Source organism: Sycon ciliatum, chromosome 1 (genome assembly GCF_964019385.1).
Source record: "Sycon ciliatum chromosome 1, ocSycCili1.1, whole genome shotgun sequence".
In the NCBI taxonomy this organism is placed as follows: Eukaryota; Metazoa; Porifera; class Calcarea; order Leucosolenida; family Sycettidae; genus Sycon; species Sycon ciliatum.
In genome coordinates, this window is record NC_088643.1 from 27,648,454 (window position 1) to 27,770,472 (window position 122,019).

The following is a 122,019-nucleotide window of genomic DNA, read 5'->3' on the forward strand; positions in this document are numbered from 1 at the left end:
CGAGCTGTTGCCGCTGGTCCGGCGAAAGGTCAGGGTTAATGGTAGGACGGCCACCATCAACGTGTAGAGGGGAGCAGTCGTCAAGCAGCAGCTCCGTGTCTGGGTCGTCCTCCGCCATAGGAACAGTGAAGGCCGCGAGCTGGGGCCGGCGAAATCGCCGCAGGAGGTTGATGTGGAAAACCCGATATCGCTTCGTGCGGTGGGGTCCCATGTCAATCTCATAATTGACCTTGTCGACCTTACGCCGAATAGGGTAAGGGCCTTGCCACACGGCTTCCATTTTGCGAGCCGAAGCCGGAAGCAAGAGCAGTACCTCGTCTCCCGGAGCAAATGTGCGTTCCCGACTCAGGCGGTCATAGTAGGCCTTCTGCCGTTGCTGCGCGGTGGCAAGGTGGGAGCCAGCCTCAGTCGATATGCGTTCAAGCCGGTCCCGCATGGTGAGGACGAACTGGGCAGTAGTGGTCCGGAGCTCCTCCGTTGGCTGAGCCCAAGCATCGCGCACGAGATCCAGCGGGCCGCGGACATGGCGGCCGTACAGGAGCTCAAATGGTGAGAAACCAGTGCTGGCTTGAGGCACCTCTCGATACGCAAATAAAGCATATGGGAGCACCTCGTCCCAACTTCGTGGCGCATCAGCAGCAAACCGACGAAGCATACCCTTGAGGGTACCATTAAACCGTTCGACGAGGCCATTGGTCTGTTGATGGTACGGAGTGGATGTGGTAAGCTGGATACGGAGTAAAGCAGCAACTTGTCGGAGGACGTCCGATGTAAAGTTGGAGCCTTGGTCGGAGAGGATTTTGTCTGGCAGTCCTACTCTGGAAAAGATGGAGATCAACGCATCAGCCACGGTAGTCGACTCAATATTGGAAAGAGCGACTGCCTCCGGATAGCGGGTTGCATAATCCACCAAGGTGAGGATGTACTTCTTGCCGGACTGCGTACGCTGCAATGGGCCGATAATGTCGATAGCTACCACCCGGAAGGGCTCGCCAATAACAGGAAGAGGAATAAGTGGTGCCCGATCATGAAGAAGAACACGGGCGGTGCGCTGACATGGTTCACAGGCGGAACAATACTGTGCGACATCTTGAAGAATCGTCGGCCACCAGAAACGGAGAAGAATCCTCTGGGATGTCTTCGCCTGTCCCATGTGGCCAGCCATGGGGACGGTGTGGCCGAGGTGCAGAATGGTGGATCTCCGTTCCGTGGGCAGAACCAACTGAAGGCGGTAGTAGGGGCTGGTGGTATCCATCCCCGCTTCACCATCCGGTGAGTATTCCCGGTAGAGGAGGCCCTGGCGAACACAGAAGGTACTGCCATTGACGGGCGTCTTGTGTCGGCCAGTAGCATAGTCCCAACATGGGCTAAGAGATGGGTCACGCCGTTGCTCGTCGGCGAAACGGGTGGCATCTGGCAAATCTGGTGCAGAGATAGGTGGCGGTGTCACCTCCGGTGTGCTAGATAGGTCCGCCGGCGGTGCACGCAAAGAAGCGGCATTCGAGGCCAACTCCTCAAACAGTTCATCCTCGAACGGGAAGATGTCGTGCAAACCAGCAGCACCAGTCGACTCAGGTGAAGCCTTGGCCTGTGCACGCGTAGAGACCAAGACGTCCGTGGCGGCTGGCTGACACAGCCGGACCAACTCATGTATGTGGGGCACATCACGGCCAAGCAACACGTGACGGGGCAGGTGCTCGGACACTGCTGCCTTGACATAGTACACCATGCCGTCGATGGTGATGGTCAGATCGGCCATGGGGTAACTGGCCACATCACCGTGGGCACAACGAATGGAGGTAGTCTCACCAGACAAATCTTGGTCCCGGACCAAGGTCCTGTGTACCATGGTGCGGCCACACGCGGTATCAACAACGATGCTCGGGACGTGGGTACCATTCACGTACCCAGCGACGGTGTACTCCGGTGCTGGTCCCATGGCGGCGCTGGGATTAGCGGGGGGCAACCGACCAGAGTCTACAGGTGGAGGGGGTGAGCAGAAATATGCTTCACCCAGCAGATCATCCTCATCCGGCAGCAAATGAACTGTACCAGCATCTTGGACTTCCTGATCTGGGCTGGAAAACAGAGCGGTGCGAGTGTGATTCGGACACTTAATAGCAATATGTCCCAGCTCACGACAATTATAGCAACGCGGCTGCGACATGGGGCGTCTCGGTGGTGGTGTGGGACGGTCAGGACGAGAAGTCACTGGGCGGTCAGATGACAAGTGGGTCTGACTGGGGTTAGCTGGGGAAGATACTGGCCGGTCCCGCGCTGAGCCTGAGGTTGGTGCAGCCCAGCGAACTCGAGCAAGGTTGGATGACTCGGACGTCCGGTCTGGGGGTGACGCAAATGACCCCTGCACCTGGGCACGTGCGTCAGTGTTCGGCAATGGTGCCCGTCGCTTAGAACAATCCCTGGCCATGTGGCCACGCTGCTGGCAAATGTGGCAGACAAGAGACTGTTCCCTGCCGCTGCTGAGACGACCACTGCTGGGCTCCTGTACGCGATCCCGTGCGTCAAGATAGTCCTGCGCTAGCGAAGCAGCCTGGTCGAGGGACGACGGTTTGCGTTCCCGCAGCCAAGTGCGTAAACCAAAAGGAAGCGCAGACAAGAACTGTTCCAGTAGGATCAACTCACATATGGCTTCGCGCGAGGATGCGGGGCTTAGCCAACGACTGCCAGTGTCACGGACACGGACGGCGAAGTCAATCATGGACTCCGAGCTCTGCAGCGTAGTGCCCCGAAATTTACGGCGGCTCGTTTCGGGGGTAACGGCATAGCGATGGAGAATGGCCTCCTTCACGCGGTCGTAGCTGTCAGCCTCAGTGGAGGCAAGTTCCGTGTATGCCAACAAGGCCTTGTCAGTCAGCTGGGGGCTTAGCAAATAGACCCAATCGTCCGGAGGAACTCTGTACGCCCGCATGGATCGTTCGAAACTGGTGAGGAATGCCTCAACATCGTCCCCAGGGCGCAGTTTAGCCAGTGGCACCTTCTGAGAGAATCGCCGTGTGGCCTGAGTGAGTTGCACTTGCGCCATTTGCGTGACCAACTGCGTGAGCATCGACAGCTGGGACGGCGAGTCGACATCGACATCGACATCGGTGGCGGAACGCTGTTCGTGTTCAGCCTCAGCCTCAGGCTCAGGGTTCTCAGCAGCAGGATCGATGTGCACGTGCGGGGCGTGCGGACCTGCGCTGCGGGTGTACGTGTACGACTAGTGCTGGCCTGCGCCTGATCACTCAGTTCGTGCGTACTACTAGGCCTAGGCCGGGTCTCCATACACGGGATCCTCACCAAAAGCGACATGTAGACCTACGGGCTGACGGTGGACGTGGACCGCTTTTGGCTCCGGAGTAGAGCATGCAACCTTAGTATGGCTATGTGTACGCCCAGTACGAGTACGACGGCTAGCGGAAGCCAGTGCAGGTGCGTCGTGCGTATGGTAAGTACTAGGACTAGTACTAGTAGTAGGAGCAGAACCCTGATTGGCCTGAAACTGCGACTGGTTCATTGCAAAGGACTGCTCACTGTTGTAATCTAATTTGTTGCTCACAATACTGTTGCCGAAATAAGGATTATCACTTACTTTCGGCAAGCGAGGTTTCGGAGACGGTGCGGGACGAAACAAATCCATCGGTGGAGAAGGGAGCGTCGACCTGGTAGCAGCATCAGGTAAGCCAGTGAGCTCGTCATCATCCGGGGCCACCTCCTCGAACTCAGTGTCGATCTCCCGATCCATCCGCGCACTGCTGTGCGATACGGAGAGGATCCGCCGCACAAGATCAGAGCGTGCACCACCGGTGGGGAGATGCAGCCCCCGGCAGATGTCCCTCAACTGCTCGTGGCGAGCAAACGCCAACGACTCGAGATCCATGCCAGCTCACTTGCGGCCCCACGAACTCGAAAAAACGAAAAACTAGAAATAAAAATACGCAAACTTTCAGCAACGACGGAGGTACGCAGTACTGACACACAGTGACTGGACCACTTCTGACACCATGTGAAGGGCCTAGGGGAGGACACACCAACAACCCACTCTTGTCCGGCTAACCGACAACTAACCCTGAAGGGCTGTCATCCTTGTTATTTTATCTTGGTGTGTAAAGTTGTACAATATGTGAGTACTAGAAAAGGTACCGGTAGTACGGGAAGTAGTACGCAGCATGCTATTCTAATGTCATATATGGACAGGTGTAAATATGAGGATGTGAAGGTTATAGTTACTGTATATGTATATGTATAGGGATATTTAATGGCACCAAATGATATAGTTCCAATATCATCACAGTCCCACGGTCCACATACTCAAGCTTCTTCTTCCTCTCATGCTCCGCCAACAGTTTGTCGAGAGGTTTGGTGGCATAGGACGGAGCATCGGGATGAAAACCCGGACATCCAGGAAAGCATTCTGTGCCCTGGTTCACAGCCCTCGAGCCCGGATATCAGCGCGAGCATCGTTGGCCGTGTTAGTTGAGGCTGCCAGAAACACCTCTCCCGAAACCGGAGCAAGCTGAGGCTCGACAGCGACATCCGAGCAAACCTCGGTAAGTAAGCCGGCAAGAATATCGCGAACTTCATGGTGCCGAATGGTGGGGAAACCACCAGTAGGGCAACACATGGCATGGGCTGGACTAAACGGTTGGCCACAAGAGTAGGTAGTAGGCACATCAACGAATGCCCAGTCATACCGCAACGCCACCCCATCCCTGAAATCTCCCTTCGACAGATGATATCCGTGTTCTCTGATAGGCAGTGTGTTAAGGGGGCAGCCTACCCATAAATTTCATATGGCATTCAATTGACCGTAACTTTGGTGTTTCTCAATGGATTTGAGTGAAATTTTGACCACACACTCCTGCCACTATGCTGGCCCTCAGGACATGATTTACAAGTTCTTGCGCCTCACTGACAGGCTTTCCAGGCCGGAAAAACTCAAATTTCCGGCATAGTGCCACGGTGTGCGAGCAACCCAGGAGCCAAACAAATGCATTTACAATTTTTTCACATTTTCGTGCTCATTCTGTTCGTGCGCGGGACTCAAACCTAGAACAAGTCCAGAAGCAGCCATGGGTGATGGGGTAGGGCCCCTCAACGAGGCCCTGGAATCTGTCACAACGGAACGAGTGGGCGTTCTCTCACACACTCCCACAGACCCAAGTCAATTTTTGAATTTTTTTAGGTTTAGCACGTGCTACGAGGTCGTACCTTTGATACAACATCCAGTGCTGGGACCTCCACAGCAAGCCATTTCCACAGCGCTGCACACCAAATCCAGGATACCCTCGGAAACCGGCAAAGACTACCACTCACATTTCACTACTGCCCTGTACTGAATCCTACCTGACTTCTTGACACGACTCAAACTTGCCAAAGTCACTAAATCAACGTCAACTACAATAATCAAGCCACATATCTGCAACGTCACGAGGGTGCTGGCAAAAGTCCTGCTGCACGGCGGCGGGCTTCGCCCGCCGCCGTGCAGCCCAATACGTGGCTCAAAAACCTGATTTTTTGGACTTACTTTCACGTGTTTCCATGGCTTGTGGCTCAATGTAGCTGAACCATCGGACCTTATTTGTCAGCTTGGATCACGTGATCCATCCAGCTGCCGCGTGCGGCAAACAGCCCAAATAGCGCTAACTCTGGCCTGCGAGCGTTTGCTGCGACTAGCGCGCTAGCGCTCGTGACATACACAAACGCGCTAGCCAGAATGCTTTGACTTTGATGGCTTTCAGCTTCTATTTTTTGAAAAGTAGCGCGCTCAGACCAGCTCGCTCACTCTTTTCCTCTTCCATTTTTTAGGGCAATTGTTTTGTTTGATAGACGAAGCTTAGGGTCTCTTTGGGTTTGCAACCCTTACCCTCCTGGAAAAAATCATAGTTGTGCTAGACTGCGACACTTCAGACCAGGTACTATTAGAGCCGCTAATGGACGACGAGCTATTTTCCGCTATCCGGAGCTCAAGCATTTGAGCCGCTAAATGGACGAGACTCCTGAGGTAAAGGATGCAGAGAATGAGGAGAGAACACTCGTATGGAGCAGGGAGTAGGTAGTGTACTACTTCCTGGTATGGAGCACTGAGAAGCGGTAAGTCTTAGGGCAATTCTTAGCCAGTAATTACTTTCTCGCCATAATTATGTTCTCGTTTTTCGTGTCTTCTGTAATGCCAGTACACTAGCAGTACGACTACACTGTAGGCGAGAGTCCATAAGCCAGAGTGTGCAGCTCTCCATCTATGCAGCATAAACAAATAAATGACAAATTTCCTTTGCCTAAGGGCTGGGTTCCACTGCCGCTCCGCCGCACATCATCCACGGCATGAAACGTCATCATTACGAGCTGGTCCAGCGAGGCCGCGGCTCATCACCAGCTTTCGCTTCGCTGCTTGATACAAAAAAATGCAAGCCGCGGTCACGGCTTGCATTGTTTCCCGCACTTAATTGTTTTATTCGGGGGAATTTTAATTCGTTGCACAGGCCAGAATACGAGGATTTTTTTTGGATTTCACGCGCGCGCAGGCAGGCTAAATGTCATAAAAAAAACGTCGAGCACGATCGCGGTACCGTGAATGGCGAGTGTCACTGGAACCGCGCCGCTCTGCTGCATGCAGCCAAGTACCGTGGAGCAGCGGAGCTGCGGAGCCGCAGTGGAACCCGGCCCTAACCAAACTTATAGCAATTTGAAAATGTTTGACAATTTTTCATAAAAAACTTGACAACATTGTTCTTCTGTAGAGTGCCGCTGGCAACTCCATCGATGAACTCCATCAATGAGCGCAGGGATAAAGTTTAGAAACCCTTCGAGCGAGAACGTGTTTTCAAAAAGGAAGCACAAATATGCCGCGTAACTTCCCCTCTAGTACTGTATGGCTCCATCAAAGCCACTCGCTGACTACTTACCAGTAAAATGGGGTTGGACGGTTGTCAGATTAGCTGACATGTTTTCTGCCAACACAACCATAAGCAGTTGTCAACTCTCAAGACTAAAAGAGCTTGCGAAGAAAGTGAGAAACCTTGGCTATGAAAGCACATGAAGCGTCAGAACATAATCGAGCAAACTTGGACCTAGATTACCAGTGTCTGCTCCAGAGCCGGGTCAGTGGCCCTGTTTGTGAGTACTTGGACCTTTTGGAAAAAGAACACTGGGTTACCTGCGACCCGGTCGGAAGTCCTGTCGAGTACTATACTTTTTTATACCGTTCGAGGGTATACCGCCACTGACAGGCTGCATACGCGTGCAGATGCGTGCGGCCAGAGTGCCCAGTGCGAGTACGTTCATACATGTACATGTACAATCATGTACATCAGGAAGTCGAAAGTAAGTTTACGACTCCCTGACACACAGTAGCCGCACTTGAACGCATCTGGCTCTGGCCCAGTGTTGCAGGAATTGTGCCAGGTAGACGTGTACCCGGTTTGTGTTAAATCTTAGAGCAGGTACTGCATACCCTATCATATCTGTGTACATGGGTAGACAGAGTCAGTGTTGTTGCGTCCCACTCAGCCGCGTGACCCTTCTGGTTCATTTCGGCACCAGCACTCTTTGCGTATGCAGAGTTGAGTAGAGTGCAAGTTCGGACCACAAGTACACTGCAGCGGCTAGTAGCAAACCTAACCTGTGCCGTGATGCCCGGCACGTGTGTGCATCTACTTCATCCCTGAGTAACACACCTGGTATATTGTGCACAATAGGGCACAGTAAATAATCAGCATGCATCGCAGTTTTCTGCAACATATTCCTGAAGTCACTTTACACCTCAGAAGAATTGCGTCGCTGACTGGAATTCGATACCGGTTTAGTTTCTCTCTGGGTCATTATCAATCATAGAAAACCCGTCATACAATAGGTTCAAGCTAAAGTACCGTATCACCATGGTAATTACCTGGAAATTCGGTGTGTTTTCTACGTTTTTGTTTAACAAGCAGCAATGTGCAACAGAAATTACCATGGTGATAGAGTAGATGACCGTGTGAAGCGGTGTGTGATGCAGCAAAGGTGAGCCTGTTACTGCGAGTCTATGCCCTAAACTACGGCTCAAACGGGTGTACCTTTAACTAACGAACGGGTAATTTTCTTAACGGGCGGGTTAACGGGTACCCTTTAGCAGCCATATTATTTTTGTGTGCATTTATCACATAAATCATGATTTTTAAATTTGTATATTCTCAGGTTGTATTTTGATACCACATTATGATTCGCATTCTATTTATTCGTGTCTCATGATAATATTATGGCAATGAAGGTTCCAAATTAATGTCATCCGTACATTTGCCCATAAACATAACTTCACAGGCAGTTACAATCGTACATGGTCCTAGTGCTACATGTATTTTGATACATGTACGCAAATCAACTGCAGATCGATGTGATTCAAGCCATGCAAGGACAGAATAGTTTAGCAAAACTCCCGTGATCTCGCCCAATCCTATTTGCTATGTTCGCAGAGAACTGGTACTCTTCCCATTCAGAAGATGTTTGCACCCATTGCTAGCTGGGGTGCCTGACACAGCTGATGTGCTGCTGGCCAGCTAGCTGCTAGTGCTAGCTCGTTGAACTCGTGAAACGAATCTTCACAAATCTGTAATCTTGTATGCAATATTTTGAACAACTTTTCAACTAAACCGAGTTCGTCGATTGAAGGAACAAACTACAACCATGAGTATCATAGCTACCACCTACGAACATCGCCGTGTGTGACACTCCGACTGGTCACTCAGCCTGGTGACACTAGTTCATTTTCAAGTACTGTGGCAGGTTCGATGTCGATGTCGGAGAACCATCGTAACTTTCTAGTAACTGAGCTGCCACCTCGAACGACTCGGTTTCAAGTCTTGCATTTTCTCATATTACAATCAAAAACCTCCAGTACGAGGATTTTTACTTGGACTAGAGTGGAGAGAACGGCTGTCTTTCAGCCTGCTCCTGCCTGACAAAGTCGAAAGCGGGAATGCACAGGAAAAGGAAAAGAGTATCCGCACTCCTATTTTGAGTCTTGGCATACGATAGGATCATCGAAATCCAACTTTTTTTTTTTTTTTTTACAAACGGGTACCCTTTTACTAACGGTACCTGAGATTAACGGGCGGGTACCCAGGTACCCGGAACACCCGTTTGACCCCTACCCTAAACAATAAACTTTGCCGTGGGATGATTCTCTTTGGGCTGCACACTCTGGTTAATGTACTCTTGGTGGCAGCATTCTGGTGCCAAAGATGATATTTTTTCAGAAAAATAAGCACTAGAGAAATGGAGTGGGAGTAACCAGAATTATTCTATTAGCAGAGCTGCAATACTTGGGATATGAGATTATTCCCGTAGCTATGCAAAAGACGCTATTCAGTTGTACTTTAGTAGCATCTGGCGCTAGCCAGTATCCACACCGCTGTAATTCGGTGCGTGTCACGGTGTCTGGTAGGGTGGTTCACGTGGCATGCCATGGTTGGTGCAGTATCCCGTATGTGTCCCGTACCGTAATTCGAGTATGCGGTGCGCACCGTAGCATAGATGTATCTGGAGCGCTGTACGAGCTAAGATGTCGGGGCAAATATGGGGACATTCACAACATGCAATGTGAATATGCACGTCAGTTTCGTTTTAAGAAGTGGGTTTGACGGAGTAAGAAAAGGCCCCAGCTTTGGCTGCTGCATGCTAGCCCAGTGGGTACCAATCTCCTGCTATCGGCCGAGTGCTGATGGAACGGAGTAGAAGAAAAAGAAAGAAGAATATTGCGTTCAAGAATACAATTTCGGTAAGGGATATACAGTAAAACCTGTAACTAAAGACCGCCGTCACTAGCGACCAGCCTGGTACTACCGACCACTTCGCCAGGCACGGAAGGTCTCACATTCAAAATGCACTGTGACTAGCGACTACCTTCTGAACGCGACCAGCGACCGCCTTTTCCTGTCCCAAACACAATTTTTGACCCGTAACTAGCGACCGCGATGTAGGAAATCAAATGTTGCTCGAAGCTCCTTCTTGAAATTTTACTGATTTTCCATGGTCCTGAAAAGAATCTTTCGATACTACAGCTGAACAAATGAATGCAGGTAATTTTGGCTGTGGAGTCGGTGTGGACTGCACTACACCTGTCAAAATTTCAAGCGCTGTCAAGAAAAAACATGATAGGAAACGTCTTGGAGAGCGCATCGAAAGCGCTCTCTGGTCGATGTTACTACTCGGAGGAGAAACGAAGACTGGGCGGCTCTGTCACACCAGTCATACAGACGGATTGACGATGGCATCAAGGAATCCAGAAACAAAGCAGCACCACAAGGTCCTGATGCTGAAGGATCGCGTTCAAGCAATCCAGAAGTCACAACAAGGACAGTCGGTATGATTGATCGCATGAACAAATTTGAAGCCCAGCGCGAAACGAAACTTCCCCAGGGATTTTGACTCCTGGCTTCAGAAGTAGCAGCTGAATTTGAAGTCTGCAAAAAATTAATCTTCTCTCTCTCTCTCTCTCTCTCTCTCTCTCTCTCTCCATCTCTCCGTCTTTCTGACATTGCGCAAGTCCTGGGGAATCGTATTAGCTGCATTTTGACATACATATCATATAATGGGATCCACATATGGTCACGCGGTGCAAACCTCTAACTAAAGACCACCTGCTACTAAAGACCGCTTTTGCTGGCACCAAGGGGTGGTCGGTAGTCACAGGTTTTACTGTACCGGTAAGTGGATAGCTAACTAAAATAATTAGCCGTATGGTTTAGAAATAGTGGTGGCGACTCTGGATGGCAGTCGTGAGTCTGTCAAGTGTCAAGTCGACGGAATAGCGCTAGCTCCAGTGTGGGGAGCAAACCCATTCCTAGGTTAGCATCCCCCCACCTCACAACAGAGCAACCGAGTTTTGGATTAAGCTGGGAGTGCCGATTCGAGCAACTGGTATGATGGCTCTGCTTGGAGCCACTAGATGGCTCGCAGCTGAGCCGGCAAATGACTCTGCTTGGAGCCGGCAAATGACTCCGCATGGGGCCACCGAATGACTTCGCATGGAGCCGCCGAATGACTCTGCATGGAGCCGCCGAATGACCCCGCATGGAGCCGCCGAATGACCCCGCATGGAGCCCCAAATTGACTCCGCATGGAGCCGCCAATGACTCCGCATGGAGCCGCCAATGACTCCGCATGGAGCCGCCAATGACTCTGAGTAGAGCCTCCAAATGCTAAATATATTGGTAAGCATAACCAGTTGAGAGCATATATTCCATAAATCGGCACTCCCGGAGCGGATCACAAAGTGCAGCTACCCGTGCAATCTGTAAGCGGTGCAAGCTAGGTAAAGACTGTCAGAACTTGATATCATGGGCTGAGGCCATTGCCGCAGCCACCCATACTTTGGCTGCAGGTGGCGTCCGAATGTTACTCGGGCAGACATCGCTTTCCACCTTCCCGCCTCTCTGAATATCGAGTCCCGCAGCTGATTCGAAACGAGTGGCCGGTGTACAACGCCAGGCCAAAGCCACAACTGATGAGCAATATCCTCGCAGTTGCTGTAAATGCCCATCGATTGGCATTCGCAGCTGATGCCGCTAGTTTTCCCAGGTGCTGCGGGCTGCCACAATTGCAAACAACCCTTTGCGATTGCTGCTCTGCTTGATTGACTGTCCATCGCCCTATCCCCGGTCGAAATTGTACGAGCACCGGCCAAGTGCACCACTTGCATCAGTGAATACCAGCAAGTCGGGGGACGGCGTCCATTTAGGGTATAGGAAGAAGGACCGGCCGTTCCGCTAATCCAGGAGCTCAGGCCATCAGCAAAGATCTTTGAGGCACTCTTTGGAGAGCTTGATCAGGTAACACGGCTGCCGGTACCAGTTGGCAAGTGACCACAATCTGCAATTTGCATCCAGGGGCTATCACTCTTGTAGCAAACGGGAGCTTTCCCAGAAGAGACTCGAGTTGACATTGGGTAGTTGAAGCTGTGTGAAGAGTGGCCCGAAGGAGATCACGAAGCTCGGCAAGTTCGTCCATAGGCATACTGATGTTAGCGCGGCGGGTGTCCAGGATGACGCCGATAAACATCAGGACGTGGGCTGGACCCTCCACTTTCGCTGACGCCAGAGAAAACACCGAGGTATGTAAACGCGCGGCGCCGAGTAGCGAGTTGCTGGCGAGCTAACACAAGTTCAGAGCAGGCATGGAGACAGAAACGTTAGTCGAGGCACTCCCCGTAATAGGATGATGCCAATAACGTCAGGACTTGAGCTGGACCCTCCACTTTTGCTGGGGCCAGAGAAACATCGAAGTATGTAAATGCTCGGAGCAGAATAGCGAATTGCTGGCAAGCTAACACAAGTCCAGAGCATGCACTGAGGAAGTAACGTTAGTTGAGGTATTCCCCGTAATGCAATAGGCGTGTGAGTGCGAACTGCTAGCACATAATCCATTCACTGGCGGATGCGACAGAGTTCCATATAGCTGGACTGGAGCGTAATACAGTCTGAAGGGCAGGGCACTCTCATAAAAGTATTGATCCTGCCAGCGGATCGACAAGGACCAATCCTCCGGGCGGACGGGAATTCGGCAGAATGCACTTTTAACATTGAGCTTAGCAAGATACACCGGGGCGAGCACAATTGTGGAGGAAATTGTTTGGGAACGCATGTTCCGCAAGTTGCATGCCCGAAAGTCGAAAACAGCAATGACATGCAAGAGACATTGTACAGGATCTTGGAGGGCGCATGACCATGTGACTCGCGCATGCGTGCAGGTCGGGCCAGCTCGCTGGACTGCCTGCTAACTTGCGTTAGCATGCTAACGCTCATTATGGTTTAGATCGCATTATTGTAATGGTTGCGGTTTGATTTCAAAAGACCATAGAACGTGTCGTACTATCGGTCGAAAGTTTAGGGATGTGGTACTAATGGGCTGGGAATGTAAGGATCGGGTAGATTGCAGTGTTTTAATGGTCCTAGTTGTTGTATAAATAGAATGCTGAGATAATTAGAAGAGGACTATGAGGAGGAGCAAAATGACAGGGGTGACAGTGTTAAAGCTCTGAGCAGACGGCGTCGGCAGGAGTGCCTACACAGAGAGTAGAAGAAGGGAGAAGAGAGGTCCCGCCGCCTCGAGAGTCGCCGTGCTTGCGAAAGGCTATGCCAACAGCAAGAAACGACGGAGCAAATATCCCGTCGTTTGGAGACTCACCGCCTTCGTGACAAGACGCGTTGACAGCTAGAGACCGCTGCACAGGCATCCATTCAGCAGGAGAAAATACATGCTCTCATGCTCGAACTTGTTCGGTGTGATCATCATGTTACGCACCAGCCTGGCCCTATTCCGTTGATGTTCCGTACCATTCTGGCAAAGACTGCTGGCCACATGTTGAAACAGGGCTTGAAAAAAATGAAATAAGCTAGTACCAAAGCGTAATCTATTATTATATTTACTTTTACTTGGTAGAATGTACCTGTCTGAGAGTTTGAGTTTTGAGTTATGTATCGATGTGCGTTTATGAACTAAAGTTTTGATTGTCATGCACATGTTTTTGTATTGCAAAGACGTTTCTATCAGTTCGAACAACACACATGATGACCTAGGCAAATATTAAGCATAGCGAGGGCTCCTGGGCGGTCAAGCCCTCTCTAGCCTTCAAGCCCAAGCGCTCTTTATTTGTGCGATATCGAAATGAAAAACTAAATGATATAACAACGATGAACAATTTATTTCAGCCAAGTACAAGTGGGGTCTATTGGTATCCTTTATTTCAGCCGAATAAAACTGTTGTTTATTCCTATCGCATAATGCATGATAACCTAGGCAAAAAAGATAGTGAGGGCCCTGAGCTTTCAACTGAGCTCTCTCGTTGGAATTATTAATATGGAGGTGTATGTGCCAATTTTTCACGTAGGATTGCCTGCCACTTGCAGCACTGCATTGCCTTCTGCAACTTGGGGGAAGCTGCGTGCTCAGGCCCGTAGCAGCTCCATTCTGGTTGGTCCAGCGAGACCTGACTTCCACAACTTTGCGTGCTTTTCTTGTGACGGGCATATACATGGTACAAAGTATGTGTGTATGTGTGTGTGTCCGTGTGTGTCTGTGTGTGTGTGTGTGTGTGTGTGTGTGTTGGCGTTCCTCTGGAGCAGCTTGGTGACATCGTCCAAGATCGACAGGGATGGCGGGTCACCTGCCGTGACGCTGTCGACGCTATTGTCCAGTCCCGCATGGAGCCTGTGGCGAAGCCCCTCATTTGTGGCACTTGTGCGCGCAGTTTTCGTCGGCCACAGGATATTGCGACGCACAAGTGTAACGCTGTTCGCGCGGCCCGCGCGCGCTGAGTATGGCGTTCCCCGCCCGGTGGACAACACGTCTCCTGGTCTGCCCCGTATGGGGCCACATAGCCAGTCATGGCAGTGGAAGAAGGAAGGAAGGAAGGTGTGTGTGTGTGTGTGTGTGTGTGTGTGTGTGTGTGTGTGTGTGTGTGTATGTATGTATGTGTATATGTGTGTGTGTGTGCATGTGTGTGTGTGTGTGTGTGTGTGTGTGTGTGTGTGTGTGTGTATGTATGTATGTGTATATGTGTGTGTGTGTGCATGTGTGTGTGTGTGTGTGTGTGTGTGTGTGTGTGTGTGCGTGCGTGCGTGTGTGTGTGTGTGCGTGTGCCCCCCACCCAAACCAAAATCATGGTTTCTGGCCCCCACCTCTAACGACGATCTAGAGCCGCTCGCGACTCGAACCATGGAGATTGCCCATGTGTCGTCTTTTCGTTACCTTGGATCCAACATACACAGCAACGGCCGATGTCATGATGATGTTACATCCCGGATCTCTGTCTTTTCTCCTTCTGTCTGTCTGTCTGTCTGTCTGTCTGTCTGTCTGTCTGTCTGTCTGTCTGTCTCTGTGTGTTTGTGTGTGTGTGTGTGTGTGTGTCTCTCTCCCTCTCTCTCTCTCTCTCTCCCTCTCTCTGTCTCTGTCTCTCTCTCTCTCTCTCTCTCTCTCTCTCTCTCTCTCTCTCTCTCTCTCTCTCTCTCTCTCTCTCTCTCTCTCTCTCTCTCTCTCTCTCTCTCTCTCTCTCTCTCTTTACCCCGCTCTCTCTCTCTGTGTCAATATACAGCTTTCACTGTCCATGAGCGACACTGACTCGCACTGCTAACTGGTGCTCACGAGGTGTTTGTCGCGCTGCAAACGGAGCGTCTCTGTAAGTTTGTATCCCTGGTGATGTTTGGACCTGGAGAGCACTATATAAATGGTGCTTCTCAGGCACAATCTTCCTCAGCCTACTCAAACTCGACTGACGAGGGTAAATTTTCCCGAAACACTGTGTATTGAGCAGGGAGTGGTCCCTTCTTGCAGGTTTTCCGAGTGGAAGGTTGGATGGACTTTTCGTGTGCTCTGGGTGGCAGCTGTCAGTCAGTCAAGTGTAAAGTCAAGGCGGCGGAATAGCGTGAGCTCCAGTGTCGAAAGCAAACCCTTTCCTAACAATCTTCGCCGAAGTCGCAACCACTATTTCGTAGGTCTACCCTTGTTAGGAGACAACCCTGGGGGTATCAACTTTTTTTGTCTGATAACGAGTACATTTTTCTGCTGCTTTGCATCATCCATATTGTGTCCACATCAGAACTGATGGTTCCTTGTTATTAGACAGTGTTTTCCACCAGACCCCTGTACAAGACAACCCATTATCAGACAATGTTTCATCGGACCCCGATACAAGACAACATGAAATATCAATCGAGCTATCCTCGGCCATCCGCTTTTTCTTGTAATGAGAATTCAAACCTGTAGGACAGCTGGAGGGGACGTTATAACGAATTTGGTCTACAAACGAATAATCTCTTATCCGGACTTGCATGTACGACTGCTAATGATTCATGGGATTTTGGATCGTTGTCTGCTAATGAGGTTTGTCTTGCAACCGATGTCATACTAACGAGGGTAGGACTGTAAATTAAATGCTTGAAAGTTGAAACTTCGTTTTTCAGATGAATCAGACTGCAAATCAATAGCATAGCAAAGACCATAGCTATCCCAGGAACACTTGAGTAGTGCCCTCTTTTACCTTTTTCTATGTTGTCCTCTTCAGTTTGAGCAGGTATGGATGTTTCCTAGTGCCTTCTAGAATTTCTAGGTATATCATTGGTCTTGTTCGGATCGTCCATTACGTTTGCAGCTGTTCAAACTTGTATTGTTGTTTATTATTTTATTGATTTATTTATTCTACTTGCCTTTCCTATCTTCTTGTGTTTTAGCATTAGGCGATTTGATCGCAGGACGAGAGAGGAGCTGATGGACGATCTCTCCAATGTTCCACTTGGTTCGGAGCGGCGCCGAGTGCTGACGTTGGGACTTGGGTAAGGATGAGTGTTCCCTCATGTTTACAAGTTATCCGTTTTGTCCAACACTAACGGTTATATGCAGAATACTGTTGAGTCAAAAATGTGCAACAATCAGCACAAAAACTGACTGATGAGATCATGACATTCAACGACCTGATGCTTACCTGCATCACGTTTATACCCGTTAGTGTTGGAAAAAACGGATACCTCGTAAACTTATGGTCCTCTTTTTTAATTTTAATCCTTGGCTCTCCATCCGAGTTCCCTCATGTGTTGCTATTATTTTTATTTACTTATTTTTTTGCCCAGGGTCTACATTCTACATTTATTTTACTTAGACTAGGGTTAGCTGTCCGTTTACCAGTACTCATCCACACATATGTGCACATAGGGTCTACACAGAACTCTATCAGTAGATATTTTTGTATAGGAGGTTGTCTATCCTCCGGGATAGCACTATATACTCCCATTCTGTGTGTTCTCTGGTAGCTATGTTCCTTAGAGACCATATGACTGTGCCAGTGTGGTGACCGAGGTGAGGTGTGTCTGCACTGGCATCGTCAACTTGCCTACTGCTACGTGCTCCCCAGTGCTCCATCTGTGTCCTGTACTTTATTTGGGGGGGGGGGGGGGAGGGGCAATACCGGTACTTCAGGTGCAGGGGGCAAGGGGGATGGGGTGGGGGACATCATGCCCCCAATGAACCTCTCCAGGCGTTGTTCTGGAGTAGACTAACCATAGGCGGAGTGTACACATGCAGCACATAGTTTGGGAATTAGAACGCGATCAGACTCGGGCATATTCAAAGGCAGTCTATTGTGATAGTAGTCCTGGACGGATCTCACTATGATGACATAGGTCGTGCCCAGCATCACAATGCCCAACATTATAAATGACTGTTTTTTTTCCTGAGGGGCTAGATGAACATGTGGCTAGACTGCCGATGGCAACCAACAGGCTCAAGGCTGTGTTGAGACTTCGTGTTTGCGACCCGAGTCAATTGTTTACTCACCATGACTAGGCATCGCATCGGGCATCGTATGACCATTTTATATGTCACTGTTCTTAGTCGCACCGGGGGCGTATGCCCGTTTTCAGGAGACTTATCAAAACACATAAGCCCTGTGCCCTGAAGGTTAGGCCTATTGTTAGTCTGAATAGTCCTGGCTACTATCCCACTAAGTTCATTGACTTTCTACTGAACCTGTATGTACGTGAGGAAAGTACTGTTCTGGCCTGAACTACGGATTTCATCAACTTGGTAGAAGGTTTGCCTGTGCGGGACGATCATTTATTTTTAGTATAGATGTGACCAGCCTTTACACCAGCATCCCCAACGAGCTCGGTCACGTGGCATTGTCGTGGTATATCACACACAGGTATACAAGGTGGATGCCCCCGGCCCTTCGTACACGGTTAACAACAGCAGTGACTTCCTTGATGTCAGTCATTCGGAAGACTAACGGGTTCGTGTAAGATAACGATTTGTTTCCGCAGATCCAAGGGACTGCCATGGGTTCGCCTGCAGCAGTGGTCTATGCCGACATTGTTATGCTGTATTTGGAGAATCGGTACATTTTGCCGATCTTAGAGGGGGATGGTTTAGAGGTTCAGGTTTATAGACGCTTTATCAGTGACATTTTTGTTTCATTGCATGGTTGCGAAGGTCAAGTTCAGCGCGCTTTAGACAGGATTAATAAGTGTTCGGCCCTCGAGTTTGCGCATGAACTGGCACATGATGGCATTGATTTCCTGGACACCACAGTTTTCCGTAGTAAGGGATACATGGCGGTGAAGCCTCATTTCAAGGTCACCAATCGTTTCCTGTATCTGCTTGCCGGTAGTAACCAGCCCCGTAGTATGGGTAAAGGTGTGATCACTGGGGAGTTGATCCGTATCCGTCGGTCTTCGACCCTTGACCACCACTACGAAGCTGCTGCCGAGCAGGCGAAGCAGACTTTCCGGGCCCGTGTATACAAGAGCTCCATCTTTCATCTTTCAGACCGTACACCAGGCATGCAAGGCCGGCACAGCTGGGGTGGCTGGGGCGGCCTCAGCCGCCCCACTTTTTTGGCCGTTTTTTTGTTCTTGTTTTTTTAGCACACTGCAACAAAGCGCGATGATCGCAGCTCAGCTCAAACGTGGCAAATAATGAAGAATCCTTGTGTATCAAGGTCAAGGTGTGTGTGTGTGTGTGTGTGTGTGTGTGTGTGTGTGTGCCTGTGTGTGTGTGTGTGTGTGTGTGCCTGTGTGTGTACGTGCCTGTGACGTGTACAGCCGGTGTGTGCACACCGCTAGCTAAACCGACCAACGGCTACTCCCAGGGCACAAACTATTCTGCTGGAGGCAGCGTCGTCTTCGGCTGAAATTCCGGATACAACCTGCAGGGAAGCATTGTGCGCATCTGCCAGATTGACGGTTCCTGGAGTGGGGCAGCTGCCTCATGTAATCGTAAGTTGAATTTCAAGAGAGCCGATATATCCCTCTTGTGTAGAGAAGCTTCAGGCTGGTAGGAAGGCAGATTCTGGTGGCGTTGATCTTTCCTATTTACAGAGCATGTAATAGTCTGGGTGTTACCTGCCACTTTTCATCATCACAAATGATGATCGTGCTTATCACAGGACCCAGGACCAGTCGGGCATCTCAGCCTGAGTCCTTAGGAGATATGTTATACTTGTAGGTGTATGGTTAGGGTGTTTCACCGGGTAGAGGCGACGGTTTCAAATAGGACACAGGTTGCAAACCGGAACGGACTCAATATTCACTTTCTCTCTTGGTATTTTGATTAGAAAACATATGTCACAGTGAGACTACGATGTGTTATACTCCGAGCCAAAATTTCATGGCTCTGCGATGACCAGACGCGCCATACCAAGCAGGTGAGTTTTTGACGTGTTGCTTCGCACTGCGACTTGAGTTTTACGACTTTCAAAAAATCAACTTCTTGTCGCAGGTAAACAGCGGCTCGCCTCTTGCCAATAAAGCACCGCGTACCAATCAAAACTAATGGAAGCACACACAAGGCTTATTGTTACTCTGTACTGGCTGTCGTGGAGCGATAGCAATTAGCTAATTTCAGACCCAAAGTGAATTTGACGTGCACTCTAAAACGTGTCCGGTTTGGAGCCACCTCTGATTTGAACTTTTTTGAAGCGAAAAATTGGGCAACTTGGAGGCAATGGGTCAACACAAAGGAGTGGCTCAGTTCGATTGACTCTGGCCCCAGAGCAAACTTCAACATGCCAGTTTCCTTCCACAAACATATTTCGAGTGAAAAATCAACGCTGATGATCGGTTTGGGTCTATACAAATTTGGCTGTCAAGGCGTTCCGGTATCGAACCGTCTACTCTACCAGAACACTGAGTTGTTGGCATAAGCCGGTAACTTTTGTCGAGCCTGTTTTAGGCTACCACCTCCTCCAAATATGCTAATATCTCTTGACTGTACAAAAGATGTGCCGAGCAGACACTTTCTTCATCTCTTGACTGCTTTGTGTGTTGTGTGTATGGGTACGTGTATCCAGCCATTCAACTGCAGTGCCAGTCTGGCTACCTGCCCTGCCTGCGTTCCAGCCTGTGGCTGTATCCTGCCATCACAGCGCTGCGACGGTGTTTGGTACGACTGTGCTGATGGCTCTGATGCACAGTACTGCCCAGGCAAGGTCACACCAGCTCCAGGTAAGCACCAGCAGCAGCACTGATAGTAGTACCATGACTTCTATTATTATTACAGGGTGCGACAGAGCTCTCGGCCATTGAAGAAAATGTTGAGTCACCTCCACCACCACACTGCGCTCTTTAGCCGACTAGACCCTCCTGCACACAACCATCATCATTGCGAGGACACTTCCGTAGACGATATTGATAAACTCCTTCAGACAGCTGTTTCGCTAATACATAGCTCATCAGTGAAGGTAGATATTGAATGATTAAAAATATAGACCAAACTGCTATTATATAGGGGGTTTCCACATACAAAACTGGCATAGCTGAGGTGATAACGCGGGAAAAGGAAAGTGTGAAGTACTGTTGACGCGCATTGGACATGCATGCAGCGTCGGATATTCGGCGCGGAAAATCAATCACTATTCAATGCAGAAATAACGTGCCAGAATCAGAGTACTATGTAGCTAGTAGTGAGAGTCTGTGTACTAGTATTGCAGTTGTCCGAGCGCCATGAAGGCCTGCGAACGCACCTCAAGACCCGCCGACGTCGACAGCCACAGCAGCCCCTGGGGCATGACACTGTACTGCTCGCCCGTCGCGCCAAGACGCTTGGCAGTCACTAGGCTTCATGCCACCAATGTTGTCCGCAAGCTACCTTGTTATCTGCCCATCACCCACTGCCGTTGACACGCTGGGAGGCCCCGCGGCATTCGCCCAGTATATCGTCGTCAGAGCTGTGTCGACGGTACAATAACGCTGGTAGAAACAAACAGTTGGTCGTATGATATTGCGTCCTCCGGATTGTCCCTTGACTCGTCTTGTCCCTCTTCTTGCTCTGACGCTAATGACTTCTATTACAAGCAAATGTAGAGCTACTGTTGACCGCTATTCACTGCTGTATTTATTTTATTACTTTGCATGGCCATGTTGAGGCAGTCTTCGCATCAATTTCCTTTACACAATGCGTGTACTACAATGTATTCAAAACCAATGTCTGTGCCACGCACACATACGCAAACGTTTTAGGGATGAAACGAGTATATCGAATACTCGACCGCTTGCTCGAAAATTCGAAAGGAGTGAGGACTCGTTTCGCAAAATACTCAAGTATCTTATGCACAGTGTACTGTATGCTTGTACATCAAGCACGTCTGTTACTCAGACCAGTACTGATAACCCATGCAAGTGTGAAATTATTACTTGTCCCTACTTACCAACAAAAGACGTAGTTCAGACTATTTCCTGCACTAGGCTGCATGCAAGACTACATGTGTCAGGTGTAATACGTTCAGTGTTACGAGAGTGTGTGCAGTACATTGTTTTATGTTGTCAGTAAAATACTCGTACTCGCTCGAATACTCGCTCGTTTTTCAAAGAGTACTCGAGTCCTCAATTTTGGCACTCGTTTCACCCCTAGGCCAAACATGCATGCACTGAATGCCTGTGCTCTGTGCTCTGTGCACTCTGTGCTTGTGCAGGTCAAACCGACTGCCAGGTCCTGTCACCACCGGCACTGGGCTCAATGACCGTGAACGGCTTGATGTTCAGCAACACGACCACGTTTGTGTGCAGTCTCCCTATGTCCTTATGGGCTCGGCCGTGTGTACTTGTGAAATCAACGGCCAGTGGAGCGGTGTGCAGCCAACTTGCGTCCGTAAGTACATGTACCAATGCTCGACTGGCTTGTATTATGCATTCCCGTTCATCACACCGCTCATACTGTCAAGTGCTGCCTCTTTTCATTCACAATGGCATGGGTCACAGTGGATAGGCCTGGTGCAGGTATTGCCAGTTCCTTGCTTGCTGCAGTACAGTATGACATATTAACTTAGCTGGTAAGCAGTGCATGTGTGCATGGCAAGTGTTAATTTTGTCCATTGCTTCCCAACCCATGTGTAGTGACGACTGCTGCTCTGAGTGCGGCCAGTGACGAGCTAGTCAAGGACTCCGTCTCAGAACGCATGACACAAACGTGTAAGCCTAGTATTGCTGCATAATTAAGAGCAATTTCTCCTACTGCTGACTGCTGAAAATGTTGTGTCCTTCACAACTAGTCTCTTTGTTCTAAGAAGTCTGCCTCTTTCATCGATTCGTGTTTACCTAGCTGCGTTACGCTATTAGTAGCCTATTACCTGTTGTGCAATGGAGCTGGCCTAAAAGCTGCTCGCTCAACAGTTGTGTTGCATGGCATAGAGGGAGATACGGCAAGCCACCTCGGCATATTTGCGGATAGAGCTTTTATTAGAAAGGAAAAGGACATATGGATACGAGTTAGGAGTAACTGTCCACCACTGTAACTAGCTACTACAGTAAAAAAATGCAACAACTAGGCACAAAACTGACAGAGTGCTGAGACATTCGACGACCTGACTCCTAGCTTCAACACATCTCCGTAGCGCTAACCAACAGCCTTCCAACTTGGAAGGTTCAAGGTTAAAAGGAGAGACCAAAGAGGGGAAGGTAAGCGCAACGAAAATGAGCACAAGCTAGTAGTTGAAGCTACAGTCCCACAAGAACAAGAAATGTTGATTGTTACTGGACGATGACGAAACCAGTATTACCTTTCCCTCTTTGGTCTCTCCTTAACACTACGGAGATGTGTTGAAGCCAGGAGTCGGGTCGTCAAATGTTTTAGTGCCTGGTTGTTGCACTTTCTGACTGTATTTAGTATATAGTGACAGTTACTCTACACTCATATCCATACGTCCTTTTCCTTTCTACATTAATTTTATTATTGCCATATTGGCTCAACATCCGAGTTTCAAAGAGCTTTTAGTGGACGACTTAATCCATTTTCGGCAATACTTACAACGATCCAATCAGTCATATTGTAGATCAGGCTATGCTGTGGGTAAGTATACTACTGGCCTTGTATGGCTTATTGTTTGCCAGCGAGTATTTAGCATCATCTACTAGTATTCACTCGTTTGACAGCCAAAGAGTATTTGTGTGGGAGGCTGGGAGTCTCGCACCTGACTTGGTCACGTTGCGCCTGAAGGTCACTAAGACGCGGCCATATACGGTGGAGCCGTCGCAGTTCCATCTACTGTCGACCAAACATGCCCGGTATTGGCTATTCCGGTACATGACAGCCCATGCCTGTAGCACCAAGCCTGTGTTCACTTTTGCCAAAGGGATCCACCTTACTCGGCCTTATTTAAATAAGATACTCTGTCACGCTCTCAACTGTTATCAGGTTAGCTCCTGCTCCATGCCCATTGTTGGAGCGACAGTCCTGGAATCCAGAGTTGCAAGTGAGGTGGTGATACGGCAAGCAGACGGTGGCAAAGTACGGCTTAAAAGCTCTACATCTGGCAAGTGGCCGGCATACCACCCCAATGGACATCGGAACAGTACACGTAGAGTAGCATCTCTACGTGACAGGGTATGAGCGCAAGTGAGTTCTTATGCTCTACTAATGTGCATTGATACTGTGACTATAGTTGCAGGGAATTTTCTAGAACCGCCCCAACCGGTTTTCGACCGGTTGAAAAGTTACAAATCAGTTCCAACCGCCCGTACTTTTCTGTGGGTGAATGGAGCTGTGAATGGTCATACGCTTTTTTCTGGATGGATACTTCCAGCGAAGCCGCGTGGGCTGGTACTAGGGTCACGAGTTTGTACGGTTTGTACGGTCGAACCACGTCATCGAGCTGTAGCAACGGCGTTGCTACAGTCCAACAGCTCCGCGCGACACTCCAGCACCAAGAAATCTGTTAAATTGCTGTCGAGTGCCATATTTGGGTTGTATTTTGAAAACTATTTCCGGAGGGGGACCCCCCGACTCTTCATTGTACCGTAACCGGTTGGAAATTCGTCCTAGAATATACCCTGAGTTGGTGTACAGATCTCATCACATGAGCCTTATGCGGGATTTCCTATTGTCACTGGAAAATTCAGCCCTAACAAACAGTGTGATGGATGAATTTGACTCCAGGTATCTGCTTTTGGGAATGCCATGTATGCATGTCTGGCGTGCTGCTGCTATAATGTTGTGGCAGCAGCATTTTGGTGCGATGGACTGTTCTTGTAACGGTGTACCTACCCATTTGCTGTTGCCGGATGCCGTGTTTTGTCAGTTGTGCCTGTTTGAAGGTGCCAGGCCAGCTTGTGTTGGTGCGTTCCCGTTAAGTTGCCAGGGCACCATATTTGTAACGGCGTTCCCGTTTTGCTGTTGTGGGGCTGTGTTTGTATCGGTGTGTTCCCGTTGAAGTTGACGGGGCACCACGTTAGTGGATTGTGCCTGTTTGAAGTTGCCAGGCCAATCCTGTAACGCACACCCGTTTGCTGATAAATGGGGACATGTTTGTCCATTTTGCTCGAGATTCACATGGCTGCGCCAGTTGCCTTGTGCGGATTAGACTGTTATCTGGCACTAGTCTTGATCTGTTTTATTCAGATTCAGATCAGCTATTGTTCCTATACGAGAAAATCTGTGGGTGCACATCCAATTCATTTGCAGATTTGCGTGCTTCTCCTGCAACGGGCGTTTACATGGTACATGGTGTGTGGGCGTATGTGTGGTGTGTTCATGCTGCACAGGCCAGTATTGCCAAGCACTGGGGACCTTTGGCAATCTGAAGAATGTTTTGTCCGAGAATCGATCCTTGGATCTGTGGCGTTGCAGTTGTGGTGCTCCCGACCCTCTTGCGCGATGGCCGCGGAGACCTAGCGAAAAGGTTCGAGACATACGGCATCTCAATATCTTCCACCACAATCAGTACATCAGCACCACCATTGAGTGTAGCGACATCAGCAATAGAAGACGCACATGATATCATCCACCCTTACGGCCTTAGCGAAGACCCGGGAATACCTGAGAAGATGTTAGCCGCAACTTTACTGGAAAAGTCGTCGGTGACAACGGCACTCCATATTTTAGCTGCATGCAGTTAGGTCTCTCAACAAGTGTACCCAAAGTTTTCAAGCTAATACACAAGCAAATTCACTAGGGGCCGAGTATATTTTCCTACACCTCTCCCTGTTTGTTGTTGTTATTTCTGCATTCAAATTGTTTGTGTACCTGTACATTTATTACAGTAGAGCCACGCATCCACAGCTGTTGTTTCCAAGGGGTCAGGCTCGTCAGTTTTACAAAACCTTTCAGCAATCTGGCCTTAGGCTTAGTTCCTTGACTTTTTGTGCCACTTTCTTAGATGCACATCCCACTGGATAGTGAGCAATACGTGTGTAGCAGAATCTGTATTCCAGAAAAGCAGAGACTCGAGTCTATTGACTTTTAAAACGTTATTGGCTGTGGTGTACCTAGAGGTATACACGTACATTCCTGGGTCCCACGTTCTGTGACGCCCGACTGTATTCGTGGTGCCTCAACAACTTTTAATTTTGTGCGCTCGGAAAAACCTGCCGGAGACTGTGAGGCTGCAGAGTGTTGGCTGTGTTTTGCTTTAAAAAACCATCAGGTCTCCCCAGATTTTCTAGTCTGGCCCTGAATTTTGCCACTCTTCGGTTTCAAAACCTAGTGTGGTGGTGGAAAGCCTAGCAGTGTTGTGTGTGCATGTGTGTATTTTGTACAGTGCTGGCCAGAGAAATCCAACCTCGTTAATAAAGTAGCGCGCGTTCGAGAGCACAGACCGGTCCAGTATGTTTACTACTAGGGCTGCATAGCGCCCGGTGCAATTTTATTCATAAGGTTGGATTTCTTTGGCCAGCACTGTAGTTAGAAGTAGGTCCTCTAAGGTCCTCTGTTTGTGCGCAATTGTGGTCACAGTGGCAGTAGTGGGTGAGGGGGGTAGACTCAGTTACTACGAAGATGGTGTATACATGATGGTGTATACAGTCATGTAGTTGAATGTTACTTCGGGCTTAGACCCAGAGGTTCTTGAAATGATGACCCCGGGTTTATGTACATGTATCATTCAGCTACCGTTGTCATAATGGCACTAGTTGATAGAACACCTGTATAAGTACAGGCTGTACATCTAGCATTTTCCAAAATAGCACTCCGTACTTCGAGGCTGCAGCCGTTTTGCATGCAACGTTGTATGTGTTGATCGGTTGACAGCATGTGACAAAGCCGAGGACATACTAGTGTATCAGGAGCACTGTTTTTTAACACAGTGCGTCCCCCGCCTTGTCATGTTAATTTATCAAACAAGGCTTACTACCTATGCCAACATTATACATGTAGGGCTGTGCATGCTTTCAAAATTCTTCCTTGTTGAAGTAGAATACCGTGCTTGTGGGGGCTTTAGTAGTTCCTTTGCCAGATGTTCTATGCGTATCTCAATGACTTATCAGTTTCAGCACTTGGGCAAGGCACATTCGGGCCTACACATGTAGCCTTGAATTCTGGCTTGGAGGCATTATTTATCTATTTTCATGGCTGCTAGGTTCATCCTTAGTTAAGAGTTATTTCTCCGTGATTCGCTAATGAGTCCACAAAGGACGAAACAGCTAGACAGTACTAGTGCTGTCCCCAGATCGTGTATTCTAAATCCATAATACTGACGCTCAATCTCCAGACAGCTGTGTCAGCCTTTTTTAGGTCCCATCAGTGGAGCTCAGAGCGGGAGGTTAAACAAATGGCAATACGGTCTATATGAAATGAACAAAAAAAGCAATTTGAAAATGGCTCAAAGCATCAAAGTCAGCGAGCTATCTGCAAGACACGCACAAAGAGAGCTTTGCACGAAGGCAGATACATATTACATATACCTTTGACACTAACCAAAAAGAGTGCTCAATCAAGTCAACGCAAGGCAGCGTAATGCGGTGATCGAGTCTATAAAAAGCTATAGTGACATGTAGCCAGGCCCCCAGCACAATAAGTTGACTTGCATCATGCTAAAATCGTTCACACAAATCTCTTATAATAATTATTATATAGATTGCAGGATAGGGTGGTTGCACCAGGAAGTGCTGTCTCTGCGATAGTGGGACCAGCCAAGATTGCAGTACAGTCGTCCACCATCAATCCAGCACTTCATTGGCCCACGCCCTCGATACACCAGCATGATTTCCGGAGTTATTACCATTCATTGATACATGCCCCCACCCCCCAGTTCTTCGGCACCTGACCCGAGTTCTATTTGGGCCACACTACTTTGTAGCAGTCATACTATAGTACTAGAACTGGATGCACGTGATATCCACTGGAGCTGGCGCTGGCCATGAGCTGACCCACCGCCGTGCCTCCCAGTGTCAATTTTGCTTATGTGATCCTACCACAATCTGGAACATTATCAGTACTCGCCTCTGTTGACTTGCCAGCACTAGTTCTGGTGGATCCGGGCATGTTTCTGCCTTCTCTTAAGCATGTATTCTCCTGCAGGTGCATCTTTCACCTCCCTCTAATGCGCGAGCACATTTTCTGTGGAGATTCAACGACACATAGACCAGAAAATACAGAACAGAACAGTGGCTGCCAATGCGACACAAGTACCACATAGACCTAAAAACTCATAAGTACCCTGGGAGTTAGATGCATTTACGGGCAGTATGCCAGGATTTGCGCAGCTAATTTAAAATCAGATTAGCAATGCTGTGTGCTACCTAGGTGGCATCTTGGACTCAAAAACCAACCGATTGTGGTCCAACCCAACCGACAGCGTTGTCGGTGGGTTCCGATTGGCAGGTGTTGGATGGACGTATGATCCATGCGTCCCCACAAGCAATGAGAAGTTAACAATGCCACTAAGGATATAATATCGCGGACAGCAGTACAATGAAACTGGGCCATTCATTATCAGCAATATCAGGGGTATATCCCATCCGATAAGACGTACAGCTCGTGTATGGCAGACTTTACAGCAGGTCCCGACATAGCTTGCCCCGTGCCCTTTACCACTCCTGGGCCAAAACTGTTGTACAATACTCGAGAGGGTCTAGCCTAGTGAGTGTGAATAGAACCTGGCAAACCATATCTCCAAGTGATTCACATGTTGGTATATTCTCCGTTATCATACATCAATTCCGAGCAATTTGACACCCGAATATTCTCGCACCACTACTGCTGAAGTATTGACCACAAACCATGTTCCATTTGACTTACAAAAGGAACTTGCAAAAGGCATGAGAGCACTGGAATCCGTAAAGACTCTCGCATTATTTATTAGCCACCATACATACCTTTCGGGAAGTCGTGTTGGAAGCAGCATGCTCGGAGAGCAGAGCTGAGTGAGATCTGCATACAGTAACACAGCGACAATGAATCACATGAACAGAAGGAAGCAGTCGTATCCGTACACATCTGAATATGCGCTTATGGGAGGAAAATCCGTGCGACAAAAGAGGACCGTGTTATGCAGGTGTATGTCTTACCCGGGTACATACTAAGTGAGTTCCACCATACGTATATAATTTTATTGCAATTGAATCACTTGACTGACTGGAGCCAAAAATATCAATTGGCACTTACTCCGGTTACCCGAATGTTTCGGTACCACTATCATTAGGTTTTTTGCAATCGAACCAAGTCATAGTTGAGTCATTTTCAATGCGTTAGGTGTTACCTGACGTGCTCACTGCATCAGCCGCTATGTCAGATTCCACCAGGCATGCACCAAACCAGGCGCAATGCGCACACTGATGATGGTGGTTGGCACACAACGAGCAGTAGTAAAAGTGAAAGGACTTTTTGCATGTGATTTTGTTGTAATTTGTGCCAGTCGAATTGTCTCAGTGTAACTAGTTTATCGTTAGCTTACTAGTTTCTTTATACAAAAGAGAAAGACCAAGGAACTACAAGTTACGCTATACTGTCCACTAACACCACCAGTTACTAAACAATCAGCTCATGCGATAGCTATTGCACGACACTGAACAGCTCTAGCACATCTTGGATGCGCACTCCAACAGCCTTGTGGACGACGACTGTAACTGGAGAATCGGTCCGTCGCTCCACCAGCCCGGCGGCACAGTGGACAGTGCCTTGGGGGTGTCAGGCATGGATCAGGCTGATAAGGACGTGGTGGAGACGGAAATGATGTTTGCAAGGAAGAGTGATGATATGCGTATGTGCTCTCCGCCAGTTGTTGAAGCAACAGTCCGGCAGTGGACAGTCGGCAAGGTTAAAATAAGTGACCAACTGGGTGAAAGTACACCAAATGTGGCCCATCTCTTGAATGGTGCGGACCACGGCAAGGACCTGAAGTTGAAGGTCGTCAATGGCAACACCGCATGGTCGACGTCAATGGGAACATCAAGCCATCAAGTTGGTGGAACTATGGAATGTCCGTCGCAGGCTGCAGCGACAGGGTAACGTGCTCAGGGAAGAGTACAGCGACGATGATCAGCTGTGTCTTGCACGCAGTCGTGTTGATCGTGGCGTGCAGAACAACAGAGTCAGTTGCGGTATTCGTACATTTGTCTGTTTAGGATTGTGATCCCCAGGAAGTCCTTTCGTGAGGAGTGATGTCACGCAACGAGCAGTAGTCAAAGTGAAAGGACTTCTTGCATGTGATTTTGTTGTAATTTTGTAAGGTGTGGTGGCAGAACTTTCAGCTGGTAGTGGGTGATGGGCTGTCTGTGTGACAACAATTACGGGCTTGACGAACGACATAATTATGGCGAGTCGATCTTTGGCCAGTTGCTGAGTTGGAGATCGTCACCGTAGACCCAGAGATCTGGTCCACGGTCCAGGGGTTGGGATCCCACTGTGGTGAGAGCTTGTGTGCCTGCTCATTGCGGCGTAAGACGCGCTGACCAGGAGTGAGGATGGGGGCGTTTGACCGGCGGGTGGCATTGGCAGCGTCGCACTGGGATTGGCGGAATTGCTGGTCACGGTGGGCAGCTGAAGGTAAGTCTGGTGCGGCTGCCGTAATGCAGGGTATGCTGTCGCGGATGGGGCGACCAAACATGAGTGTTGCCGGTGCCTCGTGAGTGGCAGGGTGTGGCGTGGTGCGGTACGCTAGGAGCCATTGGTCAAATGCAACATTGATGTCTTCGCCAGCTAGTTTGGCAGTTCGCAGAACTTTGCCAATGGTACGGTTGAGGCACTCGACTGCTCCGTTTGCTTGTGGCCACAAAGGAGGGGTGTGGCGGTGCTGGATAGCGTGTGGCGCGAGGAAATCAGCAAAAGCCGAAGAACGGAACTGAGGACTGTTGTCCGAGACTAGCTCTTCGGGCAAGCCGAACATGGATAATGTAGAGCGCAGAGCTACAACACCGGCCGTAGTGGGTGTCGTGCTGAACACGTTGATGACCGGGTAGCGAGTCAACTGGTCGATAGTGGCAAGCAGGTGCTGACCGTTTGGCATGGGTCCATACAAATCGACGAAGACTCGTTGCCACGGCTTGGTGGACGGTGGTGTGGGCACGGACTCCCGGACGTAGCGGTGTCGTTGAGAGAGTTGCTTGGCACGGAATACATTGCCGGCAGAGTGCTTCGGCTTCAGTAGCCATGTTGGGCCACCCAACATTGCTGTTGAGCCGTTGCTTGGTGCGGACAATATCTTGGTGGCCCGCATGTGTAAGCTGCAGGGTAAGCCGTTGGAGGGCCGTGGGAATGACGAGACGGTCGTTGCGGAGTAGTAGACCGTCACTCTCAGACAGTTCATGGCGGAGGGCAAAGTACGGGCGGACCGTGGTGTGGCTGGAATCCCAGCGGCCAGATTGCAGAGAGGAAAGGATGGCTTGCAGTGTGGTGTCTGCGGTGGTGGCGTCCGCAATCTCCTTCAGAGCCAACGCATTCGGCTTAGCTGCTGTAGCTAGGGCATGTATGTACGCAGTGTCTTCCTGTGCGCCGATGTTTGGCAAGTCGGGATGAGGCTGCGGATTGCGACTGACGACGTCGGCCGGGTTTTCTGGGCCAGGCTTGTACTGGAGCTGGAAGCTGAGATCCTGCAGGCGGAGGACCATGCGCTCAATTCATGGTGGAGGTCTCGATCCGACGGCCTTGAGTTGCAGGAGCGGCTTGTGGTCGGTGACAACGGTGAACTGTGGATCACCTTGTCAAGTCGTGGTGAAAGCGAAGGCAGCCAAACTTGACACCCAATGCTTCCCGTTCAGTTTGAGAATATTGCTGCTCGACGCCGGAGAGTGCACGGCTGGCGAATGCTACAGGTGCATCGTGGCCGTTGTCTTGGCGTGGACACAGGATTGCGCCGAGGCCGGTGCGTCGACATACAGTGATGTGTTGCGGTCAAAGTATTGCAGCATGCAGTCTTCGGCGATGGCCTTCTTCAGTGCATCAAACGATTGCTGCTCAACATCAGTTCAACGCCAAACAGTACCTTTCTTAGTGAGAGCAGGGAGTGGCGTGGTGAGATCGGCCATGTTACGAATGTAACGGCGGAGGAAGTTGGTGAGACCCAGGAAACTCTGTATGTCGCTGACGCAAGATGGCGTAGAGAATGTAGCCACAGACTGCTGGTGGCTGGGAGAGGCGCGGATGCCCTTGTCGGAGTAGACGCTAGCCATGAACTTGAGCCGAGGCTTGAGGATGTGACATTTGTGACATTTGGCTCGGTTGAGTGTAACGTTGTGATCTTGGAGCCGCTGGAGGCAGGCGGCGAGTCGTCGGTTGTGCTCTTCGACGCTCTTACCAAAGTTGAAGATGTTGTCGTGGACGTTCTTCACACCGTCGAGGCCAGCGAGCCATGGCGTCCAGTGTGCGCTGTAGGATCTCGGATGCGGACGATACGCCCATGGGCAGACGTTTACAGTGCAAAACTGCGTAGCGACGTGACTCAGGGTGGCCTGGCTCTCCACAGCGGTAGCAGAGCGATGTGCTGGATTCCCGCCGGCCTGGAGCGCGAGTGGCGACTGGGGCAGGTGGCTGGTGGTACGAGTTTGCAGCTGGATGTGGCGAAGACTGCATCGGTCGACGCGACGGAGTTGAAACAGTAGCAGGAGGCGGCTGTGTCCTTTTGTAGAACGGTGGCTGATGACGGAGGGCATTGGTCGAGTCTTGTGTGCGCCGGAACGCCGTCGTCTGTTCCACTGACGCTTCAAATGCTCTGGCGGCCTTGAGCGCCTTGGCGAGATCAAGGGACCCAGTCTCCAGCAGTTTTCTGCGGAGTGGATCGGACGTGCATCCTGCCACAATTTGATCACAGAGAGCCACGTTCTTCTGGGCATCGTCGGCGAAGCTGCAGGTCATTGCCGATGCCAGCAAACGAGTATAAAACGTGTCTAATGTTTCGCCAGGCTGCTGGGTGACCTGCCGGAAGTGGAAGCGGGCCATGCTGGGGCTCTGCTTCGACTGAAAGTAGTCGGCGGCGGCGGTTATGAGGCCGTCGAGATCGTTGCCAGTGTTGGCTAACGTAGGGACGAGCTGCTGGATGTCCTTGCCGGCCACTTACTGGAAAGTGTCTCTCTGGCGAGTGTCATCCGAGATGCCGGCTGCTGCGACATAGAGTTGGAAACACCGTTCCCAGGCAGGAAAATGGGCAGCAGCATCGTAGAGACTGCTGTAGATCGGGAATGGCTCCGGAGGCGGTAGTGACAGTAGGGACATGGCGAGGATCAGGCGTTTGCTCGCAGCGCCAATGTAATGTTGTTCTCTTGCTGTATTCCAAACAACAACTAACTCGGAGCTCCGGAAAGCTCCGCAATAGTGAGGTTTTGCATTCCGAATTTCGGCTTGGCGTTCTTTGGTAATTTGTCGAACATCAAAATGTCGAATTTTCGCACCGAAGTTTGTTTTGCAAGTCGAAAATGATGTGTTTTGATTTCGTGAGCCCCAGCATCAGCAATGTCCTGTCCCGTGCTCCTTTTCTTGCTGATTCCGACAAACTTTGATCGCGCCCAAAGAGTCGAGGGCCAAACCTGCCTCAGTCGCCTCAGAAAAACCAACTCCATGGCCAAGTCAAATTTTATGGGTATCGCCATAGTCTTTTCAGCCACACAGATGACGGTGAGGACACTCCAGGCGAAAGAGAGTAGACAGGCAGTGGAGAGGAGCAATCAGAGGTAGCTGACGATGCTGATGTCGTCAAAGACGCCTGCGAAGCCATGCCAAGATAAGAAACCTCTTTGAATAAATCACGCGCTAGCGCTCTTCCACAAGAAAATTCATCCGAAAAATATGTTCGGCAAAGTGAGCTTTTTCCGAACAAACATGCCGCATCTTCGTGCGCATTTTCGACCTCGCTCCCGCGTGCCGAATCTTTTGCCGAATTTTGGAATGCAAAACCTCACTAATATGATGCCAACAGAATGTAATGGTGTGCGTGCATGCGTACAGAGTCGGTGCGTACCGACTGTCAGCACAGGTGTGGAAAGCAGCATATGTAAATGGATAGGAGCACAAACGGTGCCGCGTGCATATATGTGTCGGTAGAGCATGAAACTCTTAATCTCAGGGTCGTGGGTTTGAGCCCCACGTTGGGCGCCAAATGTCGTCTCGGTTGGAGAACGAGCTGCCTCTACTATACCCTCGCCACGCCACACATCAAACGGACTAGTCAAGTGGTTTTTCTCTAGAGCTAGAGAGAGAGCTATTCATTACTACACTTCAGGAGACGACGGGAGAACTGACAACTGACATGGCGAAAGGAAACATGATATCGGAAAGTGGTGCCCTCATCAGCACAAAAAGTGGCGTACTCGATATCATATCAGCACAAAAAGGTGCACGTGTCAGCAATACAACAAAGCAGCGCAGCAGCATGTACGAGTCAGCATCACAGAAACACAAATACAGCAGCAGGTACGACAAAGAGACAACACGTGCAGCCACATGTACAACATATGGGTGTGACAGTCCATATATGTACGTGTGAACACTACACACGATGAGAACATGCAAAGTATGGAGACCCAGACTGTGTGGTCAGCAGGACACAGCCCGTACAGGATGGAACAGACAACTAAACGTAATATAGCACCACGTACCGGCGGACTAGTCGACGCTGATGGGAGAAGTGGCACCCCCTGAGGCAGCTACGGATGCTAGAACTCTACAGCCAGACCAACACCAATATAAAACAAAAAGGTACACCACACCAGGAAGCAAGTCAAATAAAGATGTGTGAACAACAGCCACACACCACAGAAAAGCATACAGAACAAAAACTCAATTACCGACACCATAGACACTGCAAAATCCAAACAGGAGGAAAATACTAACTCCCTGAGGACACTGAGCATGAGGCAAACGGGCAAGCAACCTCTTGCCGATGTTCCACCGTGTAACAACAACCGCGCTGGCCACCGGACTGTATGGTAGGGGTATTACACCTGGACCTCAAGACCAACGGGCGAAGGACAGCAGGCCGGGCTCAGGTAAATACAATGAGGAGCACTGTATACAACTACAGAAATAACCCAAACCCATGCCAATTTGACCAACATACCTTCCCTGCGCATCCATTCCTAGTGTACGGGTCTGAAAGATGAAAGATGGAGCGCTTGTATACACGGGCCCGGAAAGCCTGCTTCGGCCGCTCGGCAGCAGCTTCGTAGTGGTGGTCAAGGGTCGAAGACCGACGGATACGGATCAACTCCCCAGTGAACACACCTTTGCCCATACTACAGGGGTGGTTACTACCGACAAGCAGATACAGGAAACGATTGGTGAACTTGAAATGAGGCTTCACCGCCATGTATCCCTTACTACGGAAAACTGTGGTGTCCAGGAAATCAATGCCATCATGTGCCAGTTCATGAGAAAACTTGAGGGCCGAACACTTATTAATCCTATCTAAAGTGCGCTGAGCTTGACCTTCGCAACCATGCAATGATAAAGCGTCTATAAACCTGAACCTCTAAACCCTCCCCCTCTAAGATCGGCAAAACGTACTGCTTCTCCAAATACAGCATAACAATGTCGGCATAGACCACTGCTGCAGGCGAACCCATGGCAGTCCCTGGCCTTGGATCTGCCGAAACACATCGTTACCATACACAAACTCATTTTTCTTCCGAATGACTGACATCAAGGAAGTCACTGCTTGTAATAACCATGTACGAAGGGCGAGGGGCATCCACCTTGTACATCTGTGTGTGATATACCACGACAACCGAGCTCGTTGGGGATGTTGGTGTAGTAAAGGCTGGTCACATCTATGCTCAATTATAAATGATCGTCCCGCACAGGCAAACCTTCTACCAAGTTGATGAAATCCGCAGTTGAGGTCAGAACAGTACTTTCCTCACATACATACGGGTTCAGTAGAAAGTCAGTGAACTCAGCGGGATAGTAGCCAGGACTATTTAGATTAACAATAGGCCTAACCTTCAGGACCCAGGGCTTATGTGTTTTGAGAAGTCTCCTGAAAACGGGCATGCGCCCCCGGTGCGACTAAGAACAGTGACATAATATATTATATTAGTGGGCATACGATGCTCAATGCGATGCCTAGTCATGGTGAGTAAACAATTGACTCGGGTCGCTCACACGAAGTCTCAACACAGCCTTGAGCCTGTTGGTTGCCATCGGCAGTCTAGCCGCATGCTCATCTAGCCCCTCAGGCAAAAAAAACAGTCATTTATAATGTTTGGCATTGTGATGCTGGGCACGACCTATATCATCATAGTGAGATCAGTCCAGGACTACTATCACAATAGACTGCCTTTGAATATGCCTGAGTCCGATTGCGTTCTAGCTCCCAAACTATGTGCTGCATGTGTACACTCCGCCTATGGTTAGTCTACTCCAGAACAACGCCTGGAGAGGTTCATTGGGGGCATGATGTCCCCCCACCCCATTCCCCCCTTGCCCCCTGCACCTGAAGTACCGGTATTGCCCCCCCCCCCTCCCCAAACAAATTACAGGACACAGATGGAGCACTGGGGAGCACGTAGCAGTAGGCAAAGTTGACGATGCCAGTGCAGACACTCCTGATCTCGGTCACCACACTGGCACCGTATAGTCTCCAAGGGACATAGCTACCAGAGAACACACAGAATGGGAGTATATAGTGCTATCTCGGTGGATAGACAACCTCCTATACACAAAATATCTACTGATAGAGTTCTGTGTAGATCCTATGTGCACATATGTCACTGCTGTTATCATAGACCTGATCCTGGCCACAGTGTCCTGGGTACGAGCGTACGCACTCTCCCTGGAAATTTGAATTTTTGATTTTCACAGAAACAATTTTTCGCTGACACGGGTCACATTCTTGCGTTTCTAGGACTGTTCTACGCTTGAAAGAAGAACAAGAACCACATACAGTGAGTGACTACAACATGATAGACCACACCAGAAAATTTGAAGACGATCGGTGAAGGTTGAGCTGAGTTCTGACACGATCTGTTGAAACAACTTCATGTCGCTCGTCATCACGATTGAGTAGCATCTCCGTTCTTGATAGACCCTTCCCTTCGTGTTCCAGAAGTTATTTTTCATGTTTGGTGAGTTTCTCGTCGGACCTCAGGTCTTTCTCGATCGATTGCCACCTCACTCGATCCGAACGAAACCTAAACTACCGAAACGAAGCCTGCGCTTTTTTGGCTGTTTTTCCGTTTTTACGTGTAGATCTATAGAATGGATCGTCATGTTCGATTACTGGGTCTTTTGTGTCGCGTCGGCGGTGTTCCGCTAGCCAAGCAGAAGCAGAAAACTACGTATTCTGTTTCTGAGAATGCCGAGGGTATTCTGAAATGTTTTGAAGTGGATATCACACAGGACCAACCACACCTGCACCCTACACAGATTTGCAGTACATGCTACAAGGCTGTGAATTATGCCTTGAGCAAGTCAGAGTATACACGTTGTGGTGGAGGATGTGCCGAGCCAAGTAGCTGGCTTCCCCATGATCATGTGCATGAGGATGGTACCACAGTATGCAGGGTATGCACTACCATTGAGCAAGCCGCCAAAGGTGGTCGTCCGGCTAAGAAAAAGAGAACAACAAAGCCACCTGCCCGTACAGCGGCAGCCGTTACATCCACGTGCACGTCTACGCACACAGGCACCCACCAGACACGGTCTCAGACAACAGGGATCAACTCGGAGAGTCAGAGTACATGTTTACAGAAATTGTATGATGTAGCAACACCAAGCTATGCAGCCAACAAGAGTCTGAGCACAGATAGATTCATCGGATGCCAAGCTATATTACAATGTACACTATGCAGCAATGTGCTAGAGAGAGCCGTGGAAGCAGACTGCTGTAGAAAGAGCTTTTGTTCCGCATGTGTGTGGGAGTGGCTGGCTTCTGATACAACATGCCCTGGTTGCAATGCACAGCTCTCCGTGTCGAATCTCAGCACGCCCAATCCGATCTTGCAGGGCTGCCTTGCCGAACTAGTGGTCAGGTGCGACAATTATGCTGGAGCGCTGATTGGTTGCCCGGCAACAGTGCCACTTGCTCAACTTGCCAGCCATGTGCAGAACTGCGAGAACACTGGTAAGCAAACAGTCGGCCCGTCCACCGCTGTCAGCGATGTGCTCACTGCTTCGCCGTCAAAGCTCCGAGGCAACGTGTCAGACAGTCTCACCAGCCATCTAGTGAAGAGCAAGGCGGATGCTGGCGTACTTCAGTTGAGGAGCCGAGGTCCATCGCAGACATGGCAACGAACAACAGTTGCAGCTGTACTGTCCAACAATGCATCAGCCAGGACTGTGCGGCGACGCTGTGCTGAGCTTGAAAAAACCAGCCAGCGCGTAGCAGGGAGTTTCGCCGGTGCAGTTGTCCAGCAAGCTGCCACATTAAGCCGGCTAAAGGAGGAAGAGCGTAAAGCTGTTCTTATTGAGGCTGGTGTCATGCCAAAAACACCTGGGACAGGCACAACGCTAGCATTGAAAGCCAACCTACACATGCCATGGAATCAGCTCCGGAAATTGAAAGTATGGCTGAAGGACTTTGGCCTGTATCTCGAGTCAGAGCGGGTAATGCGGAAACAGCTCGACGATCTTTTGCCCTTTACCATTGTGGCAGAAAAGACACCGTTCGTAGCAGCATCTGGAAGCGTCGAGCTGCATGCAATGGTGACAATTCCTGATCTTGTTGGGACTGTCCATCACTACTTGAACCAGCTGGAGGCAACAGATCAGCTTCACTGGCATGATGGCGCAATCCCAAAAGATGAGGTATGGGTCAAAATCGGCGGCGATCACGGTGGCGAGTCCTTCAAGATGTCGTTCCAGATCGTTAATGTACAGCAGTGCAATGCTCTACGGCACATCATTCCGTTTATCATCTTTGCTGCTAAAGATACGGCAGCAAATCTGTGCACGGCCCTGCAGCCATTCGTCAGTGAGGTCGAGAAGCTGGCCAGTACAACGTGGCGTAACAGGTCAGTGAGGGTCTTGTTGTTCGGAGATTACGAACTGCAGACCACGTTGTACGGCTTGTCAGGGTCGAGTGGAACCCACCCTTGCCTGCACTGCACTGCTATGCGGAAAGAGATACAGCTACCTGGGTGTAGCGGAGCACCGCGCAGTCTCGATTTGTTGTGCACAGACAACGCTGCCTTTGTTGCAGCTGGTGCAAAATTAGCGGACGCTAAGAAGCACAACAACTGCATCCGGCCACCGATCTTGCCTGTGTCCCTGGACAATGTGATTATTCCCGTTCTTCATTTGGATCTGGGAATATTCGCTTGGATATTCGATGCCATGACCAAGGACTGCCAGATGCTGGACGTTGCCCTTGCATCATCCAGTACAGCAGTTGGCACCGATAGCCGAGCGTACACTGTCACAACAGAGATGCACGAGAGCCTTCGCCAGAAGCAATTGGATCTTCAGAACGAGCGCACAGCAGCTGACAGTCTACAGGAGCAGCTCGAATGGCTTGCGATCCATGCTTCCAACCTGACTGCCCCACAGCTTGAAGCGGCCACAGCAGGAATTCAGGCGAAGCAGCACACCACCACAAGCGCCATCAGCTCTCTCCAGGATGAAGTGAAGGCTCTGTCTGACCAGCTCCAGAGCCGCAGTATTCTGCATGGTCCATGTGAGGCCTCACTGGACAGAACTCTGCAGGAGTACAATATTTGTCGCCAGCGGTACCATGGTGGTGCCTTTATCGGCAATCATATTCACCATGCCCTGCAGCCACCAGTGGTTGCTGCTTTGTCAAATGCGCCTCTGATTGTCGCCTCCACCACAGAGAGAGCAGCGCCTCCATCCGTTCTCGACCAGGCCAGAGTAGTGGCAAAGCGGTATAATGACCTGCTCACTCAGTTCTCTCACTGCCGCCGAAGATACTCGTCCTGCGCAACAATGTCAGCAGAAGATATTCAGCTGTTCGAGAGTGATTGCGCTACCTTCCTCTCCACAGCACGGCAAGAGGTCGTCACCAGAAAACTTGGCCATGTAACGCCTAAGCTTCATTTGCTGGAATGCCATCTGCCTGACGCCTTGGCAAGATTCAGAGTTGGCCTGGGCCTACTAGCTGAGCAGGGAGGTGAAAGTATTCACGCCGAGTTCAACGACCTTCGCAAGCGACACGGAGGCGTCGTGAACGATGTCGACAAGCTACGGACTGTCTTGAAGGCTCACCTTTCCTCCACGCTTCCTCAGCACGCCAAACTTGTCCCTCAAAGGGCCAAGCGCAAGCGGAAGGCCAATTGAGGACCGTTTCAGGTAAGTTCCTTGCTCAAACGATATCCCAAACATGTTGTTTGTTAGTTGATTTTCAAATAAATTTAATTTTTGTGGGTCCGCTTTTGGTGCACACATGATTGTTTGCGTACGCGTGCACACGCGCCATGTGTATTACTATGGAAACTCGAAGAGTTTTTGCACGTGACGTGATTGCCGCCATCTTACTGAGTGGCCAGGCGCAAACAGCAGTGATGTGTGGATGAGTACTGGTAAACGGACAGCTAACCCTAGTCTAAGTAAAATAAAGGTAGAATGTAGACCCTGGGCAAAAAAATACTTGGTCCGCGTCAGCGATATTGTCGCTTATCTTTCGACAATTTGAACTTAGACTTTGGACATGAACGCGTGCACTTGACATGATAAAACTTGGTACGATGGACGGTAAGGTATAGAATGACAACTAGCTGCGAGGAATTTATTGTCCAAGGAAGGGTTCCTACTTTTTTCGGTCCTCCTCGTCACTGCTCTCGGCGCTGGCGACAAATATTTTTGCTCGGGATCGACTCTCTTGCTTTTGCAAGCTCATCTTTCTTCCTCTCCGCTGCCTGGCTATTTTCTAAAGAGAAGTCGATCGTGACGGTCCCCTTCTCTATAGGACTTCGCGTGGGCAGCACGACAGCCTGTGTGGTTCAAATCAGACGCCGTTCTTTGCAAGATTTTATTTTGAACGACGACGACGCGTACAGTACGAGTCGTACTTGCAAATCTCCCCAACGCGCTGGATACTCCGAGCGTTGAGCTGGAGGTAAGGAAGCTGCGATCTCACCTTGATGAGCGATCCCTGAGGTGAGCGACCTCGGCCGTTCAGCAAAATGGAGCTGATTCCGAGTAGCCGATTACTTTCTTGTGGCTTGCGCTGCTCTTGCCTGCACAGCGTAACAAGATAATCTATTTTGATGCGGCGCTGTATCAATCAGAATCACCCACCTGTCGCTCTCGAAATCCACTCGAACTCTAGCTAGACCTTTCAGGTACTAGCAAACTAACTTGCTAACCAAAATTGGGATGAAATGGGCTGCCAAGTAAGGATTGGCGACATATAAACAAAGCTCAAAGATAAGCGACAATATCGCTGACGCGGACCAAGTAAGTAAATAAAAATATTGACTAGTTTGAGGGAAAGACACAAACGGGAAAAGTCTGAAGAAAAAATTGACTGTCACCAAAAAAATAATAATAGCTACACACAGGAGGGAACTCGGATGGAGAGCCAAGGATTAAAATTGAAAAAGAGGACCATCAGTTTACGAGTTATCCGTTTTGTCCAACACTAACGGATATAAACGTGATGCAGCTAAGCATCAGGTCGTTGAATGTCATGATCTCATCAGTCAGTTTTTGTGCTAATTGTTGCACATTTTTGACTCAGCAGTATTCTGCATATAACCGTTAGTGTTGGACAAAACGGATAACTTGTAAACATGAGGGAACACTCATCCTTACCCAAGTCCCAACGTCAGCACTCGGCGCTGCTCCGAACCAAGAGGGACACTGGAGAGATCGTCCATCAGCTCCTCTCTTGTCCTGCGATCAAATCGCCTAATGCTAAACACAAGAAGATAGGAAAGGCAAGTAGAATAAATAAATCAATAAAATATTAAACAACAAAACAAGTTTGAACAGCTGCAAACGTAATGGACGATTCGAACAAGACCAATGATATACCTAGCAATAAGTGTGCAGAGTGTGCAGCCCAAGGATAATCATCCCACGGCAAAGTTTATTGTTTAGGGCATAGACTCGCAGTAACAGGCTCACCTTTGCTGCATCTCACACCGCTTCACACGGTAATCTACTGTATCACCATGGTAATTTCTGTTGCACATTGCTGCTTGTTTAACCCTTAACAAAAGGCAGAAAACACACCGAATTTCCAGGAATTACCATGGTGATACGGTACTTTAGCTTGAACCTATTGTATGACGGGTTTTCTATGATTGATAATGACCCAGAGAGAAACTAAACCGGTATCGAATTCCAGTCAGCGACGCAATTCTTCTGAGGTGTAAAGTGACTTCAGGAATATGTTGCAGAAAACTGCGATGCATGCTGATTATTTACTGTGCCCTATTGTGCACAATATACCAGGTGTGTTACTCAGGGATGAAGTAGATGCACACACGTGCCGGGCATCACGGCACAGGTTAGGTTTGCTACTAGCCGCTGCAGTGTACTTGTGGTCCGAACTTGCACTCTACTCAACTCTGCATACGCAAAGAGTGCTGGTGCCGAAATGAACCAGAAGGGTCACGCGGCTGAGTGGGACGCAACAACACTGACTCTGTCTACCCATGTACACAGATATGATAGGGTATGCAGTACCTGCTCTAAGATTTAACACAAACCGGGTACACGTCTACCTGGCACAATTCCTGCAACACTGGGCCAGAGCCAGATGCGTTCAAGTGCGGCTACTGTGTGTCAGGGAGTCGTAAACTTACTTTCGACTTCCTGATGTACATGATTGTACATGTACATGTATGAACGTACTCGCACTGGGCACTCTGGCCGCACGCATCTGCACGCGTATGCAGCCTGTCAGTGGCGGTATACCCTCGAACGGTATAAAAAAGTATAGTACTCGACAGGACTTCCGACCGGGTCACAGGTAACCCAGTGTTCTTTTTCCAAAAGGTCCAAGTACTCACAAACAGGGCCACTGACCCGGCTCTGGAGCAGACACTGGTAATCTAGGTCCAAGTTTGCTCGATTATGTTCTGACGCTTCATGTGCTTTCATAGCCAAGGTTTCTCACTTTCTTCGCAAGCTCTTTTAGTCTTGAGAGTTGACAACTGCTTATGGTTGTGTTGGCAGAAAACATGTCAGCTAATCTGACAACCGTCCAATCCCATTTTACTGGTAAGTAGTCAGCGAGTGGCTTTGATGGGGCCATACAGTACTAGAGGGGGAGTTACGCGGCATATTTGTGCTTCCTTTTTGAAAACACGTTCTCGCTCGAAGGGTTTCTAAACTTTATCCCTGCGCTCATTGATGGAGTTCATCGATGGAGTTGCCAGCGGCACTCTACAGAAGAACAATGTTGTCAAGTTTTTTATGAAAAATTGTCAAACATTTTCAAATTGCTATAAGTTTGGTTAGGGCCGGGTTCCACTGCGGCTCCGCAGCTCCGCTGCTCCACGGTACTTGGCTGCATGCAGCAGAGCGGCGCGGTTCCAGTGACACTCGCCATTCACGGTACCGCGATCGTGCTCGACGTTTTTTTTATGACATTTAGCCTGCCTGCGCGCGCGTGAAATCCAAAAAAAATCCTCGTGTTCTGGCCTGTGCCACGAATTAAAATTCCCCCGAATAAAACAATTAAGTGCGGGAAACAATGCAAGCCGTGACCGCGGCTTGCATTTTTTTGTATCAAGCAGCGAAGCGAAAGCTGGTGATGAGCCGCGGCCTCGCTGGACCAGCTCGTAATGATGACGTTTCATGCCGTGGATGATGTGCGGCGGAGCGGCAGTGGAACCCAGCCCTTAGGCAAAGGAAATTTGTCATTAATTTGTTTATGCTGCATAGATGGAGAGCTGCACACTCTGGTTCATGGACTCTCGCCTACAGTGTAGTCGTACTGCTAGTGTACTGGCATTACAGAAGACACGAAAAACGAGAACATAATTATGGCGAGAAAGTAATTACTGGCTAAGAATTGCCCTAAGACTTACCGCTTCTCAGTGCTCCATACCAGGAAGTAGTACAATACCTACTCCCTGCTCCATACGAGTGTTTTCTCCTCATTCTCTGCATCCTTTACCCCAGGAGTCTCGTCCATTTAGCGGCTCAAATGCTTGAGCTCCGGATAGCGGAAAATAGCTCGTCGTCCATTAGCGGCTCTAATAGTACCTGGTCTGAAGTGTCGCAGTCTAGCAACTATGATTTTTTCCAGGAGGGTAAGGGTTGCAAACCCAAAGAGACCCTAAGCTTCGTCTATCAAACAAAACAATTGCCCTAAAAAATGGAAGAGGAAAAGAGTGAGCGAGCTGGTCTGAGCGCGCTACTTTTCAAAAAATAGAAGCTGAAAGCCATCAAAGTCAAAGCATTCTGGCTAGCGCGTTTGTGTATGTCACGAGCGCTAGCGCGCTTGTCGCAGCAAACGCTCGCAGGCCAGAGTTAGCGCTATTTGGGCTGTTTGCCGCACGCGGCAGCTGGATGGATCACGTGATCCAAGCTGACGAATAAGGTCCGATGGTTCAGCTACATTGAGCCACAAGCGTGCACAAACCCAAGAATAGTGCACATACCAGGGCTAATCTTGAGAGCTACAGCGCAGCCTCAGTACAGGCCAGGGCCAGTCGATCGCACTTGCAAGACAGCGCTTTTTCACACCTTGCAGTTGACAGCGCACAGGCAAGTACAGTTTCGCACCTGACTGAACCTGGTTCGCGGTCGCTTGCAGCAGATTTGAATGCAGCCATCGTGCATGAAATCGCGGTCGCTGGTCGCGCACAGCAGATGGTCGCTCTGGACAGATCAGTTTGTATGTGAAACCGTCGGTGCACTAAAAATCGGTCGCTAACGGTAGATGGTCGCCTACAGCAGAGGTCGCTAACGGCAGATTTGACTGTATGAGGTAACCCTACTGTAGTTGGAATCTTACCGTTTCGTTCTCCCGCTAAAAAGAGCTTTCTATCGTCGAAACGGTATACCATGTACATGTATACGGTACCGGTACCAAACCATACGGTACCAAACCGACGGTATTTTGGGTTTGGGGTACGAGTGCCGTTGGATCTAGGGCGTGAACTGTAAAATGCCATGTCAGTCATGTAGATCTACACACACAAAAAACGGTGCAGTGGTACAGGTCTACTCGTACTCGTAGATCTACTTAAGAAATACTTGCCTCGTAGATCTACTACTAGTACTACTAGTTAGTAGTTGTACTCGTACTGACTGTAGTTCTGAGAACCCCCCCGGCCGGGGGGGGGGGGGGCGGGGGTACTCTTGCTATCGCTGTCACCATGGTCACGCAAGGCCAGGCTTGATCGACTTTTGAGTGTTGTACAAGTCATGACCATGATGACTGTACTGCTACTGTGACTAGACTGTAGAGATAGTTCTACTCCGTAGGCTACACAGGCTTAGCTGTGTAGGGTTGTCCGTTGCTGCACCGGCAGTGGCAGCGACCAGGTTGACTGTCTGTGTTGATCATGTTGATAGTCTTGGTCAAGATTATTATGTTTGGGCTCCGGCTGCATGGGCTTCTTGCAACAGCAGACTCGTAGAGAGATCAGATTGTGTGACTGTGAGGCCGTTTCTGTCTTCTTCTCCGCACCGGCTGAAGACTTGTGAAGTGTTCCTGTCCTACGCAAACCATAAAAGCGGTCTCCAGAACTGGCAGAAGCAAAATGGGAATGAGAGCAGATCCTTGACTAGCTACAACAGGCTCAGTCATGCACCTGTACGTGTCGCTGAACTAAACTTTGAATCATTGGTAAATTTATTTTGGGCTCAATCGATCCAGGATCGACATAGTCAGCTCATGTTCATGTGTGGCGTTTGAACTGATGTGATGAGCTCGAAAGACCGTGAGTTTGGTAGAATACTCAAGGAAGGCTTCTTGGTGAAGAAGGGCCATGTCCGCACCAATTGGAGAACGCGCTGGTTCAAACTACGGCGGGACAGCTTGAGCTATTACAAGCAGCGCTCCGATGCATCACCGATAAGTACGATAATGCTCGAAGGATGCTCGGTAAATCGGCCTACGGATGAGACTGTTCGTCACCCACATCGTTTCGAGTTGAAAACTCCCGCGGGCCGCTCGTACTTTCTGGAGGCAGCGAGCAGCGCTGATGTGGAAGGTTGGACGACGGCAATAGCTGAGGCAGCGCAGTCCCGGACAGCATTGCGAAGGCATGTGAGTGTGAAACAACGGCACATCAGTGTATCACAACACTTGGAACACACGGCAGGTGGTGCCAGCTCCACAGAGCTCATGGAGGCCATGCAGGATATGAACGCAGGCATCAAGCTGGATACACATATTTTACCATCAGGGAAGGTGTATCACTTGTGTTTCTGTGGAATTCAGATGGTCGACTGGCTCATGGAATGGTCCTTTGCCGAATCTCGTGAAGGTGCATGTGCCATTGGCTTGTCCCTGTTGAATGGTGGACAAATACAGCCTATGGATGGCTTACTGGTTGATGCAGAAGAGTTTCTGGACTCAAGTGATGCGCTGTATCGGTTTGTGGCCTTGCATGTTACCAACCGTGGGGGTACGTTACCATTTGATCCTTGCTCTCCTGTCAAGAGTCTCTCACCTATGGCAATGAGTTCAGATAGTGAGGATTCAAGTGAGGATGAGGCGGACGAGTCAGTGGAAGCGGATCTGGCTGCACTCGGCCTAAATAACCGTCAAGTTTCTCCAGGTTTTGTTCGGTTCGAAATAAAGCAAGGCATTTTGTCAAAGCGAGGTCACAAAAGGAAAAACTGGAAAGCTCGTCGGTTTGTGCTGATGGCAGACGGCATGTACTACTACCGTGCATCAAAGCCGCAAAGCGATCCGATTGGCCGGATTCCCCTGAAGGGAGCTAGTGTGAGCATTCTGGATGACCGACGTGCATCCACATCTTCTTTTCGACGTTCCTTGCAAACTGGCCCAGTCTTCACGGTTGCCACTGCTAATGGGATAGAGTTCTTCCTGCAGGCTGCCAACTCTGATGAACGCGAGGACTGGATGGATGCCATTGAGAAATGTATAACGCGACAACGGGAAAAGCAGCGTGATTCTCTAGCTAGTAGTTGAGAAAGGTACATTTCTAGACTTGTGATGTTCAGGTTTGAACAGACTATTTTACTGTTTTGTGCCGGCCCCTGATTATATTAACCGAGTGTTGTACTGTTTTTCTCAAAGGTGAGAGTTGCTGGCAGCTCTCTCCTAGGAAATGTTGAGCTCAGTGCAATGATCGTGTTTCCCAGGACTAATTCTGACACACAAACTCAGAAGAGTGGTTTTTAGCAATTTAGTAGCTTGCTTTTTATTTAGCCCACGCGACTTATAGGTTGATAGAAGACTAGCATTACAGTTGTGTTCGTCAACATGCTACACCAAGTAAAATTTTCGGCCCCTGTAGGTGAGTTCGGCAGAGCTTGAGATTTTCTATTATTGAATTTTGTCTATGATTTTATGGAATATTTGCACAGAATTCGAAGCTCATTTGACAGGTATTCATAACTTCTACTTGTATCTTTCATTTTTTTTTATAATAATACAAAAGATTCTTCCAGTCACATGGGGGCACTTGTGTTGAACGCTAGCCTAGAGCAAGCAACAAGATAAGGGGCCGTCCGTAAATATCGAACTTTTTTCACCAAACCAATTATTTTAGTTTAGACCCAACCCCTCCCTCCCTCCCCCTCAGAACGTAAAAATTGTTGACATATACCGGGTACATGCATATACAACAAAAGTCGCAAGTGTGTCACTGCTCCTATGGCCATGTACATGTATCGAACTTTTCTGAAACGAAATTGGTCAACCCCCTCCCACCCCATAACGAAATTAATTCGTTTCGTGAAAAAAGTTCGATAATTATGGACGACCCTTAATAGCAGAGCAAAGTTTCCGAACGTCTTTCACATGATTGATTGAAGATCTAAAGAATGGACTGGTCCGTGTTGGTCCATCAATTGGCAACAGCAGCACCCATGGATAAACGGCAGCCAGGGTCCACTTTCTGAATGGAACTCGTAGTCATACCATAACAAAATGTCTGTTCCCAGTTTCCTGACCGACTCTCCTGAATCAGAACCGACGGCAACTTTTTCAACAGGATCATTTGTGATCATTTGTGATCTGAGACTCCTGCTGGAGTGCACCATTTTTGAGCAGGCACTGCGCAGACAGCCAGTTGCAGGCTATCTCAAGACTTTGTGAGATATTGCGGCGGTTAAAATTTTGAAGGTTGAATCTGAATAATACAGTTGTGTCTTTGTCACTCAAGATTGCATTGTCAGTGACGTTTGTGTATAGTGATGGTATCTTCATGTCCAAATGGCTGTACTGTTAAGATATTTTGTATATAAAAATGAAACACAATAATAGGTGGATCAACCGCAGATGATCAGCACATAACACTGAACATGGCCGCACTATGTTGCTTGCAGCAGAAAAAGCCGAATGCATGTATTCCATGTGCTGCGAAAACCCGGATACATCAGTATTTTGAAAGAAAGAAAAAGGTGCATTGGTGTAAAGTGATGCTTGCACACTGAGAGCTGGCGCATCAGGTACAATTAATGCAGACCCAGGTAGCAAAGAATATGAGCAACGCAATGTACAGCAAAACCCAGAAGGTGAGTAGTAACTAGTATACACCACTGGGTGGGACATCACCTGGTATTGGTAAGGTATGGGGTGGATGACAAGTAGTGGAATGCTTCAATAGGATACTAGTATACAGAGGAGCACTGCACTGCTAGCCCTGAAACGAACACAGGGCTCACATACATGCACACAGGGTTTTTTCACACTGCTTGCTAGTACTACCAACCCAACACACAAAGCATAGCACCACACCACAAAACCACTAATATTTCTCCTGGCATAAAAACTGGAGTGGCCAACAGCATCTGCATGTTGCCTGATGGTCGCATAGCATGGACACTCAGAGTTGCAACCAACTAGCCTTGTGCTGCCTTCTTGTTCTGTGTACAGAGGAGAGAGAGAGAGAGAGAGAGAGAGAGAGAGAGAGAGAGAGAGAAAGAGAGAGAGAAAGAGAAAAGAACAGGGGATGCCAATGAACCGTCGTGTATGGCCAGCGATGCTCTACCACTAAGCGATGGTGTAGTCGCCATCCCAGCAGCGATAGACGGCTAAAGTTTTAGCTGCCAAAATTAGCTGTTTTACATTTTACAGTTCAGTCAACTTCGCTAATAACGACTGCGGATATACCGTATTTCCGCAAATAAAAGGCCGTCCTCGTATACAACGCCTTCCTCGTATACAAGGCCGGGGCAGGGGGTGATTGAAAAAATAAAAGACCGTCTCCGATTAGAAGACCGGGCCTACTAAATGAGTCTTTGTCTTGTGTTAAAAATAGAAGACCGTGCTCAAACTGTGGGAAAAAATAGAAGACTGTGCTCAAACTGTGTAGAAGAAAATGGAAGAACGGGGGTAAAACTGTGTGGCGAGAAATAGAAGACCGGGGTCAAACTGGGTTGAAAGAATAAAAGACCGTCCTCGTATACAAGACGGTCCTCGATTATAAGGCCGGGTTAGGACGAGGTTGAAAAAATAGTAGACCGGCCTACTATTTGTGGAAATACGGTAACGACAATTTGCGAATAACGACAGAATGTCCATGCCCAGAGCAAAGTTCCATCCAACTGTAATACATATAATGAGACTTCGGGTATAACGATACTTCGCGAATAAGGACACTTTTTTGATGCCCCGCCGCCGAGTGTCGTTATAAGCGAAGTTGACTGTACATGTTCCAATGCAGCGCTCCAACGTCTCAAAGTACTACGTGTATCAGTGCAGTGCTCCAACGTCTCAAAGTACTACGTGTATCAGTGCAGCGCTCCAACGTCTCAAAGTACTACGTGTATCAGTGCAGCGCTCCAACGTCTCAAAGTACTACGTGTATCAGTGCAGTGCTCCAACATAGCGCGTCTCAAACGTTCCTTGACAGAATGCCATTCACGGTAATGGTCCTTTTTTGATACAGACATTTTTTGATTCACACCCAAAACACAGAAGTAGAAAAATGTCTCGACAACTGAGGCGACGCCAGGGTAAAATACCGGGAAATAGGACTGAATAGACGTTTCCTATGCATGTTACACATTGTAGGATTATACATGTACATGTATCGTAGGACCGGAGGACGCACCCAGTGTGCTGACAGTGTTGCCTGGTGATTGCGAAAGCATGAAACTCAGAGTAGCAACTAACTGGTCTCGATTGCCCATGTTGTTCTGTGTACATGCACCAGTTCACACCCCAGTGTTTGCAGGTCTAGGGAGTACCCGGCGTGTCATTGACTTGCTTGATCGGATTTTATTGAGCAGCATTGCACTTTGGCAGGAAGCGTGAGCTCCACATGGGAGCAACCAACGTTGTATACAATTACCGCCGAAGTCGCTACTTCTAAGTTCATGAATAAACTAAATGAATAGTTCGTCCCCGAGGCTATGAGCTGACATCAACTTCCCTCGGCCTCTTGTGCGTGACTTCACAAAAAAAAGAACACGAACAAACTTCGTCGGAGACTTGGTGTGAGTCTTTTCTGTTATATGCATGCAGGTTGCAGGTGCACACATCATTCAGCGCATGTGGAGTGACTCAGCAGCCCGGCGCTCTGTACAAGGTAAAAAAAAGTGCATCCGCATGCCTTGTTTGCTTTGCCCGCTGCCATGTTCCAAGTTATTAGTGATTTAAATCATGGGCGAAGGTCGCTTTGGAGCATCAGCACTCCAAGAGCGGTCTGTTAAGCAACCACCGGGAGAAAATAGTCAACTTACTTCGCCCCATTTCATACATGTACCGTAATTCCACGCATATAAGCCCATGGGCTTATATGTGAAATAATGCAGTTTGGGGATAAAATATCCAGTAAAACATGTTCGTTTTTTAGCCCATGGGCCAATATTCAAATTTTGAAGATTCACGAAAAAGTACAAGTCCGTGCTCATAGTGAGTCTACCATACTCTACTGGTAAACTGCACTGACCTGCTGTACCATGGTAGGAAGAGTCCACATTGTGAAAAATTCTTGTTGACACGCGAGTTGTATTTGTGTCTGTTTATAAGTCCATGGGCTTATAAACGGAGGTGGGCTTATATCCGGATAGGCCCGTGGGCTTATATGCGCGGAATTACGGTAAGTCCAAAGTAAGCACACACAGAAACAAACAAAACTCTCTCTCGTGTTTGCACAGCCAATGAGATTGTTCGTTATGTAGGAAATAGCACAGTTACAGCTGCTTGTAATATACAATGAACATATCCGTTCAATTTACCACTGCAGTATCAGGGTTCTAGCCAGGTCAAAATAGTAGGGGGCATGGGAAACGGTTATACAGTCAGACCTCGCTTAACCGCACACATCTGTTTTCCACAAAAACATCCGGATAGGCGAAGTAACCGGATAACTGAACACACATACTGTACATGCATGTGGCATGTCAAAAGCAGTGACATCATACATACATGTAGACAGGTCCTATGCAGTACAACTAGTGTGCCCAGTATGTAAAACAAGCGAGAAAAATGACAAGTGCATGCAACTGAGTGCTGTCCGCACACACCCAGCAGGTCAAGGACCTCATTTGCTTGTACAACTCCTTGATGCTAGCTTCTGCAAGCTCTAGCCAGCCACATGCAACCGGATACGACGAAGCATTTTGTACACATTTTAACCAGTTTGTACACAAAATCATGCACCGGTATGCGGATCGCGAGGTCCGGTTATGTTGTATGCATAACATATGCTGCACATCGGTAACCAGCGATTTTCTTCCGGATGGCGAGGGATCCGGATAAACGAGGACCGGATAAACGAGGTCTGACTGTATCCCATTTTTCCACTTTCCAATATTGTTTTGCCGCGCCAAATGCAACGTATGGGGCGAATCCCTGACTTCACCCCAGACAAATGTGCCTTTATGAACCATCTATGCATGAAAAACACGAAAATCGGAAAATGAGTAGGTGGCGGCAATTTTTCACAGGGGGCGCGCAAACAGAGTAGGGGGGCGCTGCGCCCCCCTACCCCCCCCCCCCCCCACCCCCCTTTGGCTAGAACGCTGAGTATAATATACAGTCATCATGTGTCGGCTGAAGCCTGCCAGACTCACAGATACTGTGCCAGTAGACTGAGGAAGGCGGCCACTCAGGATTCTGCTGGGATCTTGTATTTATAAACATTATGAGCACGAACACCATCTTCCTGGATGGACAACAGAGTACAGAGAAGATAGTCAACAATAGAGTCAGTATTCCACACAAAATTACAATTCTATCCTTCAATGTTCAAACCCTGGTTTCCATTCACATTTCGCGATGAAGATGCCACATTTCTCAATGTCACATGATCCTCTATACCCTGGCCTGGAATTGGCTAATCCTTGTGCGATCAGAGCTCATCCATATAGACTGACTTGTAACGTTGCTTATGCTGACCTTTCATACAAACGTCTAGTCAACTTCCCCATCATGCAGGTGGTTTATATTGGGCATATAAACCCCAGCCCAATATAAACCCCATAATTATAATACCGTTGCCCCGGAGTCAGGGCTGGCCTACGACTGTCAGTTTGTATATGAAGGACAGCACAAGTATAATACATCCCACTAGTACGCTTGCACTGTTGGGATGCATTATACACGCAAAGGCAACTTTCACGATGCTCACAGTCCACATTTGCTCTAAGTAGGCCCGCAGATGTACAGTGTATGAGCTATCAGTGCACAGTTGGATAACCGGCATACCGGATGACTGACTGTGGGATAAGTGACATGCGACTGTACCTGACATCACTTTACCCCTGTACTTGCAACAGATATCTAGAGATACAACCAGCTATTACTTCCTCCCTTCAATGTATCGGTCTTGCACATTGTGCGTTTCTTGTACATGTCTATACTCCAGAAAACTGGTATGGTGGCTAATAAGTTTTAATAATAACTGGTTATTCTAAACTTCAACCTGAGCACTGTGGAAGATAGTGGACGAAATAGACAGTACAGCTATTACACACATAATTATTTGCTGATCGGTGGCGTGTGAGAATCTCAATATCCATCTACACAATTTGTTCGCGCTTTGTGTGCCCTATTATATCTTGACACAAACAAAATAGCAGCTGCATCGCATAGAGGTCTTCCACCGCAAGCAACTTTGCATATTGTCTTCCAAAATCACATCTGAGACGAGACGCTATACGTGAAAACCGGTGCTGTACCCTCAGAGATATCATCCTGAGAGCAAGGTAGAGGTTTCGGACATGATCTTCGATTCCCAGCTGATGGAAGCCAACACCGAGTCGCTTTCAATGGGCCGGAGAGGGTGACCTCGGTACACTCTTGCAATACTGTTGCACAATGAGGTCAAATGAATTGGCTTATTCTTGGCCAGCATGAGCAGACCTGGATCCATTCCACGCCCCCACTGCTAACTGCAGTAGCTGGAATGGACAGGACGCCCAAGTGGAACCGGCGCACGAACAACTGAGTTAGTCGTGTAGCACAAAGAACTTCACCGAATTCCATCAAGAGTAGATGGTCAGGAGTGTGCAACGTGGCGATCCCTTGGCCTATGGTGGAATTGTTTTCTTGATGTCAGTTTTTGCAACCATTTGGCTCACTGATGCCACCATACATAGCCAGAGATTAGAAAAGGGTGAAGAAATTTTACATGTACATTCAAGCAATAGTAGTTGAAGAAGAACAATGGACAGTGGACCCATGGGTCCGGAACCTGATGAACTGATATCGTATCATATAGGTGCGGAAAGGCCAAGGCACTTGACTATACTTCAGCCAAAAAATGATGCAAATAAAATTCTGCGTTGGGTGGGTCCATGGCGGATCAAGAATATCACACTCTTGGCTATCTACAGGCATTCTTGATACCATGCAGAACCTACCGGTATCTGCCTGCCTTGGTGCATTGTCAGAGAAAGTATGGCCCATGTATCAACAACAATAGAGTGTGAGTTGCACGATACTTACAGTAATTTGAAAGGCTGCTGAAGAGCGCTTATAAATAGAGCTCTTCTGTACGGTGACAACCCTACACACAAGAAAAAACAACAGCATTGCACACTAAACAGTGGGACCGATACAAAACTGAGACGGTTCATACAATTCATATCACTTCACTCCACGCCAAGGAGTCAATGCTCATAGGTGATGTATTTACCTTTTCGTACTGCGACGAACATGTTCACCTTCAATGAGAATGCGATGGAACGCGGCGTGACCCCAGCTATCGCCTAAGGCAGAGGCAACAAGCGGTGCATAAAGTAGAAGCGAAGGGGAGCTAGGACTCATTTCTTGGCATCTAAATGCAATGAATGAAACAAGAAAATACTCTTCTTTTAACAGCAGCAGGTGTAGCCCGCAATGTTGTGCATGTGACTCTCAGTCAAGTCAGACTGACGGTAGTGTCAATTTTACGATGGCACATTGACATGCCGGCCCTACTGATTTATAACACCTACCTGCAGTCAGCCCGGGCACAGGACAGCCTGAGCTCGACAGTGCTGAGTCAGGTACAAACAGTGCAACATAGCACTGTCATAGTCCAAGAAAAATCATTGCTGGAGTATATACAGCATGCTTCGACATATCGGGAAAGAGTGAATGATTTATTCAATATATTCAATTATTAACTTAGTGACGGAACAGCGGCCTCAAACAAAGTTATACTTTTACTAGGTTCCGAATTACATCTATATCATGTTGTTCTGCAACAGTTTGTTGCATGTTTAACGACAACTTTCCAACAGGTTGGGACACACATACACACACAGGCACATACTGGTGCACACGTATGCAATGTTAGTGGTGAAACGAATATACCGAATATTCGAATGTTCGTTCGGTTTGTCACATTCGAACGAATATTTCTCATGGCGAATATTCGCTAACCGGGTATGCAGAGTTTAGCAGGCGACTTCAAACTTCCGTAACTTCGCGAATACTTGACCGAACCGCTTCATCGAAAGTTCCATCGGCATTAGTAAACTCTCAGCTGTCGTCTCGAAGCAACCCGGACGCGATCCGAGGTCCTGGAATGGAGTTATGGCGGTCGAAAGAAAAATCACGTCTTGAGCTGTTTTTTGAGCGTGTAAAATGCACTTCAGCTGGGGATTTTGTGAAAATTGACCTAGAAATGATGGAGAAATATGTGCCTTCCTTTGTCATGCCTAATAATAGTGACAATATCCAATAAAATGACTGAGAGGAGGGTGTGTGATGTCATCCGTGTTAACGAAAGAATATTCGTTCGTTCGTTAAGCCAAAGAATATTCGGCTACTGGGTTTTGATATTCGTTTCACCACTAGTATGCATACAAACACACACAAACACACACAAATGCACACACAAGAGAGAGAGAGAGAGAGAGAGAGAGAGAGAGAGAGAGAGAGAGAGAGAGAGAGAGAGAGAGAGAGAGAGAGAGAGAGAGAGAGAGAGAGAGAGAGAGAGAGAGAGAGAGAGAGAGAGAAATACATACAAACAGGGACAGGCGGACAGACAGCCAGGGACAGGCGGACAGACAGGGACAGGCGGGCAGACAGACAGTCATTCTGAAGAAGACCAATATGGTCGAAACCTTGAGATTCATCAGTATCAAGTCTTGCCCCTGTGGTGGGGTTCGGCTACCTACTGTTGCACACTACGGATTTCTAGCTGGACCTTTGCTGGTGTGTTATCGTTTGGAGAATTAAGTTCTTGCTAGACAGACGGACAGACAGACAGGCTGACAGACAGATATATAGAGAAAGAGGGAGAGAAAGAGCGGCAGTGAGTGTGTGTGTGCCAGCTAGTTCGGTTGGTGGGTACACTTATGCCAGATAGTGTTGGGCCTGTTGCCGACGGGCTTGGCTGCTTGAAGTTGTATTGTTGTACCTACCACCTTTGTTGGTTTCAGGGTTCATATACTTTCTATTTGAAGTATACATACCTCTTAACCATGGACTGCTTCTGGCTAGATTAACTCTTGTGTAATCAATGGTGCTAGTGAAGCTTATATCAGATCCACTCTGATTTAGCCACCCACACTAGTACCAAGTATTACCTTCACTGGGGGCAGGGGTACCTGCAGTTGGATCCCGGGACGGATACCCTGATGCCGTCAATCTTTTTTCTGCACCTTGTCCTCACCCACTTACTGAGGTGCGGTGAGCCCATAAGTGGGATCATTTCAAGTCCACCCTAGTTTGGGGATTTTCAGGGGGTGTCGGCCGTTGGGTGGTTCAATGGCCAATTGAGTCATCTTTCCAAGATTCCTTTTGAGTCTCTCTCCCCTCTCCCGGGGAGCCCCACGTGACCAGTTTTGGCAGTGAGCAAGTACAAGTACAAGTGTGTGTGTGTGTGTGTGTGTGTGTGTGTGTGTGTGTGTGAGAGAGAGAGAAAGCCGGAGAGAGTTCTACTAAGGTGAAAGATAAAGAGCACAGCAGCAAGGCCCATCAACTAACCCAGAGCTGGTCGGAAATATACTTCACGTTTCCCTTGTGAAAACCTGAAGCGTGTTACAGTTTGGTTAGTGATAACAACCTGCAGAAGAGCAAGTCACAGAAAGCACAAAATCATTGTGTAAAAGTGTGCAAAGTGTGCATGTAGCCACCAAAGAGTACTGTAAGACATGTTATTATAACGAGTCGGTAATTTAACGATTGTCCAAAATTCATATGTTAACGAGAAGACATGTTAATGATCTTGCAGTATTCCGGCATATCGACACACAACATATATGAAGCAGTACGGCGTCAACGGATCTTATTATAACGAAGAAATGTCATCCGTTAAAACGTTAGATTTACTTCCTCGTTGTATATACATGTCTTACAGTAGACGTCTGTCTGTTTTGGTTCATTGTGGTTGTCACGCAAAACCCGGAGTACCGTTGTAAACATACATGGAAAGATAATTTCCAGCACTTACCGCCAGTTTGTTGCGGGTGGCTATCTGCAGAAGAATTTGCTGGGCGCTAATGAGCAACTGCGAACGCCGGACGTAATCAGTCCTGTAATTACGAAATACTCCTGCTATACTGTCAATTACAATCAACTTTACCTGTGAGTGGACATCAAACAAAATCCACCACATACACTACTAGATACTACAAGATGACGGCTCCAAAAAGTACACCCCAGCCCGTCAGCGGCGGATCCAGCGATCTCTACAGGGGGATTCCAGTTTAGTCAAAACTGAATAGCTGACACGTATATGCACACGTATATGCACACGTATATGGCTTCCAGTAGTACATTTACAAAATTTAGGGGGTTCCGCGGAACCCCTCCTGGATCCGCCCCTGCCCGTAGTAAAAGGACCCAAGACCATTAGTGATGTTGCCGATGATATCATCTCATTATCAATGTTTGCGAGAGAAATTTGCGTTGCCCCTCGGATGCACGTGTTCCATACAATTCAATTGGCAAAAAATGCTATGGAATGGGGCTACCACTACTTCACGACCATTTGCTTCAAACACGAAGACCATGAACAGAATTGAAATACATCTATAAAATTAAAAGACTTCAAGCAATAAGAAGGATTGGTTGCCACGGAGCCATGAGCCATTGCGCATTTTACAACTCACTCCACAATATTGCACTCGTGGGTGACTTACACAACTGGCAAAATTTAACGAGAAAAAAATGCTGATAGTAGAGAGGTTCCGCACTACGTAAAGTTGAGCAACTTTACGTTAGTGGGCGGGGAAAACCCGTGAATTCGCGAGTTTGCACTCCACTTACGGAAAGTTGTCTACGTAGAGTACGTAGATAGGGCTCTGATAACGTAGCTGGTCCGTAAGTGGATTGGGGTACAAATTTATGACTCTCTCCCCAGGTCGATCTGGTCGTACACTGCTGCGTTCGGATTTGCCAAGGGCAGCTACGTGATTTGAAAACTCCGTATGGCGGAACACAGATGCGCATGCAGTTTACGTAAGACTTTCCGTAGATCGACTACGTTTTTACTAACGTAATTACGTTATGCGGAACCTCTCTATTGAGACAACCTTGCCGCGCGCAGATGCTTTGCTTCAAGCATGTTGCTATTGCATCAGTTTTATCCTTTCTTGAACCTATGATTCGTGTGCATCATTTACAGTCAATATTCTGCAAAATTACCTCCATTGACGTGCTCTGCAAAAGTGAAGCAGTTGACTGGAGGGTTTCAAAATATTAGCGACAAAAATCCCTACGGCATCATTCTTCCCAAGTGTGTGTGGGTGGGGGGTGCATATGCCAAGATGGCAGTGTGGCGTGGTGGACTACACAGTACAGTGTATAACATGTTGCAATAGCCTGAAGAATTTCCAAGAAATCTATCCTATCTTTGGGATCAGATGTTCCGTAAACTAGAGCAGCACTTACTTTGGGATGGGTTGCTAGGAAGTCTGGAATCTGATGCAGCACCGCAAAGAAAGCAAGATAGTTTGGCACGTACTGGACCATGATGCTGGATAATACTGACTTCAAGTCGTATGCATCCGCAATCTCCTCTACCCATCAAAGCAGCAGAAAACAGTACAGTTGATCTAATCAGGGATGACCTCCAGACCATTAGTTTGAGAGAGGTGAACAATTGAAATCAAGAATTTTCACAGGTGCCACATAAAAATAATTATAAAAATTCACGGTTCACGTAGAGACTTGGTTAGGCTGAGTTTTCCGCATCCATAGGAGCGCCACCACCCTCAAGGATCAAGGCGCAGATACAGCTCCTAAAGTGGTTGGTGAGTAGATCACACCCATCACCAAAGTGGTCAAATACCGAATATCCCATTCGCTGCATCCATGCCCCATAAATCCATTTCAAAATTGGATCACAAGTTAGAAAGAGACAAAGGGAAATAGGAGAGCACTATCCATCGGGGTGCTACCGAGAAACATATTCGGTAGGGAATGTTGCTCATCAGCAGCAAACCATCCAGTTTAGGAGATGCTTCTGCATTTATGATGGACTGGTGCAGTGCATGAACCATGGAACTCCTAGAAATCAAGCAGTACTTGGCAGGTTTCTCCTACCACAACACAGCAATCTGATTAAGCCATTCAAAGCTCCCAGAACAACAATAGTTTATTATTCTAGTCAAAGAGTGAGTGCAGTACTAAACGAGTAGTGTTTAAACCAAACATGAATTCTTCTTGAAAGTAGCGACTTCTGCGGTAATAGGGACGTTTAGCAATGCGAAAATTCGAACTTTTGGTGGTGGCGATATTTCGCGAAAATCTATTTCGAAAAAGAAAACTTGTGAGGTTTAGCAATGCGAAACGACTTTTTCTCGAAGCTATTTGAATCTTATAGTACCGTACAGTATATGCAGCTCAGTCTCAAGCAGGGGGCTGTAAAATTACTACTCCCTGTAGTGAAATGCGTACCGAGAAAAGAGAAAGTTACTTTCGCAAATCACTGCAACTTCGCGTCCAAGTTTTCGAAGTTTCGACCTTTGTTTCTGTACTCATTCCCAGACTCGAATTTTCTTTCGAACTTTCGCGTTGCTAAACGTCCTTATTAGTAAATTAAGTTGGTTGCTACTACGGGGAACACAATGTCATGGTTCCTGCCGAACTTGACACTTGACTGACTCACGACTACCACCCGGAGCACACGAGGAACTCATTGCACCTTCCACTCGGCAAACCTGCAAGAAAGCATCACTCCTTGCTCAATACACAATGTTTCGGAGGAATTCACCCTTTACTGTGTACATGCATTGAGCAGAGAGTGGTGCTTTCTTGCAGGTTTGCCAAGTGGAAGGTGTGATAGGTTTCTCGTGTTCTCCGGATGGCAGTCGTGACGCGTCAGTCAGTCAAGTTCGGCAGCAAACGTGTGTTCCACATAGGAGCAACCAACTTCATTTACTGATACCACCACAGTTGCTACTTCTAAGTTTGTATTGTCATCCCTTACGCGGGCGTGCAACTAGTTGTGGGAGGTGACAGCGTTGTGAATAACTACTTGCCCTCAGCGTCTGTCTTGCACCACTCCACCGAACGAATATTCTATATTCTACCAATATACAGGTCTTTCTAATTGCCGTTCGTACAGGTACCCACAACTGTCTCTTGCCAGCACTGAGTGGAGTTCTGAAAAGGTTTATCGAAACTACCAATATGTTTAAAATCTTGTAGGACACATCACGCAGCTTCATAAGTAAAATTTGGCTTGTGAGCAACACTGGCTCACACTCAATCACTGCTTTTCACAAGTTCATTTCAGAATTTTTTTTAAATCAACGTTTCGGTCATAAAAATAACCATCATCAGGAATGAACTAGTTAGGATAGGTTAATAAATGAGTAGCGCTGCGAAGAGATAAAAATTCACACCTGCATGCACTATTACGAGAGAGAAAAAGAGGTTAACAAAACATCACAAAAAACCTGGTATAGAAATAACACAATACGCGATAACTATGGCACAGGTACAGGCACCAAACAGAATGTACATGTTAATGCGTGCATACATGTAATTGCAGGCAACAACAGTAATAGTAACAGTGCATGGGGGTGCAAAAATACCACTATCCAGGAAAAGCGAGTATCAGGGCCAGAAATATGTACAAGGCATTACTTTAGTATCAGGGCCAGAAATAATTACAAGGCATTACTTCACAGGAGGTCCCACCTTGCGTTATTGCTTATGCTGGGGCTCATGCCGCGATTTGTATTGCTTCGCGTATTCTCCTCCTGGCCCGATCCGACTCAGTGGCAAGGACGCGAACCTCTGTCAATGCTGACTCACCAAGCGGCAGTACCTCGCTGCCATGGTGAAGTCGGTCGTGCTCGCCGAGGGCTTTTCCAGACGTCTTGTTGCGTGAGTTATCATTGTGTTCTTTTGTTTGCGTTGCTACACTGCGGCCAGTCTCTCCAACATACTTCTCCGAGCATGTGCAGGTCAGACAATATACCACGTTGCGTCTTGTGCACTCTACCTCGCTCAACTGGCATGCAACGCAGGCGGCTTTATGCCTTCCTCGTCGCCTCGGGGCAGCGGGATCCACCCACTTACGGCAGCGAGGTTCAGTGAGGCTGGACTTAGTGACGCTGTTGGAAAGGCTTGCATTCTTGTAGATTATCTGCACATTTAGGTTATATTTGTTTAGAAGACGGTGGACCCTGTAGTGGATGGCATCCGTTTCAAATGGTAACTTCAACGTGGTTTGATAGTCTTTCTTTTGTTTAGCAGGTTGTCTGGCTCGTTCATGAGCAGTCGCGATAACTTTGTCAGGAAAGTTGTTGAATTTTGATGTGTCAATAACCTTTTGCTCACTTCGCTGGCGGGCTGCAGGATCAGAGGAAAGGCGGGCCACGCGGAGGAACTCCGAAGACGCGATGGCGAGTTTTTGCTGTTGCGGATCGCACGAGTTGAAATCTGAGACGAGACCACTGTGGCAAGCGTTGCGGAACAGCTCGAATGAGATTGCGCCCTCGGAGGAGACATGAATAGTCGTGTCAATGAAGTCAACCGACCCAGTTTCCTTGAATTGATTTTTTTCTGAAATCAATTATTTGTGAAAAGCAGTGATTTAGGGGGCGTTCGTTTTTGATCTACAGGTTGGGGTAGAAACTACTTCTTTCGGTAGAGGTGTTCGTTTTTTGAGAAAAATCTACTCAAAAGGGTAGATTCTACTTTCCTTTACCGGCTCTACCAGGAAAAAAGTTGGTAGAAGCCGGTAGAAGTTGGTAGAGCTACAGGATTTCCAGCAAGATCAAGGATTTGTACACAACTTCATACAAAAAAGAAACATTTCACGTACTTGTACACATCGTGTAAACTACTAAATTCTGTAGGACAGCGTTCATGCACTTACCTCTACCATCTACCTTTATCGTTAGAGTGACTCTACGCTACTCTACCAGGTAGCTAAAAACGAACGCAGCCTGAGTGTGGGCCAGTGTTGCTCACAAGCCAAATTTTACCAATACGTTGGAAGTTGCTACGCTGAAATAGATAATTTTTACCCATTTGGCAGTAGCAACATAGATAGTACAAAAGAGCTTACTAGGGAGGTCACGTATTAAAGAAACATATTGCAGATGATCAACAGTAGCTTGTGCAATATCATTGCAGCGTGTGGGACTGAAGCGACCGTCACAGTCTGTACATAATAAAGAGGTGCACACATACCGCAAGGAAGAAGCCCGAATCAAAGACGGAAAAGGGAGCAAGAAGGAAAGTGACAAATGAAAAGACGGACCACCCCCCCCCCCCCCCCCCCCCCAAGAAAAATAAATTGCTACTGTGAAACAGCTAGTCTAAGGGCACATCCGAATTGTACTCATCACCTTTTCGAGAAACATCTTAGAAGAGATTAGTTGAAAATTAATTCAACTTCAACTTGAAATATCCCAATTGAACGGTGGTTGGCAGCCTCACCATTTCCTTTGGAATTGTCATAGCAATGCCTGAGATTTTCCAAGCGTGCTTTCCAAGCGTGCTTCCCACATGATAATGGGCTTCTCTTGCCGTATGTGCAAGCTTTGTCGTAGGCACTACGGGAAATGCATACAAAAGGCAGTTTCGCGGCAATATTCCAAGCTCTTCTAAGGCTGTGTTTACATGAGGCGTTTCAACCCGGGTCAGATTTCAACCCGCCATGTGCACAAAATGAATGGCGCGTTTACATGACGCATTGCGCTTGACCCGGGTTGAAATTTCGCCCCGGGTTGAAATCAACCCGGGTCAAGAAAATCGTACAAACGTACTTCTGTGCGTATCTCGCGCCAGGTTTGAACAGGACTGCATATGCAAATTTCGCGCGAACGGATTCACGTGATCATACAGGACTCTAGAAGTTTACTTTTGGCGGCATATCAGTATTTGACCCGGGTCAACTGTCTTCATGTAAACGCTCACCTATTTTGTCTATCGTACAGACTTTCAACCCGGGCCGAACTCGACCCGGGTGGAAATTTCTCATGTAAACACAGCCTAAAGTAATCCACCTCTCTGATTGGATAGGTTTGTGGAGTTTCGAGGAGTTTTAAGGAGGCTTTCGTTTTCTGAAGAGGCCAATAAGCTACCTCTGCAGAAAACGAAACTCCTCGAAAAGTCAAAGAATGACAATTCGAACGCCCCCTTAGGCGTGTACCGTAAAGTACTGTTGATCCCCCCCCCCCCCCCCCACGCTGTGTCGCTTCCCAGCTGGTTTTTCGGCAGGGGGCGCGAATTAGATCAAGTCTGTCAAGTGCAGTACGATGTACAACAAAGCAGAGGATCAGATTTGCCATGCTGGATTATGCACATTTAAATCCTGCACTGGCATGTATTGTGTACAGCACCGCATGCGTCGGTTCAACAACATATTTCATTGTGTACTAGTATGCCGCAGTCGCTTCCAAGGCAGATATTTGGGGGCGGAAATTAGAGAGGGGGTGGATCTATGGTACCGTATTTGCCGGAGTATAATGCGCACCTGAGCGTAACGCGCACCTTTTTTTTACCAACGTTTTGGTAATTCAAGTTATATCCGGAGTATAATGCGCGGCCTAGATTTGAGAAAATTATGGATTACCGTATTATCTTCATTATAAGCCCCGCCCTTATATTTTTTCAACCAGTCCGGACCCCGGGCTTATAAGTTACTAGAGACTTGGCTTATAATTTTTCAACCACCTGGTATATGTACATAATACAGTACATTGCCTATTTTTTTCACTATATCAGTAGCACAAAGTTCCCCAGCAGGTACCGGGACTGCAGTTTTGTGCTTCCTGGTACACTGAGTCTGAAATTTAGATTTCGGGGATCACAGACGATTACCACAGCATGTGTTTTCTGTGATACTGTGTGACGTCAAACGTGCATGGACATGATCCATACGGTTCTCCATTATAAGTCCTGCGCTTATATTGGAGACTGCGCTTGTTTATCTTCGAAGCCCTCTTGGAGTGCGCTTATAATAGAGACTGGGCTTCTACAAGAGACTGCACTTGTAATAGAGATAATACGGTATAAAGGCACGCGACACTCATTAGTGGAAAGTCGTCACTAAATTAGGAATAACCAAACAATCAATATAAAGAAAAGGGGGTTTGCCAACTGACAAGCGCTCTATTCAGTTGCTATTCACAACCGCCACATGCGCTGGATGAAAAATTCTTTATTGTGATGACGAAAAATTATGACGTTTCGGGCCAGTCACCCATCGTCAGAACAATTTACAAGGGGCGAACCTGGCCTTGTATAGCGAAAGCAAGCGAGAGTGTATGTATGTCCATGTACAAAAAGTCAAAAACACACAATAGCCGTATGAAATTGAGTGTATGAATTCGCATGTACAGCAGACAAGGAGAAGTGTCCTGAAAGAGTGGGTATGCAAAAGCTCAGCAGATAAAGCGCAGGAATGTGTACGAAGGTGTATACAACAAGAATTGTGTGTGCAAATAGTTTTTCCAATTTTTCGACATCACAATAAAGAATGTTTCATCCAGTGCATGCAGCGATTGTGTATAGCAACTGAATAGAGCGGTTGTGAGTAGACAAACCCCCTTTTCTTTATAATGCAGTTGCGTGATGTCCACCACTTTTTTTACAGCTTTTATTTTGCCTGTACAAGAGGCTTGGATATACCATGGGAAAAAAATATATTCTAAGGCCAGCTAGAATTAATTCGTTGTTTCGGGTCACGTCACTCATCCATCCGTACCAGGGTTGGTCGGTCGGGTTTATTTTTTATTATATTATATTTTTTATTTTGGTTACTGCCATGTATATGTGCATACATGTACATGTACAACTGTGCGTATCGAATAGCTTTTGTCCATCAAGACAGTGGATCAAATCATGCCTGTAGACGATCCAGCGCAGTCATTGTCCCATCAGATCCAGGTCCCTTCCAGGACCAGACCTTGGCCTCGCTGGCAAAGGAGTCTGAGAAGCAGCTCTCACCTTGAAAACGTCTGTCAAAGAGCGATGCGGTGGCGGAGCTGATGCTGTTTCAGGAGTGAATCAGGACCGATTGCGGATCGGAGATAATAATAGAAGACAACATCGACACCAAGCGCTACATCCTGTCATTTTATTTGGCTGCTTCTGAGTCGATCTGCTAAAACTGTAAAAGTGCTATTATTAGGCGCGTGTGTACATGTACGTACATAGTCTAGTCATGTACATTTGCATGCACTATAAAAAAAACATTTTGCGGTCGGGTGAAAAAAGACGGTCGGTCGGGGATCGGGTGACCCGAAACAACGAATTAATTCTGGGTGGCCTAATAAAATTTTTTTTTACAGCTTCTATTCAAACCAGGTATTTCTATGCGTGTAAGCACTGAAACCAGGCTTATTTGCCGACAGCTTATCTTAAAAATCAGGGTTCTATTCAAAACAGGCTTCTATTCGAGATAGGCTTTAATATAAGACACAACGGTATATGGCGGGTAAAAATCATTTTTGTACTCATTGTAGTACGGCTAGTCGACTTTTCGTACGATGCGCACGCGCGATTAGTACGACTTTCGCCCTTTTGGGTGATATGTCAGCGCCATTTTTTACTTCGTCGACATGGCAACAACCAAGGTCCAAAAAAAGTGATTGGTTGATTCTGAAGAATCCGACGGATCTGAGATCCGGATCCGACCAAACGATCGTAGCCTAAGGGCATGTTCGATTGTGCGAATCCGTAGGCCCCCGGGCCCGGATTCGCCAAATTCGTACGTGTTCGATTGTACGAATCCGGATCCCGGGGCCACGGATTCGGATCCAGTCAACCCACCTCACAGAGCCGGATTCGACGGATTCTTTTGCATGGTATCAAGAGTAGATAAACAAGAGTGTGCAACTCCGGATCTCTCCTGCACAATCTGCAGATACCCCCGCCCACGGCGGAATTTTTTGTTGACGTCACCTTTTTAAAGAGAAACGCGCATTTTGCCGAAGAGCAGTGTGAGAGCACGTGCTGGGCACCGACCTTATACTGTAAAGCCCGGCCAAGAGCACGAGGGAAAACTTTCCGAAAGACTCGCAGCGTGTGCGTCGTCGAAAAGATTACGTCAACAAAAAATTCCGCCGTGGGCCTACCGATCCGCGAGTTGCACACTCTTGTTTATCTACTCTTGATGGTATCTACCCCAAACTCTAAATACAGTACTAGTATGCGTGCGCTAGGTCAAGAGTTCACCATAATGCGTACATATACCACAGAATAATACGGGATGAGCTGTAGCAACGCGGTTGCTAAGGTTTTGAAACCGATTATCAGTTGTGCACATTCGATTGTATCCGTCCGATCGAAGTGATCTTGTCGGCGGGGATCTGGATCCAGTTTCCACAATCGAATGCAGCCTAAGAGTGAGAATTATAGCAAAATTCATGCGGTAAAAAACAGCACAAGTCACAGCCAACCAATAGGGCTTGAAAGGGCTACGTCACAGCACAGCAACAATTTCAAAAATTCACAAACTGGATCCACATGGATCCAGTTTTTGTATGGATCCAAGCACATTTCAAGCGGTCTTACTCACAGCAAGGTGATATAGTCGGTGAAATTGACTGGGTTGGCTAATGGGGGCGGGGTGACAACTGATGGCGAAGAAAAAGTCACACCTGCATACGACATGAGTGGGTTGCTATGTACCCACACACTGAGGCGATACAGAGGTTCTGCAAAACGAAAATTCGAACAAAGTTTCGCGACAGGCCTTGCGAAAATGTGTACTTTTGAAGTACGAATTTTCGCACGAACTTTGTGTTCTGCACATTTTCGTAGTTTGCACGTGCCAAGTGCAAGTACGCCATGATCCGATCTCACGAAATTTCCCCACGAAAGTTCATTTCGCGTTCCCTGCAAGTTTCGCGTCCAAAGTTGCGAAAGTTCGTGCGAAGTTTCTCACTTTATGACGAAGAGCGAAAGTTTGTACGCATTTTCGTTTTGCAGAACCTCTCTGATAGCAAAGTCACACCTTAGTGGATCCAAAAGTAGAAATCTGACGCGAACTTCCTAGTCCCTGGCGGTTTTGACGTCATCACTTTCAAGCGCTATAAGGCTATAGCATAATGTAGCTTGTGAAAGGTAGTGATAACTGGAATGTAAAGTGCAGGAAATGTGTGGGTGTGTGGGTAGATACGGTGCGGTGAGTGCGTGCTATTTGAAGAGTATGAGAGCTAATACATTTTCCTTCTGCTTACAAAGAACTCTTCATATAGCACGCACTCACCGCACCGTATCCATCCACACACCCACACATTTCCTACACTTACATATCCATTTATCACCACCTTTCACACCTTTCTTCAGTATGTGTGGCACGTGTTGTGAGCTGCCTTTGGAGTGAAAAACCTGTCAGCGCCTTCTAGGTTCAGTCTGGTACCATAGCTCAGTGGTTAGAGCATTCCTCATGACAAGCAAGGTCCCGGGTTCGAGTCCTGGTGGGTCTGGCGTTTTTTTCTCTTTTCAGGCTACTACATATTATTATACATAATACCGTAAAATCCCGCCAGAGCGCCCCGTCTCTCCCATCCGCCCCTCCCTGACTTCTTGTCAGGGACGTGATTGATTTGTATCCTCGTATGACTCTGTCGCAGTCAGTGATGCCGTACTGTACTGCAGACGCGTGCTCAACCCCGTTGGAAATAGTGCCCACCCTCGAGCGGAGAGAGAGGGCATTTTAAATGCAGGGTTTGTGCGACCCCTGGTCAAGAGGCCCTCTCTCTCCGCTCGAGGGTGGGCACTATTTCCAACGGGGTTGAGCACGCGTCTGCAGTACAGTACGGCATCACAGACTGCGACAGAGTCATACGAGGATTTTTGTCGGGTCTGTACGACTCCTGGCTCTTGACCTTTGGTCGGTGTACGAGATGCACGAACAGTTTTCGTAGGGTGAGTACTTTTTCATGTAGCACCAAGAGTACATAACCCCGCGGTTATGTACTCTTGGTAGCACTGAATGCGGCAAGTAGGAATCGCCCATCCGCCCCTCCTCACCTGAAGCGTCGAGAAGGTAGGGGCGCTCTGGCGGGATTTTACGGTATGTACAATAATATGTTGACCTTCACTTTCCCTAAAAATGGAAAAAACATGGAAAAGTGCAGTGCTATTTATTGAGTCAAAGTAAATTTATTTGAATTTGATACTGTTGATGGTGTGGTCACTAATGAGTGTGGGTATTTATGGCACGCTATGAAATAAATCTGATGTCATTATTAGGAAAAGCGCACCGGCCCACATTAGCACCCAGCCCCAAATTGATGCCCACGTTCTAGACCTTCACTATCGTTTTCGCCCAGGGCCTTATTACAGGTTTTTACGGTATATCCTAGCCCCACTGTACTAGAAGTAAACCCCAGCGTCGATAGTTTTGTCTGCTCAAATCATGTCTGACATTAATACCTACAAAGGGGATAGGCAAGTTACACCCACTCATGCATGCATCAGTGACAGTTTCAACTACTTGGAAGTTGGAGCCATGACCATGACCATGACAATACAATCGTTTCAATCTGTACTATCCCAATTCCTTCCTACTAAGAGGCGCAGAGCAGTACACGTGCGTGAATCATGTCAACTCACCAATATACAGTGTTTCACCTCCGACACCACCATAAGAGATTGGTATGTGAGCATCAACTGCGATCTGCAAGCTGAAGATGATGAATGGGAACACATGCAATAAGAAGGAATGCGTGAGGAGAAGGGAGAAAGTTCTGCCTTGCTCCTGAACAAAGGTATAACAGGAAATATTCATTCTCCGAACAGCTACCTGCCTCGACTTGGCTAGGTTCCAACAGCGGAGCTCAGAGTTACTGGCCGAGCCAATCGCAATCAAGTCTAAGGGACAACAAAGCAGTTTTAAATCGGCTCAAAGCATCAAAGTCGGATGGCTCCAACTGCAAGAAAGACAGTGTGCTCTGTACAAAGCCAGAAAACAAATGACAAGTTGATAACTGATGTTGGAATGTACTGACTCCTGAGCCATGTGAAATGTTTTGTGAATTGCGCATGTTTGTCACAGTTGCCACCATTCCCATCGTCGTAATTGTTGATGATGTTGCTACCAGCAAAACAGATAACATGTGATAAACTTACCACATTAGTGATTTGCCGGCTCCAGGCTTGGAAGTGATCTCAGTGATTTGCGAGATAGGGATGCCTCCTTCCATCAGATCGTCGACTGCTTTCGAACATGTCACAATGTTGTTTAGTTCCGTTCCAACTATGTCGGCTTTAAGCTGATCAGCACAACTTGTAAAGCCATAGGTGGACAATACTTTCTTCCCCGGCTCGGTACATGCCTGCTTACTGGATGTGGCTGCTGCTGGTGGTGGCATGCTAGATCATAGTCGACGAGCCAGCAATAACCATACAAATGCAAGTTCCTCCTCTGATTCCCAAGGACACCAGGATCAGCATGCGTTTACGGAGATGTACAGACAGGTACAGAGGGTGCACTGGAATTTTTAGCAAACGGAGTCTGCAGCCTCACCTGCATACAGAATGCACACGGAAGAAAATAAGCGAAGATCGGTGGAAATAATTTACGATCTCCTACTTCAAGAAGTACTAGTCTAAGGTTGTGAGTTCGAGCACGGCCGCTAATTATAGGTTAGTGCATGGCAGGGAGGGCCTTATGGCTTGCTAGTGCCCGACAGGTTAGCCTGAGGGCCGTATGCCCGAGGGCTAACCTGAAGGGCACAAACAAGCCATAATTAAGAACGAGGTTACATGCATTATCTCACTTGCATTATACTAGGTAGTTTTGTGGTTTGTGTGCAGAGAGAATTGGTGTGGTATGATATTATTTTCTTCCGGTAACTCAGCACCACTGAGGACTACTAAAAGTAGAATAGAAGCAAATGAAATGCAGGTCTTCATTCTTATTCATAGTTTGTGGAGCTATTTAGGGGCTTCGAGAGCCCCTTTTCGATACCTAGAATGACTTTGATCTTCGGTTTTTATAGGGTTCCGCCAGCTGTTGACAAAGGAAAATCGTACAGATGAAAGGGTACAGGAGGCCAAAACCGTACACACTTCTGAAATGCGTAGCTTTTAGTAGTACACCGTACATTTTATGCAGAGTTCATTAGGGTTGGTTCACATATCGCCAGTACGCGCCGGGAGTCACCGGCGGTGGGCCTCTTCCAACCTCTCCCGGTGCATTGCGATTTTGTGAACCAGTGCAGTCGTAACAAAATCATACGGTAAATAATCGCAAGAGACCGCCAGCAAAAGAATGCTCTCCTTGGCTCGGCAGCTATCCTGCGTAAGGTCCTTGATTTGTAATGCTCTGGGGTGGGTGGTGGAGTTCTTTCGGTCCTATTTTCCTCCAAACCCTCTCGTGTTTCCTATGATCGATATTTAAAAAAGTGTTGTGTGTTTCTCTCTGTTGCTTACCTACCATCATAATCATAATTAATACCCATATGATGCATATGATGCATGGCCCCACCTTTGGCTGCTGGGTGCTAACCCGGTGGGTGCCTATCTCCGGCCTTTGGCCGATTGAGTGCTGATGGATAATACTAATCACTGGTTTGAGGGAAAGACACAAACGGAAAAAGTCTGAAGAAAAAATTGACTGTCACCACCAGGACTCGAACCAGGGACCCTCGCCTGTAGCCAGCGATGCTCTAACCACTGAGCTATGGTGTAGTCGTCATCCCAGCAGAGACCGCAATAATAATAATACTTGCGTGGAGATAGAAATGTAATTAACGCAATAAATAGAGTAAGCTGCGCACTCAATACAAAAACCATTAGCAAAACTTGTTTTCATGTATAAAAGCAGCTTACTCTATTTATTGCGTTAATAATAATAATTATAATAATACAGTCAAACCTCGTTAGGACGAACTTCAAGGGACTGAACAAATTAGTTAGTTAATCGGGAGTTCTTCTTATTTAGATCTGACAAAAAAATCGATATGCATATCATAATATCAAGAGTACATAAGTAAAGAATATCTCATGAGTACGAGGGTGATACCGGCGAATATCAATCCCGACTGCGAAGCAGAAGGGATTGATATGAGGGTACGGTATCACCCGAGCTACGAGGGTGATATTCTACTTATCACATATGACCCTACACACCATGTGCACCGTACTTCATGCTCTTCCTTCTACACAACTACATTCCCACAGTAGAGTTTAGTTTGAACTTAGGTAAAGCATAGGGTAGGAAGGAAAAGTATAGAGGAGTGGAAATAGAAGAGTTGATTGAAATGGAGTATTGTAAATTGTAAATGGAACACTGCATTGCAGAAACGAACCACTGAAGTTGCCAGAGAATATGAATTTTGCGCTATTCTCCGACGTCACCGTGGATGAACTGGTAGTGACAGAAGCTGACGGGGGAGGTGCCTGAGGCTCTTCCAAGGCCTGCAGTTCCTCCGGAGTCGCGCACTGCAGTGCTTCATCAATGGCGTCTACGTCAAACAGGTGAGCAGTTTTCATCTTGTCATGCTCGCTTGGCTGCAAGTACGAGTCTAGGCTTTGGGCATTCCGATGGCCGGAAGTACGCATGATGGTAGTGGCACTCACATTTTGCTTAGCCAAGGTCGTAATGGCGGTGGCGCGCACACTGTGGTTGGTGTAGGTCTGGCTTAGTCGCGCTGTTTCGCTCATCTTCTTCATCATGCCATCGATTTTGTTTTTACCAAACACTTGGCCTGTGTACCATTCTGAATCCTCTGGCTGGTAATGTTTGCGTGGTATCTGAAAGAGTCGCTTGGACTTCACAGACAACTTTGAAGTGAGGAGTAGGACAGCTTCCACCTGCCAGTCGGACACTATCATCCCATCAGACACCGTGTCTTTTCCTTTAATGCCGCCTTCCTGGTTCTTCTGCGCGAATGCTGTGGCTAATTTGATGTATCTTTTGCCTTTGCCGTCGGTCTTCACATCCAGGTCGTCGGATGTTAGATGTGCCTGAATCTCCGAACCACGCAGACAGAAGTGGTAAGTGATGACGAACCAGACAAGGTAGGTGAGGTGATCCGCATTTGTCTTCCAGTCACCGAGGTGCTTGTATATCTTTTCTTTGTCGCTATCGGAGATGGGAGGCTTGTGCTGCGTTGGTGCTACCAGGCCGTCTTTCTTTAACTGCTTTAGGTAGCCATCAAGTACTTGGTTAGCCTCGATAAGCTCACTATCAGTATAGAGATTGATGGTGCGCTTCAGCTCTTGTAGTTCACGGTGAATGGCACTCCGAAACTGCAGTAAGCTGTTCTTAGAATACGGCTGTTTGTTGACTTGACGGATTTCAACATAGGCATGCTTCAGGATAGATGCTAGATCAGTCGCTTGTATTGTTTTCAAGTCGCACGTTTTCTTGTTCTCCACACACCAAGTGTCAAAAACACGCATCCAGTTCTTAGTAGCTCGTTTGGTGTTCGCGGGAACACGACTTTCACGTATCCTATCCAGATCTGACTCAGACACTTGCACAAATCGCGTAACTCTTTCTTCACTGCTGTGCTGTTCTGATGAAACGCGCTTTTCAGTAGTGGTCTTTTCCACTACCTCACCAGTTGCTAACGTCGCAGTTGCTGTAGATGATAAAGAGAATCCTGACATGTTGGCTATTTCATCCGTAGATAAAAAGTTGAAGTAGTTGGAAGCGGCACCCAAAACTTCTGCATCTTCCAAGTCAATATCACTTGCACCCAAGTCAAAGCTAGCCGCCATCTTACAGGTAAGAATACCGAAAGTGACCAGACCCAGAAGTATTGTCAAGTATTTGTGCTTTCTGTGTACGTGTGTACAAACCATGAGGGTCCTTGGCTCATTGTTCTAGGAACGGAATCAATGACTCCATTCTTGGTAAGTGTTTTCCTTGGTCATGCTGTATTTCCTGTAACTTAGGCGTACTATTCTCGGAATTGTTGTTTACTAACTTGAGCTACAAGTTACGATGTGCACTTTTATTTTTGGTACTTTCGGTGCATCTGTTTCATACCAGTAGTCTAAATTCCATTCCATATTTAGCATTTGATTGCTCCTTCTAGCCCTATGTTTCAGGCTCTACTGAGCCTACCTGGTAGACCCCCCCCCCCGCTTTCGCCAGCAAGGCCAAAGGGAGGAGGAGGGGGGGGGGGGGAGATAGGCGCGGCAGTAGGGCCTGTAGCGTAGGGCCTAGCAGGAACAATCAAGTGCTAAATATGGAGTGCATTTATAGTACGCTTTCGAGTATATGCGTACGGTGTACACAGCAGGGGTGATATGGGCTAGACGGGGTGATATCGGCCAATATCACCCGCCTACGAAGGCCTCTGATTGGTTCAATCCATGGAAACCATTGTAGCGTATAGCGTATCCCCGTACATTAGCATATCCCCGTACGTTACTGTATTCCCGTACGTTAGCATATCCCCGTACTGTATCCCCATACGTTAGCGTATCCCCGTACATTAGCGTACGGAGTCTGCCTTTGCATAAAAGCTGCTGCTCACGATTCTTTTATTGCCAGTCAGTTAATTTAGTTGCCAGTCAGTTAATTTAGTAGCCAGTTAGTTAATTTAGTTGCCAATCAGTTAATTTCGTTTCCAGTACATTTCAATTGCCAGTTACAGTGTGTTCACTGAGACCCTTGTATTTTTGCCTCCGAGAGACTGCGGCCCGCTACAAAATTGGTGGCAGCGGTGGTTAAAGTCAACTTTGTCAGATTCGACCCCACCTGTTTTACGCGCTACAAATTGGTGGCAGCGGTAAATTCATTTTGTTTTATTCTATACCTAACTGTGTTACTTTACACGTTTCTCGGACCCCCATGGCTCAACCCGCTACAACTCCGTGCGACGAATCAAGATGAGAATCATGTTTCTTGCCTTCCTGGGCTTGGCCCTGCTTATTAGCCTGCAGCACAGTCAGGGTGCTAGCGTGGATCACCCTTCTCTCCGCACGGCACACACTGGAGACTCCGATGGCGATTCCAAGCGACCCGCTACCTACATGTATACTACCGGTAGTGATGGCGAAGCTGATGAGGACGACGACATGCAGGCTGCTGACCAAGACAAGGAGGGTATTCCCCAAGACCAGCAGCGTTTGATTTTCGCCGGCACGCAGTTGGCAGACGGCCGAACCCTGAGTGACTACAACGTTCAGCAGGAGTCCACTCTTCACTTGGTACTTCGTCTCCGTGGTGGGATGCAGATTTTCGTCAACACTCTTCCTGGCTAGACCATCACTCTTTACGTCGCGCAAAGCGATGCTATCGACAATGTGAAGACCACGATTCAAAACGAGGAGGGAGGTCATTTGTCTGACGCCGAGCTAGCCGCTCTGAGTGACCGGCTCAACCAAGATGAACATAAAACCTGGCTTGCCCTCCGCCGTAGCTCCAGCCGCCGCCGTGGTTACTAACGCTGATTCCAGGTATGGCATTTTCTTTCCTGTCTTCCTTCAGTCTTCCTATTCTCTTCAGTCTTCCTTTATGCGAGTGTGTGAATCCAGTTTAGTTTGGTAGGCGTCTGATCATGGTGAGCCACGGTTTACCCAGCTAACGTGGGACAATGTGTGTGACAACGCCCCTTATAGTTATAGTGTATTCAGTTCGGTTTTTGAACTGCGATGTTCCTGGCGGGTTGTGCCAGCGTTGTGCAGCAAGAGTGCTGTGGTTTTTCAGGTCCTATTTTGAGGACAGTTCTTTCCCCTTTTGACCCCGTGAGATCGTGTGAACCTGGTGTGCTTCTACTTTATGATTTGTTTATCAGTTCATTCTTCTGTCTATTCCAAACGTTATAATTTCCGATATTATTCGCCATACTCCGGTTGACGCTCTCTCAGTAATTCGCGATCTACTATAATGTTCACGACTTCATACCTGTATTATATTATGCAATTCATCCATTCTGCCGATCTCTTATCGTCGAGTTTATTCCGACGCGACCATGCATACCGCCATTTTTTTCTAAATAGCAGCCAGTTGTTGATGTCCAGCTATCACCTACATGTAGTATTCGAATCACGAGGACGTGATTGTATTTGAGAGGGGAGGTGTAGCGTATAGCGTATCCCCGTACGTTAGCATATCCCCGTACGTTACTGTATTCCCGTACGTTAGCATATCCCCGTACTGTATCCCCATACGTTAGCGTATCCCTGTACATTAGCGTACGGAGTCTGCCTTTGCATAAAAGCTGCTGCTCACGATTCTTTTATTGCCAGTCAGTTAATTTAGTTGCCAGTCAGTTAATTTAGTAGCCAGTTAGTTAATTTAGTTGCCAATCAGTTAATTTCGTTTCCAGTACATTTCAATTGCCAGTTACAGTGTGTTCACTGAGACCCTTGTATTTTTGCCTCCGAGAGACTGCGGCCCGCTACACCATCACCTGATATGTGATAACCCCCAAGAGTGTGCAACTCCAGCTATGGGGTCTGCGACGGCAGAACTTCACATCACGTGATGAACCCGTACACATTATTCGCACTCTGTGCATGATTGATACAGGGTTGTACGAAACCCAGCTTTGGGTACAACTCTGTCCCTCCAGGAACTTGCGATTCCGTGGCCGCGTTGTTTTCCGCGATTTGAACAAAAGTCCGTGATATCCGCGATATTTGAAAAATAATCCGCGATTCTTGTAGAAAACTGTCCTTGGCACTTGAAAAGCACCGCGATATTTCGAAAAGCAACCGCGATATTCGAGTCTTTCTTCGATGTTGTTTAGTTCTTGAAGCTCGTCAGTAGTTTACTTGTGAGATCGACGCCAGAATGGAGAAGTTTCTGGGCAAATCAGCGGCTGACAAGTCACAAAATAAGGCTCGCGTCGAGTGTTGTCCGAGGATGGAGGAAAGCTGTCTTGCAAGCTCCTGTCAGGCAGTTGAACACAGTCAGCGCAGCACACGTTCTGTTTTGTCATGCATGATTTATGCTGTACGACTCGTACATCGTACACCACTACAGTACAAGTACCAAAATCGGCCGCAATTTCCGCAATTTTACCACAATAATCCCGCAATATTTGACAAAATCCGCAATATTCCCCGCAATTTGTGGCATTTTACCTCGCAACTTTTTCCGCGATATTTCCGAAATGTCTCCGCAAGTTTCTGGAGGGACAGACAACTCTCTTGTGATCACTTTGCACTGTTTTCCAGTGTAACCTTTTGAACCATGTCACGTGATGTGAAGTTCTGCCGTCGCAGCACTGCATAGAGGTTGTGCAGGCAGTTGCACAATTCTTGGGGGTTATGTACTCTTGATAATAGAGAGGTTCTGCTACACGTGAAACGTAGAGAAATCTCGTAGAGAGCAGGTGTCTGGGTTAGAGTCTACGGCTTCGCGTGTTTTGGCTCCAGATTTCTACGCGGAGATGAGGTTCTCTACGTTGTGGCATACGCAGAGAAAATGCGTATGGATTTGCTGGGTATCGATCAACTGCATGCAGAAAACTGCCAAATATGGAAGGGGAAATTACCAGTACACATTCCACGTGACTTCTCTAGGTGAAACGTAGAGCAGAACAGCATTTCTTTACGTTACGGTAACGCAAAGAAAGTTCGCGTGATTCTTTGCGTCGCGTTCCCAAAACGTAGAGCAGAACCTCCCTATTATGGATTGTATTTACGTGAAGGTGCATGCTGTGGTACATGGGAAGCATTTTATTCTTAGCATAAGCCAGAAACAGGTAAGTACAATGACAATGTGCAATGAATCACGGCTGTGCCGAAAGTTCGTACAACGCGCTGATTTTGTTCAAAACACGCTTGAAACAATTTGCACTGTACCGTGTACGTACAATATGGCCTCGACTATTGAAAAAAATAAGAAAAGGCAGCCAGCCCACGCGCACGCTCGTGGACCGAAAGTTCGTACTACATGTACATGGCCACACTGATTTTGTTCAAATCACACTTGAAAATAGTTCGTCTTCGCGAAAGTTCGCTAGTTCGTACTAATGGAAAGTTCGCCTTATCAGTGTTCGTCCTAATGAGGTTCGACTGTAATAATAAGGCCCTTGGCGGGAATGTCATTGATTGGTCGTTTCCTGGACAACGAGACCGACCTCGTGCTCGTTCTAATCTGTCCCTCCAGGAAATCGCGATTCCATGGATGCAACAAATTTCGCGATTTTGGTCCAAACCCACGATTTTCAGCAAAATCCGCGATTTCCCGCATTTTTTGTTGTTTTCTGCACTATATCTCACATTTTTCTGCACTTTTCACGCAGTTCTTTCCATGATCCTGTAGGTTATTTGCACAGTATACTCAGAGGTCTAGCCAGGATTTTATGCCAGCCGGCCAACGTTCTAGTTAAAATGCATCGTTCTGGGGGCTGCGCCCCCAGACCCCCGCCATCAGTCAGTCACGTATCCACACAGACCCCCCCCCCCCACACACACCACTACAAATCTTGCATTAAATAGAGAGGTTCTGCACAACGAAAGTTCGAACGAAGTTTCGCGACAGGCCTTGCGAAAGTGTGTACGAATTTTTGCACGAACTTTGTGTTCTGCACATTTTCGTAGTTTGCACGCGCCAAGTGCACGTACGACATGACCCAATCTCACGAAACTTCCTACGAAAGTTCATTTCGCGTTCCCTGCAAGTTTCGCGTCCAAAGTTGCGAAAGTTCGTGCGAAGTTTCTCACTTCGTGACGTAGAGCGAAAGTTCGTACACATTTTCGTTTTGCAGAACCTCTACGAAAATGTGCACAGCCGTGTACACCACCAGAAGCAGAGAACCATGACCCAACCTGTTACATTTTACTGACGTACTCAAGTGCATACTCAAGTGCATTTGAGCTTGAGTGAAGAGCTAGCACTGAGCCTGAGTAGCCAGTGCTACGTACTGTACTGTACATACATATGCTAGGATATGGGTTGTACTCCACCATCTCTGACTCAACTTGTCTCAAGTGCTAGTGCAGTGCACTACAGTCTACATGGGGGTGACTGCAGCCGGCCAAAATTACCCTTTTTGTCTCAGCCGGCAGGTCGCCCTCCAGCCGGCATTCTGCTGAGCCGGCTTTGGCTAGATCACTGATACTACTAGTACGACTCCCGAGTAGATATACGATGCAAATAATTTCGTGATTCGGCCCAAATCCGCAATTTTCTGCAAATAATTCCGCGAATTCCTGCATCATTCCGCACTTTTCGTCGCATTTTTTGTTACTTTCTGCCGCAATTTCTTGCGCAAGTTTTCGAGAGTTTTTTCCGCAAATTCCCGCAGGGACAGTCTAATGTCCTTTAGTACAACGAAGATTCCTGTATTTCTTCCTACTTTCATCGTTCATTGGCGAATTTAATATTGCACATTGTCTCCACCGTTTTACACTGCGTGAATAAAGTACATGTATAACAGGGGCGTGCTCGGCCCCCCAACTAGGGGGGTGCACGGGAGCCGAGGGGAGCCCCCCCCCCCCCCCCCCGGCAATTTGTTTGCAACCTTTCTTGAATTTTAGAGCATATTTGCATACATTACAATTGCAATTACCCAGATTGAAAATTTTTTGGGGGTGCACGTGGGGGGGTGCATCGCCGAGCACGCGCCTGAATACACACATATCGATTCAGCTTGCCTTATTGATCGCGGTTCTAAAATCAGGCAAGTGTGAAAGAAAAACTCGCCATGATTTTGGGCAAGGCAGTATCACGACAATTTTTGCTTTGTGAGCAGCCTAGGACAATGGACTACACATACCTGAGGTCTGGGCGGTACGGCGGTGTCCGGTTGTTCTTTATCGGTTTTCACGCCAACAAGTATTTTGGCATCCAAAAATCCTAAATTCTGTATGACGAGAAGGTGGCTCTGCCGCAACTAGACGGGGAAATCTGGGGGGAACGGCGTCCAGGTTTTGTTCAGGAACTATCCTCAGCAAGGGAAGTTACAATGGCCATGGAAGTCTTCCATGCATGCCAAATCGAAGACGATCAAAAATGGTGATTCTGCACGAAAATAATCATGATAATTGGCAACAGAAAAAGTCGAAAAGCGGCGTCGTCATCTTCATTTTGCCATGGCTAGCTTGGCCATGCGACCTGGCCGATCGGGACTGGACACTGTCTGGAGCTAGCTCAGTCAGTAGCTGTGGCTGCTGTGCAAGGCGAAAACGCCCTCAGCTGACAGTAAAAGCCAGGGAGTAGTACAATACCGTAATACCGTAATACAGTATTGTACTACTCCCTGGTAAAAGCTGTGCTTGAACGAACCATGACCATGAAGGCATGATGACGGCATGAGCTATGAGCTGAGGTTGACTTCGACTGACTGTGCTGGGCCAGGTGTTATTTTGACGATAGTAATTCCCACTCCACGTCTTCACTTGATGTCGCTTGTTACGTTATAGCTTAGTGCCTGTTGCTCAGTGATGGGCGACGATTGTGTTGAGGATGCGGAGCAGATCACGGAAGAATCGCCGCAGAAGCAAGAATGGGGGAACAAAGTTGAATTTCTATTCTCCTGCATCAGCTACGCCGTTGGGATCGGAAATCTGTGGCGTTTCCCTTACCTTGCGCAAGATAATGGAGGAGGTAATTAAAAATTGAAAAAAAGAAAATGAGGACCGACACCTTACAAATCTCTGCTCAGCAGCATGCACCATTTGGCATTTTTTAATACTACTTAAAAAAGCCATTATATAATTATAACGAAGTGCTAACTCTAACGAGTTAACGAGGAGAAATCTGTCGTTAAAATAGAAATCGTTATACAGAAATCGATACATATAGTGTCCTATTGAGCGTTGAGAATGAGTGAGAATCGTTACCTTTGGTAGACGTAAACTAGTCAATTTTGGGAAATCGTTATAATAGATATGCGCCTCGTTAGAATAATGGCTTTTACAGTAATAGATTACTTGAAATTTGCGTGTGCAATTGTCGAAGCGACGTCACATTTACATGCACCAACGTACTGATCAAGGCTCAACTGTAATGAAAATGGTGTTGTACATATTAAAACACCTTGTGACTGCTTAGTGGATATCTCAAGCCCATGGAGTAGCTAAGCTTCAATGATCTGAATTCTCCCCTTATACCAACGGGGGTTCCAGGGTGTGAACTCCTGTAAAGGCCGTCATCACACTACGTTCTCTGATTCCCGTTAACGTCTACACCTAGGTGAAAAAGTCCAAAACAGGTGGTTGTGTCATCAAACAGGCACAGTTCTTGACCCGTACACACAGTCACGTTTTTGGAGAAATTTGAAGATTCAAGTGCAAGTGCAAGGTCGCTTGGAAAAAGACTGGGGAAGATACGCACGTTCACGTTCTCTCCCTACCACGTCTATGTTTCCTGTCCCCTCTGTTCCCGTTTTACCCCGTAGATAGATCATCATGACAACCGACCAAAACTCCTTACGTGGACGTAGACACGGTGCTTTGTACCTTAGTCTGATGACAGCCTTAAGGGTTGGCCTGTGTGCATTTTCTGGTATCACTAGGCAGTATCATTATGGACGCCACAGTATAGCCGATTCATATTGTGCATGTTCTTATGTCGACCTTAGTACGCAGATGTGCACCTCCACGTTCACGTTGACATGGTTGAGTGCATCTTAAAAAAAACGTTAGGCCAGCATCTATACCACATAAAATCTGTGATCACTTTGTGCATAAAATTTTCGAAAATGGGCATTTGTTATCCAATCACTTAGAAATCTGTATGAGAAAAATTGGGGGAATTGCCGGACCGATATTCCAAAGAAATTTCTCAAAACGTTCAATCCAAATTCGAATTATTCTAAAAAGTCTAGAGATCTATACTTTTGAAACGCACTATAGTGCTGAAATGAACACTGAATGAGGCGATCAAAAACAGCGAAAGTGTCTCTCGAGTACCTCGATTGTTTCAAGCAGAGTAGCCTACTGAAGAGTACCCCCTCCCTCCACGTTGGGCAATTGAACATGTGTTGGAGCGCTTAGCACTCAATCTCTGTCAGACCGCTTTCGGAGAGAGCATGGAGTAATTCTAGCAGACAGCTGAGGATTTCTGCTACCATGCACGATCGACTCCTGATGATTATAACGAACACGATTGTGCAAGAAAATTAGTTCTTACAGCTGATGCTCTTTATAACAGCAATGTGCCCATACCATACACGCAGCATGTCATGACTGGTATGTTGTCCATGACTGTATGAGTGCACTTGTTTTACATGCGCCTTGCAAGATATGGTTTGTTATAAATGAAAACTGTTCGTTACAACGGGTCAAGTTTTGTATAGGTGCAAACGGGAACATGGGCAATGGTTCGCACTACTAGTATATGTGAGTTCATTATAAGATACTTACCATTTGGTCCTAGAGTGTACCCATTCGAAGATTTGGGTATTCATTTTACCACTACTGAGCACGCAGCTACACGTGTTCACGTCTTGGAATGATTGTAGGTGCACGTATGGCCACGTGTGCGTTGTTGCTAGAGAAAGCGAGTACAGTAGTCACCTGCACCAGGCTCGAGCGATCCTCATGATAGAGAATTGGTTAAAACACACCTGGCAAAATGGTGGTGAATACAGCACGCCTGCCCACACAGTGCCCTCTAAGCTGCGAACTTCTGGCATTGGGCATCATCAATGCCCTGATGATGCCCAATGGGCGAAATATTGGCAGGCCACTGCACTCATTTATTTTGTGCAGCTGAGAGCCTGTTCGGAATGGAAGTATCATAACTATTGTTGCAACTATCTAGCAAAGGCATTTTTGCTCGGACGCGCACTTCTGCTACTGCCTTTCTCATGAAACACTGAAGATACACTGCACACATGACGTCTTGGGCCACCTGCATAGCTGCCGTACCAGTGTGTCAGCTCACCAAAGGAGCGAATTGATAAGGACACACACACAAACACACACACACACACGCATACACACACGCATACACATACATACACACATACACACACACACACACACGTATGTGTGTGAGGTACGAGCATGGGCCATGCACACTTTGTGACATTTGAATTGCATTCGTGCATAAGAACATGCCCTTATATAGCGTATGTGTGAGGGTACGGCGGTAGTTTGAAAACCACAAAGTCTAACAGAACTTTGTTTCTACTATTAAACGAGTACCAGTATGAGTTCAGGCGGGTTTTGGTTTTCTGAACAACACCAAATGCCTTGGGACCAGCTCCTGTTTGGATAAGTGAATAATTCAGATACTTGAAGCTAGTTCTTCAATAGCCTTGCGCTACCTAATGTGCATTTACACAGTTTTTGCTGGCATATCACCACGATCTTCACTACAGCAAAACTATGCTAAGTGTGCTGGAGCATGAAGTTTGCATTGTACATGTATTTTAGGGAAGAGGCGGAATGTGATCTATCGCGAAGCATATGCAGCTGATTGCTACAATTTTCCGCATGGCCATGGTTCGGTTGATTGGTGTGTTTGGATGAGTGACTTTTAGGTAAGGCCATGGTAAAAAATAAATTTGATTCTCAGGTCATGAGCCTGTGAAAATCGGTGCGAGCGAGCGATTTTTTATTTTATTTCCCACATTTTTTTATTCCCAAAGATAGGGTCACACATATGAACGTCACAGGTTAGTATAATTATTTTATTATTCATGCCAGGGAGTAGAAAAATACCGGTATTTTACTACTCCCTGATTCACGCCTTTCGCATGGACCGTTTTTATGTGCGCATATGCATGCATAGAAATAAAAAAAATAATCGGTGCGCCGCCAAAAATCGGTGCGCGCGTACTTGAGAATCAAAGATAATTTTTACCATGGCCTAACTCTGACTTTCAGGTACTGTAAGACATGTTATTATAACGAGTCGCAAATTTAACGATTGTCCAAAATTCATAGGTTAACGAGAAGATATGTTAACGATCTTGCAGTATTCTGCCATATCCACACACAGCATATATGAAGCAGTACGGCTTCAACGGATCTTATTATAACGAAGAAATGTCATCCGTTAAAACGTTAGATTTGCTTCCTCGTTATATATACATGTCTTACAGTAACTCATGCCCAGTGGCTGTACAGTAGAACTCTCCCTATCTGGGCACATTGGGACCGGGCACTGCCCGTAAGTAGGAATTGGTTGCAACTCGGAACATACATACCGATTTCGTGCAAGCAACGGCTTTATGCCAATCAATATTTTTATATTTTTGAAAAACTCGGATGTTGAGCCAAAACATATGTAAAGAGAAAAGGACCTATAAGTCACTAGTTATGACTAACAGTCCACCAAGGTAACGAGATAATATACCGTCAGATAGTGCGACAACAAGGCACAAAACTGACAAGGATATTGAGACATTCGTCGACCTGGCACCTAGGTTTGGTTTGCGATTCGCAGATGAGTTGGAACTAGATGCCAGGTCGTCAAATGTCTCAATATCCTTGTCAGTTTTGTGCCTTGTTGTCGCACTATCTGACAGTATATTATCTCGTTACCTTGGTGGACTGTTAGTCCTAAGTAGTAACTTATAGGTCCTTTTCTCTTTATATTTTGGTACTGTTTTTTCACTTTTTTGTTGTTGGTGTGGAAAGCCATTTTTGTGACTATAATAGAGGGGTGAGACAGGTGCCTGGTAGACAGGAGGGCCTGGATCTGCGGAGTCTGGATCAGTGGAATTTATTGCACATGGGTTTTGTAACTTTTGTTACATGCTTTGTATTATCTGTGTGCTACAGGTACATTCTTAATCCCATACCTCATCATGTTGGTGATTGAGGGAATGCCACTCTTCTACCTGGAGATGTGTGTCGGCCAATTGATGCGCAAGGGTGTTATTGGCTCCTGGTCGGCCATCCACCCCACTCTGGCAGGCATTGGCTGGGCAGCTGTCACGACATCCTTCCTCGTCGGCATCTACTACAATGTCATCATTGTCTGGTCGTTCTTTTACCTGTTTAGCTCCTTTCAGCATACATTGCCGTGGTCCAAGTGCTCCGATGTAAACGGCACATCTGCGCAGCTGTGTCGCAATGCTACTAGCAGGTATGAAGCGGTTATGAGCTGTGTGATGTTGATATTTTGGAGGTTGGCTAATTTTTTAAATTACAGTTTGCTTTGAATGATGTGAGGGTGACGGAATTCGAACTGGTCGAGGAACACTGTTGTACACAATGAATTTACCAAGAATTCATGACCAAGAGTGTGTAACTCCTATCTTAAATTTGTTCATGTCACTTTTTGGTGGAAGTATGATCGAGTGTGTAGACCTTTCTGCGCGTGTTACGCAGATAATAGTGTCTGTTCAGCAGATTCAAGATGCACAGGTCTACCGTCTGCTGTTCAGCTTTGAGTATCATAGCTGCGAATCCTGGCTTGTTACACTAGTTAAACCACTGTATGATAATGGCAAGTCCTCAGTACTGATCAGCTCCACTGTCAGTGACTGGTTTCGACTACTGGCGGCATCCGGAAGGGCTGCCTATTGTCTCCTGCTCTGTTCTACCTGCTTCTGTAGTATATCATGCCAGATGCACTGCTTGATTTTGATGCTTCTGTGAAGATTGTCGGCGTTGCCATCATGAACTTGCAATTAGCCGATGAAATTGACTTGATAGACTCAACCGTGTAAGAAGTAGTGGAGTTAAGTCTCCATTCCATAGCACCGTGCAGAACGATCAACACGCGCTCTCAGTTGACAGTTGATCATTTCTGCACAACACTATGGACTGGAGGTAAATCTCTGTACGACTAACTGTGGTTACTCCTGATCGACCTGAATTGGCCGGGGGTCCTGCAGTGAGTGTGTGACTGGTGTTGCGTTGAAATGAGTACAGGAGTTTCAACATCACAGGGCCACAATTCACAGAGAGACACAGACGCAGACGCAGACACAGGGAGAGAGAGAGAGAGAGAGAGAGAGAGAGAGAGAGAGAGAGAGAGAGAGAGAGAGAGAAAGAGGGAGAGGGAGAGGGAGAAAAGAGACATCGGCAACGACAATGAGAGGAACAAAGACAGAGAGACAGAGGGGCAGAGAAGCATGATGAGCAGTGCTAGGTAGGAACCTAGTTCTACGACATATTCACAGCACTGAATTATATCTGGTAAAAGTAAAATTTGGCAATTTTGTAGAGTATGTTTTCTTATAGTTCTTTCATGTTGCCAGCACTTGTTTCACGCGTGTTTGTCTTTTCTGTGTGTAGGTACTTCTGGTACAATGATGCTCTTGAAATAAGCGGCAGCATCAATGACGCCGGCAGTGTGAATTGGAAGCTTTGCTTGATACTGCTCCTTGCATGGACAGTGGTGTTCTGTGCCATGGCTAAGGGCATCAAAGCTCAAGGAAAGGTAAGCAATGACTGAAAGCTAGTTGTAGATATCAAAATCACGTCCAAGGTCGATGACATGGTGCTGGGTAGCCGAATAGCTAGCTCTCTTGTTGATCTCGCTGCCCTTTCTCTTGAGGGTACAGTAGAACTACATGTACTCAAGCGCAGCTGCAAGTGTCTCACCTGAACAGATTTGCAAATCTAGATCTGGTTCAAATATAGACGAGAGCCTTTATCCGTGTGTTTGTGGCTCTTCGGGTAATGTTTTTGGAACATCTACAGCAATACACATATCAATCTCTCAATCAGCCACATCCTTGAACCTTCCGCTTCGAGTCTCCAACATTAATATTTCCTGGTACTTGCACAAGGAGGAGGGTGTTGGAGCATGGGAGTCATGCCATACGGGAATACAATTATTACATGCAGAGGATAATGGACAATACAAATATGGAATGGGGTATTATAAGGGGCATGCTACGGAGCAATAAAAATATGGAATGCGTGCGGTAGGGGACACTTTGTAGGAGTGATGAGTAGGAGATTTACCTCGACTTCGGTCTATGTGGGAAGTATAGGCCTCGTCTCAGTTATTAAATGTCCAATACATGATATGAATATGTCTGTTGTAAGCATGGATTTATGAAAGCAGAATATGACTTTGATATTACCAGTAGTAGCGCACACTATTTATGTACAGTGCTGCTCAATGAAATCCGATCGTGTGAATCAAGTTTGCACTCCGTCCGTACTGGTTCACATCCCAGTGTTCGCAGGTCTAGGGCTGCACAGCACTACCCAACATGGCATTCACTCGCTTGATTGGATTTCATTTGAGCGGTACTGTAGTATCCAACACATATATAGGTGTTGTACGTCAGTACGGTCAGTTCATGTTGAACAACTACTCACACCGTTCACTGTACATGTGCACACTGCATGCAGTGATAGCTACATGATGACAACACTGGCTGGCCCTACGCTACAAGCAATGTCCTGACAAAACTGATCCCACTCTAGCAGCCTCATGGCAACACTGGCCCCACTCTAGCAACCTCATGCCTCTGATTTGTTGTCTATGAGAAATGTCTGCAAGAAGAAGAGGAACTCGTATTTATCCCTGCCTACAAAGTACCCCTGATACTAAATTAATGTTTTCCCCTTTCCCAGTGGAGAATGCTATGTCGGGGTTTCACTGTATTTAGCTGGGCATAATGATAACAATTTATACCTGTCTGTCTGTATTTGATTTTTTTATCTCTCTCTCTCTGTCTCTCTCTTGCTGCCCTGTTCTAAATCTTATTCTGTTGGAATGTAGATTGTTTACTTCACCACCCTGTATCCGTATGTGATTCTGCTGATCCTCTTCTTCCGTGGAGTTTTCCTAGAGGGTGCCGGACATGGCATTAAGTACTTGTTCCAACCCGATGTAAGTAGTACTTATGTATACAATGTACATGTAGTTGTAGTTGAGCTTTGTGAAGCCCAATGCTACATTTCAGAGATGGCGCATAACGAAGTTTCATAGTGTGCGATAGATCAGGAGCCACATGGACCCAAGCTGCGCCCCTGTTGCAGTTGTGCATTGAAACTGATCAAGCATTGAGACGTGATACGATATATTTGCTCGCTGTTATCATGCTTTCCAGCTGTCTGATGATTCACTAACACACAGCCTAGAGCGTGAAACTTCGAGTTACAGCCAAATCGCTTCTCATCTCTTGTGTACGTGTACATTGCTGTGCACTCCGGTGCCTTGAGCCCTCGTTCAGGCTTCCCGACTGGCCTTCATTGTGTGTTTGTGTGTGGGTGTGGGTGTGGGTGTGTGGGTATGGGTGTGGGTGTGTGTGTGTGGGTGTGTGTGTGTGTGTGTGTGTGTGTGTGTGTGTGTGTGTTCATGTTTGTGTTGTCGTAACTTTGCAGTGGGATAAGCTATATGATCCCGATGTGTGGCGAATAGCTGCTACGCAGATCTTTTATTCGTTGGGACTTGGTTTTGGTGGCCTGGTTGCGTACTCTAGCTACAACAAAAAAGATAATAACACACTGAAGGACACTCTTATCATCACACTGATCAACAGTGGAACGTCCATATTTGGTGCCATCGTCATCTTTTCGATCCTAGGTCATCTGTCCGTGAAGAATGGAATCAAACTCAGTGAGGTGAGTAGTGGTAGTAGTGGTATGTGTGCGTGCGTGTGTGGATAGCTGGGTTGCCACACCTGCCGACATGTCAGTAGCCTGCTGATTTTTGAGGCCTGTCATGACCTGCCGACAATTGACCTTCTCCTGCCGACAACAGCCATGAAAGTGTCCAAGTTTGACCTTGTTCTTGGTTTTGAAGTCCCCACTTCCATCCAATATGCCACCGCCCCCGCTGTACAGCATCTGATGGTTCTGTGATATTCAGGAAAAAAAGAAGAAGAAAAATGATCCAGATTTTGGCTTTTACTGCTTATCACGAGTGTTTCCATAGCTCATTCCTAAGGTGCTTAGCGAATCATCAGCTGTCTGGGGAATACAGAAAACTCAGCCTGAGTCTCACGGAAAGCCGTGAAAGGTTTTCTTAACAGTTCCGAGTGCGCGTGTGTGTTTGTATTGGGATTACCCTGAAGGGAGGGGGGGGGGGGGGGGGCGGATAATGCATTTTTATTTTTTTCATCCTCCTGATATTTGGCTATAATGATGTGGCAACACTGGGATAGGTCGAGTGGGGGTGTTGCTATGCCTGGCAAATGCTTGTTGTCGTTGTTTTCGGTGATGGGCACTGGATACAGCTAAAGTCTTTGGTCCACGTGTATATGCTGCTGTTATAAATCCTTGTCTTTTTCTATAAATGTTTTGTTGTTCAGGTTGGCAGTGGACCTGGTTTGGCATTCATCGCTTTCAGTGAAGGTCTCACACTACTTGTTCCCAGCGTCATGTGGTCCATCTTCTTCTTTCTCATGCTCCTGTGCTTGGGCATTGGAAGCATGTTTGGCACATTGGAATGCGTCCTGGCATGCATGGCTGACGTCTATCCATTCAACAAGTGGAGGCGCGAGGTTCACGTTGGTATGTTGAATATTTGGGTTGTGAAATCATAGTGAGCTACACACTCTGGGTGATGTACTGTTGATAGTCGGGAGGTTTACAGTAGCCCACGTAACGGATACGGGGACGTAGGTGATACACGGAAAGTTCATGCAATGGACCCACGTTCGCACTCTTGTATTTAGTCACACAAACAAACACAAAGACATGAAGCGAAAGGCCCAAACTTAGCCAAAGACGAAGCTTCGAAGCTGATCCAATATTTTGATTTCGTGCTTCGAAAACTTCTTTAGCTGAGCACCCTCACAGCTTGCACAATGCGTTCCATTCTGATTTTCATTCACGTTCTGGCGGAACGAAGGTGAGTCTCCATACACGGTATGTCACGAATCAGAAAACGGCTGTACGTGGGTCACTGAATATCACGTGGTACACACACGTAAAGTACACACGGATTACGTGGGACTAAACCTCCCTACTACTGCTAGACAACTGGAAAAGTGCTTCTAGTTCAGGTCGCACTGAATATACATGTATGTTTGACGCAGTAGGTAGTTGATGTCCTATAGGCAGTTGGAAGTCCAGTAGGGAGTCGAATTTTTAAAAAGATCACGCACATGCTCCATCCACAAGTCATGGAATGAGCAGGATAGTTTGAACTGTGTATCAACGGACGCACTTACGAAAAAACGGCTACAACACCAGTGGGCTGCGTTGTAGTAAGAGTCTTTCGGCAAGTTTCGCTCACAGAGGTACGAATACAAGCTACATTTGTTGCACCGGCTTACCGCAACAGCCACGATTTCAAATTCTCAATATTTACTTCTGCATCAAGACATTCAACTGATTCAAGTACTGTAAGATTTAAAAGTGTAACAAGTCTAAAGTTTAACGATTTTTCAATAAAAACCACTTTGTGGGCACAAATGTAACGACCCCTGCCATCAGACACCTGTTCTAGTACGGAGGAGAGAAGGAGCAATTTTAGGTAGCGTTCCTAAGTTACCGGTGGATTTTTCTCGTTCCATCGATAAACTTGTGCCCCGTTAGAGATTCAACTCTTACAGTATGCCCGACTTGCTGTAGTCTCCTGCTCACAGGACAGTAGAGCATCATCGATGACCATCGAATACGACCCTCTCGCAGCAAGTGATTACATGAACTACCGGCAGTTAGTGTGGGCATTTCGCTTTGAATCCCTGCGCTCACAGCCTTGCCTACTTTTTGAAGTGAGCCCTACTCATCCATTGACTTTCTGACGCTACACGGAGGCAAAGCAATGATTATGGCTTGGCATTTGGACTCCAACAGCAGAACATTAATTAACTCTCAGTTACCCAGTGTCTACTCCAGAGCCTGCTCAGCCGGGTCAGCGACCCGGTTGGGGGTATTTGGACCTGTTTGGAAAAAGAACACCGGGTCACTTGTGACTCGGTTGGGAGTACTTAATCTCAGAGAGTCCTAAAATATTTACGGCTCCCTGGTGTACATACCGGTATATGCAGTAGTTGCACTAGAATGTACCCGGCTCTGACCCGGTTGCAAGAGTTGTGCCAGGTACACGTGTACCCAGTTGGTTTGAAATCCTAGAGCAGACACTATTGCCCTCTTGCCCCTCCCCCCCCCCCCACTGACAAACACCCTTTCGAACCCAGATAACCTTTTCGGGATTGGTGTATTATCTAATCTAGGTGTTTGTAGGACTTATACCGCGCACTGGGAATCCGACTGCTTATAGAGGTCTAATAGGCACATCATCCGACTGTTGACGGGATTTAGAGTCTTTTTCTTTCTTTTTTTAACTGAATATAACGAGCCAGTCATCTGGTCATATCACCAATGTGCTGCTTAAGAAAGAGCAAGGGTGCAAAAGGCCTCATCGGACTGACTAGTGGCTTCTCTGCTTTTTGTGTTAGTACTGGTACGTGTATTTTGGCATAGATGTAGACAATCATAAAGTTCTGGCAGGACTTTATGGCTGAATCAAGGCCGAGTGCAGACGGCCAAGGGCGCAGGCCAAGGCGCGTAGCGCCGAGGCCCGCGGCCGTGCGCACGAGGCCTTGATGAAGGCGGAAAGTCCTGCCAGAACTCTATGATCGTGTTTCAGGTTTCCACTTACATCCTTTGAGCCGCGTAGATGGTATATAAGCGCGATACCACATACTGACATAGGGGTGGAGGTCGGGGACGTGGTGGCTAGACCTGTTGCCTTTTTTCTTTGCTCAATGCTCAAGAACAAGTAGGTTGGTCGGGGACGTGGTGGCTACACTATCACTCCTTTGCTGACACGCGATGATCTTATCAATTTTCGCTTACATCAGTACATGAAGGCCTCGTGCGTAGATCTACTGTGCTACGCGCCTTGGCCAGCGCCCGGGCCTTGGCCAGCGCCCGGGCCTTGGGCCTGCCTGGCCGTACGCTCATCGGAGTCATGGTCATGTTTTCACTGGCATTCTTTGAAACTGTATATAAGCGCGATACCACCTAGGGGTGGAGGTCGGGGCCGTGGTGGCTGGATCTATCGCTTTTTTTCTTTGCCCAAGAAGAAGTAGTTGCAGAATTGCCAAAGCTCATGCGTACGGCCGCAGGCGCAGGCCTCGGCGCTACGCGCCTTGGCCTGCGCCCTTGGCCTTGATTCATGGTCAGGTTTACACTTGCGTAAACTGGATATAAGCGTGACACCACCTAGGGGTGGAGGTCGGGGACGTGGTGGCCGCATCTCTTGCCATTTTTTTCCAATTATTTACTCCTCAGGTTAAGTCGTCCTTTCATGCTCGTACTCGTAGACTGTATATAAGCGCGATACCACCTAGGGGTGGAGGTCGGGGACGTGGTGGCCAGATCTCTTGCCATTTTTCCCTTGGCCTTGAAGAAGAAGAATGTTTCGAATTGTTTCCAGGTTGTAGCTGTTTAGTTTTGTCACTCCTTTACTGGCATGCGAAGAAGAAGAAGAAGAAGAAGAAGAAGAAGAAGAAGAAGAAGAAGAAGGGAAATGCTCACCATCAAATGGTGGATAAAAACCGTTTCGACTGCTTTTTAGACAGTAACGGGTAAAGAAAAAAGGAAAAAGAAACTCATATAATGCAATTCGAAGAGATAGGCCCCCAGTACAGTTGGGGTGTGGTTGTGTCCGTATGGTATGGTGTGTCATGTACAGGTAGTTGCGTTGTGATGTATGGTAATTTGTAGGGCGAATGTCGAGTAGGCTATGAAAATAACGATTCGACAAGAACAAGTGACTACGAGAGGTTGGCAAGGTTGGCGATCGTCCACCCCCGGCCCTTTAGAGGCCGGAATGGCGAGTTCAAATCTTGATTTTAAGGACGTCCAACTATCCTCGCTGGGTGGCCGATCGCCCACCAAGTGCTCTACAACAGGTTCACCAAACAGTTTTAATACAACGGCCAGTCGCGCCATGTTCGCTCCCTTCGCCTTAGCCATAGGACATAGCTTGAGTTCAGCGCTGCTTGGCGACAATTCCTCCGCAAGAGCCTGCGCTGTTCCTTAGTGCAGCGCAAGGATCTCGCGAAGGAATCCAAGCTGGTGGATATGGCGCCTCTCGCTCCCACCTCTGCTGTGTGACTTTCCGTATCCCAGCCATTCCTTACACACGCGCTATGAAGGTGACGATAGCGTTCGATTTTGATTTCGCGCGATTGTGCAAAGCGATCTTCACTACATACCGTGAGTTCCAGCCACAGAACTCTTCTCTGAACTCTTCACAGAAGGGAAATGCTCACCATCAAATGGTGGATAAAAACCGTTTCGACTGCTTTTTAGACAGTAACGGGTAAAGAAAAAAGGAAAAAGAAACTCATATAATGCAATTCGAAGAGATAGGCCCCCAGTACAGTTGGGGTGTGGTTGTGTCCGTATGGTATGGTGTGTCATGTACAGGTAGTTGCGTTGTGATGTATGGTAATTTGTAGGGCGAATGTCGAGTAGGCTATGAAAATAACGATTCGACAAGAACAAGTGACTACGAGAGGTTGGCAAGGTTGGCGATCGTCCACCCCCGGCCCTTTAGAGGCCGGAATGGCGAGTTCAAATCTTGATTTTAAGGACGTCCAACTATCCTCGCTGGGTGGCCGATCGCCCACCAAGTGCTCTACAACAGGTTCACCAAACAGTTTTAATACAACGGCCAGTCGCGCCATGTTCGCTCCCTTCGCCTTAGCCATAGGACATAGCTTGAGTTCAGCGCTGCTTGGCGACAATTCCTCCGCAAGAGCCTGCGCTGTTCCTTAGTGCAGCGCAAGGATCTCGCGAAGGAATCCAAGCTGGTGGATATGGCGCCTCTCGCTCCCACCTCTGCTGTGTGACTTTCCGTCTCCCAGCCATTCCTTACACACGCGTTATGAAGGTGACGATAGCGTTCGATTTTGATTTCGCGCGATTGTGCAAAGCGATCTTCACTACATACCGTGAGTTCCAGCCACAGAACTCTTCTCAATTCTTTGGAGAAGAGCACTATGTCTGGACGACAGGTTGTAGGTGCTATGAAGTGGGGGAAAACAAGTTTCTCATCCTTCATGTCCACCAGGACCTGCCAGTCTGCTGAGCTAGTTACGAATTGGTCATTTAGCCGTTTGCGTTGGGAGGGGGGCTGTTTGGGGAGATTCTCTCCTGCCTTGCAGAAAGTTATGTAATCAATTCTCTTCTGATTACTCTGCGTTTCTGCTGATGCCGTGGCCTTTTGATAAGTTTGGATGGTTTCGTTTACTAGTTTTACTATGCATTTCAGTACGTTGTCGTGGCGCCAGGTATATCTGCCCTGGTGGAGGGCTGTTGGACATGCTGATAATATGTGACGGAGCGTAGCTTGCCTGTTGCATAGAGGGCATTGTTGTTCGACCACAGAGTTACCCCACCTCCTCAGATTGTCAACTGTTGGTAGTGTGTTTAATACACAGTTTAGTTGAAAGGAGAAAGTTCTCCCGTAGCCTTCGTACAACAGTTTTTTCCAAGTGAGGTCTTCAAACATCGTGTCTCTCCACTTTAACCAGCTGCCTTGCATTTGCAGGCTTTTGAGGTGGGATAGCTGGTCTTGGCAGTCACCTTCATGAATGGTATTGAGTATTTGTTTTCTAGGTTTGATTTTCTCTTGTTTGTCATGCCTAAAGCCGAGTCCTGCCCTGCCTTGCTGGAGGTTAGTTGGACTAGCTTCAGAGATCGCTGCCTCGGCACATTCCATTTCTTTTATTGCGGAGTATTGTCTTGTGAGCAGATACTGTTGTTTGCTGTGATGTTGGTACAGGTTTGCCATGTTCTTGTCGCTGCTGTTCTTGATGATATTCCATCTAATGACCTGTCGTTGCTTCCATAGCGTAGGGATGTACGTTAAACGTAGGCCGAAGCGCTCCCGAGCGCCGATGAAGAGTATTGCTGGTGCTGCGGGTCTGGGCAAGCCTGCCCATTTCTTTAAGAATGGAAGGCAAATTCTGTGTAGGAGTTTGGCGAAACTGTGGCTGAGATCAAGTATCTCGAGCTGCCATGCTATTTTGGGGATGATTTGATGCTGGTAGAGCCACAACTTCTGGTGTCCGTATAGTCTGGTCTCGGCAACTGTCTTTAGTAGGCATCTTGTGGAGTTTATGAGGTCTTCGCGTTGCGTTATCTCACCTACTGTATCTGTTAGCATCCTGCCTAGAAACTTGAATTGTTGGCCGTTTAGAGCTGGTATTGGAGTTTCCGATATTCTGAGTGCGGGGTCAAAGCAGGTGTATTTGTTGTTGGTCAATTTGGCTGCGTACGACCTGCATTTGTGCGGGGCCGCCTGCATTTTTGACCAGGCAAGGAAACTATCAACCAGATCTAACTTCTTCTGCGCACCATGAGTTCGATTGCTGAAGACTGCTAAATCGTCGGCGAATCCAGTGTTCGAAGCAGTGACAGTTGTGTCACGGAAACTGTACGAAAGGGCTTGGATCGGTTTGGTCTGAAGAGAATCAAGTAGAATTTGGAAACAGATGTTGAATAGAATAGGGGAAAGTGGGCAACCTTGAAATACGCCGATGCTGTACCGGAAGGTCTGAGTGAGTGGTCTTTTAATGAATGCTGTCAGACGCTCATAGTAAGAGTAAACAAGGTTCCTGATTTTCAGCGGGATGTGGTAGCGTTGCAGTGCCCTCTGGATCAGGTTGTGTTTTACTGAGCCAAAGGCGTTCTTTAAATCGATCCATACCATGGCAATCGAACGCTTGTGGCGTTTGGCGTCTTTCATGGCCTCGTGACAAAGAGTGGCGTGTTCAATACAACCGGACATACCCGGCAAGAAACCTTTCTGGGTCATGCCGTCAAAATACCCATTCGTCAGCATGTGGCGAGTCAGAATTTTTGACAACATGGCGAAGAAAATCTTGCCGTCACAGTTGGATAGAAGAAGAAGAAGAAGAAGAAGAAGAAGAAGAAGAAGAAGAAGAAGAAGAAGAAGAAGAAGAAGAAGAAGAAGAAGAAGAAGAAGAAGAAGAAGAAGAAGAAGAAGAAGAAGAAGAAGAAGAAGAAGAAGAAGAAGAAGAATGTTTTGAATTGTTTCCAGGTTGTAGCTGTTTAGTTTTGTCACTCCTTTACTAACACGCGTACAAACCTGTTGTCAACATTTACCGCCATTAGCTTGTGAAGAACTTTTTTCCCATGGCCCATGCTAGAATACTGGATTGCTTACTACATGTAGCCACCTTTGCTACCTTACATCATAGTACTTGTATGTATATTCCATCAATGAACAGAACTGAGCATGAGGTCATGTCTACAGGCATGCCCAATCTACATGTAGACCCGGTTTCAACCATGTACTTCTCTAGTCTACATCTACTCTCCTCCAAAGCCAAGGTCCTGAGATGAACTGAGAAGTGAGATGGCAACGGAAAACTGACGCAGACCCCTGCACTGTAGAGCTAGGCTGACAGCGTGCGGGCCTTTATCGGCTCATCAAGGCCACCGCGGGAACGTCGCTCATTGGCTACAACCATAGAAACGGCACTGTAAAAACCTGAAAGTACAGTCGACATCGCAAATAATGACCATCGATTGGGCATAAGAGAATTTCAGAGAAAAGTATTGTTATTCGCGAGTTGTCGTTATTCGGAAGGTTAAAGCTTTCAAAAATATGCAGTAAAGTGGTTACTTGGTGTGAAGATAGTGTCGTTATTGGTGAGTTGGTGTTATATCTAAGTTAGTACCAGTTACATTTGAGGTCGTTATTCACGAGGTTTACTGTATGTTGCTGTTCTTTGTGCACACTGTACATGCTGGTGGTTTAGCTGCTGGTATATCACAGGGCTGTGTGGTCCACTAACTGCCTCACACTCGCCTACTGCATTTCACATAACGGTTTTGATTTACTGGTTTCTGAACGTGCACATGTCCGGTGTGCGTTTGTATTGTTTTGTGCAGCTTTGGTCTGTGCCGTCTCGTTCTTGGTCGGTATCTCCATGGTGACACAAGGTGGCTCGTATGTCGTTGAGCTGTTTGACCAGTTTGCGGGCAGCCTGCCGTTGCTGTTGATTGGCTTCTGTGAGTGCTTTGCTGTGTCCTACATCTATGGAGCAAGCAGGTATGTACAGTACTGGAAACTCTCAACTCTGATATGATACTGTAGTAAACAATCACGTTCAACATGCACTGACTGCCCACCCCGGCTGGAGTATTAAGACAAATATCTATTATACATACTGCACAGGCAGAAACATTCCAATATCGTGTTCATTTTACTGTTGGGCAACAACGGATAACAACGACGAACTCCAAAAATTAAAAAATAACATGGAAAGTTTCTATAAACTTGGGAATTTGTTCCTTGGGTAGTGCTTATGCTGACTGTCTAAAAAATGGGGGGGGGGGGGGGGGGTGTCACCGATATGTTTGGGGCAGTATGACTTGTTTTTTTAGGGGCGTCGATACATGAAATTTTACCATTTTCAGTAAGAAAAAGCTGTTCTGTTTTCTGTTGAAGTGTGTCTTTCTCAGATGTTTGAGTCTAGTCTATACAGGCCACAAGTATGACACATATGCACCATTGATAATTGTGCTATCTTACTATACTTCGGACATTACTACAATTTAGTGTCTTTCACAATTGCAGAAATATAGTACAGATTCGTATGTGTTCTGCACCATGATTTGAAAATGGAACATGTATTCCGTGAATAAGTCTGTGAACACATAGTTCACAGAATGAGATTCATTGTTCAATAGTATAAACTAGGAGTTATCGCAGTGATAACGGAGTGAAAAATATAAAATCACTGTGGAAATTGGATTGTGCTTTGTGAATTTTATGGAATATACATACAGTAAGTATAAACTAATGTCAAATATACAGCCAATATGTACAGCCCGGCTGTATTTTCAAAGATGGAGTCCTCACACACTCAACCCTGCAGTACTGTCACGATGCCACCACTGGTACCAACACAAGACAGATTCGGACAACGAAAAAATTACGAATAAAAAAACATGGATGGATAATGAGCACATGAAGACAACGACACGACACAACCCTTCAACTAGTAATCTCAACACCACGATCCTAACACACCCAGAGAATTGAAGAATCGTCGATGTCCAAGAATAAAAGCTTACGTGGCTGACAAGGACACCTCCACGAGCAGTGATGGGTGAGCATCTATCATGAACGTCGAGGTGACCATGCCAGGCGGAAATGAACAATATAAAATGTGTGACATAGTCATACCTTCGTCCTTCAAAGATATCCTCAGTCATAAGCACGACTTTCTCCCTAGATCCTTCTGCCTCACCCTGACCAGAGTCGCTCTACTTTTTCGTCGTATTTCTCACGAAAGACTGAATGCGACAGTTCACGGCACTAGCAGCATTGAACACAGCACTTCTTTCACATCGTGAAAATAACAAAAGTCTGTAGTGATCGACCTTCTCTCTCGCAGAGCTAAGCAGAACGTGCGTCATCACTGTGCTGGTCGCTATGGCGACATGGATCATATAATAGGCGATTTGGCAAGTTTGGTTTATCATATGCAAGCGAGATAATTTTATAATTATTATGCCATTCGAACCGGTATCAAATTGTCTTTCTTCTGGACCCTACTTGAACAATCGATGCATTTCCCAAAGAGTCCATGTCTGTAACGACCAAACATCATCGGACCAAATTTCCGATTTCGCTCAAAGTTGATATGTTTTATCCCTGGGTGGATCTTTGTTCCTGGGATATAGTTAGCTTTGTGCAGTAAACCTTAATCCAAATCTGGTCCTGCCTGATCAGAGACTAGTTGAAATCCCTGCCTGGTTATCACTGTCGGGGAGGGGTGCCTGGTGATGCCTTTCTACAAATAAAATCTACACATATTGCTCAACAAAGATAGTCGTTGAAACTTTTGGGAGGGTTTCTTTGTTTGAAAGCACGCAGGATATCCATACAGAACTCTCGTGCAGGTCCATACCTCTCTTTATCTTTCATGGCTTTCTATCGTTTCTTTTGAAAAAGTGCGGAATTTTCAGCAAAGGAACCACTAAAGTCTTGTAATTTCAAATTTGGACTTCACGGAGAATTTCAAAATATTACGAAATTAGAGGCTACATGCCTCGTACTGCTATTTTCTCTCCGTAACTCAACACTTGGAAGCCAGATACGAAAGAAAGAAAAAACCATCAGTCACACCACCGGGACTTGAACCAGGGACCTTGCTATTCGCGAGCAATGCTCTAACCAACTGAGCTACAGTACGAGAGGAATTGCAATTTCTGGACATTGTACATTTCTGGACATTTTGAGTAAAATAATTTTTCATCGCGTGTAGAAGTTGGTTCCGTTGCCCGGAAACCCCCAAATGTTTCAAACATGCGAGCAATTTTTCCTGAGATATATCATTCGTAAGTTGAGCCACGATCTCGTCGATTTCCAAGCGCGCAGTGCGACTTGAGTATCGCGAATTTGAGACTTTTCGTCACTTTGACTTGCTCAAATTTCCAGGGGCTTCACTTGTGATATTCTCAAGAGTACACAGCAAAACAATCGAAACTCTGCGATCGAGAAAAACAAAATCGCTGGAGCAGGACGCGTTTGGGGCTTTGGGGCATTTTTCGCACTCTGGCTGCACTCTAGCGCTGGATATACATGTACAGTGTCCTGGCTATCATGGTCGACCTCATTTTCTTCCTCTCCCGGATACCTTTCCACTTCCAGGAAGCCCAAGATGAAGACTGAGTGAGTAGAACTGAAGTTATAATCCAAGGAACACGGAAAAATCATAAATGCATAATTTTGAAAATTTCCCAGGCCTCTTTTAAAAGGGTTTTTAAAGTGATTCGGTTGGAAACCTCCCTAGAGGTGACCCTGCGTACGCGCCTGCATGTTGATGTGTTCATGCGTAGATTTTCGGATGATGTGGAGGCGATCAATGGGTTGAGACCTTCACGTTACTGGCGCTTTTGCTGGAGGTTCCTGTCCCCGATTCTCATGGTAATACTGTTCCTTAGCAGTGTCATCTATGAGATTATCAAGCCACCCACATACCAAGCCTATGATGCCTCAACGGTGAGTTCGATGTTGTCATCTCATCGCACTTGCGACCTCTTGTCTCACATGCAATGGAGCTCACACGTGTATTTCTTCTTTGTTTTTTTTAAGTCAGCTTGGAGACAAGAAACCTAATATTGAATGAAATATAGTGAGCGCACTCATACCACGACAACAATGGACCAATATTGAAGGATTTAAAGTTTTAAACTTGGATACTGAGCCAGTAATAAATGTAAAAAAGAGAGGAAACACATGAGAACGAGTTATGCAGTAACTATCCACGACTACGTAACCATGAACCTTCCAAGTTGGAAGGCTGTTGGTTTGCACACTGGAGATGTGTTAGAGCTAGGTCTCGGGTCGCTGAATGTCTCAGTAGCCTGTCAGTGTTTTGCCCTATTATCGCACTTTCTGACCGTTTATCGTCTTATTACAGCCGTGGATAGTTGCTGCATAACTCGTTCTCATGTGTTTCCTCTCTTTTTACATTAAAGGATTTGAACGTCGTTTTCATGTGATAATCATCAGAAATCGTCATCTCACTGAGAGTTAGACTACAAAGGAGAGATATTTATGGTACCATGAAGCGAACATTAGAGAGGTTCTGCGAAACGAAAATGTGCACAAACTTTCGCTCTACGTCATGAAGTGAACAACTTCTCACGCAACTTTGGACGCGAAACTTGCACGCGAAATGAACTTTCGTGGGAAGTTTCTTGTGAGATTGGGTCATGGCATACGTGCATTTGACACGTGCAAACTACGAAAATGTGCAGAACACAAAGTTCATGCGAAAATTCGTACACATTTTCGCAAAGCCTGTCGCGACACTTCGTTCTAATTTTCGTTTTGCAGAACCTCTCTATTATTAGATCTAAAACTAGTATACAAGAAACACTGATATTCTAAAGCTAGCACTATTGAAGGCATGATTACATGAGCAGCAAGCAGTTTGAAAGCAAGTGTAGATTGGAGAAATGCAGATGAGAAAGGTACATGTATGTCATTTATGGTACCATAAATATCTTTCCTTTGTAGTCCAACTCTCAGTGTGATGCACAAGAATTTATGCACGAGAATTTTCATCCAATTCAAGCTGGTGGTACGCTTGTGACAGATCAATTTTAGTGAACTTCTCTCCACCAGACAGCTTTGCACGCATTTCCTCAAATGTAGGTAGAGGATATTTCTCTTCTTCCGAATTGGCATTTACAGTGCGTGGATAATCCGCACATATCTGCACGCTCCCATCTGGCTTAAGGACTGGCACTGTGGGAGATGCCCATCGTGAGTGGTCAACTTTGCGAATGATTCCAGATTTCTCCAATCTTTCCAAAGCCACATTATACTTTTCAGTAATAGCAAATGGTACTGACCGAGACTTCATAAAGACCGGTCTGGCATTATCAGCATTGAGCGAGACTTGAGTGGTATTTAATTTACCAAGACTTGAAGTATCGAAAAGTTCAGGGAAAGCAGTAATGATTTCCTCCCTGAACTGAGCTCTTTCGCGTTGTCAATTTCCATTTTGACTGAGAAAATTTCATTCCATTGCAGTTTGAAAACAGCCAATAGATCTCTTCCGAGTAATGAAGGCCCATTTGCATCCACTACACATAACACCACATTCTTAGTTTGCCCATTTACAGTAACCTTAAATTCTGTTTCTCCCAAGCACGGAATTTCAGAACCCGAGAAACCCTTCAGACGAATTCCAGGTGCAGAGAGGGACGTAGTGGGGACACCCAATTTCTCAAAATCCCTCTTGGTCAGTAAGGAAATGCCACTTCCTGTGTCAACCTCCATTCGGATCTGATATGGTACATCATTCACTTCTGCATTTACTGTGTATGGTGGAACTCGACAATTATCACCCCGTATCACATACATGGGTACAACAGGAACATTCTCCCCGTCATCATCTGAGTAGGAGTAGGAGTAGGAGTAGGTAGCTGAATCTGGGGTTGAATCTGCGTCAGCATCCACATGGTGACATGTGTCCTGATGAGCTTTCCGTCTGCATACACGTTCAAGGTGTCCTCGCTTGTGACAGTGCCGACATTCAGTGCTTCGGTGGTGGCACTTGTCGGCGAGGTGCATGTCCGAGCCACAACGATAGCACAGGCGGGTGGTGTGTGACTTGTTCCCTTTCGAATTACTAGTACCGTGAGTACTACTGGCACTTGACGGTGACCTGAAGTTACGAGAACAGGTACTACTAGTACTAGATGATTGCATCTTGATCTTATGCACACTTGCTGCCGAAGTCGAGCTCATCGATGCAGCCGACAACTCCTTTGAATGGGCTGAGGCCAGCCCCTGACGTAGCGCGATCTCCAGCGTCTTTTCAAAAGTGTCCATATCTCTCTCCGCTGTGGTAAGCAGCTTTCGACGTATACTGTCTACATTGAGGCCAGTGATCAGTTGGTTCTTCAATGCTCGATCTCGGTGACTTTGAAAATTACAGTCGACTGCAGCACGTTTTAGGCGGTTTACATAATCTTGAACAGACTCACTCGGTTTTTGGCAGCACTGCCGGAACTTGAACGCTGCTGTGGTGGGAGTTGTCTTGACACAATAATAATTCTCCAGGACCTCACAAACCTCAGAATATTTCTTGTCTGCCACGGCGTCAGGTAAGACCAGAGACTTCAACGTGGAGTATACCGTTTTTGACAAATTCGCAATTAGGCTGGCAGTTACACGTTTCTCTGCCGCTTTCTTCTCCCCTGACGAGGCACTGGCTGATACAACTCCAATAGAGTTGGCACAAAAATAAAATTCAATCCGCTCGCGGTATTCAGCGAAATCGCCACCGTCGAACGGTTCCGGGGCTCGTACAAAAATCGTCGCCATTTGTCGCCATTTGACATTCGGACAGACATGTACTTCTTTCAAGTTCACACAGATTTCACTTGAGGAAAAAGACATAACACGATTTCTGATGATTATCACATGAAAACGACGTTCAAATCCTTCTATATTAGAGAGGTTCTGCACAACGAAAATTCGAACGAAGTTTCGCGACAGGCCTTGCGAAAATGCGTACGAATTTTCGCACGAACTTTGTGTTCTGCACATTTTCGTAGTTTGCACGCGCCAAGTGCACGTACACCATGGCCCGATCTCACGAAACTTCCTGCGAAAGTTCATTTCGCGTTCCCTGCAAGTTTCGCGTCCAAAGTTGCGAAAGTTCGTGCGAAGTTTCTCACTCCGTGACGTAGAGCGAAAGTTCGTACACATTTTCGTTTTGCAGAACCTCTCTATTGTTCCATTGTAGTCGTGGTATGAGTGCGCTCACTATATTTCAGTCGATGTTAGATTTCTTTTTTCTTTTTCTTTTTTTTGGGGGGGGCAGCATGACCACCTTTCGATTTTTGAGGGAGGGTAGTTGTCATAAAGCTGACACTTGGGCCACTATATTTTGCCCATCATGTTTACTACATTCAAGAATGAAGATGTATTCTGGGTTTTCATTATTTGAGGGAATGGAAAAGGGGTTTCACTCTTTTTCCCCGATACGTTTATGTGTGCAGGAACACGTCATGCATTGATGTGTATGTGTATGTGCAGGGAGCAACACGTACCGGTATAATGATTTGAAGAAATTGGAGAGTGGGTGTATTAGGGTTAGGGATGGGAGGGTATTTGAATTCCTGCACAGATCATTCTGTGTTTGTACTCAGAATGAGAAGTGTGTCCTTTTCTGTCTTAAAAAACTTAGGAGCGGGTCTGCTCTAAACCACTTCCTTTAAAAAGATTGGTACATGATTCTTTATGATCCTGAACATTGCCTTCTTTCATTCTTGTCTTTGGTCGGAACACAGAACAAGACTGTCGAAACTAAGTTCCCTGGCTGGGCAGAGTTTGTTGGAGCTGTGCTGATTATCCTGTCCGTTATAAATATCCCTATCTTCGTCTTTCTGAATTTGCCACCGGACTGGAAACCTCGCCTACGTCTTTTCCTCAACACGTGCTGTGGCCAGTCTTTCGCACCTAGCCAACTCGAAAATGACAACGACAGTGTGAACTCTTTAGATGCCACCAATCCATCTACACAGTACCGGGAGTTGGAGGATATGTCCGCAGCTTGATCAAATTTTGAGCATATTTTCTCTTTTCCTTGCTAAAATTTCTGAGAAGCATAGTAATTATTATTGGTTTCATGCAACTACGTCTCATTTGTGGGTATTCAATGGCTGGTGCATGGTGATCAATAAACTATTTTTTAAATACACAACATGGTGTACTATAGTGCTGACACTGGCGTCGTCCTGGCTACTCTGCTCAAGGTTTGTCTCCGTGCACTATAAGAGCTCACCTACATGTATTACAAGATGTGATGTGCAATGCAGAGCACTGAATTGGATCAGACCAGGTTTTGTTTTGCACTATTTTTTCTTCAGCCTCGTCTCTGTATCATTTCTCTAGTCCTTGCACTTTATATTAGCAAGATACCTGTTTAGGTCTTTGTCTTTCTCTCTATTTTAGGGACCATTGATGTTATGATGCGTTTGCATCAGCATGTAGCAACTAGCGTTACTCATAATCTCATTCTATCTTATCCATAGCCTTCTGGCACCTTACCTTCTATGGCTCATGTGCTCATTGACATGATTGTTTCACTTTGCACAATTTTTAGTACACAACGTTTGCATATTTCAAGTCAGTTGCAGTCAAAACAGCATTTAGATCGTGAACTTTTCTACTTGTCGAATGGTGAGTTGGCGGTACATGCAGTGGAGGAGGATTACAACCCTTGAAGAATCTCAATATCCTTCGATATGCATGCTGATATGCATGCTGATATGCATGCTGATATGCATGCTGAGACTGACCTGCTACTTGTTGTGATGTTATCAGATTTGGACATAGCTTGGTTTTGTTCTTGCACTTTTAAGTTTTAATATCGTGTTGTACTATTTTCCTCTGATGGTTTTCTTCCTTTTTTGCTGTTTCTGTAAACCCTTGTACGTTTGACTAACGGGTAGAATTTTAAAAAACTTTAAAAAATACTGTTTCTCCAGCCTTGCTGGATCCCTACCTACATGTACATGTATATACTATATAGAGTCCAGTACTGAGTGCATCTACAGTCTGTATATCACCATGTGCGCACTACTGTAGACCGTGTCAGCATTTTACTTTGTCTCCTGTGGACGCCTGTGCATTCTGAGCATTCTGGGTTTCATGCATTGGAGCATCAGTCTCGAGTGCAATGTAAATTAGTGCTTTGCTACATTTTTGTTGGACTTGGGAAAAACTTTTAGGAAACCGAGATTGTCGGAATATAGGTCTACCCTCATTAGTAGACAACCCGGAGAGAGAGAGGGGGGGGGGGGGGGGGGAGGTCAACATTTTTTGTCTTTAAAGTTGTAGCCTGTGAGCGCGGTGACCAGGTGACTGGTGTATGCATGAGCACATGACTGCTTACTCGACTGTGTTCGATTGGGAATAAGGGCCGAACGCTGCATCGCAGCCTTTTCGGACCAAAACCAGTCGACTCTGCGTCCAAAAGACTACAACATGTGGGCCAATCGTGGTCATCCGTGCTTTTATAAGAACGAAATGGCGCTTTTAGTGATATTTTGCATACAAATCCCCATCTAGTAGGGCGCAGTCACCCAGTTTTGGTGGAAGTGGCGAGTTCGATTGGGAATAAAGGAGGAGGGGAGCGTCTCAGCTTCCACGGACCAAGACCATTCGACTCAGCAGAGTCAGCACCCCAAAGAATAACTGGTGAAAATTTGATGTTAGGGTATCCTTCCCCTTCAACTCTGGCACCATACACCGCCTTCTTCATTCGCCCGTGTGTTCTCAGGTGGCTAAGGATTTCCGGACGAGCAAGGACGGCCCAAGGTCAGTGACCCTTACATCGAAAGGCGCATGCTCTGCCTCTGCAGACTTTGCTACCATAGGGATTGCCAAGCCCCCGAAACGCGTGGGGAGAGACAGAAGCTGTCTCTGCGAGCTGTCAGCTGCCATTCCCTGGCTCAAAAGGGCAGGAAGCAATTGATGACCCAATACCTCATCTGCCGGTGCCAGGGTAACGGGATCTAACAATGATGCTCTCAAGTGGTAGGACCATTTGGACGATAAGCCCTTTGTGAGCACAGCGTAGGCAGCCCAGGGTTGCTTTTCCGCCATTGTAGCGAGGGCCATCAGCTCCCGTCGCCAGTTGTTGACACACCTGTCTCCGGCACGATGACAATACATTTCAGAAGCAACGATCCCGCCGAGATACTGGTGGCCCACCGTCGTGACGCAGATTCCCGTCCGCTGGAACACTTTCTCAGCCCGGTCCAGGTACTGCGGCTTTACCAGAAGAGTGGTCTTTGCGGGATTGGGATTGTATCCATATCATGCTAGCGTTACAGGCTATGTTATCTTACTACATGGTACCCTATGAATGATGGCACTAGTACAGCTGCACGAACTCAGCATGAGACGTAGCAGTACGACAGCCAGGGGCTAGGGCAGTAGGGAGTAAGGAGTTCCACCTGCCAACAAAGGTAAATAAGCGCCCAATACTTGTATGGACTCGGATGGAGAGCCAAGGAAAAATTTATAGAAAATGAAAACTAGTTTAGTAACTGGTGGTGTTTATAATAGTGGACATTATAGCGGTAACTTGTAGTTTCTTGGTCCTTTTTCATTTTCCAATACTTGTAACTTATGATAAGTAAGGACTACATGTGTGACTGTACACTTGCTGCTAGCACAAACAGTAGTCAGTACTGACAGTAGCAGCAAGAAAGGAGAGAGTGTGGTTGCCATGGTTGCCAGAGCGAGACAGCGGGCAGCGCAAGCATGATGAAAGCGTCATGTTGATCAATATCCGAGGCAGTCTATTAAACATGGCTCACCCCATGACCAGCATCTACATGTTGATTGGTATCTAATATCTATCAAACAAGGTTGGGTTATGTACTCTTGATGTTAGTGTTTAGGACGCTCGCCTGGCGGTTCGTAGATCTACGTGTATGATCAAGAGTCCATAATCCTCCTCCTCCCCCCCCCCCCCCCATGGACTCTTGGGGTATGATGAGTGTCAGATCGCAAATTCGCAACGACTTTGTGGTAGTGCCCGTGTCAGGGAGATGTCCTATCTAGGAGATGTCACCCTGATTGGTCACCTGTCCCAGAGTTGCCATGGAAGCGTCGCAGGGCCGGAAGAAGGAGTTTGGGAGTGGTCCGGCCAATCTTTGAGGGGGTCCGGGGGACCTCCCCCGGGAGAAATATTTAAAATTTACGTGAAATAGAGCGAATTTGGGCATCTCTAAAGCGGGATTCACAGATTTACAGAAGCTTTTTTGCGATGCGACACGCGATGCGACGCGATCTGCGACGGACGCGTGCGATGCGAACTCGCGAAATACCATTCACAGAAGAAGTCAGCGATGCGACAAAGTCTTGCTGATTTGGGTACGTCACCATGATATTCGCGCGGTTTGGTACCACGTGTACAAATTTATGAGCAACTCTTGAACCTTTGTACAACTTTGCTGTAGAAAAGGTCAAAATCGTACGCCAAATCGCTTGTCGCATCGCATCGCAAAAGTTGAGCCAAGCTCAACTTCTGCGATGGCCTGCGATGGGTCAGTTGCGGCCGTTGCGTAGGGTGCGACATGGCTGCGATTTGGGGTTTTCCCGGTTTCGCGCCTGTCGCATCGCGTGTTGCATCGCAAAAAAGCTTCTGTGAAACCCGCTTTAAGGCCGATTCACAATACTGTACAACTTTCTGCGACGCGACATGCGACTTGCGACACACGCGACGAGCTGTGACAGCGACACACGGTTCACAATATTCTTCATGTTTGCGACATCCTCATGCACAAGTAGTACTATGCACGTGCACTGCACGTGCACCCAGGGTCGAAACTGTACTCCATTTGTGTATGTCGCGTGTCGCATGTCGCAAAAGTTGAACTTTCTTCAACTTCTTCGACAGGTGCATTGCGACAGCTCGCGACTGGCAGTTTCTTGTCGCAACTGTCGCAAATCGCGTGTCGCGTCGCAGAAAGTTGTATTGTGAATCGGGCTTTAAGCGGGATTCACAGAAGCTTTTTTGCGATGCGACACGCGATGCGACGCGATCTGCGATGGATGCGTGCGATGCGAACTCGCGAAATACCATTCACAGAAGAAGTCAGCGATGCGACAAAGTTTTGCTGATTTGGGTACGTCACCATGATATTCGCGCGGTTTGACACAACTTGTAAAAAATTATAGGCAACTCTTGCACCTTTGTACAACTTTGCTGTAGAAAAGGTCAAAATCGTACACCAAATCGCTTGTCGCATCGCATCGTATCGCAAAAGTTGAGCCAAGCTCAACTTCTGCGATGGCCTGCGATGGCCCAGTTGCGGCAGTTGCGTGGGGTGCGACATGGCTGCGATTTGGGGTTTTCCCGGTTTCGCGTCTGTCGCATCGCGTGTCGTATCGCAAAAAAGCTTCTGTGAATCCAGCTTTAAGGCCGATTCACAATACAACTTTCTGCGACGCGACACGCGATTTGCGACAGTTGCGACAAGAAACTGCCTGTCGCGAGCTGTCGCAAGCTGTCGCAAGCTGTCGCAATGCACCTGTCGCAGAAGTTGAAGAAAGTTCAACTTTTGCGACATGCGACACGCGACATACACAAATGCAGTACAGTTTCGACCCTGGGTGCACGTGCAGTGTACGTGCAGTGCACGTGCATAGTACTACTTGTGCATGAGGATGTCGCAAACATGAAGAATATTGTGAACCGTGTGTCGCTGTCGCAGCTCGTCGCATGCGTCGCAATGTCTGCGACGCGACATGCGACTTGCGACACATGCGACGAGCTGCGACAGCGACACACGGTTCACAATATTCTTCATGTTTGCGACATCCTCATGCACAAGTAGTACTATGCACGTGCACTGCACGTGCACCCAGGGTCGAAACTGTACTCCATTTGTGTATGTCGCGTGTCACATGTCGCAAAAGTTGAACTTTCTTCAACTTCTGCGACAGGTGCATTGCGACAGCTTGCGACAGCTTGCGACAGCTCGCGACAGGCAGTTTCTTGTCGCAACTGTCGCAAATCGCGTGTCGCGTCGCAGAAAGTTGTATTGTGAATCGGGCTTTTAAGCGGGATTCACAGAAGCTTTTTTGCGATGCGACACGCGATGCGACAGGCGCGAACCCGGGAAAACCCCAAATCGCAGCCATGTCGCACCCCACGCAACTGACGCAACTGGGCCATCGCATGCCATCGCAGAAGTTGAGCTTGGCTCAACTTTTGCGATGCGATGCGATGCGACAAGCGATTTGGTGTACGATTTTGACCTTTTCTACAGCAAAGTTGTACAAAGGTGCAAGAGTTGCCTATAAATTTTTACAAGTTGTGTCAAACCGCGCGAATATCATGGTGACGTACCCAAATCAGCAAAACTTTGTCGCATCGCTGACTTCTTCTGTGAATGGTATTTCGCGAGTTCGCATCGCACGCATCCATCGCAGATCGCGTCGCATCGCGTGTCGCATCGCAGAAAAGCTTCTGTGAATGCAGAAAATTATAGTAAAAGAACACAAACACAACTTTTTTTATCCATATCAGCCATACAGTGCCGGTCACGGAGTCCTGAGCTACTTCGAAGCACATCACATGTCGGCAGTACAGTCGAGTCATGTACTCGTACCTCTGGATTTTTTTACACCGGTTTTGCACGAATCACATGGACCATCCAGCTGGGAAAGTGGTCCGGCCATGGCCGGACCAGCCTGACCGGTTCCGCCGGCCCTGCGTCGGTCGCACACTCGCGATGAAAAGAAGGAGAGTTTTTGTTGTCGTGCTGTGCAAGCATTTCTAAATGCACATGTACATTGTATGTAGAGGATGCACAACCGCAATGGCGATGAATTATTTCGGATACTGAGCCAGTAAATAATTATACCGTACAGTACTGCCAGAGCGCCCCACCATCTCATCCTTTCGTGGTCGTATTGTGGAGGTGGTCTGCTGTCTGTAGGTCATACGACATGAACCTTGTCCACATATACATGTAGCACGTTTTGCAGTCAATCCGTACCTTCGAGCGGACACAAGCTTCACACAAAAACCTGCCAAGTGTGACCTTAGTACACTAAGCTTCTTACATCGTACAAACTTCGTTGCACTCTGCCATACGATTTTCCATTCTCTGGCTGTAAAATCAAGGTGGGGCGCTCTCGCGAGACGGGGCGCTCTGGCGGTACTTTACGGTAATATTAGTACCGTAAAGTACCGGCAGATCAGAGCGCCCCGTCTCGCGAGAGCGCCCCACCTTGATTTTACAGCCAAGGGAAGAAAATCGAATGGCAAAATGCTACTAAGTTTGTACGATGTGAGAACCTTCGTGTACTAAGGTCACACTTGGTATGCTTTTATGTGGAGCTCGAAGGTAAACTGGGTACGGATTGACTGCACAATGTGCAATGTTTGTACAAGGTCCGTGTCGTATGACCTACAGACAGGAATCCACCTCCACAAGGCGGCCACGAAAGGACGAGATGGTGGGGCGCTCTGGCAGTACTTTACGGTAATAGATTCGTAATCTGTACCTTCGCATGCAAAGACGCAAATCCACACAATCAAGTAGACACGTCCTTCTATCAAACGTTTTCTTTCCCTTCTCTTCAGGATAGTACAGGGAATGTTGGAAATTTGGAAAACACATAACTATACAGAGTTTGCAAACAAGAAAGAAAGAATAAAGTTATGTGTTTTCCAAATTTCCAGGAAGTGTCCACTTGGTTGTGTGGATTTGCGTCTTTGCATGCGAAGGTACAGATTGCGAAACTATTTTTCACCGCCTCTAAACTACCACCAGTTATAGAAGAAAATGTAATCACATGAAAACGAGTTATGAAGCAACTCATGATCCACGACTGTAACATGATAATAAGCAGTCTTGTGCACAGTTTCGTTGCGGTCACCTTTCCTTCATTGGTCCTACCATAACCTTGAACCTTCCAAGCTGGAAGGCTGTTGGTTTGCACACTGGAGATGTGTTAGAGCTACAATGTAGGTCTCAGGGCGTTGAATGTCTCAGTAGCCTGTCAGTTTTGTGCCCTGTTATCACACTTTCTGACGCCTATCAATTACAGTCGTGGATAGTTGCTTCATAACTCGTATCGTTTCCATGACATGGAAACGATACGAGTTATGAAGCAACTATCCACGACTGTAATTAAAAATAATCAAAATAGAAGAAATCACATTGTGATTTCTTCTATTTTGATTATTTCTTTGCATATTCACTGGTTGAGGGAATGGAAAATGGAAAAGTCAAATTTCTTTGCAAATAATAATGCTTTCTGAACGAAATAATAATTGGCCAAGTTTTAAGGGAGTCGGCGGAGAATATCGGAGATGGGCGGGGACTGAGGTAGTCACTAAGTGTGGTGGTTCATGGTGTTCAGACAGCGAAACAAAACAAAAGACCTCGACGTGAGTGATTCGAGTGCACTCATACTAAAAGACTGTATATGGATAAACCTTGTTTTGTTCAAACATGTTGTTGGTTGAGAGCATGTTATTTAACAAGGTGGAGGACACCGTGGTTGTAGAAAGGACGGTCACTCACCGTCACTGTTTCCGAACACGGTGTCCTCCACCTTGTTACATGCATGCTGTCAACCAACAACAATGACTGTACATGTTTTCACGGTGACAGCGTGAACAAGGCAAGGACACACTGTATGGGAAACAGTGCTCCTGACTACAACCAAGACTCCATGACCCCAACTAATACTGTCTTATGGACTCTTACTACAACCATAAACCGGTTCGGCGGTTGGTAGAGTCTCGGTCTTGCGACCGTACAGTGTGTCGTCGCCTTGTTCACGCCGTCACCATGGTCACCGTGAAAACATGGTACCTATCATTTTTTTTATCAGGGAAGGCTTGTATTGCAAGTACTGTAACAGTTACATGTACAGTGCTGGCAACTGAAATCCGACCCCTGAGCGGTGGGTTCACATTCTTTGCGATGTGAGCGCACCGCTCAGGTCCGGGGGGTCGGATTTCAGTTGCCAGCACTGTACTCTGTAGTTAGTTGCATACCACACGAGGTGATTCGTCATTATTTAACACGAAAGTAAAATAGCCTTCCGTAGGGTTCGAGGTGTGAATCTTTCCATTTCGTCCTCTAAAAATGTAATACTGATGTCCTTGGATTGCAATGTTGGGATTCTCATTCACATAATCCTTGGGGTTGGGAAGCAGGTGGCAGTTGAAAAATGGCAATTTTTCCGCACATTATTTGTTGTGGTCATTTCTTAACATCACGGTAAAATAGGCCTTAGCAGCACAATTTCAAGTCAGTTTTCAATGGCAGGAGACCCTACGTCTCCAGGATGGTCCAGCAAGACTGGATCAAGATCATGTTCATCCAAATACAAGCCATTCAAGCTTACATAGCAATAGGTGTATCACCCTGATTTCATGTGCGATTTCATGTGTAATTGTGATCAACATCTGTTAGCAAATTCAGTGATTGCCAATGTTTGGCCATTACTAGGGCCAACACACCGACATTCCTCCTTCCTAGGCGTCGTTTCCAGTATATAGCTATCATATGCTTCCTATTCAGCTAAATATGTTGTCACTCGAGGTTGAAACCAGCGGCTATGACTCTCTTATACTCTATTTTACCGTAAACATCGCGCACATGCAGACTGAAAGCTCTTGCAATGTCACTTCCTGAAGGAATATCAGTCTCAATTTTGGAGGCGAACTTGACAGAACATTGGCAATGGCAATGACAAAAAGAAATTTGACGTGACTTTTTGCAGGTGCTTGCAACGAGATATTTTACCGATTTGTTAAGAAATGACTCAATGTTAAAAAATTACGAATCACCTCTCTTGATACCACGGCCCGGGTACGGGTAGCTACCTACGTAGTTGCATCATACTACATACTATTGTAGTACAGTCTGTATCGGGTACTATCGGCTATAGCGTACCCTTTTGATTTCCCTGGTTTTATCACTATAACCTTAAACTTGCTCGGCTGTACGTCATGCCGGGAGCAGTAGGCAATTTTATACGTCGGATGACTTCCCCTACCCATGCTGGTCGTGGGAGGGACCAGTCATCCGCAAGTAGTGTATCTAGCAATGATAACATCGTGGATCCTACCCAGAGTAGCCCAAGTCCGAGGCCGGCCCGAAAAGCCGGTCACAAGGCCAAGCCCTGCAGTCCTGCAGAGAGTCTCCTGGGCAAGGACAATGAATCTACGCGGAGAGCAGGTCCAGGAGCGAGCAAACGACTACACGACGAGCGTCACGTAAGTGATAGCATTGACGACAGCTCATTGCCTGTGTCGCGTGTGCTGCAGCTTCTCGACTCGTTCAGAGAGGAATTTCGGGGGGATATGAGAACTGCACTTGCAGATCTCCTAGCTCCTCTCGAAAACCGCATGACGAAGCTAGAGAGACAGATATTGCAACTGCAAAAACAGAGTGAGAAGCTGCAGACTGATGTCAACAAATGCAAGGCTGCAGGTGATAAAGCCAATTCTGATGTCGACAATGGCGGGAAATCCGCCATTGTTGTCGACCTTCGGCGCCAGGTTGACGGCCTCTCTGCCAAACTTAGTGACGTGGTAGATAATTTGCCAAATAAGGTTGACCTCGCTACATTGGTTCAGGAAACGACCTCTTCGCGCACACAGCAAGTTCATGTCATGCGTGACGTCATGGCAGAGGAGGTGGCGAAGCGGGACCGCAGCAACAACGCGGTTCTCCGTGGCCTAGTGGAGGCTGACGGGGAACAACTCCAGTCCATTGTACAGGGTCTCGTTCCAGGTCTCGATGCTGGTGATGTCCTCAGCGCAGAGCGCATTACCCCAAAGAAGCGGGGTGAGGCAACTGGGAACGCCCGTGCTGGCCCAAGACTGGTAAAAGTCAAGCTCACAGAGAAGGGAAAGCGAGTGTTAATGAATGGAAAACGTGCTGCTAAATATGGCGCACGTGATGTTTTTGTCAACCACGATCTGACACCACAAGAGCAGGCCGGACGTCGTGAGTTGATTCCAAAGTTTAAGGCCCTCCGAGAGAAGAATTTCCCCTGCACCCTACCTCGGGACGTGATCCTGAGTAAAGGCCGTCCTATGAGCACGGATGAAATTGCTCGCATTCTGCAATAGGATGCACGTGGGAACCCTTCTGTTGATGTCACATGTCCTAGTCCTATACAAGATTCCGAATTGAATATTGCTCATATCAACATTTCTAGTATACGAAACAAAGTGCATGATGTTCACAAAATATTACATGACCATAACATACACGTTCTATCCGTCAATGAGACATGGCTAGATGACTCCGTCACTGACGCAGCCATCCACATTCCACAGTACTCCGTCTTTCGCAATGACCGTAATCGGCATGGCGGTGGTGTTGCACTCTACATCCAAAGTCACTTGGACGCAAGATTAATTCAACTCCCATCGTCAATTACCACGGCATTAGTACGTCCTGAGGTGCTCTTCGCTGAAATCAATGTGCCACATGCAAAACGAGACCAACTGATCACTGTTGGTACCGCTTACAGACCACCAGGACAGCCTGTCGCATTTTGGGAGGCCTTCTCCTCCGCTGTAGACCACGTTATAGCGCGGAATGACAAGACCATCATTCTAGGAGATTTTAATGTTGATGTCCTAAAGAAGACATCACCACAATACGGACACCTACGTCAACACTGCCAAGAATTTTGTCTGCGGAATGTCGTGACTCAACCGACCAGGCTGCCCTCGGGTACCTGTCTCGATATAGCGCTATGCTCTGACGACCTCAAAACTTCCGCATGTCATGCCATTGCCCTGCACGGCATTACTGACCATCAGCTGGTCTTAGTAAAGACTGTCTTGCCTATGACTAAACCTACGCGAGTTGTGCGGCAGTTACGGAAGCCGCCATTGTGGAAACTGCCTGCAGACGAATGCACCGATTCCATGCTTGATGCACTCACTGATTCCGCCTTCCGCAGAGTACCCCCAGATGGCTCACCAGACGTTAACACAATGGCAACTAGCTTCTCTATTCTATGTAAAAGAGTTCTGAACGAAAAGTCGCCTGTGAAACAAATTACCATCAGTGCTAGGGCTAAGCCTAAACCACAGCCTTGGGTAAGCGATCAACTCCGAAGGTTGTTAGAAAGGCGCAAGCACCTCCACGCGAGGGTTTTGAAACATCCCGGAAATGAATCTGTGAAACAACAGTACAGGGCAACAAGGAGGGAAGGCACACTGTTAAATAGAAAGCTGAGACGAGAGTATTACAACAGGGAGTTTCGAGATGTGAAGAATAAGCCAAGGCAACAGTGGGCGCTTCTAAACTCGCTCACAGGGCGCAACTTTGTCCGTGAACAACCAAAAGCTACGTTAGGCGATCTGAGTGCCACATTTGCGTCCATTGTCACTGATCCTAATCCTTGCCCACCCTTGAGCAACCTAATACCTGACATCTCGACAACAGCTGACGCAGACGCCCCATCTTTTAAAGAATTTCGTGCCGTTTCAGCTCTGGAGATAAGCGACCTGTTGAAGCATTTGAACTGTGCCAAGGCAGCTGGATCGGATGACATTCCTCCTCTGCTCCTACGCCTCTGTGAGCCTGCCGCTGCAGGTCCCATAGCGCAGATCATAAACGAGTCCTTGAGTACTGGAATGGTGCCAGACGTCTACAAATTGGCTACAGTGTGTCCTGTCCACAAGTCAGGGGACAAATCTGAAGCGTCGAATTATCGCCCCGTTTCACTTTTGCCGATTGTTTCTAAGATCCTTGAGAAGGTAGTACATCGGCAAATGATTAGGTTCCTTCAAGATCACGCTGAGCTTCGTATTCTCCCAGACGAGCAATTCGCCTACCGCAGAGGGCACTCCTGTGAGGATGCGTTAACTCTCGCAGTAAACCGCTGGATGATGAGTGTGGACAAGGGCGAGTATTGCGGGGTTGTACTCGTGGACATGAGCAAGGCCTTCGATCGGGTACGCCATGAACTACTACTTAACGAGCTTCAAGCTATTGGCATAAGCGGAGTAGCACTACAGTGGTTCTCCAGCTATCTCCAGGGTCGACGACAACAGGTGAAAATTGGAAATAACAGAGGAGACGAGACACATTGTACACGAGGCGTTCCGCAAGGGTCGGTGCTAGGGCCTCTGTTATTCTCTTTGTACGTGCGACATGTCCCTGGAGTACTTCGCCACGCAGAGTCCCAACAGTATGCTGACGATATCGCCTTTTATATACACTGTCAGTCTACTGGAGAACTTCAGCACAAGTTGACAAGTGAGTTGAACAGACTAAATACGTACCTTGGAAGCATTGGTCTCATCTTGAATGCCCAGAAAACGAAGTTCATGGTGCTTCGGAAGAAGGCTCTGCCTCTTCCGCCGGATCTTACCATTGCATGCGGTGGTGTCGATATTCGACCTTCTGCCACAGCGCGTTATCTTGGCCTCATTATTGACCAACACCTCACCTTTGAGGATCAAGTCAACCATGTGTGTACATCTGTTTATAAGAAGATAGGAGCATTCCGCCGCTGCCGCCGTACAGTAGATCACACAACTAAGCGAATATTTTATTTATCCCTCATCCAATCCACTATTGAATACGCCAGCAACTCGTATGCTCACTGTCTTACACCATCTTTATACTCTCGCCTTGTTACTTTAAGTCATATCAGCATGAAACAGGTTTTTGGTCTCCCTCGCCGTACCCCGACTGTCTTTGTTTTGCGGCACGCTAAGTTATACTCCCTCGAATCTCGTCTCAACTTGAGGCTTTTTATTTTTGTTTTCCGCTGTATTCATCAGCTTACAAGTCCTCTTCTTTCCTCAATGTTCACCCTCCAGTCGGCTGCTACTTGCACCGAGAGGCGCACTAGAGGGCAATCATTCTCTTCACTTTCTTTGCCCGCTGCTACCACTAGATATGGCATGTTCTCCATTTCTTTCCTTGGCGCTGATAGGTGGAATTCTCTGCCTGTCTCGTGTCGTCAGGTTGAGCATCTATCCGTTTTTGTTTCGCTCTGTAAAGAGCACTTAGGGTTCCCTGTAACAAGACGGCAACGTCTGTAGGGCCTTCCCTATCAAAATAATAAATTCTACTACAGTAAATATCGGATATAACGTGCCCCTTTGATTTTCGAAAATGTATCACTATATCCGGTGCATCACTATAGCCGATTTGCATGTTTGACCGACACATGGCACATGACTGCACATGAAATGATGCGTACACGCTGGAAAAAGCATGCTGAAAGTGCATGCATGCTCCGCGGACTGTGTACCGCGTACCGGTGCATGACACAGAGCAGTGCATGGCAGTGCAGTACGAGTACAGACTGTACATGTACTAGAACTTCGATACATCATGTGGCATGGCTGCTTCTTCAGCGTGTTCTCCAAAAAAAGCCTGAGCTGGATCCGTGCTCACGTAGATCGTAGATCTACTCGGTGTCCAACGAGTTGCGTAGAGCCAGAAATAGACATGAGTGGCTGTGTACGTGAGTTGGCAACATCATCGTGAGAGGCAACACAGCCAGAAACGGACAAGAGCATGCAGAAAGATCACTCTTGATCATTATATGCGATATTTTCCTGTACATTTGATATGGTTTGCTTCCTGAAGGCCATCACAATAAGCGATATATCGGTATAGCCGATAATAGTGTATATAGTGATATTTTAGCTGTATTTTTTCTGATTTGATTTTGATTTTGACGTGTTCTATCACTATAACCGGTATATCATTATATCCGGTCACTTTATAAACGATACTTACTGTACTACTACTACTACTACTACTACCAAGAGTACATAACCCAAGAGTACATAACCCATATATGTACTCTTGCTATAACCAAGAGTACATAACTCTTGCTATAACCAAGAGTAGATAAACAAGAGTGTGCAACTCGCGGATGGGTTGGCCCACGGCGGAATTTTTTGTTGACGTAATCTTTTCGACGACGCACGCGCTGCGAGTCTTTCGGAAAGTTTTCCCTCGTGCTCTTGGCCGGGCTTTACAGTACAAGGTCGGTGTCCAGCACGTGCTCTCACACTGCTCTGCGGCAAACTGCGCGTTTCTCTGAAAAAAGGTGACGTCAACAAAAAATTCCGCCGTGGGCGGGGGTATCTGCAGATTGTGCAGGAGAGATCCGGAGTTGCACACTCTTGTTTATCTACTCTTGCTATAACCAATGCATCACTACAATGCGATACGATCGATTTTTTTCTTTTTTCGATCGACACATGAAAGGCAAGGAAATACTTCGAGCATGGCGTTTTGACAAATGAGCATGCTGCATAGTTGACAGTGCTAGGCACCGGCGGATTATGCCGGCATGGAATAATTTGGTGGTTGAAAGTTTCTTTTACTTTTGGAATAATGGAGAGCTATGAAGGAGACATACCCGAAGTGCATATCAAACAGACGAAGAAGAGTTTTCTAGTTGTGCCAGAGGCTCTGGCGATAGCATCTCTAGCGATACTGAAGTAGACACTGATGCATTGCTAAATTTGGACCAGGATGAAGGAGCGGCTATAAACAGAAAAAGCTCGTTCCAAAAGAACTGCCTTTGCTGAGTCCAGCTCAGGAGGCTCGAAAAGAACTAGAATTTCTCATGTACTCAGTACCAAGTCGATTGCTCAGCAGCGCCTGTCTTACTTTCCTGATGAAGCACGTACAGTTAGTTGTGGACGGTTGTAATGCCAGGCCTACAGTCAAATGCTATCAGAAAGGAAGAGTATTGTGGCAAGCTATACGTCTACACACCATCTCAAGGAGAAGATGAGAGCACAAGCAAAGGATGTAGAGTGGCAAAATAACTTCTGACCACGTGTTTTCAGGATTTCCGCAAATGGGAGGGCTCTCCATCTGAGATCGGATCTCAGGAGCTGGCCTCACGTCTGGTGTTTCAGATGAACGCATTATTCACAGAGTGGATCATGCAGTGACAGCTTGTCTGCATGCAGGAATACTATTTGCCAAGATAAACTTCATCGCAATAATGAATGACTACGTGCAATAATGGTTTCATCTCTCACTACCTGGATAATTAGGGGAAAGATTTGATACACCGACTATTCTGACACAACCCTGCATCAAAGTTGGAATGGAGAGTAATCAATGGAGAAGCGATCATGTCTTATAGTGCTAAGAAGTGGTGGAGCTCGTGAGAGATAAGGTGGCAACTTCAGATGCAGATCGACGATATGCATAATTTCTTGGAAGTTTGACAATGTGCAGACTTTCTTCCGTTTTTGTCCCCAACCAAGAGCATTATATCCCTTGCTGAAGCATAATAATAATAATAATAATGCGATTAATAGTATAAGTGAAGCGGACATTACAAAATGATGAATGAGAATACATGTATCTAAAATGGTTGTTCCTAATCGATTTTCTTGAGACTATCATCAGGGAAAATCGTCTCACAATAGAGGCTATACGGAGAAACAAACTACTTATAGGTTAATGGATAGTGGGAAGTATACAAGGTGAGGTGTGAAAAAAAACTAAAGTGGGAGAGAAGACGAAAGAAATTAGAAGAAAAGATGTGAGAGTGTTCTGACGGTGTGAGCTACTACAAAAGGTGAGTGAAATGAAGGCGTGGAAGCAGGTGAATGTGATAGAGTGAGGAACTGTGAGGTGTAGGTGTATGCGAATGAATACGTGTGTGAATGCTAGGTGAAGAGTCTCAGTTTTGTGACATTTTCTTTCTGAATGCATAGATTAGGATTGTGTTTACGGATGAAAACAGCTTCTAATACCTTAAGTTCACGAAACCTACGAGCACGACACAAAACAGTGAAGCATGAATCATCATACACTGAGCGGCATTGGCTACTAGACAAGAGGTGTTTCTTAATGGCTGACCCTTTCGTTGTGGTCTCACCTTCAGTCCGGTCATCTTCATCTTGGTTGTCCAACTCACTCTCTTCATCACTGCTCTCACCTTCCTCATCCTCCTCCGCTTCCATCCCGTCCTCTGCACCCAACGACAATCCCACGCTACTGCTCGCTGCCAGTCCATGTCCGGTTGTAGATGCTATTACCCGCGTACGAGTCATGCTCCTAGTTATTGGTCTCCGTACCTGTGTTTGGCCATTTCCTTCAGTCTCACGTACCTGTGTACTTGTAGTCCGTTCAACCGGTACTGTGTGGTTCTGTTGTAATTGTGCAACTGGCACCTGTTTGCGGGGACGGCCTCGTCCAGGTCGCTGGGCTTTGGCTCCATCTGACAATAGGTACAATGGTACATGTTGTTTGACGCGTGCGTTCAGGTGCTGAAGGGTTCTTCCTACATATCGGCTATCACAATGCCGACATTCAAAATGATAGATCACATGGCTAATCAGTTGGGTAGGAAGAACATCCTTCTTCACCGTGAACGCACGGGCCGTAGTAAAGACTGTTGTCAATGCTGTGGCAAAATAGGTTTGTCTGACAACAGTCCTCACGGCGCGGGCCACATCCAGCGAAATTTGACCTTTCCATGGAAGTCGTAAAAACACACGACATGGGTCAGGTCCAAACTCAGGCTCGGCAGCCTGAATATCAGACCTGGACGGTGAGACAGATGTCGAGGTCCCTCGGTCATTCGCAACGCTGTCACCTCCAAACCAACTAGTCGCAAGCCCGCGCTGGGCACAACAGTAGATCTACGAAGTAGTGGTTGCGACTTCGGCGATGATTTGTAAGAAAGGGTTTGCTGACTTTGCTCCCCACACCAGAGCTCGCGCTATTCCGCCGACTTTACTTGACACTTGACTGACTCACGACTGCCATCCAGACCACACGAGAAGTCCATCGAACCTTCGACTCGGCAAACCTGCAAGAAAGCACCACTCCCTGCTATCTGGTGTTCACGAGGTGTTTGTCGCGCTGGAAACGGAGCGTCTCTGTAAGTTTGTATCCCTGGTGATGTGTATGCCTGGAGAGCACTACTGTATATAAGTGGTGCTCTTCAGGCACAATCTTCCTCAGCCTACTCAAGCTCAACTGATGAGGGGTGAATTCCCCGAAACACTGTGTATTGAGCAGGGAGTGGTGCTTTCTTGCAGGTTTGCCGAGTCGAAGGTTCGATGGACTTCTCGTGTGCTCTGGATGGCAGTCGTGAGTCAGTCAAGTGTCAAGTAAAGTCGGCGGAATAGCGCGAGCTCCGGTGTGGGGAGCAAACCCTTTCTTACAAATCATCGCCGAAGTCGCAGCCACTACTTCGTAAAATACATTTTGCTTTTGATATTTCGTACCAATATCACTGTAGCCGATATATTCTTATATCCGGTCACTCTATAGCCGATACTTGATATACTCTTATACTCTATACTTGATAGCAAATCGCTCACACAACCCCGTTATTTATTTATTTATTCACAATCACGTGGCACTAGCCAATAAAATGGTGATGTGGGCGATAGCCAGCCATGGCGGTAATAGAGCTAGAGGGGAGAAAGAAAAATAATGAAAGGGGAACTGAAAAGTAAGAGAAGCTAGGGCAGGGCTGGATATCAACTAGTATGTTGCATTCTGCAGTAGCTGTGTGAATGTATTGTAACATCGACAGGATTTTAGATGTTGTGGGCGGAGAGACCAATGGCGGTAAGCAAGGAAGAGAGGAGATGTTTGCATAGAGGCAGACCGCGCAATAGGGAAGCGGAGAGAGTTTCTGGTGCGCATGTCTTGAGATTGAGCAAACCAGCTTAGGCAGGAGAGAGCATGAAGAGGAGCAATGCCCAGCTTAATTTTATGAATTGTCTGGCATGCCAAAAAACGCACGCGGACCGAGAGCGGCACAGCAGAAGCAAGGCGGTATAAGTCTGTGCTTGGAGTCAGGCGAGGAAGCCGAAATAATATTTTCAAAAGACGCCTATGCATAACTTCGAGTCGAGCAATCAGTGTTTTAGAAATGCCAGCCCAAATTATGCAGCAGTAATCAAAAATAGGCAGAATGTAAGATGTGTAGATAACATGGCGACAGTCGGTGTGGAGGTGGGTGATGTGTGATGAGAGAAATCCCATTACTGAGTTAACACGGCTGTCTAAATTTTCGATCTGGGATTTCCAGGTTAAGTGTTGGTCAATAATGACGCCAAGATGCTTGTGTTTTTCAACGATGCAGAGCGGGGTTGTGGTGCCTGGAAAGGTGAAGGGACTGGTTACTAATGAAGATAGGTCACAGGAACAACTGGGGGGATACACATGACAGCAGTTTTCGAAGAGTTGGGCTGCAATTTCCATTTTTCCATCCAATGAATAACGCCATCTATGTTGGACTGTAACTTGGCACTAGCCATATCACATGGTAGGCCTTGACGGATTATGCTAGCATAATTTTTCGCATAATTCCTACCAAAATCGAATAATCGCATAAGTCGAGGCAAAATGCATACGAATCGCATAAAATTGGAATAATCCGCCTGTTCGCATCAAATTCCAAACAGTTGTACATGTTCTACAAGACAGTAGATGTACCAGGAAGTCGTAGGTTTACGACTCCCTTGATAACATGTCCAGTCCACTACAATCAGCGACGGTCGTAGCTAGGTCGGACGGTGCGTTGACCCCGTTGAACTTCTGCTACTACAGTACAACGCCCTCTACAAAAAAATTCCCCTGCCATTTTGCACAGAACCATCATAATACATAATATATTAGCAGCATATGTGAGCATAATGCGGCATAATATGATAACTTTTAGCATAAAAATAGCATAATTCTGCAATTTTTTCAGCAATGCGAAAAGCATAATTTCACGAAAATATTAGCATAATCCGTCAAGGCCTATCACATGGACGCAGTGCACACCTGGCTTCTCTTGTCATTAAAGGGGAAGTGCATCGATTTTTCGAGTATGGTCCAGAAGAAAGACAATTTTGATATCGGTTCGAATGGCATATCTCTCGCTTCCATACGATAGGCCAAACTTGCCAAATCGCCAATTGTATACTCACGTTGCCATAGCGACCAGCGCAGTGATGACGTACGAAAGGCTTAGCTCCAGCACAAAGAAGGTCGATCACTGCAGAATTTGGTCATTTTCAATTGGTTTATTGTATTCACGAAGTGAAAGAAGGGCTGTGTTCAATGCTGTTAGTGCAGTGAACTGTTTGTTAGTAGTCCTCTCGGTTGTGTACTGGGACGTGACACCGACAGGAGACAGCTGGAGTGCGGAGGCACCAACAGACAAGCGAAAATAGTGACGAACAAAATGCTGAAATCTTGGTTGGGACAAATCAGACGTTCAGCATTTCCCCCAACCAAGGACCATGCCCCTTTAAGCTCGAGTTGTGCCCACCTCATCTCATGTGTTTTAATTGGTTCTCTTCCCTAAGAACTAGAAACTCGCTCTTACTCCCTAAGTGTAACTCATCCACTCTTTTGCGCTCCCCTCTCTTTATTGCTTATTCTGTTTGGCTCACTCTACCCAGAGAAGTTAAGGATCTGACCTCACTCCGCCTGTTTAAGATCCGTGCCGCCCCTTATTTACTACGACATAAATAGCTCATTCTCCACATGTCCTTTGCGTCTCTGTGTTTTTCACTGTTTTTATTAGACATTATCTTTCTTTACGGAGTTGTTGTTGCTGTTCATTTTGCTACTCTTTCTTTTTCCCTCCCCTTACTTTTATTTATCGCCGTGGTTGGCAATCACCCACTCTCTTCACATTGGCCGGTGTTTCCACCGAGTCTTGAGATGTTGTAATAATATAAATATAAATATGACATGTATGAGTGCATTGACATAATCATTGACATAATGTCATTGTTCTTGTACGTGTAGTCAGACTCATACTAGTACTACAGTCATGTAGTACTAGTAGACTACTGACAGCAGTACTGTACTGTCTGTAGTCCATGTAGATGTTGTAGTCATCATGGTCATGCATCCGCGAAAAGTAGCCATCTTTCTTTCTGGTACGTGGCATGCGGTTTCTTTGACGTGGGTAGACGTGGCGTGGTGTAATGACGAATGTCATGACACACAGCATACACAGCATCTGCTGTAGGCTAATCTGCTGCCCCCACTTCACAAGTTGTTAGGTGACCCACGCCGCGTCGGGAGTGCGAAGCCGCGAGACCAGTGCGATGCATGTATGATTGACGGCTGTTCCCGATCCCTGCAACGCTGCCTCCGGAGCTCCGCTGCCTACCCGGAGTACGCCGCGTAGTCTTGTACAGTCATGTACTGATGTA

At 47.1% G+C, this 122,019-nt stretch overlaps 6 protein-coding genes and 1 long non-coding RNA gene across 7 annotated transcripts; 4 read left to right on the forward strand and 3 right to left on the reverse strand.

The window, feature by feature from the left end:
- Positions 1-5,567: 5,567 nt before the first annotated feature.
- On the forward strand, positions 5,568-15,013 carry LOC135821402 (uncharacterized). Its single transcript, XR_010554343.1, has 3 exons — positions 5,568-6,093; positions 14,100-14,388; positions 14,672-15,013. It is a non-coding gene; the product is annotated as an uncharacterized LOC135821402 (long non-coding RNA).
- A 435-nt stretch (positions 15,014-15,448) lies between these two features.
- LOC135821392 (uncharacterized) lies at positions 15,449-25,200 on the forward strand. Its single transcript, XM_065334467.1, has 5 exons — positions 15,449-15,463; positions 16,203-16,304; positions 19,814-19,967; positions 23,152-23,352; positions 24,498-25,200. The coding sequence occupies exons 2-4, from the start codon at positions 16,240-16,242 to the stop codon at positions 23,344-23,346; spliced, it is 414 nt and encodes a 137-aa protein (XP_065190539.1). The 5' UTR covers positions 15,449-15,463; positions 16,203-16,239; the 3' UTR covers positions 23,347-23,352; positions 24,498-25,200.
- A 1,287-nt stretch (positions 25,201-26,487) lies between these two features.
- Positions 26,488-43,515, reverse strand: LOC135821353 (uncharacterized). Its single transcript, XM_065334424.1, has 7 exons — positions 43,095-43,515; positions 41,182-41,251; positions 40,867-40,968; positions 34,217-34,406; positions 33,756-33,820; positions 28,047-28,101; positions 26,488-27,288 (listed from the first exon to the last, which is right to left on the reverse strand). The coding sequence occupies exons 1-7, from the start codon at positions 43,174-43,176 to the stop codon at positions 27,259-27,261; spliced, it is 594 nt and encodes a 197-aa protein (XP_065190496.1). The 5' UTR covers positions 43,177-43,515; the 3' UTR covers positions 26,488-27,258.
- Positions 43,516-44,542: 1,027 nt separating this feature from the next.
- Positions 44,543-46,662, forward strand: LOC135821364 (pleckstrin-2-like). The gene has a single exon (XM_065334436.1). It carries the CDS (start codon positions 44,942-44,944, stop codon positions 46,175-46,177), a length of 1,236 nt encoding a protein of 411 aa, XP_065190508.1. The 5' UTR covers positions 44,543-44,941; the 3' UTR covers positions 46,178-46,662.
- A 659-nt stretch (positions 46,663-47,321) lies between these two features.
- LOC135821383 (DNA repair protein RAD51 homolog 3-like) lies at positions 47,322-77,986 on the reverse strand. Its single transcript, XM_065334458.1, has 11 exons — positions 77,710-77,986; positions 68,147-68,543; positions 67,631-67,701; positions 61,125-61,220; positions 57,491-57,618; positions 56,049-56,180; positions 55,583-55,661; positions 53,301-53,373; positions 53,111-53,171; positions 51,235-51,326; positions 47,322-48,078 (listed from the first exon to the last, which is right to left on the reverse strand). Exons 2-10 carry the CDS (start codon positions 68,386-68,388, stop codon positions 51,270-51,272), a joined length of 939 nt encoding a protein of 312 aa, XP_065190530.1. The 5' UTR covers positions 68,389-68,543; positions 77,710-77,986; the 3' UTR covers positions 47,322-48,078; positions 51,235-51,269.
- Positions 68,686-71,746, reverse strand: LOC135825777 (uncharacterized protein KIAA1958-like). Its single transcript, XM_065338434.1, has 2 exons — positions 70,379-71,746; positions 68,686-68,742 (listed from the first exon to the last, which is right to left on the reverse strand). The coding sequence occupies exons 1-2, from the start codon at positions 71,744-71,746 to the stop codon at positions 68,686-68,688; spliced, it is 1,425 nt and encodes a 474-aa protein (XP_065194506.1).
- Positions 77,987-78,191: 205 nt separating the features above from the next.
- On the forward strand, positions 78,192-102,808 carry LOC135821372 (sodium-dependent neutral amino acid transporter B(0)AT1-like). Its single transcript, XM_065334446.1, has 9 exons — positions 78,192-78,539; positions 82,670-82,976; positions 84,134-84,278; positions 85,578-85,688; positions 86,183-86,422; positions 87,112-87,313; positions 94,688-94,847; positions 97,646-97,808; positions 101,621-102,808. Exons 1-9 carry the CDS (start codon positions 78,377-78,379, stop codon positions 101,885-101,887), a joined length of 1,758 nt encoding a protein of 585 aa, XP_065190518.1. The 5' UTR covers positions 78,192-78,376; the 3' UTR covers positions 101,888-102,808.
- Positions 102,809-122,019: the final 19,211 nt, after the last annotated feature.

Bases quoted from the DNA above. Each gene is read 5' to 3' on its own strand.
- LOC135821392 (XM_065334467.1), top strand. From the start codon at position 16,240: ATGGACGATCTCTCCAATGTTCCACTTGGTTCGGAGCGGCGCCGAGTG. The intron at 16,305-19,813 runs GTAAGGATGAGT...ACGTGTATCCAG, and splicing joins GTGCTGACGTTGGGACTTGG to CCATTCAACTGCAGTGCCAG. The intron at 19,968-23,151 runs GTAAGCACCAGC...AACTGTTATCAG, and splicing joins CAAGGTCACACCAGCTCCAG to GTTAGCTCCTGCTCCATGCC.
- LOC135821353 (XM_065334424.1), bottom strand. From the start codon at position 43,176: ATGCAGAGAATGAGGAGAAAACACTCGTATGGAGCAGGGAGTAGGTAT. The intron at 41,252-43,094 runs GTAAGTCTTAGG...TTAAACAAGCAG, and splicing joins GTATGGAGCACTGAGAAGCG to CAATGTGCAACAGAAATTAC. The intron at 28,102-33,755 runs GTACGTGGTGCT...TACTGTATGCAG, and splicing joins CAGCGTCGACTAGTCCGCCG to ATCTCACTCAGCTCTGCTCT.
- LOC135821364 (XM_065334436.1), top strand. From the start codon at position 44,942: ATGAGCTCGAAAGACCGTGAGTTTGGTAGAATACTCAAGGAAGGCTTC.
- LOC135821383 (XM_065334458.1), bottom strand. From the start codon at position 68,388: ATGCCACCACCAGCAGCAGCCACATCCAGTAAGCAGGCATGTACCGAG. The intron at 55,662-56,048 runs GTAAGTGCTGGA...GCTCTTCTGCAG, and splicing joins CCACCCGCAACAAACTGGCG to GTTGTTATCACTAACCAAAC. The intron at 51,327-53,110 runs GTAAGTATCGTG...TTGTCCATCCAG, and splicing joins CAGCAGCCTTTCAAATTACT to GAAGATGGTGTTCGTGCTCA.
- LOC135825777 (XM_065338434.1), bottom strand. From the start codon at position 71,746: ATGGCGGCTAGCTTTGACTTGGGTGCAAGTGATATTGACTTGGAAGAT. The intron at 68,743-70,378 runs GTGACGTCGGAG...TGTGCCCTTCAG, and splicing joins TCACTACCAGTTCATCCACG to GTTAGCCCTCGGGCATACGG.
- LOC135821372 (XM_065334446.1), top strand. From the start codon at position 78,377: ATGGGCGACGATTGTGTTGAGGATGCGGAGCAGATCACGGAAGAATCG. The intron at 82,977-84,133 runs GTATGAAGCGGT...TTCTGTGTGTAG, and splicing joins TGTCGCAATGCTACTAGCAG to GTACTTCTGGTACAATGATG. The intron at 84,279-85,577 runs GTAAGCAATGAC...GTTGGAATGTAG, and splicing joins GCATCAAAGCTCAAGGAAAG to ATTGTTTACTTCACCACCCT.